This window comes from Oratosquilla oratoria, chromosome 31 (assembly GCF_046742065.1).
Source record: "Oratosquilla oratoria isolate Oo_2021 chromosome 31, ASM4674206v1, whole genome shotgun sequence".
NCBI classification, from domain to species: Eukaryota; Metazoa; Arthropoda; class Malacostraca; order Stomatopoda; family Squillidae; genus Oratosquilla; species Oratosquilla oratoria.
In genome coordinates this window covers 45,261,227-45,391,572 of record NC_134807.1, presented here as the reverse complement: position 1 = coordinate 45,391,572, position 130,346 = coordinate 45,261,227, and the positions used below count along the sequence as shown (strand labels likewise).

Sequence of the window (130,346 nt, the reverse complement as noted above, 5' to 3'; positions counted from 1 at the left end):
CCGAGGGGGGCCACCTTTGGGAGGCTCTTCGTGGGAGAGGCACGTGCATGATCCCCCCCCCCCTCCCTCTCACCACCACCATGCCACAGCTTCCGACACGAGAATGGAATGTGCCTCTCTCTCATACACTGGGAGCACCTGTAACATATCCCAAGTTCAAGCTAACGTAGCGATAGTCTGCACTTTAGATTTCATTTGTATTTTTTATACATACAGTAGCTCACCGAGGAAAAGTGGATTTTCATGAAAGCGTATATTATACGATAGCTTTGAGAAAAGCGAATGAGGTTGCCTTTCTAGATTAACTTTCGAGACAATCCAGCCAACCTTTTGGGGAGCAAGGGATTCTTTCGACACGAGAGCATGCAATTTGCGTTTCTTTATTTCCTTATTGACAATGTCAGCCTTTCTCATGAAATGACAACCGAGAACTAAAGAAGAGAAGTAGTTGCCATGGTATAATGATACGAGTTATTAGCAACTAGTCACTGTGGTCACTTAGAGACGAGGCCTGAGGGACAGAGTTGGTCTTCTGCCAACATAAACACCGCGGCTGTAAGTTTCACCCCTTTCGCACTGAATGACATGATTCCTTTCATACGTATATCCACCAGGCCATTGTATTAAAAGCCATGGTACCCCTCGGTAGCAAAAGGTATCGCTTGACCCCCTCGGTACCTGGTAGAACTTTTCTATATTTCTGTCTGCACTCAGACTGTTTCATTCACCGTGACACGCCCTTGGCAGCAAAGGGGTAAACAGACACAGACGTGCCCGTATGACCAAGATAGCCAAGCCTTGAAAACGTCCTCTTCCCGTCAGCTATGAACTTTTGTTGTCATTTGTTCGGGTAAGAGATTCTCCAGATGGTTGTCAAGCGATTTCATTCATCTGTATGAGAAATAACCGTTCGGCAGCGGGGTTCAACCCCATTGCCCTGATATTCTCTGGAGACAGAGGTAAGATTTGAAAAAAAAAAAAATGAGGCCTTGGTCAACCAGTACTTTTAAAGTTACCAAACCAAGACGATTGTATTCAGACAAGGGACGTCACCATAGTGAAAGCTATAATGTCGAACTCCTCTCCCCTTTCAATACGATGGCGTTTTGTACAGGCAGTAAAATGGCGCTGATAAAGTAAGTGTTTTTGCTGAGACCGAATGACGTTGTTCAGAGAGCAAGACGTGACCGAAAGGGTGCAGTACCGTGATCTAAAAACATTTTAATTTTGGTAGACTTCCTCATGCCGACCCCAATCGTACTGTAACGTACTTTACAGATCTCGTTCTCCCTGTCGCTTGGCAGTATATCATGCAAAACTAAATGGAATAGCCTGATGGTAAACAAAACAAAATGTAATACACTGAACTCGAAGCAGCTTGTGCAAATGGGTGACGCTTGTTTGCTGGTGTTGATGTAGCATGCTGTGGCAAATAACAGTGTTGGGGGATGCGTACGTGGTCAATGGCATGTTTGTCGAGATCGTGTTTGCGAAGGGATGTACAAGAAGAGCACAGCTATTGATAACAATGCACCGGGTTCCGGTAATTGATGATAGTGTTGGCGACAGTAATGGTGGTAGGAAATATCGATGGTGATGGTGTGGGTATTATGCAGATGAGTGTGACAATGGAGTACAAATAAATGATGTCTGTGTAGTGACTTCATTCATGACGTAGTTCCTGGGGAGGGAAACCTACATAATCATCCCCTCTTCCTCCACAGCCAAGGGAAGGGAGGGGTGCTTCCAAAGATCACTCCCCTCCCCCAAAGGATCTGTACACCATGGTGTATTTGTTTATGTATTTTTTTGTTAATTCTCTTTTTAACCGATATTTTTGTGATTTCCAAGCATAAAACCTGGACGCTGCATTTACCCTGTTCCCATAACACATTCCTGTCACTGTTAGTGCTATGCATAGTGATAGTGCTGTAGTGTAGACAGAGATGATGGGGTAGTGCTGGTGCTCAAGCTTCAAATGGAGCGTTGTGTAGTTCAGTGCGTGGGAGGAAAACTTCACATCGGTGATGCAACTGGGTAAATCCTAACTCCCGTACCACCGCTCACACTGATCGGCAGGATAGCAACGTTATCTTGGGGGAGGAAAAACCTACACGATTGTGGTATGCTTTTTTGTCACTTCTTTTCTGGTGGCACTAGTTTCATCTCTCTTGTATGAGTTTGAGTTGGTGTCACCTGTTTTGTCATATACAGTGGCTAGTGAATTTTAGGTAAAAATAGCAAGTGTTTTACGTCATCAATCAATCAAATCAGCCACCCTGAGTCCACTGCTGAACAAAGGCCTCCTTCATAGCATTCCATGATTCACACGACCGCGCCATCCTCTGCCACGTCACTCCTGCGAACTTTTCTATCCCGTCTCTCCACCTTCTGTCTGGTCTTCCTCTTCCACGCTTCCATCCCGCGGCGTCCACTCAGTAACACACTTGCTCCATCGATCATCAGTCGTTCGCACTAATTTACCTGCCCAGTTCCACTTTCTCTCTTTTACTGCCTCCACAACATCTTTCTCTTTAGTCTGCTATCTCACCCAACTTGCTCTCTTTCGGTCTCTCAGTGTTATTCCCATCATTGATCTCTCCATTCTTCTCTGTGTAGTCCTTAGCTTTGTTTCCAAGTCACCCGTAGATTATTGCTAGCAGAATGCATTGATTGTAGACTTTACGTTTCAAACATAATGGTAGAGAGCCTCTCGGGATTTTATTATACTTACCAAACACTTTCCAACCAACTGTAATGCGTCTTTTTATTTCATTATCATGGTTTTTCGTCACTTTCACCATTTGCCCTAAATAATTATACTCCTCAACTTCTTCAAGACTCTCACCATCAATTACAATCTCTTTACTTTGAGCTTTCGTGTTGAACATTACTTTGGTTTTACTCTTATTCATTTTTAAACCTACTTTGAGACTTTCCTTGTTTAGATCACTCAGCATATCTTGCAAGTCTTCTGCTTTTTCTGAAATAAGAATAATGTCATCTGCAAATCTTAGGTGGTTCAAATATTCGCCTTTCTTTTCCCAACTCAATCTTCTGAAAATATCTTCCGAGCAAGCTGTAAATAGTTTGGGTGAAATTGTATCGCCTTGCCGTACTCCTTTCTCGATCTTGATCTTTTCTGTATCTTTATGCAGTCGAATTATAGCGGTAACGATCTGTTCGTCTGTACCCTGATTGCGTAGCGAGTTTAGTATTGCTATTTGTTCTACTAAGTCAAAGGCCTTCTCGTAATCTACAAAAGCTAAACACAGAGGTATATTGTATTCTGTCGTTTTCTCGATTAGTTGGTTTATCGCCTACAAATGGTCTAGAGTCGAATTTCCGCTCCTAAAGCTTTCCTGTTGTTGCACACCCTAGAAGGCATATCTACGACTAATCTCCTAGATTTCCTCTACCTCCTCGACACATGCTAGCCAGCATCGCAGAAATGCATGAGGTGCACTCTAGGAGTGAGATGGCACTACCGCCGCGTTCCCATGGAAAAGGTTGTCCCGCGGTCACCTTTTGCGGTCAATCGCCGATTCTCCAACGGGCACTTCTGCCCGAGTGCCAATACATGACCAGCCAGGAAGAATTGCCACGAAGATATATATATGTTGTTATGTATGTTTTCCCTCCGGAAAACTCTGTCTCGTTGTAGAATTGTTTCACCACCTGTACCTTCACCTTTTCCTCACATGTAGCTAGATTTCAAGATTGTAAAAATCCGTTCTTGCTGGAAAAACAGCACCTTGCTTCTAAATGTTCTCGTCGGCAACCTAGCCGGAACCCTGTATATAAGCACCTGTTTTTCACAAAATAAAGAGAAGAAGACCAGAGGCTGAGAGCTGAGGGCTCCACGTGTTTTAGTTCCGACCTCCAAAAAGACCGCTCAAACCTCACCACGCTACCAAATTACGAGTTTCCACTTGTCGAACCCTCATCTATGTTGGACCTATTATCAAGACCAACACTGTTCTCTCGGTTGGTTTCCACCTAAAACTTGACTTAGTCTATTTGTAAGGATCTTGGAGAATGCTATATATACTTTTGATAGCAAGCTAATCGGTCGATAGTTACTTAGGTCCTTCTGATCTCCTTTTTTATGAAGCAAAATCACCACGCATCAGGAACACTTTCTTGGCGTAAGCACTGGGTGTACAACTGAGATAATTTGATATGAACTAATTTACCTGCGTCTTTCAACAGATCTGTCGATATACCATCTTCCCCTGGTGCTTTTCCTCGTTTCATAGTTTTTAGAGCAAATTCTATTTTCCTTTGTAATCTCTGGCACACTACTAACGTCTACATATGAATTTACCGACTCAACTACGGTCTTCGACGAGTAAAGCTCTTGTAAAATTCTTCTACTCTTTTTACCATTCTGTCCCTGCACTTAATGATTTCTTCGTTTCTATATTTCAAACATATCATTTGCTGTCTTCCTAAAGCATGTCTGCGCTCGGTCCTTTGATACTTTTATCTTTCCGAATAGCTTCCTCTATTTCATCCATGTTTCTATTTCTTTTCTCCAATTTCTGCCTTTTATGAATAAGCTTGTTTATTTCTACTCTTTCTATTTCGTCTCTCCTGCTTTTAATCTGCATGGTCCATTGTTTTCTCTAATGTTTTTGTACTTCCTACTTTCTCTGCCGATTCCCTAGTGATACTCACTAAATTCAAATTAATATCTTCCATGGTGTCCTCGTTAGTTCTTCGAGCTTCGAATCTATTTCTAATTTCTAACTGAAATTTATTCTTATTATCCTTAACCGCTGCAAAGCTGATTTTCTTTCTTAAAGTTAGTTTATTTCTCTTGGCTCTGAAATTGAATTTAGCTGTCCAACCTACCATTCTATGGTCACTACCTATGTTGACTTTATTTATGACCGTAACATTGCTAACGCTTTTGCTCTCATCTCCTAATATGAAGTCTATTTCGTTCTTTGTTGTTCCATTCGGACTTCTCCACGTCCATTTACGACCTACACGCTTTTGGAAGAAACTGTTCATTACCCTCATGTTGTAGTTCTCTGCAAAATTGACTAACATCTCACCTCTGTCATTTATTTCACCTACTCCAAACTTCCCAATGCACGTCTCATCTCCTATCTTCTTCCCCACTTTAGCATTAAAGTCTCCTATTACCAACGTGCACTTAAATCATCATAGAACGACTCAATTTCATCGTCTGAACTTTGTGAAGTTGGTGCATAAACTTGAACTATTTTTAGAGTGTACCTTTTACACAGTCTAATCACAATCCAAGCTACCCTGTCTGACAAACTACTGAATTTGACTACGTTACCAGCAACCTCTCGGTTTATCAAGAATCCTACTCCACCAGATCTTTCTTTGTCCTTACCTCTATAGTAGAACAGGTGGTGACCATCTTGTAGTTGTATCAGCTTTTCTTCTGCTCTTCGGATTTCGCTCAATCCTACGATGTCCCATTTGATGTTGTCTAGTTCTTCCATTAAACTCTCCAATCAGTGGTCTTCTGAGAAACTTCTTACATTGTAAGTATAGATCTTCATTTTCTTCATGTTGTTTAATGTCCAAAACTTGGATTTGCTTGGACAGTGCTTACTCACATTCGGTGGCACACCGCCCGTAAGCACACGAGGCAATGCGGTGGGACCTTTAGGAGACGATGATCCAACAGGAACGCCCGATTTTCTTTTGGTTGTGCTGTTCATGGTTGCTGTGAAGGTTTTTATTTTCAGCAATCTCACCTCCGTGCCAACTGGTTTCTGTTGAGATATTTCTCTGGTGTCACCTTATTCATTATATTCGGTGAAGCCCTATATCTATAGGGTGCCCAATGGTCCACGCCGTCATTATGACGGTACCCCATATATCTATAAGGAATTTCCCTGTTCACCATCAGGGACGTGCCAGTTAGCAGTGGGTCATACGACTGTGCGTATCAGCTGCTCTTTGTCTGATCTTTCTTACAAAACCTGTTCGATATGGGTGACCCTGTAGAGATTTTCTCTCTATCGAATTAGATTTTGTAGTCATTAAGATTCTCAAGCGTACCCACCACGTCAAGGTGTCAACTCTCGGATAGGTTTTACGTCACACACACATACACACACACACCCTTTCACCGAATGGACGGCGAGAACTGGTGTTCCAAAGAAAAAGGAAAAACTACGTGGATCTCAACTTCCAGGAAGTGCCTTTTTGTATTTGTAGGGAGGGGGAGTGCTCGTGGAATAGTGGGGAAGTGTTAGGGAAGGAGAAGGGAAGGGATATTGAGGGAAATGGAAGGAAATGAGGAAGGGGAGGACTTGGTCCAAGAGTCCAGGCGGCTTGTAAACAAACGCCGAACGGATGACTTGGATTTCGATGATGGGACTAACAAAATTGTAAAGATAAGAAACATAGATAAGAGCAGTTCAATGGAAGGTGAGGATAATGATTTCCAAGGATTTAATGAGGGGGCGGCGGATACCAACCTCCCCCGACTGGCAAAACTGGAGGAAAAACTTGAACAAATGACTGAGCATTGGGAGATTAGGTTTGGCAAAATGTCAAAAATTGCCGAGAGGTTTGAAAATTTGGAAGAACTAGAGAAGGCGAACAAAAACTTAACTGATGAAATAGAAGACCTAAAAAGACAGTTAAGAGAAGTGAAAGTGGAGAATGAAGAATTAAAAAGGAACAATAGAGACAATAAAGAAACAATAGCAAAAGAGGCAGAGGGGTGGAGGAAGATACAAGAAAATAGTAAAGTTGCATTTTCTGATATAATTAAACAGCAAATGAAAGAACAAACTGAAGACTCAGTTATCAAAGTGATGAGACAGAAGGAGAATATTGTAAGAGACTTAGCAGACAAAAAGAAATGTATAATTAAATTAGGAATGGAAGAGAAACATAACCCAGATAGAACCACAAGAATCAAAGAGGAAAATGAAAAAGTAAGAAATTTACTAGAATTAGTTCAGGAAGATGAGCCAGAAATAATTAAACAAATCGAAGAGAAATTCAGAATCGGGAAATATAGTACAGACAAGACCAGACCAATTAAGATTAAATTCAGGTCACAAACGACGGCAGAGAATATCTTATCCAAAACAGGGAAACTAGCAACAAGTGAACAATATAAAAAGGTATGGATAGAAAGGGAAATGAATAAAGAGGAAAGAGAGGAGGAAATAAGGAAAAGACATGAAGCTAAGAAAAAAAAACGAGACCAGAACGGAGACAGAAAAACAAGAATTCTACTGGAGAGTAGTGAATATGAAATTGAAGAAATTGAAAATAACAGAGAGAAACACAAAAGAAACAGAGAATACAATGGAAATAACAGAAAGTTAAAAGTATCCTACACAAATATAGATGGATTAATAACAGGACTGAATGAACTGAACAAATATCTGAAAGAAAAAGATCCGGACATAATGGGAATTGTTGAGACAAAATTAAAAGGTCAACTACCACCCAACAGCATAGGACACAATGCATATAATTATTGGATTAGAAACAGAGAGATAAAACAAGGGGGTGGAGTTATGTTCCTGACTAAGAAGGATATAAGCGTGAAGAGTGTCACATATGGGAACAATAGAGTAGAGATGATTATGATAGAAGTAGAAGATAGAGATAAGAAGAGCAGAAAGTTTGTAATAAACTACGTGCCCCCAAAAACAGCCTCGTGGGAAGAGAATGAACATAAAAGCATGTTAGAAGACACAAGAATAACACTAAACAAGATAATGGAAGATGGAGGAAGAATAGTTATGATGGGCGACTATAATTGCAAAGAAATATGCTGGGAAGAGATGACCTAAAGGGTGGAGAAGACTCATGGGGAAGTGTTCTACTTGAGATGATTACTGACCACACAATGACACAATAGATCCAAGAGAACACTAGGTATAGAAATGAAGAAGAACCATCGAGACTAGACCTAATAATCACATCAGAACCTGAAATAGTGGAAAAGATAGAATACCAGACACCAATAAGTAAAAGTGACCACATATTGATGGAACTAGAACTAAATGAGAAAAAATACATAAAAAGAAATTAACAATATAGAAAAGGAAGATTGATGTATGAAAAAGCAAATTTTGATAAGATAAGAGAATTCTTCCAAAATGAAAACTGGGAAAGAATGCACAAAGAAGATACAACAGTAGAAGAGAAATGGAATATTTTGACAAAAATCTATAAAAAAAGGAGTAGAAAAGTATGTCCCAAGACAAAAACAAGAAAAAGAATATGTAAAGTGCTGGTACAATAAAAGTTGTAGGGAGATAAAAGACAAAAGAGACAAAGCTTGGGCCAAATTGAAGAAAGACAAAAGACCAGAAACATGGAAAATATATACTTGTTATAGAAATGAATATGTACAAGCGTGCAGAGAGGAATAGAGAAAATATGAAAAAGATGTCATAGAAAAATGTAAAGATCAACCAAAACTATTCTACAGATTTGTAAACAACAAACTGAAAAACAAACAAGATTTAGAGAAATTAAGACAAGGAGGAGTTGAATACACAGAGGAAATTGAAATGGCGGAAATTATGAACAAACATTTTAAATCTGTGTTTACAAGGGAGAACATACAACCTGAAGAGATTGAATGGAAAGAGAAAGTCCCCCTTATGAAAGAAATAGAAGTAACAAAGAATTAAATATTGAAACACTTGAGTAATCTTGATGTCAGAAAATCGCATGGACCAGATGAAATATCAAACTGGATTTTGAAAGAATGCAGGAATGAACTGGCAGACATAATACATAGCATAATAAACAGTTCCTTGAAAGAAGGTAAAGTGCAGGAATGGAGTAGAAAGTGGGAGATGGAGTTCAATACAAAGAAGTGTAGTATAATGGAATTTGGAAAAAGTAAAAACAGAATAACAGGATCATATAAATTGGGAGAAGAAGGAATAAAAAAAGTAGAAAATGAAAAGGACCTGGGAGTCATTGTTATGAATAATATGTCACCTGAGAAACATATAAATAAGATTTTTGGAGAAACCTATAATTTGATAAGAACAATCAAAGTTGCATTTACATACCTAGATGAAGAAATGGTGAAGAAAACTCTAATCACCCTGATAAGACCAAGATTGGAATATGCAGCAACGATATGGTCACCAAATACAAAAAAATGTATAAAAAAAAACATGAAAGAATACAAAGAGCAATTACAAAATTGGCACCAACACTCTCAAAACTATCATATGAAGAGAGACTAGCAAAACTAGAACTACAGACACTAGAGCAAAGAAGAGAGAGAGGAGATTTGATAGCTATTTACAGAATCATGAAAGGCATAGAAATTACTGATAGAGAGAATCTGATAAAATGGGATGACAGAAATACAAAAGGACATGGAAAGAAAATAAAAAAAGACAGCAATAGAAGAGACCTGAAAAAGAACAGCTTTCCTCACAGAGTAATAGACAGTTGGAACAAGTTAGATGAGAAAGTGGTGTGTGCAAAAACAATACATGAATTTAAAAATAGTTTAGATAAAACGAGATATGAAAACGGGACACCACGAGCATAGCTCCCCTTCCCGTAAAATACAACTAAGTAAATACAACTAGGTAGATACACACACACACGCACACACACACACACACACACACACACACACACACACACACACACACACACACACACACACATATATATATATATATATATATATATATATCGCATGGATGAGCTTATCGTGACCAGATATACTCGTTTGTATTGTACTTATATATCTACGACGTGAACCATACACTTCTCATACCAAGAAGAAAATATTAGATGATATGGTTCTTGTGAAGTAATGCCAAGGTGGATATATGCCTTGCAACTAGGCAGAACAAGTTTGTGTCGATGTTTGTCGGTTCCGCTGTGGTGCTTTTGCACCCTGACATTTTCCATAACAAAATTTATTACGTATATCACAAGAAAGAAAGAAACAGTGCACGAGGGAAGTTCCAAAAGTAACACCTCCTTTTTTTTTTCCACCAAGGGATCTGAATGGATAGTTTATGGCATTGTTATGATGACTGAACCTTCGCGCTCAGGACCTGAAATTTGAATCTCTCTGTTGCAGATATCGACGGTGTGAGAGTCTAATAATATAACCCTTGTCATAGATGTGCATCAGAAGTATAGATGCGTCATCGAATTCCTCCACGCAGAAGTGGAACCAATCGACATTTGCCGGTGCTTGGTAAACGTTTACGGAGCCAAGGCAGTTGATGTCACGCGCTTAGGAGATGGGTCTGTCGATTCCATAGCGACGACAGAGATGAGTGACAAACCGCGCTTCGGACGGCCATGCACAGGCCCTCGCTCATCGATGGCAAAAGTGCATTAAGAAGGAGGGTGATTATGTGGAAAAAGTGAGCTTGTTTTAATGGTGCCACTCCCACCTTCTTAGCTCTTCAACTTTTTTAGTTACGAGTAACATATATGTGTGTATATATATGTATATATATATATATATATATATATATATACATATATGTGTATATATATATATATATACATACATACATATACCAAGGCTTTTTCCCCCTTACAAGGGAGGTAGCCAAAAAGGGAAAGGCATAAAAACACTCCCACCCATTTCATCCCTACATACACTCCACACCCCTCCCACCCTCCCTTTCATCTGAGCACCTCCTGGATGACGGGTCATCCCTGCACCCTGCCCACCGCCCTGGGTCAGAAGCAGTGTCGCAAGACACAGCACATCCACAGCAAGGCCGCTTCATTTAATCGGCGACCCCCCCTCTCCGTCCCCCCTATATATGTGTGTGTGTGTGTGTGTGTGTACATACATTACCTTTGGAACCACCCTAGTATTTGGAAATCTTCAGTCTTCTCGACGCCACCCTTTTGTCGACTCAGTCGTTTAGCGTTCTTAAATATGTTAATCTTTCTTAGTAAAATTGTCTAGTATTAGTTATGATACTCATAAGACGTTTATTAAGTATAATATGTTTCTACATATTCATAATAATTTTGTAAAATATGATATTATACGAACTAGAATCATATTACCCAGCGTTGTGGTTTGCTTCGTTAAGACGTTGCATAGGACCTTGTGCTGTATGGTAGTTGCTACTACTTATGCTTATACGCTGGTGACATAACATGTGGGTCACTTGATGAGACTTATTTCGGGTGTGTTAAGGTAGTCTTAGATGTAGATTGGGTGGTAGATGGATCCGATGGCTGAAAAGAAGAAGAATATATATATATATATTGCAGTAATTCACAAGGCACACGTGAAAATAATATGCAGAAAAAAACACTGGGAAATAAGAAGCTTAGTCCGAACGTTTTCGTCTATTTAAGACATTATCAAGGAATACACAGTTACATAGACAAAGGTGGATATATATACATAAAGTAAAAGACAAGCTAGGAACATGGGAAGTACACACAAGATGCTTCACAATCAGGTAGAGCCGATGTTTACATATACGGACGTTTGGTCCATGACGTTACGTCACCCCCGCTTAGTAGCACTTGGTGAAGTTCTTACAATTTTATCAATAACAAAATCATCAAGTTTAAATAATCCTAAACTTAAATTGATATTATTGTCAAAGGTTTGTTTAATAAGACTGGAATCGAATCCAGTCTTATTATACAAACCTTTGACAATAATATCAATTTAAGTTTAGGATTATTTAAACTTGATGATTTTGTTATTGATAAAATTGTAAGAACTTCTCCAAGTGCTACTAAGCGGGGGTGACGTAACGTCATGGACCAAACGTCCGTATATGTAAACATCGGCTCTACCTGATTGTGAAGCATCTTGTGTGTACTTCCCATGTCCCTAGCTTGTCTTTTACTTTATGTATATATATCCACCTTTGTCTCTGTAACTGTGTATTCCTTGATAATGTCTTAAATAGACGTTCGGACTAAGCTTCTTATTTCCCAGTGTTTTTTTCTGCATATATATATGTATGTATATATATACATATAAATATGTATATATTATATATATGTATATATATATATATGTGTGTGTGTGTGTGTGTGTATATATATATATATATATATATATATATATATATATATACATATATATATATATATATGATGTAAGCGGAATAGGAAACACAGGAGTCTTAGTCTTGAGTTTATTCCTGACTAGTTTCGCAGGTATGCTTTTTCAAAGGAATATGTGTACAAACGGGCTGTGGGCATTATATACATGGGGTGACCCCACCACCTCTCCGAGTTACCATAGTTGGTGGCGAATGTGAACATCACATTGTGGCTCACGTAACAATGAAGACATTTTTACAATTAAATATGATAACACTAATACCAAAGAAATTATTAATAGAAAATGTAACAATAGTAATGATAACGATGAAGATAAATATTTAAATAATAATATTTACAATAATAACAAAAATGATAGTATCAAAATAGGAAATAATAACAATAAAATAAAAGTAATAATAATAAAAACAATAAAAACAACAATAATAAAAATAAAAATGATAATACTAATAACCAAGAAATAAAAATTATTAATAGTAATTATGACAATAATAGTGAAAACAATGATCAATATCTAAATAGTGACAATAATAATAACAATAGTAATAATAAAGATGATGAAAGTAATAATAATAATGATGGTAATAATAAAAATATAAAAATAAAAATGTAATGATAAAATTATAAAGTTATATACGGATAGAGATAATAAATAAATAATAGTTACAATAACAATGATAATAATAGTGTTGAAAATAAATAGTAACAAATAGCATTAAAAGAATAAATCATGATGAAAAGGTGGGGCAAGGTAGCATGGAGGAACTTCAGAGTGAAAGGAAGAAAGCTGGAGAGGGTAGGCCGAAGTGAGAAAAAGTTATCTACTTAGGATCGGGGGCCCCCGTCTGGGAAGCCATTCTTGGAGGGCAAGTGTCGCGGTAGATTTTGTCCATTTCGAGTCACCAGTTCTCTTGTTTGTGTTTTTGTGGTTGGCAATGTAAAGTGATTCAATTATTTTCCGTTGTTTCTTGTGTAGTCCTTTAGCTAGAATGGTGGAACCCTCCCAGTTAGGCAAATGTCCCTCTGTGTCAATGTGGTTAACTAGAGCGTTGGTTTCTCGGTGGTGTCTAATGTCCGCTTTGTGTTCCTTGAGTCTGTTGTTAAGTCCTCTGTATGTCTCTCCGTAGTACGTGCATACTACGGAGAGACATACAGAGGACTTAACAACAGACTCAAGGAACACAAAGCGGACATTAGACACCACCGAGAAACCAACGCTCTAGTTAACCACATTGACACAGAGGGACATTTGCCTAACTGGGAGGGTACATAACTTTATAATTTTATCATTACATTTTTATTTTTATATTTTTATTATTACCATCATTATTATTATTACTTTCATCATCTTTATTATTACTATTGTTATTATTATTGTCACTATTTAGATATTGATCATTGTTTTCACTATTATTGTCATAATTACTATTAATAATTTTTATTTCTTGGTTATTAGTATTATCATTTTTATTTTTATTATTGTTGTTTTTATTGTTTTTATTATTATTACTTTTATTTTATTGTTATTATTTCCTATTTTGATACTATCATTTTTGTTATTATTGTAAATATTATTATTTAAATATTTATCTTCATCGTTATCATTACTATTGTTACATTTTCTATTAATAATTTCTTTGGTATTAGTGTTATCATATTTAATTGTAAAAATGTCTTCATTGTTACGTGAGCCACAATGTGATGTTCACATTCGCCACCAACTATGGTAACTCGGAGAGGTGGTGGGGTCACCCCATGTATATAATGCCCACAGCCCGTTTGTACACATATTCCTTTGAAAAAGCATACCTGCGAAACTAGTCAGGAATAAACTCAAGACTAAGACTCCTGTGTTTCCTATTCCGCTTACATCAACCTGTCAGAATGTCTCAACATATATATATATATATATATATGCAGGGCGTTGGTGTTGAGTCGGTGCTATTTCGCGCCATGAGTAATATGACGTCATGAATGACGACGAAGATCGGTAAAACGGCCGTTGGGTCGAGCCAATTCTGCGGCACAAGTTGATCATATAGTACTTACTTTTGCTGTTTCAGCTGTTGCTATAGTAACAGAAAGATAACCAAGCTTAAATCCACATGGCATAAATCAGGTTTAATTCTTAACTGGATCCTTGATATATGTTTATACTTAAGTGAAAGTTCTGTAGCCGAGGCAAAGACGCCTAGATCTTCTTGGGGTAACATAAGGTAACCTGTAAAAAGAAAATATGCAAGACATTCAAGATAAGTTTGTAAAACACACACACACACACACACACACACACACACACACACACACACACACACACACACACACACACACACACACATATATATATATATATATAAAGTTATTTTGTAATGTATTACACACCTTATACAATCATATAAAATGTGAAAAGCAAAATATATAATAATTATAGTTATCTTCATAGTGTCCTACATTGGTGTTGGGGTGGGGGTGGTGCAGTATTGCGAGTAGTGTGGCAAGGAGCAGAGAGGCCTTTCATCACTGGAGTGCTTAGGTGGGAAGGGTTGTCCAAAGGGTTTTTATTTGTATATGATGTGTGTGTGTGTGTGTTTACCTAGTTGTATTATACGGGAAGGGAGCTATGCTCGTGGTAAGCCGTCTTTGTATCTCTCAGCATCAAGTTTTTTCTTAAAATCTTGAATAGTGTTTGCACTCACTGTTTCTTTATCTAATTTGTTCCAAGTATCTATCACTCTGTGTGGGAAGCTGTTTTTTCATACCTTTTCTGTAATTATCTTTTTCTATTTTCTTTTCGTGTCCTCTCGTTTTTCCAGTATCTGATTTCAATAAGTCATTCTTACCAAGATTTCCATCCCTTTCTTTTGTGTGTGTGTGTGTGTGTGTGTGTGTGTGTCGTCTGTGTGTGTGTGTGCATACACTTCTGCGTTTCGACTCGGCCATCCTCCTTACAAGGGAAGAGAGCCTTGAGCGTGCGTGCGAGCATAATCTTCCTTTTCCCTCCCTCTCTCTCCTTCCTCCCTCCCTTGCCACACCTCTTCGTCGGGAATTCCCACCTCCTCAATATTTTCGAAGGAACACGTTGCTTAATTGCAGCCATCCAGCACATCTCGTTGTCGAGGATCTGCACCACCGAAGTGGTGTAATGCATGGGTACCCATAGCATCATTGTTTGTCAGTTACAAAACTTAAAATAGAGGAATGATAATAATAATATTATAATAATGGTAATGAAGATACAATAATAATAATGATTAATGATATCTGATAATGATTCATGATGATAATAATAGTAATAATAATAATAATGATGATGACAATAATACTGATGATAATAATAATAATAATAATAATAGTAATAATGATAATGATAATAGTAATAATAAATAATAATAATTATAATAATAATTATAATAATAGTAATAATAATAATAGTAATAATAATAATGATAATAATAATAGTAATAATAATAATAGTAATAATAATAATAGTAATAATAATAATAGTAATAATAATAATAGTAATAATAATAATAGTAATAATAATAATAGTAATAATAATAATAGTAATAATAATAATAGTAATAATAATAATAGTAATAGTAATAATAGTAATAATAATAATAGTAATAATAGTAATAATGATAATAGTAATAATGATAATAGTAATAATGATAATAATAATTATAATAATAATAATAGTAATAATAATAATAGTAATAATAATAATAGTAATAATAGTAATAATAATAATAATAATAATAATAATAATAATAATAATGATAATAATGATAATAATGATAATAGTAACAATAATAATGACAATTGACAACAATAATAAAAAGCGTACCCCTCCACTTCATCACTGGTCACATTATGCAGAGAGCAACAATGACTTGTAGGATCCGCGTCCATTGCGCGAGGACCGAGAACTACGTTGCAAGTTCCCGGGCGCGTTGCTCCACGAAGGTTGAAGTCAAAACATCGAAATTGGCCCTCAGTCATGCACTGTATGGGCACATTCTTGATGTGGTTATCCACACTGATTACATGTCCATGTCATTCAGTAGGCCGATCCCCGTGAGAATACGTACTGTGTTTGTGGCGTCGATCCTGTGCCAGCTGAAGCGGTTCCAGGTCCAAGGCCGTCGAGTGATCATCATTTGGAAGCCGCGACGCATCGTCATTGCGGAAATGGAACCACAAACAAAATAGTCATATTTGTTGCCTTAAGTTTCGCTCACAGGAAACCCACAACTTCTCAGTGACTGACAATGGTACTCGGACTCTCCTTTTTTTCTGAGAAAAAAATTTAGACTGCTGTCTGTGTTGAATTACTGAGGTGCAATTTCGGTGTATGGGAGTGATTCCTACCGGTATCATGTACCCTACCGTCATTCTGGTGTTGCATGAAACACATTCCCTAGTAGCCGGAACGATCAATTATTTCCTAAGTTTCATGGAATTCTCAACTCATTCATCAAACCATACTAGTTCTAGGATTGGCAAAAATTTCCTAGAATCTAAACCTACATCTTGACAGCTTGAGGCCATTGTTTCTCGTCCTGTTCATATTAAGTGGGTTTTTTTTCAATTCAATTTCAATGTTTTTAATATTTAAGGTTTGTAAACGTTTCCACTGAGTCTCCATTCCCATTTCTTTCTTTTTTTTTCAAATGTTTTAAGCGGTCCATGAATGCTTTGTTTCCTACATCCGGTATGGGTTTTGTGGCTCGCCGTTGCACTCTTGCCATGTCAGTGTGTGTAATGGTAATGAATGTTCTGCAGAACCCTTAGAATGTGTTATTTGCATTCTGTGTGTAGTGAGATTGATTTGAGAAAAGTTAGCGTGCCTTACATGTGATAACTCCCATTATCCGCCGATACTGTCCATCCGCTGACACTTTATCACACGACCACTGGCTGACATTGTGATGTGGAATCTAATCCGCCTCAGAACTCACGGGGAAAGAGATTGGAGCTTCTTCAATTGAGTAAAGAAGCACAACAGGCAACCAAAACCTCACCAATAGACCTGAGTTCACCTGACCTGTAATTAATTGGCTAAAACAACGCCGGTTATAAAAAGAAGTGTACATGTAATGATAAGATGAACGGGGCAAAGTATGCCAAGACTAAGTATGGCTATGTCTGTCTGGAAGTGCCAAATGAAAGGCTGTTTAAGTACAAATCTACAGAAACAAGAAAAACTGAATATTTTTTTTCTCATTGCCAACTCCAATTTGTCACTTTAGATCTGGGTCACGTCATGTAATTGTATTGTGAGCATATTGACGAATCAAGAGCAAGACGTCAAGCAGGTACTTCTGAGAAAACGATGATGGACTGTTACGATTTATTTCGGGTAGGTGTAGTGTCTTCAAGGAATCTTCAGACCAACCCCATTCAACTTGGAGGAGTCCTGTGATACTTGATGTTCGTGAATCCTCTACAATGTAATAAGTAATGATAAAGTGTAGTTGTGGACTCATATTTATTCATTATCATGTGTAGTTGGGGATGTCTTCACATGGTAACAGTTGGGAAGGGGAGATTCTTCATACGAGAACTCAGGGTAGGGGGTGGGGGAGATTTCTAAAATGATCTAACGAAGGGTACAAAGTCGGTAGAATAATATATATATATATATATATATGTGTGTGTGTGTATATATATATACATATATATATATATATATATATATATATATATATATATATATATGTGTGTGTGTGTGTATTCACTTGGTCTTTGGATCACGTGTTGGACTCGTGATCGATAGCTATTTCCCTCCTGGAAGAGAGCTCAGAGCTCGTTAGTCCGATCTATGGGTAATGCTATGACCTTGCACACACACACACCGCCAACTCCCCGCCCACGAGAGTTGGAGTAACACCCCTCAGCGCTGCGATACTGATATTATTTCAGCCCCGGGCGAGAGTCGAACCCGGACCTCCGTAGTGGCAGGCCAGAGCTCTAACCACAGCGCCATGAGAGGTGTGTGTGTGTGTGTGTGTATGTGTATGTATGTATATATATATGTAAATATATATATATATATATATATATATATATATATATATATATATATATAATATGATTATGAAAAAACATTATCAGAATCCATCCCGAACCTAGCAGACAAACTGTAAGAAAAATAAACATATTGGATCCCTTATTGAAAGATCCCTAAAGAAGAGAGGTATGATTGCGACGTTTAGATCAACCGAGTACCTTCCCGAACTCGTCCCAAATTCAAAATTGGAATGAGAGCTACAAGACCATGGGATTTATTACTTTTGTTGTTAATATTATCATTATCAGTATTATTTTTGTTATGGCCATGTTACTGCCTTTTGAAGGATATAAAAGGAACGCATTTCTGTGTGGATGCGTGAATTTGTGAAACATCTTAAACGAAATTAATGCCAGGCTTGACATAGAGACTTGGATATAGGACGAAGCCCCTCGAGCGTAGCTCCTTTCGTGTTCAGTACACCTATGTTAAAAGATAAGCAGATCATACGCAAGCACTTGCATAATTGTAGGGTAAACGGCAACGTGCATAACGTCGTGCAACGCGAAGAAATTGTGACGTTTATAGGAAGGTCTGGGCATGACAATGTTTGTACAGTACAGCGTAGGTTTGTGAGGGTCACTGGGATTGCGATCAAGATGGAGAATCGGATGGGTTACTGGGCACGCCATTCTTCATCCAGAAGAAGCGCAGTCCAGGCACGTAGGTTGTCCTTGAGAGCCTCATCTTGTCAGCTAGCTCCTAAGAGCCCCGCCCTCGTGAGCCAGCAAGAGCGTACGTGCAATATCCATGTCTGCAAGTCGCATCACTGAGAGCGACACTGATCACCAGCTAAACGTTGCCATTTATGTTTGGGGCTGGCGGGTACACATTCCTAGGCTGGCACGTGCAAAGGAGATAGTGAACACTTAAAACTTTCCAAATGAACTACATCTAGCACAGATACATGCCCTAACTTTGAACAGACTTTTTCTCGCATATTGGAAGCATGTTTATACAATGAAAGTTCAATAATTTCACGTTTGCAAGTACGCAAGGTATTGGTCACTCTACCCTTCAGTTTTTCGTCGCCATACACTGGGCAGTACAACATTTTCGTAGAATGTCTGACTTCAATAAATGGTAGCAGGCAACCACCTCATCCGATCCATTCCCACACAAGGCTCCACGCGCGCGTTTTCAGTCGTCACAGTTGTGCAGAGGAGTGAGATGACCCCAGAGCAACAAGTGTTTTGAATCGCGGATTAGACACACTGGCAGTGAGTAACATAACTTGAAAGTAGGAAATAACATAAAGAAGGGCAAATTACTCGCGATGAATTCCGATATTTGTTTTGGGTAATCGTGATACCACAATTTAGGAAAAAGAAATAGGTCTCGAAGTAGGCTTTCCCGTGAGTGTGCGTGATGGGAATGCGGAACGCGCTGGCCATGACGTCACGCATCAAAATAAATAGAAACTTTTGATTTCTTGATCGTACAATGAGGGTTCCTGGAGGGGGGTCATATATTTCTTTCCCAGTGTTGTGTTGGAATCGTAAATGTTGTGGGATGTCAATCTTCTCAGGACGGAGATGATTTTGTAAACTAAAGTCTGGGTTGTACTCGACCAGGCTGCCGTATTTTTCAATGATAGATCATAGTTGATCTTTGATACAAGTAGGACTGTAGACATGGTGGCATGTATGGATGAACATAAGAAACAGGAAGGGTTGATTGAGTGGATATGAATAATGCTCTGCCAGCTACAACGGTTGCCCACTAGTAGCACTAGTGCACGTAAGTTTTTTCCTCCGCTATTTGCGAAGCTGATGTAGGCTAGAAAGGAGGGAAAATGTGTAAGGTAATGGCTTTACATATGATATTGTTAAACATAGGCGAACAGTGGTAATGTATTTGTCAATATCACAGTAATTCCAAATGTACTAGTAAATTAAAAAAAAAAACTAGCATTGGGACTATGAAGAAATTTTTCTCTTTACTTTTACTATACATGTCTTACATGAACTTGCCCAGTCTTGACAAATGTCAAAGATTTGCTTTATTTTGACATAGAATTGTCATAGAATTATTAGATATAATATATTAGCCACAGGAGGAAAAAGTGAAAAAAGAACCTATAATACTTTGTCTTTGGGTTCAAAGTAGTGTGTTACTGAGAATAGTATTTAATTTAAAGCAAGCCTGCCACTTAGTGGGCTATTACAGTGTATTTGTTTAACATAACCTCTCCTAATTCTTAGCTTGAAGCTTTGTCTTTGAACATGTGTTGTTCTTCCTGGACACCTGTTAAATAAACAAACAAATGGTCACCTCTGTAAACAGGCTGTATCAGAGGCTCATTGAACTGACCTAAATAGTGGAATGGAATACTGTTGGCACTTATTGGTAATTATATAATGATATCTGTTAGAATTTAGCTGACTGGAAACTCCAATATACAACTCGCAGTAGTCAGCACTGGTTCATGGGATCCCTCGTAGATTTCTCTTAAAACAAATAAAGAAATATTAAACTTGTGTTCCACAAGTATGTGTTTGTTTCTATTTCATTGGAAAATGGAAGATGGGCAGTTGTTGAATGTCAGTTCTCCTTGTGGGGGAATAATTTGAGGAAAGATCATTATTATTGATCAAGGCCTTAGGCCTCGTTCAGAAATTAAATGCCAGTCCATTGTGAATGCACAATCAGAGAAAAGTGATGTTAGCATCTGGTGTGAGCATGATTTTCATAGATGTCCATCTTGCAGAACCACTACATGTTGATACCCATTGTTGGTCTCTCTTATTGGCATTTGCATGCCTTTGAATCTGTCTGATCCTTTGTCGTGCTGATCAGATCAAGTGCGAAGAAGCCTTAGATCATCAAAGTTTACAAGAAATTGCTTTTGAGCCATTGGCTCCTGTTGTCATGCAGATCCACATGTTTCATGAATAACACCATATTTTTAGCAGTACATCACCTATGTGTGAATAGATGAATTATGATAGTATTCAGTATGGAATAACACATTTTTAGAGTAGCATGACATCACAGGAGTCAACAACAGTGTATAGGTTGGATGACTGAAAAATAACAATTCAGGCATTATTTCAGAGATCTTAAATCATGTCAAAGTTATGCACGTCTGCATAGGATTTCATAATTTTGCCCTCTTCCATGTTTATATAGTGAAAGGACCTACAAGGGGTGGCACAAGATAGATGGTAGAAAGAATAAACTCCCTGTTGCTCATTTTCTAAACTTGCCAACATCAGCTCCATCTGGAGGTGTGGGACTGACACTTTGATGCTGGACTGGGCCCAAGATCTCTATCAACATAAATTGTATTTTTTCCACCTTTTCACATTAGGAGAGCTGACAACCAGCAGCTGCTCCCAGCCTCCTATTACTTTCAACTGGTGACATGCAAATGCATACATACATATACCAAGGGCTTTTTCCCCCATACAAGAGAGGTAGCCAAAGTCAAAATGCATAATTCTATTCCCACCCATTTCATCCCCACACACTCCACTCACCACCTCTCCCTCCCTCTTTTTTTTTTTTTTTTTTTTTCTCTCTCTCCTTAAGTCAGAAGCAGTGCAGCAAGACACAGCACATCCACAGCAAGGCCACTTCATTTAATCAGTGACCCCCTCTCCATCCCTTCATGCATAAAAAGAGACAACAGTGAGAAATCCTTTTGGCTGCATCAAAATGTCATTCACACATAATCACTCCCTAACCCCCCACCATCCTCCACCCCCTTCCATGCATCACAGCATCAGCCATACACAACCATTCTTCACTCACCCCTATCTTCAGTCTTCTCCTTTCCTTCCTCAACAGACATTCCCCTCTTTCTCAATGCCCTTTTACCCTATCTATTCATCTTATCCTTGGTCTCCCCCTCCTGTTCACTCCATCAACCTCTGCCTTCTTTCAATAATCTCTCCTTGTTCATCATCTCCATGTGTCCAAACCATCCCAATACTTTCATCAACCCTATCTTCCAACTCCTTTTCCAGCCCCGCTCTGCATCTTGTCTCCTCATTTCTCACTTTATCCAGCCCAGTAACCCCTACCATGCTTTTCAGACATTTCATCTCAAACAAGTTTTAACTCTTCATCTCTTATGTTCATACAATCTCCTCTTAGCATCCATTCCCAAGTGTATTTCTCATTACACTTTTTAATCCCCCAAGGCATTTCCTTGCTTTTCTCAATTTACCTTCACCTCCATTTCTTTTCCCACCACATGCACCCCAAAGTATCTAAAACTATTCATTTCCTCCAGCTTATCTCCTTTAATACTATCTTCCAATTTGCTGCCATCCTTTCCCTTTGTACATTTATCTTCAACTTCGTCCTTTCGCACACCTTCCCAAACTCTATCACTAACGTAATCCCTCCTCAGATCTAGGGGAGAAAGAATATTGCCACAGATTGTTCCCACCTGAGCTGTAAAAAATTACTTAAGTGGGACAGGGATAGGACTAGGCATCCTACTCTCTGTAGTCCCAGATGTATATAGTCCTACAAATTAATCATAAACAACAGTCCAAATTTTCTTTCCAGAGATTGGGAGAGCCTGAGTTTTGACAGTGAAACTCAAAGCTTCCTAGTGACATAGATATTGTATAGACCAGAGATATAAATCTTCTTTTATATCTTGTAAATCATCCAATTCTTGCTTGAAAATTACAATTTGCTCCTGCACTCTTGATATCTGGAAACCTTCATCTGAATAGTTCTAAAGCTTAGGGGTATATTTCTGGATTTGTTTCCTGTCCACAGTATCAGTAATTTTTTAATTGGGACCATGTTTTGTATTATAGATTTCATTAGTACCAATCCTTTCCCAGCTCCCAGTATGCATCCCTTGTCCTTCAGGATGGTGGAAATAGTGGAGTGAGAGAGGTGTAGGTTCTATGCTATATTGTTCACTTTTATACCTCCTTCAAACTGTGATCACTTTTGTCTGGTCAGTCAGCAGAAGTAACACACATCTTTGTTGACATTAAGTGTTGGAAGTGAAAATAATTGAGTGGAAGTTGCAAAAGGTACACACAGGGTTCCTGTGCAAGAGATGTTTTGTGTGAGTAGGTGTACTTGTTTCTCTGTCATGTCAAAGGACTGAATTCAAACATTGTTATTATTATTATTTTTTTATCTTTTATTATTATTTTTTTTACACAATTTATACTGCATGCTGTATGAATAATGACACAAATGGTCATAAGTGCAAGTGGTCAGAAGCCACATAGGTTGTAAGTTGATGACTTTATGTATGTCTCATGCACACATGTAAGCAATAAGAACACACTACAGTACACTATCACATATGTAAGCATACTTTATAAGTACTAGTAGAGAATTTTTTTTAGGAGGAGTTCATACTATTTGTGTGAATTGGCATGCACATTGGAAAGTACAAAGAGTCAAATGCCACAAAATTAGAACAGCAAGTTTGGAGGGGCTACAGTATACACTGCAGTCAATACCCCCATCAGCTAATCAATTGTCTTGCATCTATTAGGGGAGACCCATGGTTCACAGGGTCCACAACTTGAGATGGAGAAACTGAATGTTGTCATAGTTGTGTGCAGGAAGATGGTGTATGCTGTTGTCACTCTTGATGTGACAATGCTTTTTGATCTTCATCTGCATCAGTATCTCTTCAGGCAGGCTTAACACATCAATGGCTCAATACTCCAAATTCTATAATTTACATTGTTGTCTTTAGCTTTGCTAAGTGGAAAACCCACAGCCCCCCAGTTGCAAGCAGTTATCCATGGGTTCCCCACAGATCTTTCTAGGAAGAAAATTTAAACAGGTTTCTAGGTTGTATTAACCTCTTCAATATGAGTCAAATTCTTGCAGGCAGTATCAGCTGCCTGATGTACAATGATTTGATGATGCACCACAATACTTGTATTATAAAGTATAAAGTTATAGATGTATTACTCGTTCTTCGCTCTGAATATTAATAACCATACAAAATATGATCAAGCCAGTTCACAGAATATAGGAGTCACTCAGCTACAACCACAAAATATAATCAAGATGCCAACACCGGCATCCTCATATATCCACCTACATAGGTGTCATTGTATGGAAGGGGTTAATGTGGGCCTGTTTACATGCCATCAGCTGATAGTGGTAGTGGGGAGGAGATCAGTCACTGGCTGAAAGTGATAGAGGGGAGGAGAGCAGTCATTGGCTGAAAGTGGTAGGGGGAAACCAGTCGTTGGCTGGAGGTGGTAGGGGGAGGAGAGCAGTCAGGCTGATTGTGCTTTCCTAGACTTATCAGGGCTGCAGAGTCGGATGATATAGGGTCCGACTCCCGACTCCTTAACTCCTTGACCCCTATGTGGAAATCTATTCTGCAGATCCATATACCAGCCTCCCACACCTATTCAGCAAGCATTTTATAAATATTTTTCATGTATATTATTTTTTACGTGAAACATTCACTTGTATGATAAATATACTCACATATACACTCAACCAGCTTTATATATGTATATGCACACAAGCACATATATTCGTGTAAACATATATACCGACGCTCCTCAACTTACGTTTTAGTTACGTTCCGAACGGCCGAACGTAAGTTGAAAATGAACGTAAGTTGTGACTGTACTATACATCCGTAAATTCTATTACCATATCTTACAAAACACCCCTAAATAATTAATTATACACATAACATTGTAAAATAATAACATTAATTTCAAATAAATTAAATTCAAGCAACATAAATTGAGATGGTGGAGGAGGAGGAGGAGGAGGCAAGGCACATTCAGTCTGTCGTTTATGCAATGTAAACAATGGACGCAGCGTCATGCGTAAGTATCGTTTGAACTACGGAGAGTGCGCTAAACTCATTTTTTTTTTTTTTTTTTTTTTTTTCAGTCAGTTCAAATGTAAAAACGTAAAACGAATGAACGTAAGTAGAGGAGCGTCTGTATATCAAATATATAATGGTATTATTTATGCTCATGGTCATCTACCAGCTTATGAGCACTTTCAAATCTGTCATGGCAGAGTTGCCACTTCAAGCTAGATATTTTCTTTTTCCTTTGTGCCCCTCCCCTCCCCCCAAAAAAGAAATAATCTGTTATTTCATTTGTCCAATCTCATAAACCTTCTATCACAATATTAGGACAAAAATGTGACAAATCATGATGAGGGAAGGTTAATGGAGGAGCCCCTACCTAGTACTTACTGCAGAATTAATTTCACCATGTTATCATAAAAACCAGGAATCAGTTCAGGAAAGAGAGAGACAACCTTCCCCTGTGCACACTGTTCATATCTGCTGTTGTTCCTCCCCTTTTCAGTCATCATCAAATGCTATGACATATGCTCTAATGTCATTCCTATCTGGCCTCTCAGACTGGTCAAAGTTTATCTCAGGGCACTTCCTTTGACTTTTACATACATGAAGACGTATGTGCATAGTGCATACATAGTGGATATATACTGTTGTCTACACTGTGATGGAGTTCTAGATGTTAACATGATTTGAATTAATTAGACTGTCAACAAAGGTAAAGTAGCTAGTTTAAATTATCTAAAGATACAAATCATCTCTGTCACTTGACAGTTGACAAATTATTCAGGAATTTGAATTAATAATTATATTTACTGAGTATTTATTAAAAAATAGAAATACATTCCACTGGCTATAACTCCCATAGTATAGAATGAATGAAATATTAATACAAACTACATTCTGGAAACTTCTATAAATGGTACATATCCTGTAACTAGCTATAAAACTATTCTATACTGGACGGTTATTAAATTTTCTCAACACAAAACGTATCAAATTTTTTAGATTTTTTAAACTTGGAATAATGAGACCTACTGCTTTCTATTTGCACAATAGCAACAAATTATTTCACAGTGCACATCTATAGACAGTATTTTACAGCTATTTTTGGCTTGCCAATTACTGTAATGGTAAAAATTCAGACAAAGCTTTCAAGAATATAACAAATATATGTACTGTACCTTGAATACACCCGTATTATTACGTTAATAACTAGGTTAAAAATTTAATCTATAAAAAATTCTTATAACAAAATATTTCAGATGTTCCTTGAATCTACCAGTATTATTACGTTAATAACGAGGTTAAAGCTAAAACCTATACAAGTTTCTTATTTGTAAACATTAAAGAAATAGGCTTTATTCATAATTATAGAACTTATAGACTACTCAATTGAAATTTGCAAATAAAAAAAGAGTAGTTTGTACTTTATATAAGTAGGGTAAACTGATATCATCTTAATGTGATGAATTGGTTGGTTAGATTAGCCTATGAGAAATATAGGTTAGAGTCCTAGACTACCCTATGAATAGAGGCAGCCTATAGTCTAGGAAAAACAAATTCGACCCTACAATTTATGGTAAAAAGAAAGGTAAATGTGGATTATAAGGTTATCTTGGGATTATTTATTTATTTATTTATTTTTTATTTTTTGTAATAGAAAAAAATGAAATAAAATAAAAATAAAACAATAAAAATAAATAAAAAAATAAAAATAAAAGAATATTTTTTTCATTAATTCATTAGTTTTATTTTTATTTTCTTTATTTTTATCTATTTACTATTTTTAAAGAACCCAGTAAACAACATGTACCAAAAGAAATAGGTTTTATCTGTATATATATATATATTATATATATACTGTATATACACTCTCTTCATCAAAGGTTTAGAAATAATACAAACTGCTAATGATTCGCTAGGTTAGCCTATCTCATAATCAGCATTTATCATACAACAGGTAGGACCTTACAATTGGCCTCTAAGGCTACATCACTGGGAAAAGTAGGAAACTTTGGCAAAGTAATCTAAATTGTTCTTGCATCTAATGCTTATTGTTTACCAATTCCTATAAAAAGAAACATAGCCAAATCATGCAAACTGTATATCTTGTAGGTAATATTTAAGGTCCGGTAGTCACTCAATAGGCTACTATCAATAGTAGGGTTTTACAGACTATTTTGTATACCAGTATATCAGTATTTGTCTTTACCAAGGTCACATTACACAATGTACAAGATTTGGCCTAAATATTTTCTTTTTACTACTATTAAGAGATTAAAAGAGGAAGGGAAGTTGATTCAAGTAGTGAAGAAAAGGTAAGAGGCAAAGATGAAGAGATGATAATGGAAGAGGAAGCAATAATGGGAAGATGGGCAGAATATTTTAGGGAACTGTTGAATGTAGAGGAGGATAGGGAGGGAATGGTGAAAGCAGTGGGAGGCGCAAAGAAAATGACAGTGATGGGTGAGGAAAATGAGGGGAAAATAAGAAAAGATGAGGTGGAAGTAGCGATTAAAATGATGAGAGCAGGTAAGGTACCTGGGTTAGATGGTTGTCATGCGGAGTGTCTGAAGAAGGGAGGTAAAGTAATAGTAGACTAGTTAGTGAGGTTGTTTAATGTGTGTCTAAGGGAGGGTAGAGTACCAGAGGACTGGAGGAGTGCATGTATAGTTCCGCTTTTCAAAGGAAAAGGGAACAAGTGTGAATGTAGTAGTTTCAGAGGGATCAGTTTGTTGAGTGTAGTTGGGAAGGCGTATGGGAGGGTTATAACTGAGAGAATTAGGAGAGGACCAGAGGAAGTGATTGGTGAGGAGCAGTGTGGGTTTAGGAGAGGTAGGGGCTGTGTGGATCAGATTTTTGTGAGAAAGCTTTAGGAAAGGGTAAGGATGTCTTTTGGGCCTTTATGGATTTGTAAAAGGCTTATGATAGGGTAGACAGGTATTGAGAAAGCTGTTAAGAGCAGTCAAGAGTTTTTATGAGAGTAGTAGAGCCAGTGTTAGAATCAGAAATGGAGAGAGTGAATGGTTTGAGGTAAAGGAGGGACTACGTCAGGGATGTGTCATGTCACCATGGCTGTTCAATGTGTATATGGATGGGGTGGTACGGGAGGTAAATGCAAGAGAAATGGGCAGGGGACTGGAGTTGGTTGCGGAAAATGGAGAAAAGTGTGAGGTAAGTCAGTTGTTGTTTGCAGATGACACTGCACTTGTGGCAGGGTCAGAGGAGGCATTGGGAGAGTTAGTGACTGAGTTTGGGAGGGTGTGTGATAGGAGAAAGCTGAAGGTGAATGTGGGTAAAAGTAAAGTGATGAGATGTACAAGAGGAGAGGATGGTGGAGAGTTGGAAGTAAGTCTTAAAGGGGAGAGGCTGGAAGAAGTGGATAGTTTTAGGTACTTGGGGTCATATGTGGCTGCAAAGGGAGGAGTAGAGGTAAGCTGTAGATTGAGAGAAGCAAACAAATGCCTTGGGGGATTTAAAAAAGTAATGAGAAATAGACATTTGGGAATTAATCCAAAGAGGAGATTGTATGAAGGGGTGATTGTGCCGACAGTGCTGTGTGGGGCAGAGACATGGAATATGAGAGAGGAAGAGTTTAAATGTGTTTGAGATGAAATGTCTGAGAAGTATGGTGAGGGTTACAAGGCTGGATAGAGTGAGAAACGAGGAAGTGAGAAGGAGAGCTGGGATGGAAAAGGAGTTGGCTGACAGGGCTGATGAAAGACTATTAGGATGGTTTGGACACATGGAAAGAATGGATGAAGGAAGACTGGTGAAAGGGGTATGGAGGGAGTGAATTTGAGAGGATGACCGAGGATAAGATGGATGGATGGGGTGACAGGGACGTTGAGCAAGAGGGGAATATCTGTGGAGCAGGGAAGGGAGGTGGCAGAAGATAAGGATGAGTGTAGAAGGGCTGTGTATAGATGATACTGTGATGAAAGAGATGGGAGGATGGGGGGGTTTGGGGAGTGGGAAAGTGTGAATGATACTTTGACGCAGCCCGAAGGGACTCCTCCCCGTCCTCCGTTTTCTATGTGAGGGGACGGAGAGAGGGGGGTCGCCAATTAAGTGAAGCGGCCTTGCTGTGGATGTGCTGTGTCCTGCATTGCTTCTGACCCAGGGTGGTGGGCGGGATGCAGGGATGACCCATCATCCACGAGGAGCTAAGATGTGAGGGTGGAAGGGATGATGGGTGGGAGTGGGTTTATGCCTTTTGACTTGGCTACCTCCCTGATAAGGGGGAAAAAGCCTTTTGTATATAAATAGATAGAATTATGGTTATAGGTTAAAGCAAAAATATCTGGTACACTTAGGCCTAATTTGCAATTGTCTTTATAGCATAATCAGTTTTGAATTAGATTAAAATGGTTCGTGATTTTCTTTACTCTGATTTCTATTTTTCATTGCTTCACTTGTAGGCCTATTGTATTCACTAGTAACCATGATCAGTAGCCTGTTTCTATTTCGTATATTTCAAACCACTAAATTTCTTTGATAAATGTATGATTTTCATATTTTAAAGTAGCTTTATCATAATCTAGCATATTTCTATTAAAGGAAAATGTGATAAAACTACTGAAAATGAAGGAAAAGAAAATTCACTGGGAGACGCTGCTTCAGGCAGAATCTGCAGCTGTTTGTTTACATTAGTTAGTACTAGTAGCACACAATGTGTCACATGGTGGCAGCACGAATTGATGTTTATTTATGTTGAAGTAAAAGCATTGCAGTATAGTACAAAATATCATATATATATATATATATATACAGTATATATATATATATATAGTTTCACTCTCCTTACAGGAAACAACTACAAATACATGACCACAAACACTTTTACCCAGACTGACAACGATAGCTTGTCAGTATTGTGTATTTTTCTTTTTTTTTATTATTGATGGATTGTTTTTTGTTTCCATCCGGAGAGACCACTTAGTGTACATATACACTGCACACACTCACTATTGCCTCCAAAAAGAAAAGCAAAACCATACAAAAACTGCTAAATTGTGCAACTGGTAAAACCAAACAGGGAAACCATGTTAAAAAAAAATTTTTTTATTGGACTTAAGGAGTCGGATAAAAAAAATTCCGACTCCGACTCCTAGTACTCTTAGAAATCTGACTCCGACTCCGACTCCAGCTAAAACCTCCGACTCCGAAGCCCTGAGACTTATAAAAAGCCTTTGACAAAGTACCAAACAGAAAATTGTTAAAAAAAAAAAAAAAAAAAAAAATCACCAACTGAAGGTGGTAGGAGGAGGAAAGTAGTTACCAACAGAAGGTTATAAGGGGAAGGAGAGCAGTCACTGGGTGTCAGCTTTCCATGTGTGAAATAGTCTTAAGAAATACAGTTGAAGTTGATGGAGATCTTGGGCCCAGTCTGAAAACTGAATGTCAGCCCCTTAAAGCTCATCTGATGGAGGTGAGGGGACTTGACATGTTTTTAAGATGGGCACCTTTACTGCCCATCTTGTGGGAAGACCACATGCAGATACCCATTATTGATCCCCCTCAATACCTCAGTAAGGGTAAAATGAAAATTTACTGTTAGCCAAAAAAATTATTAAAGTTAAAAAAAAAAATTGGAACTTATCATCTTTTTGCCTGCTTTCAAATATGTTATTTCATTTTAAAATTTATAAATTTTTAGATGATCTTGCCCAAGAGCATACCCAGTAGCTTGACTATAATCTTTCACCACTTGTTATAGTCCACAGGTTGGGGAGTACCTAAAAATAAAATGCCAATATATCTAGTAGAAGTATTTTGTTACAATATCTTTTCTTCTTCCACAGATATGTCGTCAGGAGCTTGCCCAGTTACTTTCACCCAGAATCTTCTGGTGCACTTTTTCCTCATATTCCTTCTCATGGTGGTGTATATTAGTCAGAGCATTCTGCTGGATGCCTACATCATTGCCTACAACCATACTTCTGTCCACCATTACTTCTGGCTAGTTCCAGATTTTATGATCATGTTTGGTCTGGTTGGTGCAATGGGCAGTGCCTACAGATTCAAGAAGAAGCTCTATGACAAACCTATTAAGAGAAGGTCTTCAAAGAAGTTAAGCAGAATTGATTTATGGTTAGGTCAGTTGTTTGGGTTACATCCCATGTCCTTCATGTCTTGGATACTGTACTCACTCATGCTGATTGCTAAGGTTGGAGTGATAATCAGGTTCCAGATTCATAAAGAAATTACATCTGACAATTTTCTAAGTCCTCAGTTATTCATGTTCCTGATGGCAGCCACCTGCTTTGTGTTTTTAGTACTAATAACAGGACACCTTCATTCTCAAAAGGACATCGAATTGAACCCATACATACGTGCCTTAACCATAGTGACATGCTTGGAAATACTTGATGCAGTTTCACTGCTGTCTCAGTTTACCAAAAATATGAATTTGTCTTCTACTTTTGAAAATGTCATTCTTGGATTTGGCTCGACAAGTTTTTTCTTACCTGCAATCACTCTTTACAAACTGAGCTTAAGCGATTATGGACGAGGTTCAACAAACATTTTAGCATCATTTTTTTTCAGGTTGTTTTGTCTTTGTTTCATTAACATCCCATATCTACTCATTCGTATTCATCTGTGGTATGTATACAAAGCAGATGTTTGTGTATTTGTTGTAAAGAATGTAATTTATATTTTTACATTGCCTCTAGCAGTATGGTCCCAAGCTTTAGAAATATATGTTATTGTAAAAGCAAAATTTGTTGAACGGAGTAAAACAAATGATTCTACTTCAGTTGCAGAAACAGAACTTGATTCAATAAGTTCTTTGAAAAACACAGAGTTGGATTTTATTCATTCAAACACTACTAAGAATTTTCAGGATGATGATGTCATTACTCTTGCATAAATTCTTTTATTTGTAAGAATAATGCCTTTCCATACCTATTAGGTACATAATTCCAACTTTTCTTTTTTCTTTATATATATTTCTTCACTAGTATTATAAACTGTACAGTGAAAAAAAATATTTTTTTTCCTTTAATTGAGGTCTTTGAGGTTGGCATTTGATGGATGATAAACTATGTGTTTAGCTTTATATAATGTACCTTTGGATTTGGGCATATGGAAAGAGTGAGTGGGTTGAAAAATAGTGTGGAAAGTGGAAGTGGATGAAGTAAATTGTAGGGGAAGACTGGGGAGGTGGGTGGAGAGGGTGAAAGTGGTTTTAGGTGCAATAGGAATGTTTGTTGAATAGGGAAGAGAGGTCAAGAGATATGTGTGAGTAGAGGTTGTGGATGAATGAGGAATTGACATGGCTCAAAGGGATTTCTTCTTGTCTGCTGGATGAAGGGGGAGGTTGCCATGTAATGAAGCAGTGGAGGCAAGCTTAAATAGAAATCAATGGCTTAATTCCTGTCTATATACCAAAGGCTTCATCCCCCTTATAAGGGGAGTAGCCAATGTGGCTTAATTCCAAGGAGAGTTGTAATTTAGGGAATATAAAAAGCAGCAGATCATTGTATCAAGTGGTGATGAGTCGCCTCATGCATCGTACAGAGGATGTGTAACTTGTCATTGCATGGAGATTTGTTGACACATTGTACCTTTTAGAGAAATCTGCCAGTTTTGAATGCATGTCTGTGTGTGTATACACACACACACAAACAAACCAACAAACCACCGAGCTGTCAACTAGAGTTCCATAGGCTGCCGAACAAGACAAAAATTCTCAACAGTGCAAGGAAAGCAAGAGGCCTGGGAGGTATTGAGTGGGTGGGGGAGCACTTGTGGTTGCTCAAAATTATCTCTGTGTAGTGTTGATTGTATCTATTGTGAGAAAATGCAAGGGAACCAAGGAAGATCAAGAGAAAACAGCAACAAGTTTTATACGAATGTCGACACAAACTCGGAGCCCTCTGGAGGCACTATACTGAAATTAAATGTAAATAGAGGCTTTGAAACTCCAAGAGGGATTAGTAGATTGCACAGCGATGGCCCATTTTCTGGCTTTGGTAAGTACAAAAAGAAAAAAAAAAAATTAAGTTGAATCATAGACATGGAAATGGAGATGAATTTTGATAGAAACTCATGGAAGAATTCATGAAATTAAGGAAAGAGATTGTGATTTTAAGGAAAGACTATTTTGAAGTAGAGAGATATGTGAACTAAAGAAGAATTCTGAAATAAATAATGAGATAAGTGAATTAAAAAAAACTAATTGAGGTTAAATGTGAAAATGAAAAGATTAAAAACAAAGATACTATCAATAGAATTAAAAAAAAAAAGAGGTAAATCACAAAATACAGGCAATGTCTGAAAGAATTGAAGAAAACTTAGGAAAATTTGCAGAAGATTAAGAAATAGAATGAAAAATGAAGAGATAGCTTTTAAAGAAACAGTACAACAAATGCAGAAAAATGCAAAGGACACAATTATTCAAGTAATCAAAGAAAAAGCAAATTGGGTCATATACAGTGGATAGAAAAAAGTGTGTTGTAATATATGGGTTATTGGGAAAACATGGTTAGATACTTAAGAGAAAAAGCAGAAAAAGAAATGACAAAAACAATTTAAAAGAAGTAAAAGACGACCAAGAAGTAGAAAAAGAAGTAGAATATACAGCATGGGACTATTCAAAAGGAAGAAATCGACATCTAAAAATAAAACTAAGATCACAAGTGGTAGCAGAAGACGTATTAGCAAAATCAGGTAAGATAGCAAAGAATGAACATTACAACAATATATGGATAAAAAGAGAAATGAATATTGAGGAAAGAGAAAGAAGACACTAAGACATGAAGCTAAAGAAAAAAGCATGAAAAAAATGGAGACCAAAAGGAAGGAGGTATATTCGAGAGTCTTGAACATGAGGCTGAGAAAATTGTACACCAAGGTAAGGAAATGAAAGGAACAGAAAGTGGGATAGAGAAGAGAAAAGTTAAGAGTGGCCTATACTAATATAGATTAATCTTAGGATTGAGTGAATGAAATGATTACTTAGAAGAAAAACCAGACATAATGGGAATTGTGGAGATGAAATTAAGGGATCCACTACTAGCAAATAGTGTTGGACATGGGTTATGTAATTATTGGATTAAAAACAGGGCAGAAGAATCATGTTTTTGGCCAAGAAAAAATTAAATGTGGGAATAATTATGATAGAAGTTGAAGACTGACATGAAAAATAGAAAGTTTGTGGTGATTTATGTGCTCTTGGAAAGAGGGCAAACATTGAAAAATGTTAGGTGTTAGAAGATACAAGGCATTCATTAAAAAAGATGCTTAAAGATGGAGTTAACCTGGTATGGGAGATGTTAACTGCAAGGAAATCTATTGGGAAGAGATGGCAGAGAGGATCTATGGGGAAATGTATTGATTACAGAACCTACAATGACACAATGGGTAAAAGAAAATACCAGATATAGAAGTAATGAAGAACCATTGAGACTATATAACATACCTGAAATTGTGGATCAAATTTAAGACAAGACACCATTTGGAAAGAGTGACCACATACTGATAGAGGTTGAACTAAAGGAGGAAATATATATAGAGAAATGAGAAATACAGAAAAGGAAGATTGATGTATAACAACTGACTTTGGGAAACTTAAATTCTTTCAAAATACAAGTTGGTAAAACTTTCAAAGAGACACAAATGGAAGAGAAATGGATGATTTTGATGAAAGTTTATAATGAAGGAATAAATATGTACCAAGACAGAAACAAGAAAAGGTGTACATTAAGTGCTCGTTCAACAGAACATGCAGTGAGGCAAAAGATAGAAGAAATGGAAAAAATTATATAAAATCTGGTAAGTGGCAAATATACATCAACCATAGAATTGAATGTAAAAGTGTGCAGAGAGGAAAAAAATAAGAGAAATGTAAAGAACTCAAACTATTCTATAGCTATGTGAATGGTTAACTTAAAAATAAACAGGAAATGGTGAAAGTATGTCATGGAAATATAGAATATACAGAAGATTTATAAATGGCTGAAGTCATGAATAACCACTTCAAGTCTGTTTTCACTAGGGAAAAAGCATTGGGATAAAGGAGTTGAAGTGCAATCACCCCCTATGAGGGAAATAACAATAACACAGAAATAATGGATCAACTAACAAACCTTGATGTCAGGAAACCACACAGCCCAGACAGAATTGTAAATTGGATACTAAAAGAATGCAAGGAAAAATTTATGGGCAAAATGTATAATAAGTTGCTCACTCAAAGAAGGAAAAATACCAAAGGACTGGGAAAATGCCAATATTGTACCAATATGTAAAGAAAGAAACAAGAGCCAAGAAATTACAGACAGGTCTCCCTTACAACCACTGTAGCCAAAATTTGTGAAAAAATATCACGAATAGACGGATACAACACCTGGAAGAAAATGGTATAATAAACCTGAGACAATTTGGATTCGGACAGGGAAGGTCATGTGACAAACTTAATTTGATTCTGCTCAAGACTAAATATGATACAAGAAAGGGATGGATGGGCTGATTGTGCTTTTGTAGACTTATGAAAAGCCTTTGACAAAGTACCAAACAGAAAATAAAAAAACAAAACAAAAAAATGGAAAACGGAGTGATACAAAGTAAATTACTAAACTGGATGGAGGATTGGCAGAAAAATTAGAGTAGTGCTCAGAGAAAAGAGTTCAGCTTAGGAGGTGATTAGTGGAGTTCCACAAGGATCAATATTGGCTTCAATAATGTTTGCTATTTATGTGAATGACATGGATAAAGATGTGGATTGTTACATGAGCTTCTTTGCAGATGATGCTAAATTGTTGAGGAGAATGAATACTGAAACTGATTGCGAATCACTAGAGACCTGAACAAGGTTTGGAAATGGAGCCAAAAGTGGAAAGTAGACTTCAACATTAAGAAATGTAGAATAATGGAGTTCAGAAAAAAAAAAGAATGTCAGGACAATATAAATTTGGAACAAAAGAAGTAAAGAAAGTGGGATCTGAAAAAGACCTGGGAGTAATTATCTCAAATGACATGTCCCCTGATAAACGGATAAACAAAATTGTTGCAAAATCTTACAATTTGCTAAGATCAATAAAGGTGGCCATTACCTATTTAGACAAAGAAATAGTTAAGAAAAATACTAATCATGTTACTAAGGCCTAGACTTGAGTATGCTGCAACACTAAGGTCACCCAATACCAAAAAGAATATAAAGAAAATTGAACAAATTCAGAAAGTGGCCACAAAAATGGTCCCAACACTTTCAAACCTGTCATAGGAGGAGAGACTGGCTAAATTTAGATTACAGACTTTAGAACAAAGAAAAGAAAGAAGCAACCTGTTGACCATTTACGGAATCATGAGAGGTACAGAATTCCTTGATAGAGATGGGATAAGAGAAATACAAGGGGACATGAAAAGAAAACTCAAAAAGGATAATTATAGAAGAGACCTGAAAAAAAAAAATCCACACAGAGTGGTGAATATCTGGAACAAATTGGATAAAACAGTAGTGTGTGTAAAAACTATACACAAATTGAAGAGTGAACTAGACACTACAAGGTACAAAGATGGAACACCACAAGCATAGCTCTCCCTCCCATAAGATACAACAAGGTAAATATATCTTGAACCAAGACGGCTCAAGATGGTATAGTGCTGCACAGCTTAGGGTTTGAATCCTATTCGTAGTGCTATTTAATCACACACACACACACACATATATATATATATATATTCATACATGAACAATATGCACTTGTGTGTCACTAAGATTTTTAAGCCAGTAAATTATTATTATTTATTAGTTAATCTTTGTTTATTTTTAAGTCAAGGTGAATATCTTGTTAATGGATTATATTTGAATGTGATGTAATGTACCTGACCAAATCCAGTACACCCATATTTTGAAGGCCAATAAGGTTAAATGATATTTTTTAATATTAGGTTTGCCTTTTAGTAGACTGCCCTGTAATGCATTTTTCTTTATTACATGACATTATTGTATTTGGGTCAGGTAGATTCTGCCCCATGATTTTTAACATACAAAGTTTTGATTTTCATTTTTTAAATTTATAGAATGGTTCCAAAGAGTGTCCTAACATATACCCATATTTGGAGGTGATTAGCTTCCATATAATTTCTAACCTCATATCTGTATTAATATTACAAGTCTGTGACTTGGAAATGGGAATACAGTTGGCCTAATCATTAATCTCATGGATTTGTATTTTTGTATGAATAAAGTTTATATATGTATTTTGTTGTGCTGTTTATAGATGATGTATAGTTGTATATTGTATGAATGTTTATACAGTATATGTTCAACCAATGTAAAGGTTTATGTGAGGTAATGCCCAAGACCTCCCGTGAATGCTCAGGGTTGTGTCAGTAAAATTTGTTCTGTTATGTGCATAAGAGCTCAGGTCTCTCGTGATAAGAGCTCTGATTTTGGATGTGTATCCTACTGTTTGTATGATGTTGGTGGGGAGGGTGGTATTTATTTCCAACAAAAAAGTCGTTCAGAAAAGAGAACATATAATATCTTGTAAAGATTGATGATTAATTGACATCAGCAATCCTATGATACTTTCATTTTAACAATTTCAAAGTTAACTATTGGAAAGGGTTGACTTGTTCAAGGGTAGCATATACACCCTCTTCACCTCCCCACACATATCCTGCCTAACTACACTGCTGAGTAATGCACAGTAATAACCTTACATCTGTTCAACGCTCTTAATCACATTCCATTGTTTATTATCAACTTTTGTATAGCATAACATTTGAAACCTTTTAATAAAATATATTAATGAAAGTTACAGCGTTTGAATTGGTTATCTCACCTGCAAAAATATTTAGTATTCTTGTTATATTTGAATGAAACACGAGCTGAAGATTTGAGAAAATATTAAAAAGTTACCAAATTTACAGTACGTGGTAATATGAAAGTAGAATCGCATCTTGTTAACACTGAATAGGCTGTAGGGGACAGACAACCCTTTGACCACAGAGGATGGAGAGGAAGACAGCCTAAAACATGACAAATACAGTCAACTCTCAACACGAGTTTAACTAACACATTTTCTATTTAACACGATTTGAATTTGGCGGTAAGAGCACAGAGAGAGGGCCTCCGTGCTCTGTTTTGGTCTCAGTTTCTACACCAATACAAAAAAGAAAATGTGTCACCAACCCACAATTAATGGTAAACTAATTTTTGAATGTATGGACCGTGATTATAAGTCATAAAAGTTTGAAAAATTGTTGCAGAGGAATGAATAATTTAGAGATTGTAAACTCTCGTTTTGTGTTCTACACCAAAACAAAAAAGAAAAGTGTCACCAACCTTTGTTCTTGTGCACACATAGAATAACTGTGTACCACGAATAAATACAAAGAATGTGTGTTTTTGTTGTTTCTGTAACATACAAATGTATTAATAATGTGTTCAAGTTCAGTAACAATATCACAAAATAGACAAGATTTTTCCAGTGTCCAGGAACCTAACCCCCCCCCCCCCCTATTACCATTTTTCCTATGGGAAAAATATGTTTAACTAACGCGATTTTGATTAACACAATGTCTCCAGGAACGTAATCCTTGCGTTAACTGAGAGTTGACTGTACTAAGTATATTTATTACAATGGGAGTGCCATCTACACAAGTTTCTATGTGCAACTGGGTAGGGTCAAGGTCGTCCCATTAGAATTCCAGCGCCTATGCTACCAGCAAGCAAGGCAAGACAGGTGGAGGTACTTTCCCACATTCATAGGTCATGGAGTGCAGGGTAAGCCTGACATGGTGTTCTCCAACAGCTGAGAAGATCTTTTACCAGATGTCGTACACACCACACAGATGAAAATCTAATTTTTTATAAGAAATGTAGGGCACAATTTCGACGTGCAGTAAAGGGTGCCAAACATGCTTCATGGCCATCATATGTATCCTCAATAGATGATAAAACTAAAACTCCACCTTCATCTGTATGGAGAAAGCTCAGGAAAATTGTGGGGAAGTTAGCTCCAAATCCACCCCCAGTATTAAACATAAACGGGCAAATTTTAACCAGTGCTGTAGACGTGAGTAATTCTTTAGCCAATCATTTTGCAAATATATCCAGTAAATCACAAGTCTCACCTAGATATCAGTATCGACTCAGAGAAGAGCAAAAGACTCTAGATTTCTCTACCAATAAAACTGAGTCTTATAACCAACCATTTAGCGAAAAGGAATTTGATTCAGCCTTGTCATCATGTAATAATAAGACTCCAGGCCCTGATGAGATTCCCTATGCAATGGTGAAACATGCTTCTATTCATACAAAGAAATTCATTTTAAGTATTATTAATAGAATTTGGCGTGACACTAGTTACCCGACAATATGGGAACTCTCAATTATCTTAGCTTTTTTAAAACCTGGAAAAGATCAATTTTTAGCAGCAAGTTACCGTCCTATTGCACTGACCTCTTGCCTTTGTAAAATCATGGAAAAGATGGTTAACACAAGGTTGGTATGGTATTTGGAGAAGAAACATATTTTTTCTCCAAATCAATGTGGCTTTAGAAGAATGCGCTCGACAACAGATGCATTAATACATCTTGAGTCGTTGATACAGTATGTGAAGCATATGCTGCAAAACATCACCACGTGTCAGTATTCTTTGACATGGAAAAAGTATATGACACTACATGTAGGCATGGAATCTTGAAAGCCATTCATAGAGCAGGATTGAGAGGTGAACTGCCTTTATTTATTCAAGCTATCCTGGCTCGACAAACCTTTCAATTTAAGGTGGGTAATACATACTCAGACAGAAAATGCCAAGAAGAAGGTGTGCCACAGGGGAGTGTTTTGAGCGTCACATTATTTGCTTTGGCTATTAATGGAATATCGTCTGTCATTCCTCATGATATCCTACACACACTCTTTGTGGATGACCTGTCCATATCTTTTTCTGGAGCAAGAATGGTTATGGTGGAAAGGAAAAGCCAACTGACAATCAATAAGATTATTGAATGGGCAGAGATAAATGGTTTTAAGTTCTCTATGAGCAAAACTGTCCTTGTGCAGTTTTGTAGAATAAGAGGAGTACATCCAGACCCTGATATTTACATTAAAGGACAATGAATCCCTTGTGTTCAGGAGACCCGTTTTTTGGGTTTAATACTGTATTTGACCAAAGATTGACATGGACTGCCCATTTGAATTACCTGAAAAATATTTACAGTAATGCAGATAGAAAAACATTACTGAAGTGGTATAAGGCACTTATATTTTAAAAAATCTCATACAGTTGCGAGATCTATTCTTCAGCCTCTCCAAACCAGCTCAAAACGCTTGATTCGATACACCATGCAAGCATCCACCTTGCTACTGGTGCATTTAAAATTTCGCCTATTCCAAATCTTTTGGTAGACACAGGCGAATTACCCCTGGATATTTATCACCAGTCTTTCTTACTAAGATATTGGTACAGACTACAGAGGCTCCCTGAATCTATAACTTTTAAAACAGTAACTAGGGAAACCTATTTTAACTTTTATGAAGCTCACCCAAAATCTCCTCAACCATAAGGTTTTCAGGCAAAGCAGATTTTAATAAACATAGAAATATGCATGAGGTATTACCCTTCAAACCATCAATAACTCCTCCCTGGAAGCTACCGGAAGTGACTTTTTGTAAATATTTCAATGGTTTTAAGAAAGACACGACAGAGGTTGAAGCCCATTCAATTTTTATGAACCATGTTGTAGAGCATAGTGATACTACTTATATCTTTACTGATGGCTCCAAATCTGATGCTGGCGTTGGGTTTGGAGTCTATAGTAGCAACTTTTTATGCAGAGGGGCTCTTTCTATTTCAGCCTCTATCTTTACAGCTGAGCTGTATGCTATTCTAGCTGCTGTTGAGAAAGTGGCAACTCAGGATACTGGTAGCTTTACCTTTTTCTGTGACTCCATAAGCATGTTGGAGGCACTCTGTGCTTATAACTCTACAAATCCTCTGATTTTAAAAATCTTACAGTGGATTCATATCAGAGAGGCGAGGTACCGAAGTAAAGTTTTACTGGGTCCCTGCAGATGTTGGAGTGAATGGAAATGAAGAGGCTGATAAATTAGCCAAACATGCAGCAACAGAGCTATTTCCAAGGAGATACCCACTGTTATTCAGCGATTACCTTCCAGAAATTAAAACTTTCACTTGCAGTACCTGGCAGGAATGTTGGAACTTGGTTAATCCTAATAAGATGAAGGAGATTACAAGTGTGATATCTCCTTGGGAATATGGTAAAATGCCTAGGAGATGGGAAACAGCACTATGCAGACTCAGGATTGGACATACTCATCTCACAAATATTTGATGGAAGGAAATTATCAGCCAAATTGTGAGGAATGTTTGGTCCCCCTGAATACCCCAGTCTTGAGGATCTTAGACACTGATACCTCTCCAAGGCTCTTGATGGGGATAGCAGATACATCCTTGCCAAGATCCTTGGAGAGGAAGTTGTGTATAATGCTAGTGGCATTTGTAAATTCATCAAAAAAGCTGGCCTTCTTCAAAAGTTGTAAATAAGTTCTGCTTTTGATTATTACTTTAAAAAAGATATGTTTTAAATTACCCTTTTATCTTATTCATAGTTATTATTGACTTTCTTTAGATGACACTAGCATCAATGACCTTTGCTGTCGCGATGCCAGACAACCCTTGAATCATTCCATTCCATTCTCCAACAGCTGAGCTTTCTTCCTCAACTATCTCACCCGGTGCCCCCACCCTCTCCGACCACATACCCTTAATCCTTCACATCTCCACCTCACCCATCCTTATCCCCAGTGAGCCTCGGTTACACTACAGTCAGGCCAACTGGGAAGGCTTTAAAAGCACTCTTATAACATACACCAACACAAACATGAACACTGCGCGACCAAGAAGAAGAGGATTTACGACGAAAAAGGAAAACCTGGTTTGTACTGTAGGGGTGGGGAGTGAACGTGAGTGCCCGAAATGGTATCTATGCAGTGCTAGTTAATTGTGTTAACTCGAAATTAGCAAAAATGAATGAAAACGACTCGAAAGCCAGTTGCGAATCAGAGCCATCTGGCGGCAATCCACTGAACCGCGATGTAAACAATCAACAAAGCACGTGTTATGACAATGATTTCTTAGGGTTTGGTAAGTACGAAAGAAAGAACTTAAGTAGATTATTAGAGATAGAGAGAGAGATGAGCAAAAATAGGACTCGGTGGGAAAATGAAATCATGGACTTAAGAAAAGAGGTCATTGGTTTAATTGATTGTTTATCTAAGACTAACCATGAAATTTCTGACCTGAGAAAAGCTAACTTGGATCTTACAAACGAAATTAAAGAAATGAAAAGAGACATAAATGAACTGAAGAATGATAATGAAAAGAAGAAAACTAATGATAATAACAATAGCGAAAATCTAAAGCAGGAAGTGAACAACAAATTACAAGAATTGACACAAAAGATCGAAGAAAACTTAGGTGGGGACAGTATCCAGGAAATTAAGAAGTGGAAAGAAAATATTGAAAATAAAGAAATTGCTTTCAAAGAAATAGTCAAGCAGCAAATGCAAGATAATGCAAAAGACACAATCATTCAAGTGATTAACGAAAAAGCAAATTGGGTCAGGGACACAGTAGATAGGAAGAAATGTATTGTGGTTTATGGGCTTAAAGAAAAACAAGGATTGGCGAGGTACATGAGAGAAAAAGAAGAAAAAGAGACAGCAGTAGAAATCCTTAATGAAATTCAGGGGGGAGACAGTGATTCAGGCACAGACTTAGAAGAGACTTACAGAATTGGTCGCTATACTAAGGATAGGAATCGACCTCTAAAGATAAAACTAAGGTCACAAGTGGTAGTAGAAGACATATTTGAAAAAGTAGGTAACTTGGCAAAGAGTGAAAAATACAATAAGATATGGTTAAAAAGAGAAATGAGTACTGAGGAATTAGAAAAAGAAAGGGCACTAAGAGAAGAAGCAAAGGAAAAAAACTTGAAAAGATCGGAGACAGAATGCAAAGAATTCCAGTGGAGAGTAATAGACTTGAGATTAAGACAATGGCGCTTCAAAACGAACAAAACAAGGGAAGAAGAAACCAGGGAGAAGGAAGAAAATTAAAAGTGGCCTATACCAACATTGACGGACTAATTTCGGGACTGAACGAACTCAATGATTATCTGTTAGAAGCAAAACCAGACATAATGGGAATTGTAGAGACCAAACTAAGAGGTGAAATACCATCCACTGTTATCGGACAAGGTTTATACAACTACTGGATAAAAAACAGGGACAAGAAACAGGGAGGGGGAATCATGTTCTTGGCCAAGAAAGACCTAAAGGTGACAAAAATTGCAGAGGGCAAAGGTAATGCTGAATTGATCATGATAAAAGTCGAAGGCAAGAATATGAAAAGTAGAAAGTTTGTGGTGACTTATGTGCCTCCAAAAACAAGCGCTTGGAAAGAAATCGAACATAAAAAAATGCTAGATGACACAAGAAAATCACTCAATGAGATACTAATGGGTAAGGGTAATCTGGTAGTTATGGGGGACTTCAATTGCAAAGAAATTTGTTGGGACAGCATGACAGTGCAAGGAGGAGATGACTCGTGGGGCAATGTACTGCTAGATATGACCATGGAGTACACAATGACCCAATGGGTCCGTGAAAACACAAGGTACAGAAATAATGAAGAGCCATCGAAACTAGATCTAATATTTACAACAGAGCCTGAAATAGTGCATAAAGTCCAGTATGAGACACCAATTGGAAAGAGTGACCATGTACTCATCGAAACTATACTAAAGGAAGAAATAGACATAGAGAGGAACGAAAAGCATAGGAAAGGAAGACTGAGGTACAACAAAACAGACTTTACAAAACTAAAGACATTCTTCCGGAATGCAAACTGGGAAATATTTTACAGGGAAGAAACAGCAGTGGAAGAGAAATGGAATATATTGATGGAAAACTACAATGAAGGGGTAAACAGGCATGTACCAAGACAAAAGCGAGAGAGAGAGTACATTAAATGTTGGTTCAACAAAAGATGCAGTGAGGCAAAAGACAGAAGGGACAAAGCTTGGAAAAAGTGGAGAAAATACAAAAAACAAAGCAAATGGCAAATTTATGTTAACTATAGAAATGAGTATGTTAATGTGAGAAGAGAGGAGAAAAGGAACCATGAGAAGGATATTATAGACAAATGCAAAGAGCAACCCAAACTATTCTATCGGTATGTGAATGGTAAACTTAAAAACAAACAGGAATTGGTGAAACTATGCCAAGGAAACATAGAATACACAGAAGATTTAGAGATGGCCGAAGTCATGAACAATCACTTTAAATCTGTTTTCACCAGAGAGAAAATACCAAATTGTGACATAGACAAAAACAAGAAATCTCCCCTCATGAATGAGTTTACAGCATCACTAAAGGAAATATCAGAACATTTATCAAGGCTGGATGTCAGAAAATCACATGGCCCGGACGGTATTGCAAATTGGATTCTAAAGGAGTGCAAAGAAGAACTAACAGACAAAATACACATCTTAATAAACAGCTCACTCAAAGAAGGAAAGATACCCGAGGACTGGAAAAACGCTAACATTGTACCAATACACAAAGGAGGAAACAAAGAAGAACCCACCAACTATAGGCCAGTATCACTAACAAGCACCATAGCCAAAATTTGTGAGAAAATAATCAAGAATAGATGGGTAAAACATCTGGAAGACAATGACATATTAAACCCAAGACAATTCGGATTCAGACAAGGAAGATCATGCTCCACAAACTTAATATGCTTTTACTCAAGACTAATAGACATAGTGCAAGAAAGAAATGGATGGGCTGATTGTGCATTCCTAGACTTGCAAAAAGCCTTTGACAAAGTACCACACAGAAAACTACTAAAAAAAACTGGAACACATAGGAGGAATACAGGGAAACCTACTAAAATGGATAGAGGACTTTCTGACTGGTAGAAAGATGAGAGTAGTGCTCAGAGAAAAATATTCAGACTGGAAAGAGGTGATCAGTGGAGTACCGCAAGGATCTGTGCTGGCACCAATAATGTTTGCTATCTATATGAATGACATGGATGAGGACGTGAACTGCTACATGAGCTTCTTTGCCGATGACGCCAAACTGCTAAGGAAAATAGAAACTGATGAGGACTGTGAAGCACTGCAAGAAGACCTAAATAGGGTATGGAACTGGAGTCAGAAATGGGAAGTGGACTTTAATACTAAGAAGTGTAGCATAATGGAGTTTGGAAAAAGCAAAAACAGAATATCAGGAAAATATACAATTGGAACCAAAGAAGTAAAGAAAGTAGGATCCGAAAAAGATTTGGGAGTAATTATCACGAACGACTTGTCCTATGATATACAGATTAACAAAATTGTCGGGGAGACTTACAACTTGCTAAGATCAATAAAAGTGGCGTTTACATACTTGGACGAAGACATGATGAAAAAAATATTGGTTACATTGATAAGGCCTAGATTAGAGTATGCAGCGACATTGTGGTCCCCCAGTACCAAAAAGAATATAAAGAAAATAGAAAGAATCCAAAGAGCAGCTACAAAAATGGCACCTGCACTTGCAAACCTATCATACGAAGAGAGATTGGCTAAACTGGAGTTACCGACACTGGAGCAAAGAAGAGAGAGAGGTGACCTATTGACCATCTACAGAATCATGAAAGGCACAGAGGTGCTCGATAGTGAGAGCTTACTTAACTGGGACAAAAGAAACACAAGAGGACATGGAAAGAAAATAAAAAAAACATAGCTATAGAAGAGAACTGAAGAAAAACAGTTTTCCTCATAGAGTTTTGGACACTTGGAACAAACTGGACAATGGAATAGTATGCGCAAAAACCATTCATGAGTTTAAAAACAAACTAGACACTGCAAGATACAAAGGCGGGACATCACGAGCATAGCTCCCCTTCCCGCAAAATACAACTAGGTAAATACAACTAGGTAAATACATGCAGCGATAGAACAGGAATGGGGTTCACTCACGAAGTATGTCAAAAACGCGGTGAAAAGGCATGTTCTTAGAACAAAGCGCCGCGAGGTTACTATATTCACCACTTCTATGCGCACTAACAGACTACGCATTGCACTGCAGAACAGATTTACAGACCTATTACAAGCACCCCTAGAGTCCCATAATGATATCCTACAAGACATGCACTGGCTACAGAGGAACCTCTATATTGATTCACATCGTGAGGATGAACAACTGATGGCTTTGCTCTCCAGCACTTGGAGGACCATCAAACAACAGCTGGAGGAGTGCTCTATGCCTCCACCCAAGGTCATCAACCATCTCAACCACTCTGCACACTCCCCCCAACACCAGGCTGACCTTCTGGCGTCAGCATGGAGTTAGGTCTTTTAAGCCCCATCCTGTGCAAGGACCACATTGCTTTAGCACCTTGCACAGTGTGAACTCTTTCATGAATAGCTATAGTGACATCATTCCCGACGAGACTGTTGATCTCTCTCAGTTAGATGAAGATGATCCTCTTATCTGTCCCATCGTTTTGGAGGAGGTAAAGGGGGTTATCTCGACTTTAAAATTCAAATTCCTTGCCCTTCAGGCATCGATGCACACCTACTCAAACATATGCCAGACAACATGATCTCACACATGACGACACTATACAAAAGCTCACTAGCCTCTGGGTACTTCCCACAACTTTTCAAGGCCTCCCATACCATCCTCATTCTCAAACCACCAGAAACCCGTCACTGCCCCCCTTTCATACCGGCCGGTCTCGCCTTCTGGAGTACATAAGAACATAAGAATGAAGGAGACTGCAAGAGACCATCTCTCATCTCCATCCATAAAGTTGCCTAATAGTTTTTTAAAACAACTGATAGTTTCAGCGCTTACTACATGGTTACTAAGTTTATTCCATTCGTTGACCACCCTATTAGTAAACCAATTCTTGCTTATTTCCTTTTTAAATCTAAATTTGTCCACTTTATAACCGTTACTGTGAGTCCTGCCCTGTTGTTTTGATATGATGACCTTGTTTGCATCACCCTTGTTAAAGCCTTTGATCCACTTGAACACCTCTATTAGATCACCCCGCACTCTGCGTCTTTCCAGAGAGTGTAAGTTAAGGTGCCTAACCCTCTCTTCGTAAGGCAAATTTCTGAGTCCATGTATCATTTTGGTAATTTTTCTCTGTACTGATTCTAGTGAATTGATGTTCATTCTGTAGGACGGAGACCAAAATTATCGCATGGTGAAGGATGGGTCTAACTATCGCTAGATAGAGTGTAATAATTACCTCTGCACTTCTCTTCGTTACCGTCCTAGCAATGAAACCTAATGCTCTGTTAGCTTTATTCCTGGCGCTAATGCACTGTTGGTTCTAATGTCGTGACTCCCTAGAACTCCCAAGCCTCTCGCACTCAGTTTTCTCTAAAAGTGTGTTATCTAAGCTGTATCTATTTTCGGGGTTGTGTAGCCCTACGTTTAACAAGCTACACTTAGAGATATTGAAGTTCATTTGCCATTTCACCAACCATGTGAACAATTTGTCAAGATCATCCTGCAGAATCTCTGCGTCGTCTCCTATTTTAGTGTCGTCTACAAACTTGCTAACGTCGCTATTTATCCCATCGTCTAAGTCGTTTATGTACATAATGAACAACAAGGGACCCAAAACCGAGCCCTGGGGGACCCCGCTAGTAACATTGCCCCACCTAGATTTTATTCCATTTATGGTGAGCCGCTGTTTTCTGTTACTAATCCAAGCTCTAATCCATTCTAACACTTTTCCTCCTATGCCATGGGTTTCGATTTTAATTAGTAGTCTCTGGTGTGGCACCTTATCGAACGCTTTGCTAAAGTCAAGGTAAATAATATCGTAATTATCATTGTTATCTGACGCATTGTATACTTTAGTGTAAAAGGATAGAAGATTAGTCACACATGACTTACCCTTGGAGAAACCATGCTGTGAATCACGAATTAAACTATGTCTTTCGATGTGTTCTCTGAGTCTATTTACTATTACTGATTCAAGCATTTTTCCTATAACCGATGTCAAATTGATTGGCCTGTAGTTGCATATAGACGATCTATCTCCCTTTTTAAAAATGGGAACAACGTTTGCTTGCCTCCAAGCAGTAGGCACAAAACCAGTGTCTACTGATTTATTAAATATTTCAGTTAACTGGTCGCAGATTTCAAATCTACACTCCTTTAGCCTTCTCGGAAAATTTTCGTCTGGACCCGGGGTTTTGTAGCTTTAAGTCTTTCAATCTGCTTGACTTCTACTTTACTAATGGTGATATTAGATAGACTGCTTTCTTCATCCCCTCTGAAAATCGGATCACAGTCAGGTACTTTATCTAACCTCTCATTAGTAAACACTGATAGAAAATAATTGTTAAACTCCTCACTCATTTTTCCTCCGATTCTATCATGACATTTTCATTGTTTTTTAATTGATCCTATTCTTTATTTTTTGTTTTATAGAGATGAAAGAAACCCTTAGGGGTTGGATCTTGCTTGACTAGCACCTTTAATTTCATAATTACGTTTCACTGTTCGTGTATTCTTTTTAACCAGCTTTGTCATTTCGTTATATCTTGATCTGTCTGTCATCCATTTGGGAGTATTACTATTTTTCCGTATTGACTTCAGGGGGATAAATGCATTTTGTGCATTGATAATTAAATCAGTTAGATTGCTATACATTTCATCCAAATCGCTGATCTCTTTGTTTAGCCCTCGCCCCCAAATGACCTGACCCAAGGTATGCATATTACCCTCCGTGACCCGACCTCTAGTCATGACCTGACCCCCGGTCACGCACCGAGACTCGACAATGTCCGAAACGTCCGCATGAAATTTCATATTCAATTTCAGTTTTTTATATTGTCAAAGTTTGCTCTCCTGATGTCTGGTACTTGGACGTTATTCGTACTTTTAATTCTTCCCAAATAATATTAAATCTTATTGATGATCGCTAGAGCCTAGACTATCTCCCACTTTTACGTTACTTATTAGTTGTTTATTATCAGTTAAAACTAAGTAAAAAAAAAAAAACACGACTATATGCACAAACATCTACAATTATTTTCCTTTACTGAAATTGTTTTCATTTCTATTTCCTACTACATCTTCACATTTCAGTTTACCTACCACTAAAAGTATTTCCAATTTCTCTATTTTCCCTACCACTAAGCCTCCTACTCATTTTCTAACTTTGTTGGATGAGGTTAAGGAGAATAAATATCCCTACGTAACTTCACGGTTACACGTATTGATCCCAACTTCCAACCCCAAGTCTCCTGCCCACCTCTCCAAAGCCACAACCCTACGAAATAGATATCCCTAATCGCCGGTGGCAGTAGCCCTCTTTTATACACAACTATCCTTTCATTTTCGATAAAGACATATCTTCCCCTCCTACAACTACCGATCCCGCGCGAGCGGGTGGTCTGTCCTAGCAGTGGCGGATCCAGGATAAGAATTTGGGGGGGGCTAACCTGAAATCCTTCCTCTGAGTAGTCTGATGTATCAGAAGTCTGGAGTATACTTAATAAGGTTTTTCAGATTTTTCTGTATTTTAGACATATATAATAGAATAAATATTCGTTTTATATTGTTACACGCTTGTGCTAGTCAGAAATTCTTGCAGGATCCGTGTGTAGTGTTAGTGCACATGGACTCATGGAAGTAATAAAAAATAGAAGTAGCTTCAAAAACAGAAATACAAACAAAAACGTGTATGAACTTCTGAACCTGTTAATAAAAGTATTTAAATTACATTAATAACACATAGCATTGTTCATGGGATCTCACACGAACATCAGCCTCCTGTTTTTTTTTTTTTTTTTTTTTTTTTGGGGGGGGGGGGCAAATACACTGATTACACTGTCTATTTCTGTCAGAATCTTTCACCAGTTGTGTCGATTCTTGACTGTCCATTCTGGTCATTCTCCCTTCCTCCACTCTTCGCGCTTCGGATTTTGAGTTTCGAAGTTTCGGAGGTTTGAAGCTTCAGAGTTTCCAAGTCTTGGTATTTGATGCTTCAGAGTTTCGAACTTCGATTACGCAAATTGGTGATACTCTCGCAAACCACTTAGTTTCTTCAAACTGTAATTGATGTATTAGTTAATGAGCTGTTTATGTATATGTATAATTCAGCCAAATTTTACGAGTCACAAGTGATCTGTGACACTCGCCCACACAAAAAGATATTGCTCCACGCAATGTCTAACCAATTACTCCAGTAATAATTACATAGAGACACTGATATGTAATTCAATTGAAATCTAACTGCACAACTATAATATTCTATAAAAGTACAATTACTACACTTTTACGTCTTTCTCGAGCAGTCGGGACATCAGGTCAGCTCCAACATTTGAACTTCCTTTGATGTACCGGATGACCACGTTGAACTGCTGGAGGTACAATGCCCACCTCATGATTCGGGCGTTGGCGTTCTTGGAGGTCCTAAGGCTCGAAAGAGGCAAGTGATCAGTCTCTAAAATAAATTTATCTCCGTAGAGGAAATAATAATACTTTTTGATGCCCTCTACAACTGCAAGCAACTCCTTTTCCACCGCACTACAGGTATAGTTCAACTCCGCTGGCTTCAGCTTCCTACTATGATAACTAAAAGGAAAAATATCCCCCATCCCTTTCTTGCATCAGGATAGCTCCAATGCCTTCTTGGGACGCATCGGTCCGGAGGATGAAAGGCTGGTTGAAGCCCGGTAGTTGAAGTATCGGCTCCTTGCAGAGGAGGTTCTTAAGTGTCGTAAACGCTTCCTCCTGTTCAGGCCTCCATGTCAACTTATTAGGAGCATTCTTGTTGAGAAGCTCTGTGAGTGGCAAGGCGAGGACAGCAAAATTCGGAATGAACCTGCGGTAGTAGCCCACAAGTCCCAAGAACGATCGGACCTGTTTCTTCGTGGTCGGCCGAGATGCATTCTTGATCTTCATTATCTTGCTATCCTGGCATCCACATCGTCCTTCGCCTAAGGTATGTCCCAGGAACTGTACTTCCTGTTGGAAAAGTTCGCATTTAGACGGCTTGACTGTCATATTCACTGAACTAAGTCTCTTAAGTACCTTCTCCAGGATCTCCAGATGTTCCTCGAAGGTAGAAGAGTGGATGAGTATATCGTCCACAAAAGCTTCCATTCCATGGATGCCGCGCAGAACTTGACGCATGGCACGGTTAAAAACTGCTGGGGAGTTGGTAAGTCCAAAAGGTAGTACTTTGAACTGGTAAAGTCCGTTGGGTATTGCGACTGCCGTGACCTGTTTGCTTCTCTCCTCCAGCGGAATCTGGAAGAATCCTTTCGCCAAATCCATCTTGGAAAAGATTTTGGAGTTGGCGGCCTTTGCAAATATTTCCTGCTGATTGCTCATTGGCTCTGCATCCACCTGGGTTACTGCATTTACTCCGCGGTAATCTCCACAGATTCGTACACCTCCATACTTCTTGCGTACAACGACTAAAGGACTGCAGTAGGGAGACGATGACTTCTCTATGATGCCTGCAGCTTCCATGTTGTCTATCTCCTTCTTGACCGCATCCACCAGACGAATGGGTATCGGGTATGGCTTCAATCTGACGGGTACGCTGCTCGTCAGCTGTATTTCGTGGCAATCCACCTTGGCGACTCCAGGCTTATCGGAGAACACTGCTGAATGTCGCTGGAGAATAGAATTTATACGTCTCTTCTGCTCTGGACCAAGCCTCGGAGGTACTTGCACATCCTCCACCGTTTCGCCTTGAATAGCTTCACGGGTAAGGGGTGCGCAATCTGTCAATTCCTCAACCTCTGGTATAACCACGGCAGCAGAAACCATCTGCGACTGCTTAAACTGGTCTTCGACAATCTGCAGACACTCGTACTGTTCAGGTGATAGCACACGATCTCCCCTATTCAGCAAACATTCTTGACCAACTGCCGAACATGTAACTTGAGGTGTGTAATATTTCTTCAGCATATTAATGTGGAACCTCTTTTGGTCTGGTCACACTTGCACCAAGTAGTTCAAATCATTGAGACGTTTGACTACTTCAAAAGGTCCTTGCCATTGCGACAGCAACTTGTTGTGCGCAGTGGGTAGAAGGAGGAGGCACTGGTCTCCTTCCTCGAGGATCCTCAGCTTAGTTTTCTTGTCGCAGTACGCCTTCTGAACTTCCTTAGCTTTCAGTAGCTCTTGCTTTGCTACTTCACAGGTCTCTCGTAGTCGTTCGGCCAAGTCCAGCACATATGCATAAGTTGTCTTCACTGCGGGGTTAGGCTCTTCTTCGTCCCAGAGTTCTCGTAGTACTTGCAGAGGACCACGAACTGACCTGCCGTAGACTAACTCAAATGGTGAGAACTGTGGTGAAGCTTGGGGTACTTCGCGGTTGGCGAATAGTAGAGGGGCGATAAATCGTGGCCATTCCTTAGGTTGCTCTGCTGCCATCCGCTTCAGCATCTTCTTGAGGGTGCCATTGAAACGCTCACAGAGTGGTAAGGGTTAGTCCTGAGCCCTTTTACAGCCAGTAGCCTCAGCAACTCCTCCATCATGACTGAAGTGAACTGGCTCCCCCGGTCGGACAACACTTGCTTAGGAATGCCCACGCGACAAAAGATTTCGAACATTGCTTCGGCGACAGTTATGGTTTCAATATTGCGAAGGGGTACTGCTTCAGACCATCTCGTCGCGAAGCCCACGCAGGTAAGGGTGTATTTGGCTCCGTCAGCTGCCCTTGGAATGATAGGTCCAACGATGTCCACAGCCACTCGCTGGAATGGCTCAGAGATCAGAGTGGTGCAGGCTTCACTCGGCCGCGATCTGTAGTCTTCTGACATACGTCACATGACCTCATCATCCTCACTATCTCTCTGCCTATCCCAGGCCAGAAAAATTGAGACTGAATTCTATCTTGAGTTTTCTGTACTCCCATGTGTCCACCTAGTGCAGCATGATGACCCAGCTTAAACACTGCCAGGCGGTACTTCTCTGGAACGACGAACTGTAGTCTCGAGTCCCCGCTTGGATACACCGTACTGCGATAAAGTCTTCCCCTTTTCTTAAGGAATCTGGTTTCCGTTCCCCGAGAAGTTCTGCAATGTCCCTCTAGAACCTTCTTACAAACCATGGCAAGTGTGGGATCGGTCGTTTGCTCGGCAACTACGTCCTCACTATTTGCAAGATCTGAAACAGATGAAAGTATCAAAGGTTTTACCTGGTTGGTTGCTCTGGCGGCTCCTCTGGTAACCGCCGCTGCATAGGTTTGGGTGGTGTCTTCGTGTGAGCCGTAGCTAAGGGGCAGATCACCCGAGTCCCGTTGATAAGACTCACGGTTACATAATTTCCAGTGTAACTGTCAGGGGTTACAAGCCTCTCCTTGACACAACACACCGTCGATCCGTTGTCCCTTAAGACTTCCGCGGTGACACCATTTACCTTGCCAGGCTGAACCAGGAGCCCTGTACCTCTGAGACTAGAACTCAATGCAGCTGATAAGTACACGTGTTGGGGAGTTGACACGGAACCGGCGGTGACACACTCTTCTTGCGGAATAACCTTTGGGGAAAATTCCTCAGGTGCTCCTCCGTGGTGTACTGCTGCTGCTGCAGCGTGCTGATTCTTCTGACCCTTGTGACCCTTCCAACCACCTTGAGAGTAGGGCTGGTTCCTCACTTGCTGTGGTTGGCTGTGAGGAAAAAAAAGATTGAGTAAATATTTGTGGTTTCGACTGCTGTGGAGATGACTGGTAATTTATTGTGGTGTTGGGCTTGCGCGTTAGACCCTTGTGGTGTCTGAGAATGTACAGGGTGAGGCAACTTCTTGTGAAGTTGTTTCCTCGTGTGGTACCCGTAAGCTGCGAAGTGTGCGTCGGCCAGGTCAGTCATTTGCTGGAGGTCCTTTACTTTCTGTGTCTTGAATTTAGCCACCAGCTCCGTGGGACACGACTTTTCCAGCTGGGTGCGCAGCATCAAGTCGCGCAGACCCTCGACAGTCTGCGGAGTCTCGTCCTTTTCCATCCAATGGTCCAAGTAACTCTTCAATCTAGCGCAGAACTGGGCTACCGTCTCCTTATCCTGCAACATAGCTCGCTGATATTGGTCACGCGCATCCTCCAATGTCTTACCATAAGCTAGAAGTAATGCTTTCTTCATACCTTCATAATCTCGCATTGAGGAGTCAAGACGGTGGATGATGTCGAGAGGTTTCCCGTCGAAGAGGTTCATAAACTCGACCTTCTTAACATCTTCGCTCAATTTGTACGTAGTCGCCACCATCTGGAACCTGTCAATAAAAGGCTCAATCGCTTGACCTACCTCATACTTTGGAATGTTGAGCCGGTGTGTAGAGAACTGGGTGTGAGCAACAGGGTTGACACCTGGCGAGCTGGTACCATCGGTCTGAGGTTGGGAAAGTTTGAGCTGTAGCATCTCCTTCTCATGCAGCCGTTTCTCCTTTTCATGTTCCAACTTTAGTTTCTCGAACTCTCGTTCCTGCGCTCTGTCGTCCCGAAGTTGCTGTTGCCGTTTTCGGACGTACTCCCGGATTTCCTCAGTATCCTTATACCCCAGGGTTTCCGCCTCACTCGTCAATTCCTGCACGGACATGGCTCTCACACTTCTGTAATCAACTTCAATGTTACAATAAAAGTTTTACTGCCAGAGTGTGAATAACGCACAAGAAGGCCCCACGATGGGCGCCATTTATGTCAGAATCTTTCACCAGTTGTGTCGATTCTTGACTGTCCATTCTGGTCATTCTCCCTTCCTCCACTCTTCGCGCTTCGGAGTTTGAGTTTCGAAGTTTTGGAGGTTTGAAGCTTCAGAGTTTCCAAGTCTTGGTATTTGATGCTTCAGAGTTTCGAACTTCGATTACGCAAATTGGTGATACTCTCGCAAACCACTTAGTTTCTTCAAACTGTAATTGATGTATTAGTTAATGAGCTGTTTATGTATATGTATAATTCAGCCAAATTTTTACGAGTCACAAGTGATCTGTGACAATTTCAATATTGATTTCATTGTAAACGCCGAGTAGCGCCAGGCCGTTGAGGCTATCTTGACCCATAGTATTCCTTAGGTAGGTCTTCAGTCGCTTCAGGGTTGAAAATGAACGCTCGGCCTCTACGTTCGAGACTGGGAGCGTGATCAAAACTCGGAGGAGCTTGGCCAGGTTCGGATACATTCGGGTCTGGGCGTGGGCAAGGGCATCTCCAATGGATTCGAACTTCATTGTTGTTGAATACCAGCGCTCTGCTTCCACCTTCACGAGGCTCAAGGTCTCGATGTCAGCCTCATAAACCTTTGCCGCTTCCAGTACAGCAGCAACATCTCCGTCAGCGCTGCTGAGCAGATTCTTGATCTTGAAGCCAACAGGAATAGTATCATTCCCGAACCGGGTCTGCAGCTCAGTCAATACATGGTCGAGGAATGGGACATATACACAGTGGCGGCGCCCGGGGGGGGGGGGCTTGGAAAAGTGGCCAGCCCCCCCATTAGCCCCCCCCCCAAACTGAAATGAGCAAATTGAAAATTTAAAACACTCATTGAAATAATTTTATTAAGTGGAATTTTTAATTGCCAGGGCTAAAAATTTGTCAGCCATCAGTGCTAGCCCAACCATTAACCTCCTCCCCTTCTGAAATGAGGATAATATATGTGTATTATCATATTACTATTAGCCCCACCAAAAATTTGCTCAGCCCCCCCTTAGCCTCCCCAACTAAAAATTCGTGGCGCCGCCGCTGCATATACAGATCTTCGGTAATACTCCCTCAGCTTCTGGAAGAGTAAATTCGCTCGCTGCGTTTGGCGCTTGCAAACTCGTACAGGAATGGTGTCATGTGATGATCCGATCTCCTGGAGGAGCCCCTCTGCCTTCTTGAAGATGTTCTGGAAGCTGGTCAGTGCACCTTTCCCGGTCTTGTTTAGATGCGTCACCACATCACCTATCCTAGCGTACGCTGAGACTAGATCGACCATAGGGGACTGCAGGGCTCGGCTCGGCTCCACAGTGTGAGCTAGCACAGACTCAACGACGGCGAGACCAATCAGAAAGCGCGGCTCTCGGATTGCTATTAGTAGTAGTCCCGCCGTCGCGTCCGAGTTGCTCTCGTTCTCCAGAAAGACGGCAATAACTGGCAGGAATTCCATAAACACAATGACCGAGTCGTGTCGCTCAACCCATCTAATAGCGCAGAGGCTGACCAGAAAGTACTAAAATCGATTAAATGAAATCCTTACAATGATTCATGGAAGAACAAATTTGGGGGGGGGGGGGCTTCAGCCCCCTCAGCCCCCCCCCCCCTGGATCCGCGCCTGTGTCCTAGGTAGTCCATAGTCCATAGAACAGCTTCACCAGCAACAGCAACAACTCGTCTAGCTCTCTCCTAGCATCGGATCGAGGATCTACCAGCTCCAAGACCTTCTCTCTCTCCTAACATCGTATCGAGGACCTCCAGCTCCAGACCTCAGGCTCGACACATTCTCGCCTGATTTAACCAATAACGAGAAAGATTAGGACCACTGCATTGATTTTCTTCTTTGGTTGCCCTTCATACTAAAACACAAAGATGTAACCAAATTCCTCTAGATATTTACTGTATCTTATATAGTCATTACCCCAGACGGGAAACTCTAACGAATTCAGATCAAGGTATGATAACGGGAGAAAAGATATGATCCTACGAGTTTAGCCACTTTCCTGTTTATTACAGTTGGGTAAATACAGCGCATTTCAGACGTCCGTCTTGGACATCATCGATGACAACGTGTTCATTCAACGGATCCATGAATGGGTTAGTGTGAATCAGGCACAACTAGCATATTGTTACTTTGTAAATAAAATTACTTATCGTGGTCAATCTGTTATATGTGTCCGTGATAATCAAATCAAGTTGTAAATAATGTTGCCACATAAAGGATGGCCCTTGTAATATAAAAACCATATTGAGTGTGACATAATTGTATAGATCGTACAAAACTGTAAAATATCCATTGTATATAATTGATGTCATTGCGGAAGAGCACCATAAAGACAACTGAAGAAATTTTAATTTTCATTACTTCTTTGTTAGGGACCATACCATTTATGATGATGTGGCAACTAACCACATGAATAGGTGATATCCCGGAGTACTGATTTACCAGTCTTAGTTGCCGCACGGAGCCTGGAGTGGACCACTGCGCCGCTCCCGCCTCCAGGGAAACTGCCACCATCGTCGCAGCCATCGTGGACCATCCCCGGCGCCGCAGCACCAGCCGCCGACCCCAGCCTCCGCCGGAGTGGAATCCCAGCGCCGCAGCCATAGTGGATCACCCAGTCGCCTCTGTCGATGTGGACCACCCTCGGCGCCGGAGTGGTCTCCCAGCGCTGCCGCAGCCATCGTGGACCACCCCCGGCGCCACAGCCATTGTGGACCACCCCTGGCGCCGCAGTACCAGCTGCCGATGTGGACCACCCCTGGCGCCGCAGTACCAGCTGCCGATGTGGACCACCCCTGGCGCCGCAGTACCAGCTGCCGATGTGGACCACCCCTGGCGCCGCAGTACCAGCTGCCGATGTGGACCACCCCTGGCGCCGCAGTACCAGCTGCCGATGTGGACCACCCCTGGCGCCGCAGTACCAGCTGCCGATGTGGACCACCCCTGGCGCCGCAGTACCAGCTGCCGATGTGGACCACCCCGTCGCTGCTGCCGTTGTGGACTACCCCAGCCGTCGTGAACATACCCTGCCTTAGTCAATGTGGACCACCCCTGCCGCCGCAGTCGTCATGAACCTCCGCTGCCGCACTCGACGTGGACCACCCCTGCCGCCGCAGCCGTCATGAACCTCCGCTGCTGCAGTCGACGTGGACCAACCCTGCCGCCGCCGCCGCCGCAGAGCCGACTCCCCAACCATCATGGGCCAGCCTGTCTCTACCTCAGCGGACATGGTTCCTAGGCAATTACCACCCACGGACACTCCCGTCAACTGCACTCCCTCGGACCTCCAAGACTGTTTCGTTTCACCAGTCACTCGGGGAGGGGGGGGGGGAGTAATGTGACAACACGCCACTTCTGGAGTGTCCCTTTAACGCTTATGACATCTTTGTAAATAAAATTACTTATCGTGGTCAGTCTGTTATATGTGTCCGTGGTAATCAAATCATGTTGTAAATAATGTTGCCACATAAAGGATAGCCCTTGTAATCTAAAAATCATCTTGAGTGTGACAGAATTGTATAGATTGTACAAAACTGTAAAATATTCATTGTATATAATTGATTTGATTGCGGACGAGAAGCCCAACAACAACACGTAATACAGTCTTAAGACTAAACTAACCGAGCAAATGGATCTGCCCCACATCTATCATAACTCTAACTTCCTTCCATTTCACTCTTTCTTCCACTAGACCCCCAAATCCCCCCTCCCACCCTCTCCCCCATCTTATCTATCCTGCCCTCTAACTAACAACAATAGTCTCAGGACTATAAACTAACCGAACAAGTGGGTCTGCCCCACATCTATCATAACTCTTACTTCCTTCCATTTGACTCTTTCCTTCCACTAGACCCCCAAATCCACCCTCTCCCCATCTTATCTATCCTGCCCTCTAAATATAAACTAACCGAGCAAGTGGGTCTGCCCCACATCTATCATAACTCTTACTTCCTTCCATTTCATTCTTTCCTTCCACTAAACCCCCAAATCCCCCTTCCCTCCCTCTCCCCCATCTTATCTATCCTGCCCTCTAACTAATAACAAGTTCGTAGTAAATCTAAAATTTCGCTTATTCTTCACTTAAGGACGATACCACTTACCACGATGTGATAGATAACTATCAACGACGGGCAGTCCTCTTACGTGATAGCCAAACCAAAGTCTCCTGGTTTCCCTCATATCTTCTAGGTGAGTGCAGTGTAGCGTACAGAGTAAATTAGTGTTAAATATTGTGTTGAGTTAGCCGCAGTCACGTAAGGCGACTTTACTAGTCGCTACTGCAGTAACTGTGACTGATTACCGGCTTGTAGCCAAGTGTGACCGGTTAGTCGTTACTAACAAATCCAACTGGCGACTAAAAATACTCGCAGCTATTAGAGTTAAACATGTTCAAATTTGCTCGCCGGTAGCGCGCGATTTCATGGTCACATGACCTAGTCGCAGCTACTATTAGGTCTATGGTCACTTCAACTGACCATGAAGTCACGCAGTGACCAACACCGAGTCTGCTATTGAGTTTGTATCAAATATGATAGACAAACAAGGTTTGAAGTGGTCAGGGGATAAAACTATCAGATTTTTAGACATTTATCGAAAATATGAAGGTTTGTGGAGTACAATCACTGAAAACTACACGAAGAGAAATGTGAGGGAGGTATGGTATTGTACGTGGATAAGGATAAGGATAATACAGTGAGTGACGTGCTTTGTGGTTTGCGTTTAGGTAATTACTAATACAATCACTTTACACTCGTACGATGACGAGCAATTTAAATACCTGCAGCTAACTGACATGTGAATCGTGCTAGTGACCATCAGTTGTGGAAGGTAGTGGTTGTGGTGGTGTGTGGGGGCGGCACTTTTCGACTCGCCCCGGGGCGGCACATATCCATGTCGGGGCAGGTTCGCTGAAAGGAGGGAGTGAAGTTTGATCTGAAGGTTCAGACGAGAGTTGTACAGTGTCCTGTGAAGTGGAATCTAGAGCAGGCAGGGAGGAGGAAATATTCTTTGGAGGTGACTGAACATGGTCAGGGGTAGAAGGAGGAGGAGCAGCAATAGTGGGAACAGAAACAACTGGCATGTTTTGTTGAAGTGAGGGAGATTGCTCAGAGGTTCAGGGGTAGGCGTCAAAGGCAGGGCAGGAATGAAATGACTACCATAAGCAATCCCATGATATGAGGCGTAGACGACAATGCCATATTGCTGCATGGTGTGTAAACCTATAAGCACATTTGCAGGAAAATGTATATCCGCGACATAAAGAGGAGCTTGAATCTCGGGGCTTTGATCAGTGAGGCTGTTCTAAAGATTAATTTTACCTATAACTGGAAATGGAACACCATCTACGTTAGTAAGTTGTAAGTCGGAGGGTTCCAAGAACCTTATAGGAGGAGCGGAGTTTGAGAAAGCTTGAAGGGGATATCACATTTACAGGGGAACCAGTATCTATGAAGAGAGACGTAGGGATGTTATGGACAGTAGCAGGAATGGAAATGGCATGTGACCACTCGTTAGAGTTAGATAGAGTACAAACTGGAAGGGATGACAAGGGGGCGGGTGGTGGGGTTGGGACATGAAATCTTGGAGGGGAAGTCTTGAGAGGAGCAGAGGCAGATAGTGATCTAGGAGAAGAACGGAAAGTGGAAGTCTGATGGGGAGGGAAGGGAGTATTGGAATGGTTGTTGTTCAAAACACGGCAATCAGAAGCAAAGTGAAAACAAGGGCCATGAATAGGGCAGTGTTTATCGGGAGGAGTGGCAAGACGGAGATAGCAACGGTTGGCATAGTGTCCAGGTTTCTGACAGAAGTAGCATATGGCAGGGTTACGGGAGGATGATCTTTGTCTAGGATTTGAGTTGGATCTTGCACTAGAAGTGTGTTTAGAACGAGAAGATCTGGAAATATGAGCAATAGGTAAGGTAGGGTTGGTAATAGGAACAGACTGAGCCGCAATGTCATTCTATACCTTGGATGAATCATGAAATTTGTGAGAGAAATCCATTAGGGTCATACCCGGAGTGAACTGCGCAGAGGAAGTTTTGGCTAAGGTCTCAGGATATAGAAGAGAATGAAATGAAAAATATGAAATGAGGGAAACAACATTGTCAAGTGAGAGTTTATCAGCATCAAGCCAGTTGGAAGATGTAAGAGCTGATCGCAGTTCTGACTTAAAGTCAGATGCAAGTTTTAAGGCTCCCTTTTTTCGCATATGAGGAGGAAAGTTATGTTTAAGAGCAAGATTGTAAAGGGGGGTGAGGGAACCCAGTTTGTCGTGTTCTGCAAAGATGCGTTTGAATTTATCAACGTATTGAGAATAAACATGGCAGTCTTGGAATGCATCTGAATGGAGGTCACCAGCAGTTGAATTAAGGTCAACAAAGCTGATGAGAACTGCTACTTTCTCTGAATCTTGTGAACATTGCCTGCGGTTAATAAACGCATTGACATTTGAAAGAAAGGTGTGGATGGGGATGTCACCAGTAAATTTTAGAACGTCTATAGTTTCATGGACTATGGTAATTAATTTTGGGGTAAAGGTTTGGTTGATGGGGTTTGTGACACTACATTTGCATTGAAAGGCGGACGGGTATTGAATGGGGAAGTGTGTGGAGAAAAATGAATAGAATGACGACTTGGAAGAGGACAACGAGAATATTTTACCATGAGTATAATATACAAGTCCAGTGCCAGAGAGTTTATCCACTTACCTTGGAAGGAGTAGGAGGAATTGTTGAATTATGTGGGCAGTATCGAATTTGTAGGAGAAGCACAAGGAAGATGAATGAACAGTGGATTTAGAAAAGATATGGATAGAAGGTACAAGCGTAATTAATATATATATATATATATATATATATATATATATATATATATATATATATATATACATATTGTATATATATATATATTGTATATATATATATATATATATATATATAGTATATATTTATATATGTATATATATATAATATATATATATTGTATATATATATATATTGTATATATATATATATATATATATATATATATATATATATATTATATAGTATATATATATATATAATATATATATATATATATATATTATATAGTATATATATATAATATAGTATATATATATATATATATATATATATATGTTTATATATATATACATACACAGTATATGTATATATATTTATATATGTATATATATATATATATATATATATATATATATATGGTTAAAAGTACAGCGACTTCTGTATTTATGATCTTGTTGATACTCTCTACTTTGCGAACTGCAGCTTTATGCGTAGAGTTGAGCACAGAAATACTATTACCGAAAGGCATAGTAAAACACAGTGGAGTGTTCTTAATATATTCACGACGTTTCGTACACTTTGTACATTTTCAAGTGATATTGATACAATAATAAGACATGTTTATATATTGGAAAAAATATAGGTTTCATGGTGCGGGGTGAGGTCACGTAAAAATGATCAAAGGGGAGGAATGCTGGTGGAACTACGTGGGATGGTGGAACTCCGTGGGATGGTGGAACTCCGTGGGGAGGTGGGATTCCGTACAGTGGTGGACTTCATGGACGGAATTATGGCAAGGTCTCTTGATTATAGATTTAATTTTGGAGATTTCTCTTTAATAAGAAGGGCCTCGAGAATTTGCAGGCGCTTGGTGTCCTGTTCTTGTCCAATAATTTTTGTGTTTTTCTCCATTTCCCTTGTTAGAGTGGTGTTGTGGCATGTGATAGTATGAGTTTTTGGTGTACCATTTTGGAGGTGGAGAGTGATTCTTCTACTGAGTGTTGTAGTTGTGTATCCTATGTATGAGGAGGGTAGGGACTCACAGTTCCCTATTTTGCACGAGTATTCATACACAAGATGACTCCTTTGTAGTTCTCGGATTTTTGTGGAAGGGCTATTTTTCATGAGTAGTGATGAGGTTTTTCTGTTTGTATAATAAATGACAACATCGAGGAAATCTTGGGGCCGGGTGGGTTTGACAAATTTTTTGATTGTTTGTTTTATTATGCGTTCATCTGTACTTTAATTACAAAGGATTACAAAGGCGGAGCATGCCGACAGGAGACCCTTTGATCCATATCTAGGTCGGATGCGAAAAAAAAATCATATTAATAATAAAATAATAAATAAAAACTATGATAATGTAAATAACAAATAAAGTACATAAATAAATGCATAGGTATAGTTAAATAATAAACAAACAGGTAAATAGTAAATAATAATAAACTGACATATAACTAATAATAAATGAAAATCAGACAGACAAATGATAACAAAACAAAAACAAATAATATAAGATAAATTATAATCATTACAGCATCTTACTTAGGTATGTATCTAAATGATTCTTAAAGCTTCGAACTGAACTACATTGCACTACCTGTGCAGGAAGTTTATTCCATTCGTTAACTACACGGTTGGCAAAGTTGTTTCTACCTACTTCCAAATTGAATCTATTTCCGGACAGTTTGAGACCATTGTTTCTTGTCTGATTCTCATTCAATGTAAAAATTTTGTCACTTTTGATGTTGTCAATTCCCTTTAGAATTTTAAAGACCTGTATCAAGTCACCTCTGAGTCTACAGATGAACGCATAATAAAACAATAAAAAAAATTGTCAAACCCACCCGGCCCCAAGATTTCCTCGATGTTGTCATTTATTATACAAACAGAAAAACCTCATCACTACTCATGAAAAATAGCCCTTCCACAAAAATCCGAGAACTACAAAGGAGTCATCTTGTGTATGAATACTCGTGCAAAATAGGGAACTGTGAGTCCCTACCCTCCTCATACATAGGATACACAACTACAACACTCAGTAGAAGAATCACTCTCCACCTCCAAAATGGTACACCAAAAACTCATACTATCACATGCCACAACACCACTCTAACAAGGGAAATGGTGGAGAAAAACACAATTTTTTTTTACAAGAACAGGACACCAAGCGCCTGCAAATTCTCGAGGCCATTCTTATTAAAGAGAAATCTCCAAAATTAAATCTACAATCAAGAGACATTGCCATAATTCCGTCCATGAAATCCACCACTGTACGGAATCCCACCTCCCCACGGAGTTCCACCATCCCACGGAGTTCCACCATCCCACGTAGTTCCACCAGCATTCCTCCCCTTTGATCATTTTTACGTGACCTCACCCCGCACCATGAAACCTATATTTTTTCCAATACATAAACATGTCTTATTATTGCATCAATATCACTTGAAAATGTACAAAGTGTACGAAACGTCGTGAATATATTAAGAACACTCCACTGTGTTTTACTATGCCTTTCGGTAATAGTATTTCTGTGCTCAACTCTACGCATAAATCTGCAGTTCGCAAAGTAGAGAGTATCAACAAGAGGATCATAAATACAGAAGTCGCTGTATTTTTTAACCAAATATGCTTACAGGAGAACCTGCTGCCTAAATATTCAAATATATATATATATATATATATATATATATATATACATACATATATATATACATATGTATATATATATATATTGTTAAAATTTATGGGTATATTGTAAACGCTTAGAAAGGCACTTAACTGTTTATTGTTCTTCAAAGGCACAATATACTTGACACACATAAGTTTATGTTCAGACAATAATATACATCATCAACCTCTCCACACCGTGGCTCCACCATGACTAACTTGCAATGGAGTAGCGTTTCCCTTAGCGCGGGAAATCTCTCAGGCCTAGCAACTGAACTTTGTTATACATACAAATTAAGTACAGATTATACAATAAATCAAATGAAAAATTCTTACTATACATTGCATTGTACATTCAATCAAAAACAACACAAGATGCACAATAACAAATATTTATATTTCAACACCTCTTCTCAGATTGTATTGTTTTTGTAAATTCTATTCATTCACTTTTTGTTCAGTCATTCCCATCCCTTTTCTAAATTTTTGAAACTTATCTACAGGAAGTGCCTTGGTTAAGAATCATTTAGATACATACCTAAGTAAGATGCTGTAATGATTATAATTTATCTTATATTATTTGTTTTTGTTTTGTTATCATTTGTCTGTCTGATTTTCATTTATTATTAGTTATATGTCAGTTTATTATTATTTACTATTTACCTGTTTGTTTATTATTTAACTATACCTATGCATTTATTTATGTATTTTATTTGTTATTTACATTATCATAGTTTTTATTTATTATTTTATTATTAATATGATTTTTTTCGCATCCGACCTAGATATGGATCAGAAGGTCTCCTGTCGGCATGCTCCGCCTTTGTAATCCTTTGTAAGAGGGAGGGTGGAGGGGTGTGGAGTGTATTCAGGGATGGAATGGGTGGAAAGGATTTTATGCCTTTTCCTTTTTGGCTACCTCCCTTGTAAGGGGGGGAAGCCTTGGTATATGTATGTATGTATGATATATTAAAGCTTCGAACTGAACTACATTGCACTACCTGTGCAGGAAGTTTATTCCATTCATTAACTACACGGTTGGCAAAGTTGTTTCTACCTACTTCCAAATTGAATCTATTTCCGGACAGTTTGAGACCATTGTTTCTTGTCTGATTCTCATTCAATGTAAAAATTTGGTCACTTTTGATGTCAATTCCCTTTAGAATTTTAAAGACCTGTATCAAGTCACCTCTGAGTCTACGCTTTTTTAGGGAAAACAGATTCATATGTTTTAGTCGATTTTCGTATGATTTATTTTTGATATTTGGAATCAGTTTTGTGGCTCGCCGTTGTACTTTTTCCAGTCTGTCAATGTCTTTAATGAGATTCGGTGACCATACGGAAACAGCATATTCCAAATGTGGACGAACTAACGATTTATATAGCTTGTTAATGAGTGATGGACTTTTGAAATCAAAAGATCGCGCAATCAGTCCTAGAACCTTATTTGCTTTCTCAGAGGCTGAAATACACTGCTTTGATGATTTGAGGTCGTTACTGATAATTACGCCGAGATCTTGTTCACTATCCACTTTTGTTAACGAATTTCCAAATAACTTGTAATCGTATTTACTGTTATTTTTACCTATGTGCATGACCTTGCATTTACTTGTGTTAAATTTCATTAGCCACTTTTCAGACCATTGCTGTAATTGATCTAAATCTTCTTGAATATCTAATTGGTTTGAGTGATCATTTGCCACTCCGCACAGTTTTGTATCATCAGCAAATTTGGAAACAGTAGATTTTAGTCCATGGTCTATATCATTTATATATACTATGAATAGAAGTGGTCCAAGAACAGAACCCTGAGGAACTCCACTTGCAACACTTTTCCATCCAGAAGTTTTTCCATTTAAAACAACTCTCTGTTTTCGACCATTCAACCAATTACTAGTCCAACCTAATAGGCTACCACTTATTCCATGCAAAGCTAATTTAGTAAGTAGTCTTTCGTGTGGGACGGTATCAAAAGCTTTTGCAAAGTCTAGATATACTAAATCTATATTGTTTCTTTTGTCATAATTCGAGATAACTGTGTTGTAGAATTCGAGTAAGTTAGTCACGCAATAACGTTTCCGTCTGAAACCATGCTGGCTATCATTTATCAAACGGTTACTTTCTAAATGATGTTCGATAGCATCTTTGATGATAGTTTTCATTATTTTTCCTACGATTGAAGTCAAACTTATAGGCCTATAGTTATTTGGTTTCTTTTTGTCACCTTTTTTGAATATGGGAGTAACGTTAGCTAGCTTCCATTCTCTTGGGACATCTCCGGATATGATGGATTTCTTGAAAATAATTTCTAATGGAACAACAATCTCATTTTTTATTTCCTTTAAGATTCTTGGATGCCAACCGTCAGGCCCTGGTGTTTTATTAACTTTGAGTTTGTCTATACACCTTTTAATTTTTTCTTTTGTTATATTTACCGTAGTGAGTAAGTTTACCCCAGGCTTTTCACAAGTTTCAGTTTGGAATTCACCTTGAGGTGTTTCGTTTACAAATACCGAGCTAAAGTAATTGTTTAAGATATTACACATTCCTTCATTTGAATATTCAAGTTGACCGTCAGCAGATAATAGTGGACCAATGTGATTCCTAACAACCTTTTTATCTCTAATGTAACTATAGAATTCTTTGGGATTCTCTTTGGATTTATCAGCGATGTTCATTTCGTATTGTCGTTTTCTTTTTCTTATTGTCTTTTTTAAATCTCTCTGTATTGATACATAACTTTCATATTTATTAGATGCACCCGAGCACTTATATTTCTTATAAGCCTGTCTCTTTTTAGCAATATTTTTTTCAGTTTCTTTGTCGAGCCACTTTGGGCGAGCCTGATTTGGGGGACGTCTGTCCTTAAATGGAATGTAAGTTTGAATCATCTTAGTGAGCGTATTTTGAAATATTTCCCACATCTGATCTACAGGTCTTTCGTTTAATTTTGCCTCCCGATCTGTAAGCTGAAGCTCCTGACGTAGTCCTATGAACTGAGCTTTACTGAAATCGGGTATTTTAGAAACACAAGTATCTATTCTAAAATTGTTTAGGAGTTTTAATCTAACTAGGTTGTGATCGCTATTTGCAACAGATTCACCGACTTCTACATCAGTTACCATGCTTTCGCGGCTAGTGATCAAAAGATCGAGTAAGTTTCCATATCTTGTGGGCTCTTTTACATGCTGAATTAAGTAATTGTCACCTAGAAAATCAAACAAGCGACTACCTATATGGCCATGTTCAAGGGTCATCCAATCAATGTCAGTAAAATTGAAATCACCCATTATCAATAAATCCCGGTTGCAGAAACTAGACAGTTCTTGAAATAACAGTTTGTCGTCTGCTAATGACAATGTCTTTGGCCTATATATTACACCTATATTCATTTTTTGTCCATTTGTTTGGGTTAACTCAACCCACAAACTATCATATGCATCCTGTTTCACTTTCTCTAAAACACAAGCATGAACATTGTTTTTAACGTACAATAGAACACCCCCACCTTTCTTGTGGTTTCTATCCTGATGAAAGTGTTTAAATCCCGCAATATTTAATTCAGCTTCGAACTCTGTACCATTTAACCATGTCTCAGTTATTCCTATCATATCGAGATTTTCGCTTTTGACATACGCCTGTATTTCTTGAAATTTGTTTCTAATACTACGAGCATTAAAGTACATGGTTTTAAGAAACTCGTGATTATTTCTTTTTGACACATTTTGAATTTCAATATCATGTCTTACATTATCATTTTGTTTTTCATTTATACCTTGCTCTATATTATTATTTGGTCCTTCATTGACGTTCAATGCCTCATTAACATTTCTCCCATCAAAATTAACATTTCCCCCATCACTGACATCTGGTCGATCACGGTCATCCGATCTCTTTTGTACATTTTGTCCCCCTACGTCACCGTGATTCACGCCGGCCTCCCGTCGTTCATTGACATTATGTCCGGCATCCCTTTCTAAAATTATATTTTGTCCTCCAGTGACATTATATCCTACCGTGATATTTTTTCCTCCACTATAATTACATCCCATCGTGATCTTTTGTCTTCCACTGTCATTACATCCTATCATGATATTTTGGCCTTCATTGACATTCTGTCCGGTATCCCTTCCTAAAATTATATTTTGTCCTTCACTGACATTATATCCTACCGTGATATTTTCTCCTCCATTATCATTACATCCTATCGTGATATTTAGTTCTCCACTATCATTACTTTCCATCGTGATATTTTGTCCTCCATTGTCATTACATCCCATTGCGACATTTTGTCCTATGACATTGCATCCTAATGTGACATTTCGTCCTCTAGCGACATTATATCCACTGTCATTACATCCTATCATGATATTTTGGCCTTCATGGACATTCTGTCCGGTATCCCTTCCTAAAATTATATTTTGTCCTTTACTGACATTATATCCTACCGTGATAATTTCTCCTCCATTATCATTACATCCTATCGTGATATTTTGTTCTCCACTATCATTACTTCCCATCGTGATCTTTTGTCCTCCACTGTCATTACATCCCATTGGGACATTTTGTCCTATGACATTACATCCTAATGTGACATTTCGTCCTCTAGCGACATTATATCCTAAAATTATATTTTGTGCTATACCGGTACATTATTCTACATTAATGCTATACTCTACACTGTTTTCCCAAGTACATTCTATTTACCCTTCCCTTTGGGCTTCTACCCTAAAAAAGGAGCTAATTCATTACAAACTCCCACAATGAGTTTTGTAAGAACATCTTTGCCTCTGCGGGTAAGGTGGATCCCATCAGAAGCGTAAAGGTCATGGCGCCTAGAAAAGAGATACCAAGGATCAAGAAAGTGGTATCCCAATTGTGTGCACAACTGCGATATCCTATCATTGATCCCTATGGCTCTACTGTTCCAACACGAGCCTGCGTAGATCCTTGGGAGGATCCCACAGACTACGTGACGGCTCCCACGTTCCTTCATCTCCTGAAGGAGGACCTTGTAATTCCGAACAAGCTCCTCTGATCTCACCCTACCTACATCGTTACTTCCCGTATGAACAATCGTAACCGTGTTCTTCCGTCCTTGCTCCCTGATGGACCGGGTACAATCGACGATCCCACGGCCCGGTTGACATACAAGCTTGCAACGTCGCTTAGTCTTCCGCTGCAGGATGTCGTCATAGCCTCGCACCATGGAGTCCCCCACCACCAAGAACTCCTGGTTTTCAGCCACCTCATCCTCCAGTGGAGCAAAACGATTGGCTAGAGCCAGCAGTTGCTCCACAGGGCACACGTCCACCGAACGCGGGCTCGACAAACGGGACACCACGGAGCGCCACTCGCTCATGGCAGTGACAGTAGGGGAAGAAGTGGAACGCTCTTTGGGTTGTGGGGAGGGTTCACTCTTCTCACGGAGCGCACTCCTGAGAAGACGAATTTCCTCCTCACACATCCTGAGACGGACCTCTAGGTTCACGCAACCTTCACAAGCCATTTCGCTCCCCCTTTAGTAATAAAAACGGCAAAGAGAAAATGCAAATCAACAACAACAAACAATCAAAGCGGTCTCTAATAAACTAAATACGCGAAGCTTACTCTGCTTACCTTATACTATTTCTCCTACCTTTGGAGTACAGTAACAGAAAACTGTTTTGAATTTAAATAGAACACTACACTTTATCTTATATCTGTAACTGTATAGCGCTATACGTATACAATCACAAAAACACAACACTATTCGGAGATATAAATTTCACAGGTATTCGCTAGCTGATGTCTGTGCAGAAAAACGAGGTCTCTAGCTGAGGTCACGAGTGGACTGAGCTGATGACGGGTCATCCTTGCACCTTGTCCACTGCCCTGGGTCAGAAGCAGTGTCGCAAGACACAGCACATCCACAGCAAGGCCGCTTCATAAATTCGGCGACCCCCCTCTCCCTCCCCCCATGCATTAAAGGAGAAGACGGGGAGAAATCCCTTCGGGCTGCATCAAATTTTGCTCACACATACTACCTCACCCCCATCCCCCCGCCCATTCCACCTCACGCATCATCCATATACAACCATTCTCCATTCACCCCTGTCTTCTGTCCTCTCCCGTCCTTCCTCAACAGACATTCCCCTCTCCCCCAAAGTCCCCTTCACCCCATCCACCCACCTCATCCTAGGACGTCCCTTCATGTTCACTTCGCCCACATCTGCCTTCCATACCTCTTTTACTAGTCTTTCTTCACTCATTCTTTCCATGTGTCCAAACCACATCCCAATACTCTTTCATCAACCCTATCTCCCAACTCCCTTTCCACCCCTGTTCTCCTCCTCACCTCCTCATTTCTCACTCTATCTAGCCTAGTAACCCCCATCATACTTCTCAGACACCTCATCTCAAACACATTCAAACTCCTCTCTTATGTTCCATGTTTCTGCCCCATACAGTGCTGTTGGCACAATCAATCCTTCATACAGTCTCCTCTTAGCATCCATTCCCAAATGTCTATTCCTCATTACACTTTTTGATCCACCAAGGCATTTACTTGCTTCTCTCAATCTACATTCTACCTCCACCTTCTCCTACCACATTTGCACCCAAGTATCTAAAACTATCCACTTCCTCCAGTCGCTCTCCCTTAATGCTCACTTCCAGACTACTGCCACTTTCACCCCTTGTACATCTCATCACCTTACTTTTACCCACATTTATCTTCAGCTTTCCTCTATCACACACTCTCTCAAACTCTGTCACCAACTTCCTCAATTCCTCCTCCGATCCTGCCACAAGCGCAGTGTCGTCCGCAAACAACAGCTGGCTCACTTCCCACTTATTATATCAGCCAACATATTATCAGTTGGACAATATTTAACACCAATGATATTGTTATTGATCAACTCTCTCACAAAATGAAACTTTATATCAATATGTTTAGTACGAGAATGATCTTTCTGATTCTTCGCAAGGACTATAGCAGACTGATTATCCTCAAAAATAGTTATAGGACTTTGACAATCGTGTTTCAAGTCCGTTAGCAAAGATTTAAGGGACTGTAGGGCGCGAAAACACGAAAAATTCTGGAAAATCAACGAATTTTAGGTAAACATTTCAAAAGATTCTCTATGATGGTGGTAACACTTTAGCCAAATATTACAGCTCAATTCCGTTTCTTTTCTTATATATAAAATAAAATAGATAAATTTTTGGCAACCTCTGGCAACCCTATTGCATGAAAAAACATTCTGTATATTGAAATAAAGTCAAAATTTTGATACCCAGTTCTGTTTTTACTATAATTAATATATATGGAGATATCTGGCAACTTGCCCAACACTAATCGTCAATCACCACAAGGATCTCAGTATCTCTTCAAAGCTAAAGGAGAAAGGATGTCGCCCTGTCGCGTATCTGTTAGCCTACCAGTCATGCATGCGATCGTATTATCTTTTTTTCTACCAACAGGTATTCAAAATATTCTCTATGATGGCTGTAACACTTCGACCAAATATTACAGCTCAATTCCGTTTCTGTTCTTATATATAAAATGAAATAGATAAATTATTGGCGACATCTGGCAACCCCATTGCATGAAAAAACATTCTGTATATTGAAATTAAGTCAAATTTTCGATAGCCAGTTCAGTTTTGTTTAAAGTTTTAAACGGAAACGTAAAAAAATAGACAATGTCACGAGTGAGTACGCGGCCGGAGGATTTTAAATGCCGGTGCGCTCCTTTAAACTTTAAATGCCTCTCCTGAAAAGTTTATGTTTTTTATATTTAAATAGCCATAGCTCTGTTTCTTTTTGTCCGATTTCATTCATTCTTTCGAATTTGTAAAGAGAAAGAGTAATTCTTTAATTTGATCAGAAAAAAAACAAAGGAAACTGTAACTTATTTTTTTTTAATTTATCATAGCAGATTTTCACTGAAGTTTCTACTATTCAAAATAAAAAAATTATAAAAAAAAATAAAAGAGAGTAGGAAAAAATCTAACTTGATGAAGTTGTTTCCAAGACTCTAATCTTTCATTTCCTACATAGTAGGCTGATTACCTATGCCTGTGGATACTTTAATTATTACAGATACTATCATAAAAAAAAGAAAGAAAAAAATTAACTACACGTAATATATACATGTTACTAAAACAATTTAGTATGCAATAATACTCTTTCCGATAGAGTAAGTATACATAAGTTCACCAAAGAAATTGAACAACTTTTATGACACGTTCACCTATAAGCACTTCCCACAGTCCCTTAAGCCAAACAGCTTCCTGTGCTGCACCAGATAGTGCTACATATTCAGCTTCAGTAATTGAGAGTGCAACGCACGATTGCTTGTTTGAACGCCAAGAAATCAGTCCACTAGTCCCGAGCCTAAAACAGTAACCTGATATGGATTTGCAGTCAGATCTATCACCAGCCCAGTCAGCATCAGCAAAACCTACACATTCATTTACATCATCATTAGCATAGAACAGTCCAACTGTAATGGTTCCTTTGAGATATCTGAAGATCCTCTTAACTGTTGACCAATGCTGTTCATAAGGTTTATTACAATACTTTGCAACATTACATATTGTATATGAAATGTCTGGTCTGGTTTTAGTGGACAAAAATAACAAACTGCCAACTGCAGATTGATACTATTTTAGCGGCTTTGACCCATCGTTTTTCGCTCATATTTCCGAAATAACCATTCACATCAGCATAATATATTAGCACAGCTTAATTCACACCCTGCCCTAATTTTTGACGTTATAGTGCATTCACAAGTGTATTTATTTACGGCGTTAACTCTTGACATCAAATGTCTCGCAGCCGACACCCGTGAAGTAAATTGAACAAGTTGTGACGTCATCACAAACTACCTCGTGTATCCCACCCTTCTCCCCTTACCTCCTTCCTCTCTCAAAAAAAATAAAATAAAAAAAAATAACAATAATAATAATAATTGAATACCATGCACCCGGAGAGGGAATTCAATAACAAAGGATTACAAAGGATTACAAAGGCGGAGCATGCCGACAGGAGACCTTTTGATCCATATCTAGGTCGGATGCGAAAAAAATCATATTAATAATAAAATAATAAATAAAAACTATGATCATGTAAATAACAAATAAAATACATAAATAAATGCATAGGTATAGTTAAATAATAAACAAACAGGTAAATAGTAAATAATAATAAATTGACATATAACTAATAATAAATGAAAATCAGACAGACAAATGATAACAAAACAAAAACAAATAATATAAGATAAATTATAATCATTACAGCATCTAAATGATTCTTAAAGCTTCGAACTGAACTACATTGCACTACCTGTGCAGGAAGTTTATTCCATTCATTAACTACACGGTTGGCAAAGTTGTTTCTACCTACTTCCAAATTGAATCTTATTTCCGGACAGTTTGAGACCATTGTTTCTTGTCTGATTCTCATTCAATGTAAAAATTTTGTCACTTTTGATGTTGTCAATTCCCTTTAGAATTTTAAAGACCTGTATCAAGTCACCTCCGAGTCTACGCTTTTTTAGGGAAAACAGATTCATATGTTTTAGTCGATTTTCGTATGATTCATTTTTGATATTTGGAATCAGTTTTGTGGCTCGCCGTTGTACTTTTTCCAGTCTGTCAATGTCTTTAATGAGATTCGGTGACCATACGGAAACAGCATATTCCAAATGTGGACGACCTAACGATTTATATAGCAAGTTTATACATATGATGGATAGGGAAATTATGATAATAACTGGACATGCATTTTATTTCATTCCATACCACTATGGATAAACAGTTCATCCTCGTCATCGCTGTCCATGGTGATGATGACGGGTTCCACACTTTCATGTATGTTGTCCGATGACCAGTACTCTTCTTCGAACGATCTGGACCTTCTCACAGCACCCGCCCACACCTCCTTGGTTGCGATAAGCTTTGCCTCCTGGAGCCGCGCTTGCAGGTCTGCCCGAGTGAACCGCTGCAACGTTGAACGCACGTGTTGCTTCATGCAGCCCCACACTTGTTCGATGGCGTTTAATTCTGGATGAGCTGGTGGCAAACGGATGACCTCATGACCCCATGATCGGATAATTTCGTCAACCGTGTAGCGTGGCTCGGGCCGGTTCTCCTTGCAGATCAGTAGCAACTCAGGGCACGTATCATGTGGTGGGAATGGTAGGCTGCGGCACTCCAACCATTTCTTGTGGCAGTGGTGGGGCAACGGGTCTCCTCGGTCAGCTGACGGTGGTAGGGTGCGTTGTCAAGCACCAGCATCGATGGCTCAACGAGCCCCGGCAAAAGTTGTGATGTCAGCCAGCGAATGAATAGGGCGCTATTCATTTCACCATGGTAGTCTCCTGTTTTGTTCTTGTCAGGGTAGCACAGAAATGATTCGTCAATGAATCCCTCATCTGTGCCACCTGCTACTACCACAAAGCGCTCACCCTCCCCAGGGGGCACTTGCCGGCTGAAGACGAGATACACGAGATAGTTTGTGATGACATTACAACTTCACTTGTTCGATTTACTTCACAGGTGTCGGCTAAGACACACTTAATATCAAGAGTAAACGCCGTAATTAAATACACTTGTGAATGCACTATAACGTCATAAATTAGGGCAGGGTGTGAATTAGGCTGTGCTAATATATCATGCTGATGTGAATGGTTATTTCGGAAATATGAGCGAAAAACGATGGGTCAAAGCCGCTGAAATACTTAGTACCTGCCTTGAATACAGAATTTACAGAGCACAAGCAACAAATTTTATTTCTTTTTCATCCTTTTTATTTCCCACGGCACAGTTCATTTTTCATTTCTACACTTCTTCAAATAAACCCAACATTTTTATTGACGTGCCCCATCTTTTTGCACCCAAAACACTGTATATTTTTATATGACTTTGTTTTATTAACAACAAGTGCACTGTTATTATTTGATGACTTCATAAGATTCCACTTACTTTCCTCGTGTAGAAGACGTTCCGTCACAGTTTCCCACTTTGGTACACTTTCCGAAGCCTCTGGTGCTTTCACAAGCACTGAATAACTGTCAGGCAATGACGATAACAAGACCTTGTCTTCCTCGTTAACGGCGTCGCCAACCACTGCGAGTTCACCAAATAGTTCAACGAACTTCTTCAAATGTTCCTGCATACTGTCTTCCTGGCGTAACTTCATGTTGTACAACCGTTTCTTGAGTCGTAGTTTATTTGACCAGGTTTTCTTTTGAAAAGTGTCTTGCAGTAGTTTCCACACAGTACCTGGATCAGTTGGATCCCCAACCAGATAAAGAAGTGAAACGAACACCCCGGGCTCCTTCGAACGGCTCCGGACTGTCGTTCGAATACAACTTCTAAGATTCGCCAAGCCCAGTAACGACGACAAAGATGGTATGAGTGTACAAAAACACATGATCCTCCTTGGTCACTTATATTGATGCAGGGCAAACAAACATGATATTCGTCTATACAATGAGGATATACACAGTCACGTAAATATAAAGAAACAAAGTTCGACTGTTCCAGTTTGTATGCAGGTAACGTAACTAGATTATCAATAATGGGCAAAGGGGGGCGCAAGAATTCAGCGGCTTGAGGCGATGTCTTCAACAGTCTAACGACACAGTTTGGTTAGGCTACAAACACAATCTGACCGTCCCACTGTATTTTGGTTACGACAAGATCGCCTCTTCTCCACCTCCTACTCCTCCTTGCCTGCCTGCCTAACTACCTCTGCTAATCGTAAACTACCCGAACGAGGTAGTTTACGAGAGGCACTTTACGTGTTCGTAACAAGGTTTTGGTCAATGGCCAATACAATATAAGCCAACGCCCTGTTTTTTTTTTTTTTTTTTTTTTTCCAGTGCCCCTTCCTCTGTTGGCACTGTTTCTGAGCCATCTACTGTACCGAACAAATCCTCTTTAATCAAGTGCATTTTCATCGGCAACTTCCACGTAGGATAGTTATTATCATTCAACGGTGTGAGGTTGATTGTACTGCGCTCCATTTTGTCAGTCTGTGTCACAAAAACAAAGAAAATGCAACTTCACTCTTGTTTACGTGCCTACACCACCATGCTTGATTCTACTTCGCTGTGACGCAGTGTAATTTCTAAGCACACAAAATAACGTGTCCTGGGCCCATAACCTATGTTAAAAGTTATGGGTATATTGTAAACGCTTAGAAAAGCACTTAACTGTTTATTGTTCTTCAAAGGCACAATATACTTGACACACATAAGTTTATATTCAGACAATAATATACATCATCAACCTCTCCACACCGTGACTCCACTATGACTAACTTGCAATGGCGTAGCGTCTCCCTTAGCGCGGGAAATCTCTCAGGCCTAGCAACTGAACTTTGTTAAACATGCAAATTAAGTACAGATTATACAATAAATCAAGTGAAACATTTCTTACTATACATTGCATTGTATATTCAATTCAAAACAACACAAGATACACAATAACCAATATTTATATTTCAACACTTATTACCTCAATCAGTGGGAAAATATTGGACACGGTGGTGGCTGAGAAAACAGTCCAAATATTATTCAGTCATTTTGGACTGTACTCCCGATGTAAGCCACCAAGAACAAATGTCAGCCATCATAAGGACTGTCAAAATGAACAAAGCATCAGAAATCAAAGAACATTTTTGAGGATTTCTTGTAGCTAAAACAACAGGTCTTGGTTTGTCATCATTGATTTTGAATAAACTGATGAAGCTGAATATTCCCTTTGGTGATTGCAGAAGGCAATCATATGATAATGGTGCCAACATAAGAGGGAGGAACAAAGTAGTTCAAGCTAGACTTCTTGATAAGAACCCTCGTGCACTTTAAGTTCCATGTGGGGCACATTCTCTAAACTTGGTGGTATCTGATGCAGCAACAGCTTCAACAGATGCCACCAGCTATTTCGGCAATGTATCACTACAAAGATGGGCAATCCTAAGGGATCATGTCATTGTTGTACTCAAGACTTGGAGTGACACAAGGTAGGAAAGCCGTATGGCATAGAAGCTGTGCGGTACCAGGCCTCTAATACAAGGGAAGCAGGGCTGTTTCTAGCTTGGTGGGGGCCCTAGGCAAGAGGCAGTTAGGGGCCCTCAAAAGTTAGAGATAGACAGATTGGTATTTCATTTATACCTGTGAAGTTTGCCAAACAGTAATTAAACGACTTCTATATCTTTTGATGGTGTTAAAGGATGCAAGTAACTATTACACCATATTTATTTATTTAAACATTTATTTTAACTTAACATCACAGTCTCTGAATACAAACCACACTTCAAAATATTGGTAACTTAACATCACAGTCTCTGAATACAAACCACATTCCAAAATAGTAGTAACTTAACATCACAGTCTCTGAATACAAACCACCACCAACTGCATTGTATTGGGCTCAAAATCTCTGCTTTCTGGCTTTTTTACTAGCAAAATCATCAATGATGTCTTCATACATCACGTCTTTCCCCACTTCATGGTTGATGCTGATTATTGCAAGACCACTGAGTCGCTCCTGCCCCATAGATGATCTTAAATAGGTCTTGATGAGTTTCAGCTTCGAAAAGCTCCTCTCTGCTGAGGCCACAGTCACAGGCAAAGTACAGGCAATTCTCAGTGCAACCCACAGATTGGGATACAATTCCTCAAAATGTTTTTTGTGGATAAAGGTGAGGAGCTCAAGAGCAGTCATTTCGTCTGAGGGCAAACTTGGTAAGTGTTTAACTTCCATAGCCAGTTCCTTTCCATCAATGTCACTTTCATTTCCAGAGGTTAATGTCTTGCATAGTTTGTCACACTGGTTGTTCAATGACTGATCATCCAGTTTCTGGAAATTGACCAGCACTCCAAATTGGTCTCTTACTTCACTCAGAGTTTTCAATCTATCAGTTAAGGATTGAATGGTAGTGTCAACAACAACATTAAAGAATATTATTTCTAGCCTCTTCATTGCATCTGCAATGGGCTCATCTGCGGCCCCATAAGCAAAGTGTCTTTTTGTACTTCTTAATCTCTTTTCTTTGAGTACAGCCTCTACATTCATTTTCTCACACATATCTTTAGCAGAGACTTGAGCTGAAGTGAATCCAATTCTGTAATTAGTCAGAGATGTTTTCGCTTTAGTAAGGAGGTCAACTGCCACATCAAGCTGCATTTTAGGAGACTGCAGGAGCTTACTGACATGGTTCACAATGTGTAGAATGTCATACCATATGACTGTGCAAATGATAAATCGGTATGACCCCACCTCTTCTGCCAGACTTTGGGCTTCAACCTTGGTCAGAGGATCAGACACTTTCCTGACCTTCAACAAAGCTTCCCTTATATTAGAGGCCTGATACCGCACAGCTTCTATGCTATTAATACGGCTCTCCCATCTTGTGTCACTCCAGGTCTTGAGTGCAACAGTGACATAATCTTTTAGGATTGCCCATCTTTGTGGTGAGGCTGAAAATAGGTTGTACAGTTTCTGAACAGTGCCGAAATAGCTAGTGGCATCTATTGAAGCTGTTGCTGCATCAGATATCATCAAGTTTAGGGAATGTGCTCCACATGGAACATAGAGTGCACGAGGGTTCTTCTCAAGAAGTCTGGCTTGAACTCCTTTGTTTCTCCCTTTCATGTTGGCACCATTATCATATGATTGTCCTCTGCAATCTTCAAGGAGAATATTCAGTTACGTCAGTTTCTTTATAATTAGAGATGACAAACCAAGACCTGTTGTTTCAGAAGCTACAAGGAACCCCATAAAATGTTCCTTAATTTCTGGTTTCTTATCCATTTTGACAGTCCTTATGACGACTGACATCTGTTCTTGATGGCTTACATCGGGAGTACAGTCCAAAATAATTGAATAATATTTGGACTGTTTAACTTCAGTCACCATTGTCTCCATTATTTTAGTACTGACTGAAGCAATAAGTTCATTTTGGATGATATTTCCAAGGTAGCTGGAATGACTGAACTGGCCACTCTCAACACGCTCAATGTGCTGCTTCATGACAGGATCAAATTTAGCAAGCAGCTCCACCTCTTTTAGAAAATTCCCATTATTCTGCTGGTGTAACGTGTTTGATGAACCTCTAAATGCAAGATTTCTCTCGGCTAAGGATTGGATAATGGCGATTAAGCGAGTCAGGACATCTCTCCAGCGCCTCTTTTCAGCCTACAATAGTGTTCTTTCAGCTTGGTCTATTGTCTTTCCAGTTTGCAAACGGAGTTGTAAATCTTTCCAGGTTGCCATGTGCGCTATGTGTGCTGGACTGCTTTCATGACTTTTCAAAAGTGTGCCTATGTTTTTCCAGTCTGTCAGTCCTTCTGTCACTAACTTTTGTTCTTTGGTTGAAAATAATTTACAACAAAAGCAATAGAGAGCATTTTTTGTTTTTGAGTAGATAAGCCAAGTCCGCTTCATCTTTTCTCCATTAACCAATGTTCTAAAAAAATAATGATAATGAAAACTTCTTCCGTCTTCTTTTTTGGGAAATGTGAAATCAGAACTAATCTGAAATGGCCCTCTACCTACTGCATCCGTTCTAAATGCATCAGACAGAATGGTTGGCCAGTTAGCAGGATCTAGTGGTTTAGAATAAATGGGAGGCTGCTCAGAAGTAGATGATGCCTTCTGTGGTTCTGGGGAATGTGGTGGTATTGGTGGCAGTACAGCTTCCTGGACAGATCCTGATGAATGTGATGGCACTGGAGCATCCTGTTCAGGAAGTTCAGAATATTCCTCTGGCTTGCTGTCTGGAGCTCCAATATATTTTAGAATTGATCCTGCAAAATTACAAATTTCCTTAGATGATTAGGCGTTAGTCTAAAATAATACTCACAATTCAGAAAACATAATAAAACCAAACTTTAATATGTTTCTTTAAATTATTAAATAAACGATAATGAATTACCTTTTTCTTTTGACCATTTTTCTTCGTCAAATTTCTTTTTCTTTCGTTTCTCTGCTCCGCTGAGATAAATTCGTTTTGATGCCATTACGGGAATGATGATTGGCGAGTCTTAGAGTCTAATGTAGGCCTAGCACAGAAATCTGGTAAGTGAAAACCTTATAAATACATGGAATCAATTTTACATTCACGATATTCGAGTAGAATAAATATGATTATTTTTATCAGTATAGGCCTAAAACAGATATCTGTAAAGTGTAAACCTTTTAAATGCCCCTTAAATAAAAATAATTCTACATACACGAAATTCGGGTAGACCTGAAAAGTGAACAGATGGGTGATTGTTGAGCCTGTGATTATCTTAATATTATATACGAACTAGAGAAACGGACCACACGACAAACGGAATAGAATTCATGTATTTTTGTCACTTCCTTTTGAGCTAACCTCGGTCCTGCCATCTAGTGTTTTTTTCATTAGGTAGGTGAAGTGAGAAAATAAATAATCATAATTTTGATAGTAAAGAAATAAGCGAATAAATGAATAAGGGATTGGATAAAATATCGATACAAAATAAACAAAATTGAACATATGAACATTGAATATTGAAAAAGGTGGAAAAGGTAAACATTCCATAGAATACAAACATTTCCTATTGTGCATACAAATATAATAAAAGGAATTCCAACTTACAGTCACAGAACACACAAACTTACAAATTTACACTATTAGAAGCTAAGCATGAAGCGACCAAAGAGTAAACAAGAACGCTGGTGATGCCAATTCCAGTGACAAATAAAGCCAAACAATTGGACAAAGAATAGTAAGCTAATGGCCAAAAAGAGTTTGTAATCAACAATTAATAACATCTGTAGCCATAAGCCCTAGCTTAGTGAACACATAAATGAATAAATAAAGCCAATTAATGCTTACCATATTATATCTTTAGATTAAATAAGATGTAGGTGATTTTTAACACGATAGTATTTTTATCAGACGATCAAAACATTTCAAACAATAACAAACACTGCAAGAGGCGTGTTGTTGTTTTGCGTCGGCGAGCGGGAGAGGCACAGGCTCATATTTGACCTTCGGTGGCGTTACCTAGCTATTGGGCCGGCCGGGGGCCCCCTGGTAGGTTGGGGGCCCTAGGCAATCGCCTATACCGCCTATAGCTAGAAACGGCCCTGAAGGGAAGCTTTACTGAAGATCAGGGAAGTGATGGATCCTCTAACCAAGGATGAAGCCCGAAGCTTGGCAGAACAGATGGTGTCATACCGATTTCTCAATTGCACAGTCGTATGGTAGGACATTCAACACCATATGAACCATGTCAGTAAGCTCCTGCAGTCTCCCAAAATGCAGTTTGATGTGGCAGTTGACCTTCCCACTAAAGCAAAAACATATCTGACTATCTACAGAAGAACTGGTTTCGCTTCAGCTCAGGTCTCTGCTAAAGACATGTGTGAGGAAATGAATGTAGAGGCTGTACTCAAAGAGAAATAAAAAATGCTTATGAAGCCCCAGATTGCAGATGTCATGAAGAGGCTAGAAGCAAAATTCTTTAATGTTGTTGTTGACACAGCTATTCAATCCTTAACTGATAGGCTTGAAACACTGGGTGAAGTGAAATACTGATTTGGAGTGCTGCTCAATTTCCAAAAACTGGATGATCAGGCATTGAGCAACCAGTGTGACAACTTCTCCATGACATTAAGCACTGGAAATGTAAGTGACATAGATGAAAAGGAACTGGCTATGGAAGTCAAAAACTTGCCAAGCTTACCCTCAGATGACATGACTGCTCTTGAGCTCCTCAAAAAAAAAAAAAAAAAAAAAAAAAAAACATTTGGAGGAACTGTATCCCAATCTGTGGGTTGTCCTGAGAATCACCTGCACTCTCCCTGTGACTGTGGCCTCAGCAGAGAGGAGTTTCTCGAAGCTGAAGCTCATCAAGACCTATCTAAGTTCTTGCATGGGACAGGATCGACTCACTGGACTTGCAATAATCAGCATCAACCATGAGGTGGGCAAGCAGGTGTCGTATAAAGACATCATTGATGACTTTGCGAGTAAAAAAGCCAGGAAGTAGACATTTTGAGGACAACACAATGTTCCTGTGAATAATGCGAATTATTAGTTGTTGTGTTTTTGTTGTTGTTTTTTGCGACTGTGATGTTGATTAAGCATTATTTTAAGTGTTGTTTTTTATTATCTTTGCACTTTGAAATAGATGTAAAATATGTCACAACTTTGCGTTGTGACACACTGCCTATTATTTTTCAACTTCTTTCATCTGTTTTCAGCCCTTTCGGTTATCAATTTCCTTCGCTTAATGGAATCGCTGACACTACCTGCTTTCCATTTTCTTTCGTCTCTTTTCAGCCCTTTCGGCTATTTCTTTCCTTTGCTCTATGGAATCGCTGGAAGTCTTAAGGCCTCTAGTAACTACTTCTTGATAATTTCCCTCCCCCTTTCCTCCAGCAACTGTTGTGCAAATTTAGCAGTTAGTTACAGTGCCTTATCGAGTTTAAGTATCTCCTATTTACTCAGGAATTTCACACCCCCGTTTCCCAAGATGTCTCTTCGTAGGCCTATCATCGAAGACATCACCAATGTTATAATGTTAAGATTTGAATATCTCAACCTCTCAGTTTTACTGGTTCACCATATTGTATTTGTATCTTTGTACTTTATGATTAGGATTAGTATATTTCACCTAGGTATTACCATTCGAATTGATTCCTCAACGGTTTCACCCCTCCCACCTGCGCGCTTGCCATTTCCTGTCTAGGCTAGTTAGGATCATATAGCCCTTCCTCGTAACTAGTGACTACCTCAAAGGACGTTGCATTGCATTCCTCTCGAAATTTGGTGCTTAGAAAAAGGATCACCGAAAACAGTGTATCGGAATAGGCAGTTGGCACCACCCTCACGAGCACCAAGCAGTTAGCATCATGTTCGTACAAAGTGATGTAGGCCACACGACCTCTCGGAAGGAGCAGATATGCCTCACTCTTCCATAGGGTGACGAGCACCAAGCAGTTAGCATCACGTTCGTACAAAGTGATGTAGGCCACACGACCTCTCGGAAGGAGCAGATATGCCTCACTCTTCCATAGGGTGACTATCGAGGACTTTTACACTTCAAGAACGTCTCGTTTGGCCATCGCTAACCATGTAAGAGTGACTCATGTGTCTAGTGTCCCGGAGACTTACTGAAATAAGAAATGTGTTTCGTGCAGTGCCACAAAGGTGTATTGGAACGTGCTTGAACTGTGTTTCGCGACGGGTTCTGAATTCGGAGTCTGCAAGTCCAATCGGAGTGCATGCCGAACCCACTCCAGTGATTCAATACCCAGGACCTAACTTTTAATCAGTGTGGTGCGATCTGGAAAAATGAAGCCATCAGAAGCGGTTCCCCTCCCCGGCCACGAGTAGTACCAACGACAAAGGATAGGCATGGTTCCCGCCGCCTTCAGCACAACGCGTGGATCCAAGGACATCAGCAGCATCCTGTACAACCGAGGACATCCACTCATTTGAAGACCTTATTCGGCAGTGCGCTATTCTCGGAGAGACTCAATAAAACAATTGAGTTATTTGGTGTTCATTAGTTAGGATTTAAAGTGCGCAGGGCTAGCCAGGTAGGATAACTTAAGACATAAGTGAAATTTGCCCAGTTAATTGATATTGGATTCATGCTGAATAAGCTGCATGTTACTGTTTGTGGAAATATTTTTGATAATAAAATCAGTGTAGTATGTTCTGTTTAATTAGCCTAGGGCAGTGGTTTACATGAGTTTGATCCCCTCCATGATCACACGCACTGAGTGGAAGGGATCGTGCGTGGTCCCGGCCGGCGTCCCAAATTTCCTGGTCTCTGGCTCCCACTGCATCTATCTCCCTTCACCAATTTCCCAATGTGAGAGAATTCTCATGCCCTTCAACCACCCCCTCCTCTTTCCACTGTCCAGGGATTTCGGGACAAAACATATAAATAAATATGTAGTGTAATAGTTTCTTGTAACTTGGTAGACCATCTAAAGGGGTAGGAATTGCTTCATCACAGTTTGACAAACCCCTCGGAGATAAATGGAATACCTACATACCTATCTATCTAGGGCCCCCCAAACAGCATCTTGCCTATTGCCCCCACAAAGCTAGAAACAGACCTGGGTGTAATGTTGGCTTCTCCTCAATTATTTGGAACATCTCCCGTATTCAGGAATGATTGAAACAAAAGATTCAGTGGCTTACAATGTTTGCGAGATTCTTAGCAAACATCAAAATTATTATAGGAAGTGGTAAGACCACATAAAAAAAAATAGTTGGTTATTGTCTCCGCCCGCCCCGAGAAAACGGCCCGACCCGACGTCTCCCCCCCTCTCAAAAAAAAAAAAAAAAAAAAGTTAAACCTGCCCGTTTCTGCCGCAAGTGACTCAAGGGGACACGTCCCCTCCGGCCCCTGATTGACTGAAGGAGTGGTGACGTCACGGCAATGGAGACGACTGACTGGCAGAGAACGGTGACGTCACGGCAACGGAGACGACTGATTGACTGCAAACGAAGCGAGCTCGCCCGAAGGGCCGAGCCCCAGCATAGCGGGGTCGGGTGCAGCCCGTTGCTCGTAAATAAACAATTAAATGAATAAATAAGCCGTTCAGTCTTTCTAATTTCAAATTTCGTTCCTCTCAAGTTTCGAGCGTTCCGAATGTGCCCGAGTGCGCCTCGGTGAACGTGCAGGACTGTTTGATCCATTCTGTTCCTTGCTTTACGGTATTTTATGGCATTAATCGTACCTAGCTGATGATTTTGCGTGTTTCATCCACATACTTCGGGAAAAAACGCCCATCCGATCCGCCTCTTCCCAGGAGCAAGGACCTTTTTTTTCCTAAGCCAGGCGCGCTTTGCATATTTCAGTGGTGGATTTTTGTTTAAACTCGGCATTATATTCAGGATTTATATACTGAAGTCATCACTTTAGGAAGTGTAGTAGAGAAGCTAAAAAAGAAAATGATAGTATACGCCGTGTGCATGCCAATGAACAATTATTTCATATAATTCTGGGTTGTCAGTTTGAAAATAGAAAATAATGTGTAGGGAAAAAAAAATCTCCTTTTCACGCAGACAGTTCAATTTGATACTTTAAGTGCGGATAAACGAATTCTTTGAACATCTATGAATACTCATTTTGACAATGTAAAAATAAAATTACAGCATAAAATTATTATGAAATTGAATTATACATTCTAATAACTTTGTAAAAATACCTTTAGCAGGCCAATTATATTATCTACAATACCTCTCTGCAGTATACTCAAAGGACAATCGTGCACGCATTCGAACATGTGGTAAACAACAAATGTGACGTGTGAGGAAGAGACATTGAGCTGCGTGGCATTCTTCTCAGTTCTTATCTGCGTATCCGATTTTGCTCAATGGAGAATTCCTACAACGCAAGATGTCCAGGTGGGAGCTATATTAGTTTTACTTGTTATTACTAAATTGTTACTAGGCGCACCTAATTTTCCTGAACCTTAGGTTGGCAAGGATTAAAAGCACAACAAAACGACTGATAAAGCTTTGAAATATATATATTAATTATCATGCACAAACCTTGCTACAGATTAGAATGTGTGTGCAATATCGATTTTAGTTACCCAGAATGAAGAAGAGAGTCACTTTAAATACATGTTTTATTGTTTAATATCGAATCCTTGCAATAATTGAATAAATCATTATATTTTTTCAGACATTTACATTACTAAGTCTCACCATTTCAGTGTTTTACTCTTAAGAAGTCTAGATATTTTTTCAGAAGTGCACACCTATGAGATAGAGCATTAGAATTATATGTCAACGTAATAAAAAAAAAACTTGCTAAAAGCAAATATACTATAATACTACTAGCTAGGTCAACATGAAAATGGAATTCCTGATATTTGAGCTGAAGTAGTTCTCATGGGATGCAAAAGGTCGCTATGAGTATAATGCAATTTGAATTATCCATCTAGCTGTCCTAGTTCTCGAGATATTTCATTTTGAATGGAATTAAATCGGGCCTATTTTGTCCCAGGAAATCGGGCCGAAACGTGCGATCTGACTAATCGCCGATCAAACGTAAACAATGACGGTTTTTACTGACAGGCACAATTTTATATAAATATTTAGCATATGGTTGCATTATTTGACCTATTTTCTTTAAGATGTGTGATTTCCATGTAATTTGATCATAGAATTACGTTTTTATCCTCTGCAAAATTACCCACCACAGCTACGAATACCGTCTAATTACATGAAAATCACACATTTTAAAGAAAATAGTTTGAATAATTCAACTATATGCAAGCTATTACACTAATAACACAATAGTAACAAACTTAATAGTGTAGTTTGATCCATACCACCAGTGGTCATAGATAGCGAGCAGGACGAATCGTAGCTGTGGTCTGTAATATTACGGAGGATGAAAACGTATCTTCTCTTTGATCAAATTACATGAAAATCACACATTTTAAAGAAAATAGTTCAAATAATTCAACCATAAGTCTATTACACTAATAACATAATAGTAAGAAACTTAATAGAGTGAAGTTTGATCCATACCACCAGTGATAGATAAGATGGTGGGATGGATGTTGATGTTGTTATCTGATAATCCGACCCGATAAAAAAAAAAAAATTAAAACCACCAATTTCTCAGCTCTACCATAACACGCTGCCTTTATTTTGGTATTAGAATAATCTGCGAGACTAGTAGTTTTCCTTTATTTTGGTTAGTTGCCACAACTCTGAATTTATTTAGCTCATTTTTTACGCTGAAACATCAACCAATTTTAGATTTACTGCTGAATGCAAGCCGCCATGTTTATCTTTTGTTTTTACGTACCGATATGTAACTGATGATGTAATTGTTTGAAATTTACTACGATCGTAGCAAATACACTCGCATAACATTTGTATGAATGAAATTTCCGGCAGTATGTAAATTTGGCCGTTTGCGTGGCGTGTGCATAAAATGATGCGCTATTGTGCTCGTCATCGACGGTGGCGCCTCTGGTGGTGTTTGACCTACCTAATACTACTGAACAAAGCTGCATGCATTGGATCGAGGTGCCATGTTGTCGTCTTTCCAGTCCAGTCACTGTTAGTTAGACACTGGCTTTCACGTGTACAGGGTATTCTCCAACTCTGTGTGACATTAATAAGTGCTCTTACAAAGACAATAGGGCTTCCTTGGACTTTATCAGTTTATGAGAGAAGACAGGGTTCTGCTGTCATCTGTTAATTGCCCATGGTACAATAATAATCATGTCATCAGCATCCGTGACAACCCAAATGATCTTTAGAATAAGTTTGAATTACTAAATACAGATTAGGTTAGGTTAGGTCATTTCTTTGACCTCAGCATGGCGTATCGTTCAACCGCCGCTACTTCATTAGTAAATCTGTTTTAGCTACTATTTTGTTATTGATTCCCACCAAGAAAATCGCATATTATGTTGATGTAGTATAATTTACAAAATAATTTCCTATTGCTATATCATGTAGGTGTACACTTCTAAAAATTGACCAAAAGTCTATATTTGGTCAATTATAATGAAAATGTTGCTGTCACAACATAATTATCTGGATATTTCATTTTTTCAGAAGTACCTATGCAATGTAACAATAGAAAATTAAAAAAATTTGCAAGTTATAATACATCAACATTATATACATTTTTCTTGATGGAAATCAAGGCAATATAGCATTAGAAAATTTGACTTTGTAAATTATAATACATCAATATAATATACATTTTTCTTGACAGAAATTAATAACAGAAAATGACAACTCTGAGCTCAAGAATTACAGGTACTGTATTATTAAATGTAGGTTAGGTTAGGTTAAATGGGTAGTTTAGGTTAGGTTAGAATAGATGAATATATCATACTTTAATTTCTTTGACCTCCACATCAACCAAAACAAAGATAGCATCTCCAACAGTTGCAGCTGCTATGTTTATGTATAGCTTATAGCAACTTTTTCTATTGTTGATTTCCGACAAGAAATATGTATATTACATTGATATATAATTTACAAAATTTATATTTAATTTTCTATTGCTGTAGCATGTAGGTGTGCACTTCTAAAAAATTTCAGAAGTCAATCAAAAAATTTGCAGAAAACAATACACTATCAAATGAAGCTGCAATCATAGGATAAAGACACCGTGTCTGTCCAGTCCTGCTAAAAGCAAATACACTACCATAGGATCTGGAATATGCCCTCAGTACTTTATTAGTACCTTGCATGGTACATATTTTTAAAATAGTGCTACAATGCTGAGATTCATGCATTTCTTAAAGCTATACACCTGTACACCCTACAGTGTGATCAGATACCAAAACCAGCTGTCAGCATCCCTCATGATGACAATGACCGTGATGACCTATAGAATTACAGGTAGGCTTAGAATAGAATATAATAGAGGAATTTATCATATTTTAATTTCTTCAACTGCATCTATCAAAACAAAGATGGTGTCTCATGCACCCCAAGTGGCTCTGTTTGTAGGTGTATTGCTCTTAGCAACCTTTTCAGTTATTGATTTCCACTAAGAAAAATTAATATTACATGGATGTATTATAATTTACAGAATTAAAATGTAATTTTCTAATGCCACAGTATATCGCATAGGTATGTACTTTGAAAATTTACTGTTTTCTGGGTACTTGTATGGATAGACATGAATCCTGGAGGTACCTAGGACAAAGATGAATTCCTCCCCAATTCCTCCTGTACAAAACATAGCAAAATAACTTATTTTATAATAAAACATTGTAGAGAAGGATCTCCATGATTTTGGGCATTATTTCTGCAGCGGTCCACCATATGCCATCCCGTCTTTTCTTTTCTAGATCAACTTGCCATCAATTACAACAATTTTTCTTAAATGAAGATCTTCCACAAATGTATGGTTTTCATGATGTAAATTTACTTTGGCTGTGTAAAGTTCGTGCACTCCCCTTTGTCACTCAATATGGGCAACCAAATTCTCTGCCTCAAACTAGGTAAGTTGGCTTCTCCAGGATAGGTTAGGGTAGGGTAAGTTGACAAGGGTAATTTAATTCTCATACAAGGATATTAGAAATTAGTATTTTAAAAATTTATTCATGTGACCCGGGTGTTATATCTACCAAAATTCACTGGTATTCCAGCAAGGTGACCCCCTCCTCCAAGAAATTGGAAATGAGATTTGAGGTAGAAATGAATATCAGTCACATGAATCATATCAATTTCTGGTATTCTAGATTTGAGGCTCAGGAGGATGTCTGTGGAAATTTCTTATCTTGTAAAAAAAAAATACAAACTGGAAAACCACAATGTGTGTCTTCTTGAACATTTACTGTTTTTTTTTGTTTTTTTTTTATGCCTTCAAGTTGAATAGGTTAGGTTAGGATAAAATAGGATAGATATTGCTCAATATTATTTGGGAGTTGCATAATATCGCATGCTGATATTAGTACTAATTGATCTTTTATTGTTTGTATAGCAATGGCAATATTGTCATGTTAGCAACAATACTACCATTGTAATTTAGTTTTGGTAAGGAAAGTGTTGTAGGTGATCATCAGAATATTTGACATTAAGTAATCCTTTAGTCATTAAAATGAATTTATTATTGTCATCTTATTCTATGAAAAACAAAACATGCTAATAACCTCTCGAATACAATGACACCTGTGTATGCATCATGAGCTGCGAGTGGGGGTATACAAAGATGCTGGCGTCAGCCTCCTGATTGTATTTATTTTGTAGTTGTAGCTGAGTGACCCTCATATTCTGTGAACAGGCTTGATCACATTTTCTGTGACATTTATTCAAGGTGAACAAAACAAGTATAACAGCAGTAACTTTATATTTTGTAAAGCACGTATTGTCATGCATCATTGTACATCAGGCAACCTGAGGTGTGCACAAATATTTGACTCGTATTGAAGAGGTTAACATGTTAGTCATGTTTGGTGAATAAAAAAGTAGTTTAATATGTTAGGGTTCAATCATGTGTCAACTCAAGTTTATTTGACTGGAAACCCACAGCCCCATAATAGCCAGCATTGGTCCTCAGGCCCTCTCATAAATTTCTCTGGGAACAAAACTTTGGACTGATGTCTGCATTGTATTATTTTGGGGCAGATGGGGGTGTGTGTGCATGTAAGATCACAGCATTACCCAAAGATCAGTCATGTATGAGCTCTGAGCTATCTTTTGGGAGGGAAATAGCTGTCGATTATGAGTCCAGCTCATGATCCAAGACCATGGTGAATCACACACACACAGCAATAGCAATCCTAAAAGGAATTCAGGATGGAGTCCAGGGTGCACGCAAAGACATAGACGGTGCATATAAGGTTGGTCATTATTCTAAGGATAGAAATCGACCCCTAATGATAAAACTAAGATCACAGATGGTAGTAGAAGACATATTTGAAAAAAGTAGGTAACTTGGCAAGGAGTGAAAAGTACAATAAGATATGGATAAAAAGAGAAATGAGTATTGAGGAATTAGAAAAAGAGAAGGCACTAAAAGATGAAGCAAAGGAAAAAAACATGAAGAGAATGGAGACTGAAAGCAAGGAATTCTATTGGAGAATAATCAACATGAGACAGGAAATGGTACATCAGAATGGGCGAACTAAAGACATAAAAAATGGAGAAAGAAGAAAATTTAAAGTGGCCTATACCAACATTGATGGATTAATTTTAGGACTGAATGAACTTAATGATTACCTGCTAGAAGGAAAACCATACATAATGGGAATTGTGGGGACTAAACTATGGGGCAATATACCATCCATCGATGTTGGACATGAACTATACAATTATTGGATTAAAAACAAGAGACAAAAAACAGGGAGGAGGAATCATGTTCTTGGCCAAGAAAAACTTGAATGTGACAAAAATTGCGGAAGGCAAAGGTAATGTAGAACTGATCATGATAAAAGTCGAAGACAAGAACATGAAAAGTAGAAAGTTTGTGGTGACTTATGTGCCCCCAAAAACAAATGCTTGGGAAGAGAATAACCATACGAAAATGTTAGAAGGTACAAGGCAATCATTAAATGAGATACTAATGGGGGGTGGGTAATCTGGTAATTATGGGGGACTTCAATTGCAAAGAAATTTGTTGGGAGAACATGAGAGTGAGAGGAGAAGACTTGTGTGGTAATGTATTACTGAACATGACCATGGAATATACAATAACTCAGTGGGTCAGTGAAAACATCAGATACAGAAATAATGAGGAGCCGTCAAAACTAGATTTAATATTTACAACAGAAACTGAAATTGTGGATAAAATCCAATACAAGACACCAATTGGAAAGAGTGGCTATATACTTATTGAGACTTAACTAAAGGAAGAAATATACAGGGAGAGAAATGAAAAGCATAGGAAAGGAAGATTGGTGTACAACAAAATGGTCTTTGCAAAACTAAAGAAATTCTTCCAGAATGCAAATGGAAATTTTTTACATGGAAGAGAAATAGGATATCTTGATGATTACAATGAAGAGGTGAATAGGCACGTACCAAGACAGAAGCTAAAGATAGTGTAAATTAAATGCTGGTTCAACAAAAGATGCAGCGTGGCAAAAGATAGAAGGGACAGAGCTTGGAAAAGATGGAGAAAAGAAAAAAATACAACTGGAAAATTGCAAGTATATATAAACTATAGAAATGAGTATGTTAAAGAAGAGAGGAAAAAAGGAACCATGAAAAGGATGTTATAGATAAATGCAAAGAGCAACCCAAACTATTCTGTCAATACATGAATGGTAAACTTAAAAACTAACAGGAAATGGTGAAACTACACCAAGGTAATATAGAATACACATAAGAATTAGAAATGGCTGAAGTCATGAATACATACATATATATACCAAGGCTTTTTCCCCCTTACAAGGGAGGTAGCCAAAAAGGAAAAGGCATAAAATCATTCCCACCCATTCCATCCCTGAATACACTCCACACCCCTCCACCCTCCTTATCTTAGCACCTCCTGGATGACGGGTCATCCCTGAACCTTGTCCACTGCCCTGGGTCAGAAGCAGTGTCGCCAGACACAGCACATCCACAGCAAGGCCGCATCATTAAATCGGCGACCCCCCCTCTCCGTCCCCCCAATGCATAAAAGGAGAAGACGGGGAGAAATCCCTTCGGGCTGCGTCAAATTTTGTTCACACATACTACCTCGTCCCCCATCCCCCCCGCCCATTCCACCTCATGCATCACAATATCATCCATATACAACCATTCTCCATTCACCCATGTTTTCTGTCCTCTCCCGTCCTTCCTCAACAGACATTCCCCTCTTCCCCAAAGCCCCCTTCACCCCATCCATCCACCTCTTCCTAGGACGTCCCCTCATGTTCACTCCCTCCACATCTGCCTTCCATACCTCTTTTACTAGTCTTCACTCATTCTTTCCATGTGTCCAAACCATCCTAATATTCTTTCATCAACCCTATCTCCCAACTCCCTTTCCACCCCCGTTCTTCTCCTCATCTCCTCATTTCTCACTCTATCTAGCCTAGTAACCCCCATCATACTCCTCAGACACCTCATCTCAAACACATTCAAACTCCTTCTCTCTTCCTCTCTTATGTTCCATGTTTCTGCCCCATACAGTGCTGTTGGCACAATCAGTCCTTAATACAGTCTCCTCTTAGCATCCATTCCCAAATGTCTATTCCTCATTACACTCTTCAATCCACCAAGGCATTTACTCGCTTCTCTCAATCTACATTCTACCTCCACCTTCACCCCACCTTTTCCTGCCACATTTGCACCCAAGTATCTAAAACTATCCACTTCCTCCAGTCGTTCTCCCTTAACGGGAGGCTCCGGCTAAAAATGGCTATTTTCAATCGTGGGTACGAAATTTAGTTAAGCATCACAAATGCTTGTTCAGTTATCAAGGTCTGCCAGACATATGATTTGAAGTGAAAACCTAAATGGCAAATACCATAAAAATGCACTTTTGTGGCGGGAGGTAGGGGATGGCAGGCTGCATCAAATATGGCAACAACCACGTTTGTCAACATGTTTGCCATTTTATTGCTTTTATTGTCTTTTTCATACCCTCACTGACTAGTGCTATGCAGTACGATCTTTTTCCTATCTAAAGCAGCATTTCACGGCTATCATAAGTCCATATTTGATTAGAAAAAGTTTTTTACAAAAGCTTTGATATTGTGCTGTCTACGTTTGTTTACATTCATCGTCGAGTTGACGTGTGTAATTTACATTTTATTTCCATTTTATTGTGTTACCATTATAGTTATGGGTCTTAATAAAGTGTGTTACCATTATAGTTATGGGTCTTAATAAAGTGAAAAAGCATATGAAACGTATGCGTTGTATAAGGAAAGAAAACCGAGAGAGATTGTTACAAGTGCGTGTAGCCACGCCCACCACATCAGCTGATGTTATGATTTTGTCACCTGAAGCATCAGGTTCTGTTCCATCAACTTCTACACCTTTCAAGAGGACAGGAAAAGCACAAATACGTAAAGAAACACTCGCCAATAAAAGTGATGAAAAAAAGAAGAGGAGGAGAGAGAGAAAGAGGAAGAGAGAGAGGATGAAACTATACATTTGCTCCACTGCACGTCTGAAGGAAATAGTTCTTAGTCATTGTGAGTGCAGTGTAAATAATGTTGTTCACTATCATAGTGATGGTTTTGAAGATAAAATCAAAATTATGTGTGGACAGTGCAACAATGAATTTATATCAGAACCTGAGACTGTTGCTGATGATAATTATTTTGTAAGAAATGTTAGTTTTGTTTATCATTCGATTATGGAAGGGTATGAAAAGAAGCTGTTGGGACTGTCAAAGCTGCATTTTATTGCAAGAAGTGCAATTCTAAGCCATAGCTTTGGCTACCAGGAAGGCTCTATATTGAAAGAACTCAAGTTCAGGTCACAGGCACTTGACAGAAGCCTAAGCAAGATGGAGAAAAGAAGGCTATTATCCTCAGAAAGAGGACCCAGTAAGAAGAGCAAGAAGATGAGAGCAACAATAGACAAAAGAGACTACTCTGCAGGAGGGTTCTAAGAAAAACTTTGCAACAGTGAGGAATGTGGACAGTTCCGATACCCTCTGAAGTAATACTCTTCCCGGGTGGGTAGGGGGGGACCAAGTGCCTTTCTTGAGCCCTAGAGCCAAAATATGAGAGATCCAGTCTTCTCTATACAAAGATAAGTAAGACAGTAGTCGTAATAGAGTATTCAGCATAGCATTAATTGGTTTTGAGAAAAAAATCAGTGTAAAAATTCTTTCAGAATCTTTAATTGGCTGTATCTGAAAACTAACTTTTTTTATTATAAAGTGCCAGAACTTCCTTATTTACTGTTCAAATTCCATGAAATTTATGGTGCAATAACTATGGATATCTCTGATGATAGATAAAGAGCCAATTTGTTTAAATATTGATTTTATTTTTTTTAACCATTTTTTTACGTGAAAAATGATAAAAAATACATGAAAGTAGACGACCCTAAAAAAAAAGATAAAAAAAAAAAAAAAATGGTTGTTTACAATTGTTAATCTACACAAGAAGTAATAGTAGCATAAATTTCAAATCAATATCTTGATATAACCGTGTTCAGCCTTAGAAAATGAATAGTTTTGACGTATAAAACATGCCTAAGGGCGGTGCCCTTAGGGAAATTAAGGTAAATTTCGGGGTCAAAATACTTCATTTACTTTGTTTATAATTGTGTAATTTTTGGGCAACCCTGAAGACAAAATAAAATTCCTCCCTATGACCGCCGGAGCCTCCCCTTAATGCTCACTTCCAGTCTACTGCCACTTTCACCCCTTGTACATCTCATCACCTTACTTTTCCTCACATTTATCTTTAGCTTTCGTCTATCACATACTCTCTCAAACTCTGTCACCAACTTCTCAGTCCCTCCTCCGATCCTGCCACAAGCGCAGTGTCGTCAGCAAACAACAGCTGGCTCACCTCCCACTTTTCTCCATTTTCTTTAACCATCTCCAATCCCTGACCCACTACCCTTGCATTTACCTCTCGCACTACCCCATCCATGTATAAGTTGAACAGCCAGGGCGACATAACGCATCCTTGACGAAGTCCCACCTTTACCTCGTATTACTCACGCTCTCCATTTCTAATCCTGACACAAGCTCTATTACTCTCATAAAAACTCTTGACAGCTCCCAGAAGCTTTCTTCCTATCCTATATATCTGCATAACCTCCCACAGTGCCTTTCTGTCTACCCTATCTTAAGCCTTTTCCAGATCCATAAAAGCCCAAAAAACATCCTTCCCCTTTCCTATAGCTTTCTCACATATTTGTCTTACCACAAAGATCTTATCTACACAACCTCTACCCGTCCTAAATCCACACTGTTCCTCACCAATTACTCCCTCTGTTCCTCTCCTAATCCTCTCAATCAATATCCTCCCATAAGCCTTCCCAACTACACTTAATAAGCTAATCCCTCTGAAACTACTACATTCACACTTGTCCCCTTTTTCCTTTTAAAGTGGAACTATACAGGCACTCCTCCAGTCCTCCAGCACTCTACCCTCTCTCCAGCAAACATTAAATAACCTCACCAGCCAGTCCACCATCACTGTACCTCCTTTTTTTTAGACATTCTGCATGGCATCCATCCAGACCAAGTGCCTTACCTGCTTTCATCATCTTAACAACTGCCTTGACTTCATCCTTCCTTATTTCTCCTCCATTTTCCTCACTCATCACACTCATTTTCTTAGCATTTCCCACTGCAACTATTTTTCCCTCCCTATCCTCCTTCACATTTAGGAACTCCCTAAAATATTCTGCCCATCTTCCCCTTACTGCCTTCTCTTCCATTATCATCTCTCCATCTGAACCTTTTACCTTTTCTTCTCTACTTGATTTGCCTCCTTTTCCTCTCTTAATTTCTTTCCAAAATATCTTTTTATTACTTTCAAAATTTTCTGTCTACTCTTACCCCATTTCACATCTGCTCTCCTCTTTGCCTCCTTAACCTTTTGTTTTACTTCTCTTTTCTTTTCTTTGTACCTCTTTTATTTTGTAACCAATCTGTGAAAGCTCGCTTCTTCTCTTCTACAACCTTCTTTGTTTCCTCATCCCACCATTCACTACCCTTTCTTCTATTTCCTCCTGTCGTTCTTGTTCCACAGACCATCCTTGCACACTTTGTGACTCCCTCCTTGAACAAGCCCCATTCCTCCTCCACACCTAGCTCTACTCTATCTTTCACTCCCTCCCACTCCTCCTTCAGCTTCTTCTTGTACTCCTTCTCCTTTTCCTTTTCATTTAAAGAGTTCATTCTAAGCACCTCCCTACCGTTTGTCCCTTTCCTCTTTCTCCATCTATCCTCCACTCTCAACTTACCTTCCACCAAAAAATTATCTGATATTCCCCCACCTTCTCCACTTAGCACATGTACATCCTTAACTCTTCCTATCATAGTCCTATTTACCACTACATAATCCATTAGCGCTCTATCTACCACCCTTCCATCCACCACCCTCTCCCATGTGTACTTATGCTTGACTTTCTTCCGAAACACTGTATTTGCTATCATCAACTCTCTTTCTAGACACATTTCCACCATCAACTCTCCACTACGATTCTTTCCTGGAACTCCACATTTCCCAACCACTCCATCAATTGGACCATTTCCTACCCTAGCATTAAGGTCTCCCAGTACTATTACATTGACATTCCTCCCTAAATCCTCTATGCACTCATTTAAATCTATCCAAAAGGCCTCCCTTTCTTCTACACTCTTCTCACTGCCAGGCCCATATGCACTTACAAAGACCCACATCTCCTTTCCCAGTTTCACCTTCATCCACATTATCCTTGAGGAAACCTCCTTCAAATCCACTACATGTTTACCTATCTCTTCACTTACTAGAATAGCCACCCCTTCTCTCCCTCGCCCTCTCTTCACTCCTGATAACCTCCCAGTTACACTCCCAAACTTACACTCACCCTTCCCTATCAACTTAGTTTCACTCAAAGCCAACACATCCATCTTTCTTCTCACAAACATACTACCTATCTCTTCCCTTTTACTCTCATCTGTACCACATCCACGCACATTAAAAGACCCATACTTTAGGGTGCTGTTCCGAAAATTCCCAGACCATCTTATGCCTTTACTTTTTCATTTAGGAATGTCCCCTGTGGGGCTACAAGGAGAAGGATGCCTAGTCCCACTCCCCGTCCCATTCTTCTTGCCTCTTACGATCCAAGTGGAAATACTTGGTGGCAGTATTCTTTTCCCCCACCACAGGGAATTCCTCCACAGCAGAAAATGAATACTCAGAGAAATGGTACAGGACAGCAGCAAGGGGTTGGGTGACAGCATAATGGAGGGACAGTCGTAGTATAAAAGTGTAATCATTTCTCTATGAAGAGTTTTCCTCCATCATAGACAAAATGATGTGTGGCTCTGGTCCATAGGGGAGCCCCATATAGACCCTAAAGTATCAACTGCATGCTACTTTACCACAATAACAAGCAGCCAATACCCCAGAATAATCGTTTCAAATCTGTTTTCACTAGAGAGAAAGCACAATATTGGAACGAAGGAAATGAAAGGCAATGAGCGAGATAATGATAACACAAAAAGAAATAATGGAACATCTATCAAACCTTTGTGTCAGGAAATCTCATGGCCCGGATGGAATTGCAAATTGGATTCTAAAAGAATGCAAAGAACTTATAGACAAAATGCATAACATAAGTTGCTCACTTAAAGAAGGAAAAATTCCAAAAGACTGGAAAAATGCTAACATTGTACCAATATATAAAGGAGGAAACAAGGAAGAACCAACTAACTACAGGCCAGTCTCACTAACAAGCACTATAGCCAAAATTTGTGAGAAAATCATCAAGAATAGATGGGTAACACACCTGGAAGACAATAATATAATAAACCCAAGACAATTTGCTGGAATGGATGGGGTGATTGTGCCTTCCTGGACTTACAAAAAGCTTTTGACAAAGTACCACACAAAAAATTCTTTAAAAAACTGGAACATACAGGAAGGATACAAGGGAACCTACTAAAATGGCTGGAGTACTTCTTGATTGGTAAAAAGATGAGAATAGTACTCAAAGAAAAATATTCAGGTTGGAAAGAGGTGATCAGTGGAGTACCGCAAGGATCTGTATTGGCTCCAATATTGTTCGCTATTTATGTGAATGACATGGATGATGATGTGAAATGTTACATGAGCCTCTCTGCAGATGACTCCAAACTGTTAAGGAAAGTAAAAACTGAAAAGGATTGCAAATCACTGAAGTCAGAAATGGGAAGTGTACTTCAATATTAACAAGTGTAGCATAATGGTGTTTGGAAAAAGCAAAAATAGAATATCAGGACAATATGAAATTGGAACCAAGGAGGTAAAGAAGGAGAGATCCGAAAAAGATTTGGGTGTAATTATCTCAAACAACTTGTCCTATGATAAAAAGATAAACAAAATTGTCAGAGAATCCTACAACTCTACATATACCAAGGCTTTTTCCCCCCTTGCAAGGGAGGTAGCCAAAAAGGAAAAGGCATAAAATCATTTCCACCCATTCCATCCCTGAATACACACCACACCCCTCCACCCTCCCTCTCATCTTAGCACCTCCTGGATGACGGGTCATCCCTGCACCTTGTCCACTGCCCTAGGTCAGAAGCAGTGTCGCAAGACACAGCACATCCACAGCAAGGCCGCTTCATTAAATCGGCAACCCCCCATTGCATAAAAGGAGAAGACGGGGAGAAATCCCTTCGGGCTGCGTCAAATTTTGCTCACACATACTACCTCACCCCCCATCCCCCCGCCCATTCCACCTCACCCCCCATCCCCCCGCCCATTCCACCTCACCCCCCATCCCCCCGCCCATTCCACCTCACCCCCCATCCCCCCGCCCATTCCACCTCACCCCCCATCCCCCCGCCCATTCCACCTCACCCCCCATCCCCCCGCCCATTCCACCTCACCCCCCATCCCCCCGCCCATTCCACCTCACCCCCCATCCCCCTGCCCATTCCACCTCACCGCCCATTCCACCTCATGCAATCACATCATCATCCATATACAACCATTCTCCATGTTTTCTGTCCTCTCCTGTCCTTCCTCAACAGACATTCCCCTCTTCCCCAAAGCCCCCTTCACCCCATCCATCCACCTCATTGTAGGATGTCCCCTCATGTTCACTTCCTCCACATCTGCCTTCCATACCTCTTTTACTAGTCTTTCTTCACTCATTCTTTCCATGTGTCCAAACCATCCTAATATTCTTTCATCAACCCTATCTCCCAACTCCCTTTCCACCCCTGTTCTCCTCCTCACCTCCTCATTTCTCACTCTATCTAGCCTAGTAACCCCCATCATACTTCTCAGACACCTCATCTCAAACACATTCAAACTCCTCTCTTCTTCTCTTATGTTCCATGTTTCTGCCCCATACAGTGCTGTTGGCACAATCACTCCTTCGTACAGTCTCCTCTTAGCATCCATTCCCAATTGTCTATTCCTCATTACACTTTTTGATCCACCAAGGCATTTACTCGCTTCTCTCAATCTACATTCTACCTCCACCTTCACTCCACCTTTTCCTGCCACATTTGCACCCAAGTATCTAAAACTATCCACTTCCTCCAGTCGCTCTCCCTTAACCCCTTCCATACGGTGCCACACACGTAGGCGTCATGAGGAGCAAGTGGATTCGCGACGCTGCCATATCGGCGTCTTGAATATATTTATTGTAGTCGCCCCTGTGTTTTTAAATTCTCTCTAATCTGTTCTTAATCCCATTCTCTGTGGTTTTCAAAATTCACGGGTGAAAGAGAGAACGATCGATATAAGCGGTGACTATATTTTATGATGCAAGTATTATTACGACACGTCGTGCGGCTGGCATTGGCTGCTGCCCGCGAGATTTAAGTCCCGTAGTGAAGTGGTTAATGCTCACTTCCAGACTACTGCCACTCTCACCCCTTGTACATCTCATCACCTTACTTTTACCCACATTTATCTTTAGCTTTCGTCTATCACATACTCTCCCAAACTCTGCCACCAACTTCCTCAATACCTCCTCCGATCCTGCCACAAGCGCAGTGTCATCTGCAAACAACAGCTGGCTCACCTCCCACTTTTCTCCATTTTCTTTAACCATCTCCAATCCCTGACCCACTACCCTTGCATTTACCTCTCGCACCACCCCATCCATGTATAAGTTGAACAGCCCGGGTGACATATCTCATCCTTGACGAAGTCCCACCTTTACCTCGAACCACTCACTCTCTCCATTCCTAATTCTGACACAAGCTCTACTACTCTCATAAAAACTCTTGACAGCTCCCAGAAGCTTTCCTCCTATCCCATATATCTGCATAACGTCCCACAGTGCCTTTCTGTCTACTCTATCATAAGCCTTTTCCAGATCCATAAAAGCCCAAAAAACATCCTTCCCCTTTCCTATAGCTTTCTCACATCTGTCTTACCACAAAGATCTGATCTACACAACCTCTGCCCGTCCTAAATCCACACTGTTCCTCGCCAATTACTCCTTCTGTTCCTCGCCAATTACTCCTTCTGTTCCTCTCCTAATCCTCTCAATCAAGATCCTCCCATAAGCCTTCCCAACTACACTTAACCACTTCAATACGGGACTTAAATCTCGCGGGCAGCAGCCAATGCCAGCCGTACGACGTAACGAAATAATATTCGCATCATAAAATATAGTCGCCGCTTATATCGATCGTTCTCTCTTTCACCCGCGAATTTTGAAAACCACAGAGAATGGGATTAAGGGCGCATTTGGGAGAATGTAAAAACACAGGGGCGACTACAATAAATATAATCAAGACGCCGATATGGCAGCGTCGCGAATCCACTTGCTCCTCATGACGCCTACGTGTGCGGCACCGTATGGAAGGGGTTAACAAGCTAATCCCTCTGAAACTACTACATTCACACTTGTCCCCTTTTCCCTTGTAAAGTGGAACTATACAGGCACTCCTCCAGTCCTCCGGCACTTTACCCTCTCTCCAGCAAACATTAAATAACCTCACCAGCCAGTCCACCATCACTGTACCTCCCTTTTTCAGACATTCTGCATGGCATCCATCCAGACCAGGTGCCTTACCTGCTTTCATCGTCTTAACAACTGCCTTCACCTCATCCTTCCTTATTTCTCTTCCATTCTCCTCACTCATCACTCATTTTCTTCGCATATCCCACTGCAGCTATCTTTCCCTCCCTATCCTCCTTCACATTTAGCAACTCCCTAAAATATTCTGCCCATCTTCCCCTTACTGCCTTCTCTTCCATTATCATCTCTCCATCTGCACCTTTTACCTTTTCTTCTCTGCTTGATTTACCTCCTCTTCCTCTCTTAATTTCTTTCCAAAACGTCTTTTTATTACTTTCAAATTTTTCTGTCATACGCTTACCTCATTTCACATCTGCTCTCCTCTTTGCCTCCTTTACCTTTTGCTTGACTTCTCTTTTCTTTGTACCTCTCGTATGACTCCCTCGTCCTATTTTGTAACCAATCTGTGAAAGCTCGCTTCTTCTCTTCTACAACCTTCTTTGTTTCCTCATCCCACCATTCACTACCCTTTCTTCTATTTCCTCCTGTCGTTCTTGTTCCACACACCATCCTTGCACACTTTATGACTCCCTCCTTTCTAAGATCAATAAAAGTGGCATTTACATATTTGGACGAAGAAATTATTTTAAAAAATATTGGTCACTGATAAGGCTTAGACTAGAATATGCGGCGACATTGTGGTCACCCAGTACCTAAAAGAATAGAAAGAATCCAGAGAGCAGCCACAAAAATGGCACCTGCACTTGCAAACTTGTCAAATAAGGAGAGACTGGCTAAACTGGAGTTACCGACTATGGAGCAAAGAATAGAGAGGAGACCCACTGACCATCTACAGAATCATGAAGGGCACAGAAATACTCTATAGGACTTGTTAAACTGGGACAAGAAGAACACAAGAGGACATGGAAAGAAAATAAAAAACATAGCTACAGAAGAGATCTGAAGAAAAACAGTTTTCCTCATAGAGTGGTGGACACTTGGAACAAACTGGACAAAAAAAATAGTGTGCACAAAAACCATTCATGAGTTTAAGAGCAAAATAGACACTGTGAGATACAAAGGCGGGACACCACGAGCGTAGCTCTCCTTCCCGCAAAATACAACTAGGTAAATACACAAACACACACACACCCTTTCGTTGAATGGACGGCGAGAACTAGAGTTCCGAAGAAAAGGGAAAATCTACGTGGATCTCAACGTCCAGGAAGTGCCTTATTGTATTCATAGGGAAGGGGAGAGCTCGTGATATAGTAGAGGGGTGATAGGGAAGGAGAAAGGGAGGGATTTTTGAGGGAAATGGAAGGAAATGAGGAAGAGGGGGACATGGTCCAGTAGGCCAGGCATCTTGTAAACAAAAGGCAGACTGATGACGTTGACTTTAGTGATGACGGGATCAACAAAAATGTAAAGATTAGAAGTATAGATAAGAGCAGCACAGTGGAAGGTGATGATAATAGTTTCCAGGGATTTAAAGAGGGTGGGGGGGATACCAACCTCCCCCGATTGGCAAGACTAGAGGAGAAATTTGATAAGATGACCAAGCATTGGGAAAACAGGTTTGGTAATGTAGCCAAGATTGCACAAAGAGTTGAAAGATTGGAAGAACTAGAGAAGGCGAACAAAAACTTAACTTTAGAAATAGAAGAATTAAAAAGACAGTTAAAAGAAGTTAAAAAAGAGAATGAGGAATTAAAGAGGATTAATAAAGACAATAAAGAGGCCATAGCAAAGGAAGCACAGGGCTGGAAAAAAAATCCAAGAAAACAGTGAAGTTGCATTTACATAAACAACAAATGAAAGAACAAACTGAAGACTCAGTTATTAAAGTGATGAGATAGAAGGAGAATATAGTAAGAGACTTGGCAAACAAAAAGAAATGTATAATTATATTAGGAATGGAAGAGAAATTTAACCAAAATAGAACCACAAGAATTAAAGAGGAAAAAGAAAAAGTAAACAGTTTACTAGAATTAGTTCAGGAAGATGAACCTGAAATCATGAAACAAATTGAAGAGATGTTTAGGCTCGGAAAATATAGTACAGATAAGACCAGACCAATTAAGATTAAATTCAGGTCACAAACAACAGCAGAGAATATCTTAGCAAAAACAGGCAAGTGAACAATATAAAAAGGTATGGATAAAAAGAGAAATGAATAAAGAGGAAAGAGAAGAAGAAAAAATGAAAAGGAAAGAAGCTAAAGAAAAAAAAACAAGAACAGAACAGAGTCAGAAAAAGAAGAATTCTACTGGAGAGTAGTGAATATGAAATTGAGGAAATGGACCATAACAGAGAGAAAAAAGAAACAGAAAATACAATGGAAATAACAGAAAGTTAAGAGTGTCCTACACAAATATAGATGGATTAATAACAGGACTGAATGAGTATCTGAAGGAAAAAGAACCGGACATAATGGGCATTGTAGAGACAAAATTAAAAGGTCCACTACCATCCAACAGCATAAGACACAATGCATATAATTATTGGATTAGAAACAGAGAGATAAAACAAGGGGATGGAGTTATGTTCCTGGCTAAGATGGATATAAATGTGAAGAGTGTCACATATGGAAAGAATAGAGTAGAGATGATTATGATAGAAGTAGAAGACAGAGATAAGAAGAGCAGAAAGTTTGTAATAAACTACGTGCCCCCAAAAACAGCCTCGTGGGAAGAGAGTGAACATAAAAGTATGTTAGAAGACACAAGAATAACATTAAACAAGATAATGGAAGATGGAGGAAGAATAGTTATGATGGGCGACTATTATTGCAAAGAAGTCTGCTGGGAAGAGATGACCGTAAAGGGTGGAGAAGATTCATGGGGAAATGTTCTACTTGAGATGATTATTGACCACACAATGACACAGTGGATTCAAGAGAACACTAGGTATAGAAATGAAGAAGAACCATTGAGACTAGACCTAATAATCACATCAGAACTTGAAATAGTGGAAAAGATAGAATACCAGGCACCAATAAGTAAAAGTGACCACATGAAAAGAAATTAACAATATAGGAAAGGAAGATGTATGAAAAAACAAGTTTTGATAACATAAGAAAATACTTTCAAAATGAAAACAGGGAAAGAATACACAAAGAAGATACAACAGTAGAAGAGAAATGGAATATTTTGACAAATTCATAAAAAAAGGAATGGAAAAGTATGTCCCAAGACAAAAACAAGAAAAGGAATATGTAAAGTGCTGGTACAACAAAAGTTGTAGGGAGTTAAAAGACAAAAGAGACAAAGCTTGGACCAAATGAAGAAAGACAAGACCTGAAAAATGGAAAATACATACTTGTTATAGAAATGAATATGTACAAGTGTGCAGAGAGGAAAAGAGAAAATATGAAAAAGATGTCATAGAAAAATGTAAAGATCAACCAAAACTATTCTACAGATTTGTAAACAACAAACTGAAAAACAAACAAGATTTGGAGAAATTAAGACAAGGAGGAGTTGAATACACAGAGGAAATAGAAATGGCAGAAATTATGAACAAGCATTTTAAATCAGTGTTTACAAGGGAGAACATACAACCGGAAGAGATCGAATGGAAAGAGAAAGACCCCCCTATGAAAGAAATAGAAGTAACAAAGAATGAAATAATGAAACACTTGAGTAATCTTGATGTCAGAAAATCGCATGGACCAGATGAAATAGCAAACTGGATTTTGAAAGAATGCAGGAATGAACTGACAGACAAAATACATAGCATAATAAGTAGTTCCTTGAAAGAAGGAAAAGTTCCAGAAGATTGGAAAAAAGCAAATATAGTACCTATATATAAAGGAAGAAATAAAGAAGACCCTACCAACTATAGACCAGTCTCTCTAACAAGTACAATAGCAAAAATTTGTGAAAGAATTATCAAAAGTAAATGGGTAAAATATTTAGAAAAAAACAGCATGCTAAATCCAAGGCAATTTGGATTCAGACAAGGACGATCATGCGTCACCAATTTAATATGGGATGCAGTAATAAGCGGTGTTCCGCAGGGAACAGTTCTGGCCCCAATAATGTTTGCTATATATATTAATGATATGGATGAAGGAATTGAAAGCTAAATGAGCTTCTTTACAGATGATGCAAAACTACTGAAAAGAGTGAAAACTGAAGAAGATTGTGAATCACTACAGAGAGATCTAAATAAAGTGCAGGAATGGAGTAGGAAGTGGGAGATGGAGTTCAATACAAAAAAGTGTAGTATAATGGAATTTGGAAAAAGCAAAAACAGAATAACAGGAGCATATTAATTGGGAGAAGAAGGAATAAAAAAAGTAGAAAATGAGAAGGACCTGGGAGTCATTGTTATGAATAATATGTCACCTGAGAAACATATAAATAAGATTTTTGGAGAAACTTATAATTTAATAAGAACAATCAAAATTGCATTTACATACCTGGATGAAGAAATGGTGAAGAAAATCCTAATCACCCTGATAAGACCAAGATTGGAATATGCAGCAACGATTTGGTCACCAAGTACAAAAAAATGTATAAAAAAAACTTGAAAGAATACAAAGAGCAATTACAAAATTGGCACCAACACTCTCAAAACTATCATATGAAGGGAGACTAGAAAAACTTGAACTACAGACACTAGAGCAAAGAAGAGAGAGAGGAGATTTGATAGCTATTTACAGAATCATGAAAGGCATAGAAATTACTGATAAAATGGGATGACAGAAGTACAAGAGGACACGGAAAGAAAATAAAAAAAGACAGCTATAGAAGAGATTTGAAAAAGAACAGCTTTCCCCACAGAGTAATAGACAGTTGGAACAAGTTAGATGAGAAAGTGGTGTGTGCAAAAACAATACATGAATTTAAAAATAGTTTAGATAAAATGAGATATGAAGACGGGACCCCACGAGCATAGCTCCCCTTCCCGTAAAATACAACTAGGTACAACTAGGTAAATACACACAATATTACTTCACCCCTTCCCTCCTCCTGTTAACTGGTTACACAGAAACAGACCCACACAAATACAACCCAGACTGTCCAGAATTTCGTCCCAGAAAGATCCATAGGATGGCCTGAAGAACAGTGCTAGCTGCTGCTTGATAGTAGATTTCCATTCCATGGAATTTGAAGCAGCAATTATTACTAGAACTCCATCAAAATGAAAGTCCAAAATAATGCTAAAGGCAAAAACTGGATACATCAAAACTGTACCCTTTGGTTACTTTACGGTAGTATGTACATATATTTACATAAGTACTTATATTGCAGCTGTGAAACGATTATTGCGAGAGGCACAAGAATTTCATGAATCAACGGAAGAATATAGTGCTCAGCCTTTAGAGGAAAATCTTTTTGAATGGCACTTCACATTACGAGGACCGTCAGATTCTGAATTTGATGGTGGCATTTACCATGGACGTATTCTTATGCCATCAGAGTATCCCATGAAGCCGCCAAACATTATATTTCTGACTGTAAGTAATTATTGTTGTACTTAGATGTTGCAATTAAAAGATTGAAAATTAGTAGAATATTACAATCACTCTATCTCTTTCTTTTTCCTCACCTTAACTTACACTCTCTGGAAAGACAAAGGGAAAGCCAAAGAGTGTGGGGTGATCTAATAGAAGTATTCAAATAGGTCAAGGGCTTTAACAAGGGTGATGCAGACAAGGTCACCATATTAAGACAGCAAGGCAGGACTCATAGTAATGGATTTAAATTGGACAAATTTAGATTTAATAATTAAATAGGCAAGAATTAGTTTACTAATAGAGCGGTTAATGAATGGAATAGACATAACCTTGTAGTGAGTGCTGAAACTACATGCTATTTTACAGAAAGATAACTTTCTGGATGGGGTTGATAGGTTGTAATGGACATAGAACTGCATAGTGTAGCCATTATGATCTCTTGCAGTCTCTTTCATTCTTATGTTTCTCTCCTTGTCTTTCTTTTTCTCTTTTCCTCTTTTTCTCTTGCCTCCCTCTTTTCCTCTCTCTCTCTCTTTCTCTCCAGTACTTATCTGAAAATGTTAATTTTTTTCAGCCCAATGGAAGATTTGAGGCCAACAAGAAGATCTGTCTCAGCATCTCTGGACATCATCCTGAAACATGGCAACCTTCCTGGAGTATCCGAACAGCATTGTTGGCCCTTATTGGTTTCATGCCAACCCCAGCAAGTGGTACCATTGGTTCCCTTGAATACACTGCAGCTGAAAGAGCAAGACTTGCAGTCAAGTAAGGTGTACCAATTTTTCCTGTAATCTTTCTTTTAATTTGTTCACTTTCAACATTTCTCTGCATCCCCCTCTTTTCTTCCTCCACCAAATGGGGTGAGGTTGATTGAAAACAAAATATGGGTTGGGTGGGGTTTAGGCATCTGTGCTTTATAGATGCTTGGAACCAATGATGGACACCTGCTTGTGGTGGTCAATTTAACAAGATGGACACCCTACAGACCATACAGAACAAAACTCTAAAGACAGTTACATGCTGCACATCAAGAAATGTATCATGGAATTTGGAAAAAATAAAAACAATATCAGGAAAATACAAAATCAGTGAAAAGGATGTAAGAAAGTGGGATTTGAAAAAGACCTGGGAGTAATCATCACAAAGGACGCGTCCCCTGATAAACAGATAAACAAAATTGTCAGAGAAACCTAAAACTTGTTGAGGTCAGTAAAAGTGGCATTTACTTGGGCAAAGAAATGGTGAAGAAAATACTAGCCACATTGATTAGACCAAGACTGGAGTATGCAGCAACACTATGGTCACCCAGTAAAAAAATGAATATAAGGAAAATTGAAAGAATCTAAATAGCAACTACAAAGATGGCCTCCACACTTTCAGAATTGTCATATGAAGAGAGACTGTCAAAACTAGAATTACCAACCTTGGAACAAAGAAGAGAAAGAGGAGATTTGTTGACCATCTATAGAATCATGAGAGGTATGGAAGTCCTTGATAGAGAGACTTACTAAAATGGGATACAAGAAATACAAGAGGATGTAGAAAGAAACTCAAAAATGATAGTTATAGAAGAGACCTGAAAAAGAACAGCTTTCCCCACAGAGTGGTGGATGTATGGAACAAACTGGACAAAATGATAGTGTGAGCAAAAACCATACACGAATTTAAGAACAATTTTGATACTGTGAGATACAGAGACAGGACGCCACGAGCATAGCTCCCTTTCCTGTAAGATACAACTAGGTAAATACAGACCATCTACACCATGAAACGAAAGTCCCCAAAGTCAAGGATCACTTTGACATGAGATGCACACAAACACTTGCCACAGCCTCCTCAAACACAGCCCACCCACAACACTACATGGGAGAATACCTACATAAGCCAAGAAACATCAAAACAAGATACACAAGATATTACACACAAATACTCTCTTCTCGTGCTCCACAATCACCAAACACCAACCTCCAGAAGCATATCTATAATCATGTATTGCTTCATCAACAAACTGAAAGACAACTTATTGCTGCATACCAGACCCTGTGATATCCATCCCCTGAGAGGACAGTCCACCCAACCAAGCTGTGTTGTGACCACCATCCAAGCCTTCTAAGTTACCAGAAGAGGCTGGATAACAGCATCACTGATAATTGTCCAGAATGTAACACTACACCCCATACTATACAACACATTATGGAAGACTGCTTTGTATGCAACCATGCATGCCAACAAAACAATATAGGCCTCAGAAATACAAATCTCTTCCTATGCAGACGACATAACAATCACATGCACACATCGTAACACAGACAAAGCTGCAGAAATAATCCAGCCTTACCTTGACACACTCAACACATGGTTCATCACAAACAGACTCAAAATAGCTCCAACCAAATCTACAGCAACACTTCTCACCAACTGGACAAAAGAACACAAATACATACCTCATCTCTACATCAACAACACTCTAATACCACACACAAACACACCCAAAATTCTTGGTGTAACATACGATACATCCATGTCTTTCAAACAACACCTCACAAACATAAAAAACAAATGCACACCTAGACTTAACGCACTTAAGTCAATCACTGGAACAACATTTGGACAAAACAAAGAAACTAATATAACAATATACAAACAATGCATACGCTCAGTGATGAATTATGCGAGTCCTGCATGGGCTCCTAATCTCAGTGAGACACACCACAACACCCTTCAAATCATACAAAACAAAGCCCTAAAAACAATTACAGGCTGCACAAATACATCACCTACAGACCATTTACATCATGAAACAAAAGTCCTCAAAGTCAAGGACCACCTCGACATGAGAGGCACACAAACACTTGCTGCAGCCACCACAAACACATCACACCCGCTACACTACATAGCAGAACACCCACACACACCAAGAAACATTAAAACTACACCCAAAGACCTTTATTACGCACAGATACTCTCTTCTCTTCCTCCACAACCACCAAACACCAGCCTCCGGAAACATATTCATAATCATATCACTCACCGCTCCATTAACACACTGAAAGACAACACACTGCTGCATGCCAGACCCCCTGATATCCACCCTTCTGAATCCTCTCTCCCACGAAAGGACAGAGTCCACTTGGCCAGACTGCGATGCGGTCACCACCCAGCACTTCTAAGCTACCAGAAGAGGCTGGACGACCGTGTTGTGAACAGCTGCCCAGGATGTAACACTTCACCCCATACCATACAACACATAATGGAAGACTGCATTATACACAATCATGCACGCAAACAACACAACATACACTCTATAAAGGATTTGTGGGAAAACCCAGTTTCGGCTGTGGCCTTCCTTGGGGAGACGGGACTGCTCGGACAGACAGTCTAGGGAACGACAACAACAACAACAACAACAAAACAATATTTAACATGTACATTCCCCCACAATCATCCCCCACAGTTCCAAACACCTTCAGGCCTCAATTTAGCCAACTAGCCTCAATCCCCAACCTGATCATGGGTGGTGACTTCAACACCAAGTTGTCTGCCTGGTATGTCGACAACCCTGACACAGACAGGGCTTGATATACAGACTCAGTTTGACACATTGACTATCATGAACAACACACATAATCATACACATATCCCACACCAAGCCCTCTACACTCCCTCCTCTCCTGATATCACCTTCTGCTCCCCCTGCCTAACCCCAACAACATCATGGAGAGTGGTCAGAACCCTTGGTTCCGACCACCTTCCAATCATCATCACCACCAAAACAAGATGCACCCCAGTTGGCCACAGACACACATACACCAATTACAAGAGAGCTAACTGGGAAGCTTTTACTAAAGAGACAGAACAACATTTTGAAACACTTAACCTCTTCAGTACGGGCCTTAAATCTCGCGGGCAGCAGCCGATGCCAGCTGTACGACGTGTCGTAATAATACTCGCATCATAAAATATAGTCACCGCTTATATCGATCGTTCTCTCTTTCACCCGTGAATTTTAATAACCATAGAAAATGTGATTACATGCAGTTTAGAGAGAATGTCATTACGGAGGGGCAACTACAATAAATATAATCAAGACGCCGATATGGCAGCCTCGGGTATCCACTTGCTCCTCATGACACCTACGTATGCGGCACCGTATGGAAAGGGTTAACAGTACACCAATCACAAACATAAACAATGCTGTGCACACTTTTAATACAATCATACAAAATGCAGACAAGAGATACATCCCTAGAGGCAACAGAAAATCACACAACCCTAACTTCACACCAGAAATCCAAGACCTCATCAGACAACGTGACACACTTAAACACGATACCCCCACACCTATCCCTCAAAACATAGCAGACCAAATACAAACACTAAACACTGTGATTGCTAATAAAATACAAGAACAAAAAACACAAAATTGGCAAAACTTTATCAATGCACTTCATCACAAAACAAACACCAGCAAATTGTACAAAACACTCAACAGCATTATACTATCCAACAGTAACACTACACGCTCTCACGCAGCAATATTCACAACAACAGATAATCTACCCTCAAACAGACAACAAGCAAACGCACTCATACGTCATTTTGCACAGACAAGCCATCTCACTTCTCACCCTGATGACCGATGCACCATTCGACGTAAGAAAGACTTCCCCACAGACTCAGACTATACACCCTTCATAGACAGTCAGACAAAACTCATAATACATAATCTCAAGCACTCATCTGCCTGTGGCCCTGATAATATAAGCAACATCCACCTAAAACACATTGGACCACAAGGTATACACGCACTCACAAACATTGCAAACTACAGCTATTCACACAACACTATACCTGACATCTGGAAGCATGGTAAAATAATCACCATTCCAAAACCGAACAAAGACACAACAATCCCAACATCGCACTGCCCAATCACACTTCTCTGCACCCCCTCTAAAGTCATTGAACGCCTAATACTTAAACTTGTCACACCACATATTCCCCTTACTGACTCACAACACGGTTTTAGGCCCCTACACTCCACAAACACTCTTCTGATAAACCTCACACAAAGAATTTTAGATGGCATCAATTCAAATAGGCCCCACCACAGAACACTTCTCATAACATTAGACATTAGTAAAGCTTTTGATGCTATCCCCCGCCACAACCTAACAAATAAAATGTATAACACAGACATGCACAATAACACCAAAAGATGGCTGGCCAATTATCTGGCAGGTAGGAATGCTTATGTGTCATATAATGGCCAATCATCACACATCAGAAACATTAACCCCTTCCATACGGTGCCGCACACGTAGGCGTCATGAGGAGCAATTGGATTTGCGACGCTGCCATATCGGTGTCTTGATTATATTTATTGTAGTCGCCCCTGTGTTTTTACATTCTCCCTAATCTGCTCTTAATCCCATTCTCTGTGGTTTTCAAAATTCACGGGTGAAAGAGAGAACGATCGATATAAGCCGTGACTATATTTTATGATGCGAGTATTATTACGACACGTCGTACGGCTGGCATTGGCTGCTGCCCGCGAGATTTAAGTCCCGTAGTGAAGTGGTTAAGAATGGAGTACCACAGGGCTCAGTTCTATCCCCCACACTATTTAATCTATACATGCATGACTTACCCACACCAGACAACTCAGAAATACAAATCTCTTCCTACGCAGACGACATAACAATCACATGCACACATCATAACACAGACAAAGCTGCAGAAATAATCCAGCCATACCTCGATACACTCAACACATGGTTCATCACAAACAGACTCAATATAGCTCCAACCAAATCTACAGCAACACTTCTCACCAACTGGACAATAGAACACAAATATATACCTCATCTCTACATCAACAACACTCTAATACCACACACAAACACACTGAAAATTCTTGGTGTAACATACGGTACATCCATGTCTTTCAAACAACACATCACAAACATAAAAAACAAATGCACACCTAGACTTAACGCACTTAAGTCAATCACTGGAACGACATTTGGACAAAACAAAGAAACTAATATAACAATATACAAACAATGCATACGCTCAGTGTTGAATTATGCGAGTCCTGCACGGGCTCCTAATCTCAGTGAGACACACCACAACACCCTTCAAATCATACAAAACAAAGCCCTAAAAACAATTACAGGCTGCACAAATACAACACCAACAGACCATTTACACCATGAAACAAAAGTCCTCAAAGTCAAGGACCACCTCGACATGAGAGGCACACAAACACTTGCCGCAGCCACCACAAACACATCACACCCGCTACACTACATAGCAGAACACCCACACACACCAAGAAACATTAAAACAACACCCAAAGACCTTTATTATGCACAAATACTCTCTTCTCTTCCTCCACAACCACCAAATACCACCAGCCTCCGGAAACATATTCGTAATCATATCACTCACCGCTCCATTAACACACTGAAAGACAACACACTGCTGCATTCCAGACACCCTGATATCCACCCTTCTGAATCCTCTCTCCCACGAAAGGACAGAGTCCACTTGGCCAGACTGCGGTGCAGCCACCACCCAGCACTTCTAAGCTACCAGAAGAGGCTGGATGACCGCATTGTGAACAGCTGCCCAGGATGTAACACTTCACCCCATACCATACAACACATAATGGAAGACTGCATTATACACAATCATGCACGCAAACAACACAACATACACTCTATAAAGGATTTGTGGGAAAACCCAGTTTTGGCTGTAGCATTCCTTGGGGAGACGGACTGCTCGGACAGACAGTCTAGGGAACGACAACAACAACAACAACAAAACAATATACACTCTATAAGGGATTTTTGGGAAAACCCCATTCCAGCTGTGGCATTCTTCAGGGAGATGGGACTGCTCAGCCAAGCAGAGTAGGGAATATCAACAAGATGGACAGTGGAACTTCCCATTTTCAAAACCCATCAGGGGGACTGACACTCATTCTCTGGACTCTGGACTAGATCCAGGATCTCTATCAACTTAAAGGTCAGATATCAACAGATATACCATTCGCTAAAAATCATCGTATTGCTCGAAAAAGTACTTTTTAAAAGCATACAAATAAAGTTTTTACCTATTACAGAAGAATTTATTCAGAAAATTCACTTTTAATTGCGCCTCGCATACCACTTTTCCGAAGTCTAGATATTCAGAATAACAATATTGTTTGTTTGGCAACTGTGACGTCACGAACGCGGAATTCCCCGAACCTTTCCCGAAGCACATGGGCGGAATGTTTCGAATAGCAGACGACGCAATAAAATGAAGACAAAACTGTTTTTTGCCAAATTTGATAAGATGTAGATGGTGGAATTATATAGAATACTGTCAGTATGTTTTTTTATGTACATTAAACTGTAAATACAAAAATTTATGGAAGTCTTGATATCTGACCTTTAAAGGTCAGATATCAAGACTTCCATAACTTTTTGTATTTACAGTTTAATGTACATAAAAAAACATACTGACAGTATTCTATATAATTCCACCATCTACATCTTATCAAATTTGGCAAAAAACATTCCGCCCGTGCGCTTCGGGAAAGGTTCGGGGAATTCCGCGTTCGTGACGTCACAGTTGCCAAACAAACAATATTGTTATTCTGAATATCTAGACTTCGGAAAAGTGGTATGCGAGGCGCAATTAAAAGTGAATTTTCTGAATAAATTCTTCTGTAATAGGTAAAAACTTTATTTGTATGCTTTTAAAAAGTACTTTTTCGATTATTTTTAGTGAATGGTATATCTGTTGATATCTGACCTTTAAGTGTATTTTGTACACCTTTTTGCACATGAAGAGCTGACAATCAGGAACTGCTCCCCTGCTTCCTATTTGTTCCAACAAGTGACATAGAAATAGTCTCACACCAGTACAGCACAGACAACAATCCAAAGTTCTTCCTGGGGAGATATATGAGACGGCCCAAGGACATTTACAAGCTATTGTAGGGCTGTGGGTTTCTAGTCAGTGAAACAAGGCTACAGTTGGTATTATATAATTGTTGTTGTTGTTACTGACACCATTGATGTTTCACAGAAAGTACTCATTCATCCCTGATTTATTGTTGATAGGAGTCGAGAGTACATATGTCCTGAGTGTGGACCAGTTCATAAGCTGCTTAAAGAAAGGACTGGTAGTAATGAGGCAGTACAGCGGGAGGCACAGCAAGCCATGTCTCAAATGGCAGTCACTATTAAGGTAAGCTAAGGAGTGTTTAAATTCCATCCATATACCAAGGGCTTTTCCCTCTTATAAGGGAGGTAGCCAAGTCAAAGGGACATAACCATTTCCACCAATTTCACTCCCATCCACAACTTTGTTTCCCTTTCTATGTTTGTCGAGTGTCTAAATCCTTGCATTTATGTGAAATTTGTAATCTTATTATTTAAGGTATATAAGATAAAATCATCATGAGGTTCTTACAATATCCATTTTTCTTGGGGTTTCTAGATTACAGATTTATCTTGTATATTGTGAATGAGGAGGAGAGTACAAGAGATCAGATAAATGGAGAGACATTGTGAAGGGATGTTCTTGTCTGCTCACTAAACTTTAGGAGTGGATGATGAGGGAAGTCACCTTAAATTGAAGTGCTGGGGATAAATGAGCTCCAGCTATGAAGATGTTGTCTTGCTGCATTTCCATTGACCTGAGCAGTGTGACGGGACAGGGATGACCTTTCATACACAAGAAGATGGTGGGTGGGTGTGCGCTTTGAGCTGGCCAACTTTTATAAGGGTAATAGCCCCATTAGTATTTGTGTATACCTGTATCAGATGTACAATGAAAGGAAATAGTGTTAGGTTGAATATGAGTGTGAAGAGTGAGAAATTTGAGGAAGTTGAGAGTTTTGAACGTATTGGGTCTTAATTGGTGGTGAATAGGGGAGTGTAATTGGAGTTGAATTATGAAGTAAAAAGAGCAGCTACCAAGTAATGGTCTAAATAGAATAAAAAGTGTAATGAGAAATAAATATTTGGGATGAAGTTAAAGAAAATGTGCTGTATGGAGCCCTGGAATATAAGGGAGGTAGAGAGATAGTCTGTATCCTGTATTGGGATATAGACTAGTTATATGCAGCCAGTATTTTAGGGACTTGGGACTGATGAAAGAGTATTGGAATGGTTTGGACACATGGAAAGAATGATAAAGAAAGATTAGTAAAAGAGGTGTGGAAGGCAGAGGTAGAGAGAGTGAATTTGAAGGGATGACTGAGGATGAGTTGGATAGATGGGGTGAAGGGGTCATTGAGCAAGAGGGGGATGTCTGTTGAGCAAGGAAGGAAGAGGGCAGGTAATAGGGATGAGTGGAGCTTGGCTGTGTGTATTTACCTAGTTGTATTTTACGAGAGAAGAGCTAGTTGTATCTTTCCACATACAGTTCTTTCTTAACCCCTTCCATACGGTGCCGCACACGTAGGCGTCATGGACTTAGATCTCGGTGGCAGCAGCCAATGCCAGCCGTACGACGTGTCGTAATAATACTCGCATCATAAAATATAGTCACCGCTTATATCGATCGTTCTCTCTTCACCCGTGAATTTTGATAACCATAGAAAATGCGATTACAAAAGAATTAGAAAGAATGTCATTATGGAGGGGCGACTACAATAAATATAATCAAGACGCCGATATGGCAGCCTCGCGAATACACTCGCTCCCCATGACGCCTACGTGTGCAGCACCGTATGGAAGGGGTTAAAGTTATGTATAGTTTTAGCACTCACTGTTTTCTCTTTCAGTTATTCCGTGTATCTATCACTGTTACCGTCTGGGGTATTGGCTGCTTGTTATTGTGGCAAAGTAGCATGCAGTTGATACTTTAGGGTCTATATGGGGCACCCCTACAGACCAGAGCCACACATCATTTTGTCTATGATAGAGGAAAACTCTGTTCATAGAGAAATTATGACACTTTTATACTACGACTGTCCCTCCGTTATGCTGTCCACCAACCCCTTGTTGCTGTCCTGTACCATTTCTCTAAGTATTCTTTTTCTGTGGTGGGGGAAAAGAATACTGCCACCAAGTATTCCCACTTGGATCGTAAGAGGCGAGAAGAAAGGGACGGGGATTGGGACTAGGCATCCTTCTCCTTGTAGCCCCACAGGGGACATTCCTAAACAAAAAAGAGAAGGCATAAGAGGGTCTGGGAGTTTTCGGACCAGCACCCTAAGGTTTGGGTCTTTTAATGTGTGGATGTGGTACAGATGAGAGTAAAAGGGAAGAGATAGGTAGTATGTTTGTGAGAAGAAAGATGGATGTGTTGGCTTTGAGTGAAACTAAGTTGAAAGGGAAGGGTGAGTGTAAGTTTGGGAGTGTAAGTGGGAGGTTATCAGGAGTGAAGAGAGGGCGAGGGAGGGAAGGGGTGGCTATTCTAGTAAGTGAAGAGATAGATAAACGGGTAGTGGATTGGAAGGAGGTTTCCTCAAGGATAATGTGGATGAAGGTGAAACTGAGAAAGGAGATGTGGGTCTTTGTAAGTGCATATGGGCCTGGCAGTGAGAAGAGTGTAGAAGGGAGGCCTTTTGGATAGATTTAAATGAGTGCATATAGAATTTAGGAAGAAATGTAAATGTAATAGTACTGGGAGACCTTAATGCTAGGGTAGGAAATGGTCCAATCGATGGAGTGGTTGGGAAATGTGGAGTTCCAAGAAAGAATCGTAGTGGAGAGTTGATGGTGGAAATGTGTCTAGAAAGAGAGTTGATGATAGCAAATACAGTGTTTTGGAAGAAAGTCAAGCATAAGTACACATGGGAGAGGGCGGTGGATGGAAGGGTGGTAGATAGAGTGCTAATGGATTATGTAGTGGTAAATAGGATTATGATAGGAAGAGTTAAGGAAGTACATGTGCTAAGTGGAGAGGGTGGGGGAATATCAGATCATTTTTTGGTGGAAGGCAAGTTGAGAGTGGAGGATAGATGGAGAAAGAGGAAAGGGACTAAAGGTAGGGAGGTTCTTAGAGTGAACTCTTTGAATGAAAAGGGAAAGGAGAAGGAGAACGAAAAGAAGCTGAAGGAGGAGTGGGAGGGAGTAAAGGATAGAGTGGAGCTGGGTGTGGAGGAGGAATGGGGCTTGTTCAAGGAGGGAGTCACAAAGTGTGCAAGGATGGTGTGTGGAACAAGAAGGACAGGGGGAAATAGAAGAAAGTGTAGTGAATGGTGGGATGAGGAAACAAAGAAGGTTGTAGAAGAGAAGAAGCGAGCTTTCACAGATTGGTTACAAAATAAGACGGGGGAGTCATATGAGAGGTACAAAGAAAAGAAAAGAGAAGTCAAGCAAAAGGTAAAGGAGGCAAAGAGGAGAGCAGATGTGAAATGGGGTAAGAGTATGACAGAACATTTTGAAAGTAATAAAAAGATATTTTGGAAAGAAATTAAGAGAGGAAGAGGAGGTGAATCAAGTAGAGAAGAAAAGGTAAAAGGTGCAGATGGAGAGATGATAATGGAAGAGAAGGTAGTAAGGGGAAGATGGGCAGAATATTTTAGGGAGTTGCTAAATGTGAAGGAGGATAGGGAGGGAAAGATAGCTGCAGTGGGAAATGCGAAGAAAATGAGAGTGATGAGTGAGGAGAATGGAGGAGAAATAAGGAAGGATGAGGTGAAGGCAGTTGTTAAGATGATGAAAGCAGGTAAGGCACTTGGTCTGGATGGATGCCATGCAGAATGTCTGAAAAAGGGAGGTACAGTGATGGTGGACTGGCTGGTGAGGTTATTTAATGTTTGTTGGAGAGAAGGTAGAGTGCTGGAGGACTGGAGGAGTGCCTGTATAGTTCCTCTTTACAAAGGAAAAGGGGACAAGTGTGAATGTAGTAGTTTCAGAGGGATTAGCTTGTTAAGTGTAGTTGGGAAGGCTTATGGGAGGATCTTGATTGAGAGGATTAGGAGAGGAACAGAGGGAGTAATTGGTGAGGAACAGTGTGGATTTAGGGCAGGTAGAGGTTGTGTAGATCAGATCTTTGTGGTAAGACAGATATGTGAGAAAGCTATAGGAAAGGGGAAGGATGTTTTTTGGGCTTTTATGGATCTAGAAAAGGCTTACGATAGGGTAGACAGAAAGGCACTGTGGGACGTTATGCAGATATATGGGATAGGAGGAAAGCTTCTAGGAGCTGTCAAGAGTTTTTATGAGAGTAGTAGAGCTTGTGTCAGGATTGGAAATGGAGAGAGTGAGTGGTTTGAGGTAAAGGTGGGACTTCGTCAAGGATGCGTTATGTCACCCTGGCTGTTCAACTTATACATGGATGGGGTGGTGCGAGAGGTGAATGCAAGGGTAGTGGGTCAGGGATTGGAGATGTTTAAAGAAAATGGAGAAGAGTGGGAGGTGAGCCAGTTGTTGTTTGTGGACGACACTGCGCATGTGGCAGGATCGGAGGAGGGATTGAGGAAGTTGGTGGCAGAGTTTGGGAGAGTATGTGATAGAAAAAAGCTAAAGATAAATGTGGGTAAAAATAAGGTTATATGATGTACAAGGGGTGAAAGTGGCAGTAGATTGGAAGTGAGCATTAACCCCTTCCATACGGTGCCGCATACGTAGGCGTCATGAGGAGCAAGTGGATTCGCGATGCTGCCATATCGGCGTCTTGATTATATCTATTGTAGTCGCCCCTGTGTTTTTACATTCTCCCTAATCTGCTCTTAATCCCATTCTCTGTGGTTTTCAAAATTCACGGGTGAAAGAGAGAACAATCGATATAATCCGTGACTATATTTTATGATGCGAATATTATTACGACGCGTCGTACGGCTGGCATTGGCTGCTGCCCGCGAGATTTAAGTCCCGTAGTGAAGTGGTTAAAGGAGAGTGACTGGAGGATGTGGATAGTTTTAGATACTTGGGTGCAAATGTGGCAGGAAAAGGTGGAGTGAAGGTGGAGGTAGAATGTAGATTGAGAGAAGCGAGTGGTGGATTGAAGAGTGTAATGAGGAATAGACATTTGAGAATGGATGCCAATAGGAGACTATATGAAGGAGTGATTGTGCTAACAGCACTGTATGGGGCAGAAACATGGAACATAAGAGAGGAAGAGAGAAGGAGTTTGAATGTGTTTGAGATGAGGTGTCTGAGAAGTATGATGGGAGTTACTAGGCTAGATAGAGTGAGAAATGAGGAGGTGAGGTGGAGAACAGGGGTGGAAAAAGAGCTGGGAGATAGGGTTGGTAAAAGAATATTAGGATGGTTTGGACACATGGAAAGAATGAGTGAAGAAGACTAGTAAAAGAGGTATGGAAGGCAGATGTGGAGGGAGTGAACATGAGGGGACGTCCTAGGATGAGATGGATGGATGGGGTGAAGGGGGCTTTGGGGAAGAGGGGAATGTCTGTTGAGGAAGGGCAGGAGAGGACAGAGGACAGGAATGTATGGAGAATGGTTGTATATGGATGATGTTGTGATTGCATGAGGTGGAATGGGCGGGGGGATGGGGGTGAGGTAGTATGTGTGAGCAAAATTTGACGCAGCCCGAAGGGATTTCTCCCCGTCTTCTCCTTTTATGCAATGGGGGGACGGAGAGGGGGGGTCGCCGATTTAATGAAGCGGCCTTGCTGTGGATGTGCTGTGTCTTGCGACACTGTTTCTGACCCAGGGCAGTGGACAAGGTGCAGGGATGACCCGTCATTCAGGAGGTGCTCAGATAAGAGGGAGGGTGGAGGGGTGTGGAGTGTATTCAGGGATGGAATAGGTGGAAATGATTTTATGCCTTTCCCTTTTTGGCTACCTCCCTTGTAAGGGGGAAAAAGCCTTGGTATATGTATCTATCACTGTGTAGAAAGCTATTCTTTTTCAGATCTCTTCTGTAGCTGTCCTTCTTAAGTTTCTTCTTGTGTCCCCTTGTATTTCTTCTGTCCCATTTAAGTAGATCATCCCTGTCAAAGATTTCCATCCCTTTCATTATTCTATAGATGGTTATCAAATTGCCTCTTTCTCCTCTTTGTTCCAGAGTTAATAAGTTTAGTTTGTCCAATCATTGTTCATATGTCAACATGCTCAGTGTTGGTACCATCTTTGTTAGTGCTCTTTGAATTCTTTCTATTTTTTTTTTTTTTTTTTTTTCTCGTACTGGGTGTCCATAGTGATGCTGCATACTCTGATTTTGGTCTTATCAGTGTAACTAGTATTTTCTTCACCATTTCTTCGTCCATGTAGCCAAAGGCCACTTTCATTGATGTTATTAAGTTGTAGGTTTCTCCAACTATTTTGTTTACATGTTTGTCTGGAGTCATGTCAATTGAAATGATTACTCCTAGGTCTCTTTCTGAGTTTATTTTTGTAACTTCTTTTGTTCTATTTTGTATTGACCGGATATTCTATTTTTGCTTTTTCCAAATTCCATTATACTACATTTTTTAATGTTGAAATGATGATACTGGTAGGCAAGGAAGGGAGGGGTAGGGGATAGGGGGGGTATGGGGTGCTTATGTGTGAGTGATACTTGATGCAGCCCAAAGGGATTTCTCCCCATATTCCCCTTTTCTGCATGAGGGGACAGAGAGAGGGGGGTGATTAACCCGTTCAACTCCGATGACAAGATGTCTTGTCATTTGGTCAAATAAAACAAAAAATCATAATAAAACAACAAAATGTTTGATGATCAAACAGCACCAGAAAAATATGACGTCATCAGTCCTCCTCCAGGAGGACTGATGACGTCATATTTTTCTGGTGCTGTTTGATCATCAAACATTTTGTTGTTTTATTATGATTTTTTGTTTTATTTGACCAAATGACAAGACATCTTGTCATCGGAGTTGAATGGGTTAAGTGAAGCAGCATTGCTGTGGATGTTCTGTGTTGCTGCATTGCCTCTGACCTAGGGCAGTGGGTGAAGAAAGAATAGTAAAAGAGGTTTGGAAGGCAGATGTGGAAGGAGTGAGCATGAGGGGGCGACCTAGGATGAAATGGATGGATGGGGTGAAAGGGGTTTGAGGAAGGATGGGGGAGGACAGAAGACAAGAGGTTAATGGAGAATAGTTGTATATGGATGATGTTGTAATCCATGAGGTGGAATGAGTGGGGGATGGGGGGTGAGGGAGTATGTGTGAGGAAAATTTGATGCAGCCCAAAGGGATTTCTCCTCATCATCTCCTTTTTTGCATGAGGGGATGGAGAAGGGGGTCGCTGATTTAATGAAGTGGCCTTAATGTGGATGTGCTGTGTGTTGCGGCACGGCTTCTGACCCAATGCAGTGGACAGGATTTAGGGATGACCCATCATCCAGGATGTGCCAAGATAAGAGGGAGGGAAGAGGTTAGAGGGGAGTGGAGTATGTTAGGGATGGAATGGGTGGGAGTGGTTTTTATGACTTTGTTTTTTGGCTACCTCCCTTATAAGGGGGAAAGCCTTTGGTATATGTATGTATTTCTTTTTGTGTTATATTTCTTTCTTTCATTGGGGGATCTTTCTACCTTTTCTTCTTCCCAATTATGTGCATTTTCTATTGTGAATACAGACTTAAAATGTTTGTTCATAACCTCCACCATTTCTATGTCTTCTATATATTCCTCATTTCCTTGATACAATTTTACAATTTCTTGTTTATTTTTCAGTTTACCATTCACATACCTGTAGAATAATCTAGGTTGATCCTCACATATATCTACTATGTATCATATTTTTTATTTCTTTTCTGCATATTTTCACATATTCATTTCTCAGTGTTATATAAATTTGCCACTTACTTTTTTTTCTCTTCTTTTTTCATCTTTTCCAAGCTTTGTCTTTTCTATCTTTTGCCTCACTACAATTTTTTGTTATACACACATACATACATATACCAAGGCTTTTTCCCCCTTACAAGGGGGGTAGCCAAAAAGAAAAAGGCATAAAATCATTCCCACCCATTCCATCCCTGAATACACTCCACACCCTTCCACCCTCCCTCTTATCTTAGCACCTCCTGAATGATGGGTCATCCCTGCACCTTGTCCAATAAGAATATAAGAATTTTTTGTTATACCAGCACTTAATGTACACCCTTTCCTGCTGCTTTAGTATATATTTATCTATCTTCCATCTTTATTTCTTCACTAAAGAAGTTTTCCCAATTTACTTTTTGATAGAATTTTCCGAGTTTCTCAAAATCCGTTTTGTTGTACATTAGTCTACCTTTTCTGTGTTTCTCATTTTCTGCATATTTTTACATATTCATTTCTCAGTTTTATATAAATTTGCCACTTTTTTTTCTCTCCTTCTTTTTCCATCTTTTCCAAGCTTTGTCTTTTCTATCTTTTGCCTATCTTTCTAATCATTCCCACCCATTCCATCCCTGAATACACTCCACACCCCTCCACCCTCCCTCTTATCTTAGCACCTCCTGAATGACGGGTCATCCCTGCACCTTGTCCAATAAGAATATAAGAATTTTTTGTTATACCAGCACTTAATGTACACCCTTTCCTGCTTCTGCTTTGGTACATATTTATCTATTCCTTCTTTATAAATTTCTTAAAATATATTCAATTTTTCTTCCATCTTTATTTCTTCACTAAAGAAGTTTTCCCAGTTTACTTTTTGATAGAATTTTCAAAGTTTCTCAAAATCTGTTTTGTTGTACATTAGTCTACCTTTTCTGTGTTTCTCATTTCTTCCCAAATTAATTTCCTCTTTTAGTTCAAACTCGATTAATATGTGGTCACTCTTCCCAATTACATACATATACCAAAGGCTTTTTCCCCCTTACAAGGGAGGTAGCCAAAAAACAAAGGTATAAAGACCATTCCCACCCATTTCATCTCTAATACACTCCACTCCCCTCCACCCTCTACCCTCCCCCCTTATCTTGGCACCTCCTGGTTGATGGGTCATCCCAGCATCCTGTCCACTGCCCTGGGTCAGAAGCAGTGTTGCAAGACACAGCACATCCACAGCAAGGCTGCTTCATTAAATTGGTGACCCCCCTTCTCCGTCCCCCCATCCAGAAAAGGAGAAGATGGGGGAGAAATCCCTTCAGGCTGCATCAAATTTTTCTCACACATGCTACCTCACCCCCCAACCCCCACCCATTCCACCTTCCCAATTGGTGTCTTGTATTCCATTTTATCCACAATTTCAGGCTCTGTTGTAAATATTAAGTCTAGTCTCAACGTTTCTTCATTGTTTCTATATCTGGTATTCTCCTTTACCCACTGAGTCATTGTATATTCAATGGTCATATCCAGTAGTATATTTCCCCAAAGGTCCTCTCCACCTTTCACTGTCATCTCTTCCCAACATATTTCTTTGGAGTTAAAGTCACCCATGATTACTATGTTTCCTCCTTTTAGTAATTCATTTAATGCATGCTTTGTGTCTTCCAGCATTTTGGAGTGGTCACTCTCAGTCCAAGAATATGTTTTTGGGGGCACATATATTACTGCAAATTTTCTACTTTTCATGTCACTGTTTTCAACTTTTATCATAATCAATTCCACATTATTACCTCCTGTTATCTTTGTCACCTTTAAACCTTGTTTTAGCCGAAAACATGACTCCACCCTGTGTCTCCTTTCTATTTTTAACCACTTCAGTACGGGACTTAAATCTCGCGGGCAGCAGCCAATGCCAGCCGTATGACGTGTCGTAATAATACTCGCATCATAAAATATAGTCACCGCTTATATCGATCGCTCTCTCTTTCACCCGCGAATTTTGAAAACCACAGAGAATGGGATTCAGGGCGCATTTGGGAGAATGTAAAAACACAGGGGCGACTACAATAAATATAATCAAGACGCCGATATGGCAGCGTCGCGAATCCACTTGCTCCTCATGACGCCTACGTGTGCGGCACCGTATGGAAGGTGTTAATCCAGTAGTTCTATAGACATTGTCCCACAGTATTAGGTTGTAGTGAGCCTTGTAATTTCATCTCTACAATTCACATTATATCTGGTTTCTCTTCTTTCAGATAGTCATTTAATTGTGAAATCATGCCATCTAAGTTAGTGTACGTTATTTATGCAATGGGGAGACGGAGAGGGGGGGTCGCCGATTTAATGAAGCGGCCTTACTGTGGATGTGCTGTGTCTTGCGACACTGCTTCTGACCCAGGGCAGTGGACAAGGTGCAGGGATGACCCGTCATCCAGGAGGTGCTAAGATAAGAGGGAGGGTGGAGGGGTGTGGAGTGTATTCAGGGATGGAATAGGTGGAAATGATTTTATGCCTTTACCTTTTTGGCTACCTCCCTTGTAAGGGGGAAAAAGCCTTGGTATATGTATGTATGTAATACCATTTCCTCAGTACTCTCCAAAAACATCATTCTTTCCAGTCTCTGTTCTTTTCTAATTTTTTCATTTGCTTCAGTTCTTAGTGTGTTTTCCTTCTCTTTTTCCTCATCATTTCTTTCTTTATCCATACATTTTTGTAATTTTCACTTTTTGCCAACTTTGTTGTTTTAGATAATACTTCTTCCACTGTCATTTGAGATCTTAGTTTAATTTTTAGTGGTCTATTTTTTTCTTTCGAGTACAGTCCCATTCTATTTACTATTTCTTTGTCCATTTCTTGTTCCTCCTCTTGTATCTCTTTTAGAATTTCTTTTGCAAGTTCTTTCTCCTCTTTTTTTCTTAGGTACTTAATTATATTATGTTTTTTCTTTAATACCACAAACTACTATGCACTTTTTTTATCCACTGTATATCTGACTCAATTCTCTTTCTCCTTAATTACTTTCATAACCATTTCTGTAGCATTCTCTTCCACTTGGTGTACTATTTCTTTATTTTTTTAATTTATTTTTTTATTTATTTTATTTATTTTTTTCTTGTTCTACTTTCCATTGATTTTTTATTTCTTGGAGATCTGTCTCATTTATTGTTTCTCCCGTTTTCATGGTCACTGCTTGTATTTGTTCTTTTACTTCTTCAAAGCCTCATTTTTATTTGTATCTTCATTCTTTCGTTTTCACTTTTGACTATGATTATTTCCTTTTTTAGATCATTAACCCCTTCCATACGGTACCGCATACGTAGGCGGCATGAGGAGCAAGTGGATACGCGATGCTGCCATATCGGCGTCTTGATTATATTTATTGTAGTTGCCCCTGCCTAATGACATACTCTCTAAACTGTCATCACATTTTCTATGGTTATCAAAATTCACGGGTGAAAGAGAGAACGATCGATATAAGCGGTGACTATATTTTATGATGCGAGTATTATTACGACACATCGTACGTCTGGCACCTAATGCTGCCCGCGAAATTTTGGCCCGTACTGAAGAGGTTAAGCTCTCTTGGTTTCAGCATTTTGAAGTTTTAACTGATTCATTTCTTTATACATTGCCCTGTATTCAGCTTTCATATCTATAATTTCATTTATTAATTCTGCCTTTGGTATATATGTATGTAATCTCCTGATTTCTTAGGATATTTCTATAACTTGATTCATTCTCCCATTCTAAACCTTTACCTAGTGTTCCACTTTCTTTTGCAAACCCAGAAAATTCAGTGTTATCTAACCTTTGGTTTATTCTTGGAGTTTCGATGTTACAAGTCTTTTTCAGTATGACTCCTAACGGTGATTCCACTTTGCTTACATCCAGTCTTCTCTTTATTGGTTCACTATATATATGTCTTTCTTCAACATTTTCCAATTTGTGTGATTTAATGAGTAAATTTACTTTGTTTTATAATTTCGGTCACTTGATAAACATAGTCCCCTATTGTATAAACAAGGTAGGTGTTTCCACAAAATTTATTGAAAAAGTGCTGTGTTTCAGAGTTCGCTTTAGATGTCCGTTCTAGTCTGTGTTTCGATTGTGTGTTTTAGATGAAATGTCTGAAATGTATGGTAGGGGTTACAAGGATGGATAGTGTGAGAAATAAGGTGATGAGGAGAGCTGGTGTGGAAAAGGAGATGGTAGATACAACTGATGGTTTGGACACATGGAAAGGATGAGTGAAGAAAGTTTAGTAAAAGAGGTGTGGAACACAGAGGTGGAGTGAATGAACTTGAAGGGACGACTGAGGATGAGATGGACGGATGGGGTGAAAGGGGCTTTGAGCAAGAGGGGAATGTCTGTTGAGCAGTGAAGGGAGAAGGCAGGAGATAGGGGTGAGTGGGGAATAGCTGTGTATAGATTATACTGTGATGCATGGAAGGATGGGCAGAGGGATAGGGAGTGGTTGGGTATGAATATTTTGATGCAGCTGAAAGATATTTCTCCCCATCTTCTCTTTCTTCTGCATGAGAAGATTGAGAGAGGGAGTTGCTGATTAAGTGAAGTGGCCTTGCTATGGACATACTGTCTCTTGCTGCATTGCTTCTGACCCAGGGCAGTGGGCAGGATACAGGGATGGCTTATCATCCATGGGAAGTTAAGATGAGAGGAAGGAAAGTTTGGTGGAAGTGAGTGGAATGGGTCAGAGTGGGTACTTTCCTTTTGACTTGGCTATCTCCCTTGTAAGGGAGAAGCCCATGGTATATAGATAGCTTTTTCTCCTTTCTGCTGTTTCTTTGAAACAATCTTTTATCACTTCTAAGGCTCCACCTCTTCATTTTCTGATGCCTCTGTGAATAACGATTTGAAATGGTTGCTCATAATTTCTGCCATTTCTTGTTCTTCTGTATATTCATGACTTCCTTGGTGCAGCTTTTCTATTTCTTGTTTGTTTTTTAGTTTACCATTCACATATCTGTAAAATAGTTTAGGTTGTTCCTTGCATTTTTCTATTATTTCTTTTTCATAATTTCTCTTTTCTTCTCTGTGTATGTTTACATAATCGTTTCTTAGTTTGATGTAATGTTTGCCATTTGCTCTTTTTTTTTCTTCATTTTTCCAGGCTTTGTCTCTTTTATCCTTAGCTTCACATTTTTTGTTGTACCAGTTCTTTATGTATGTTCTTTCTTGCTTTTGTTGTGGTATATGTTTATTCACACCCTCATTATAAGTTTTCTTTTAATATATTCCATTTCTCTTCCATCCTTGTTTCTTCCTTTAGGAATTTTTCCCAGTTTGCATTACGAAAGAATTTTTTAATTTTCTCAAAATTCATTTTGTTGTATATTGGTCTTCCTATTCTATGTTTCTCATTTCTTCTTAGGTCTATTTGTTCTTTTAATTCGAATTCCATTAGTACATGGTCACTCTTTCCTATTGGTGTTTTGTAATATATTCTGTGTAGAATTTCAGGTTCTGATGTAGGTATTAAATCCAGTCTTGAAGGTTCCTCATTGTTTCTGTATCTGGTATATTCCTTTATCCACTAAGTCATTGTGTATTCAATGGTCATATCGAGTAGCATGCTGCCCCATATGTCTTCTCCACCCTTTACTGTCATTTCTTCCCAACATATTTCTTTTGGGTTAAAATCACCCATAATTACTGTATTTCCTCTTTCAGTATATCAATCAGTTCATACTATCTTCTAACAATTTGGAATGATCGCGTTCTGTCCAGGACTGTGTTTCGGGGGTTACATACACTACTACAAATTTTCTACTTTTCATGTGGTTGCTTCTACTTTTATCATAATTGATTCTACATTGTTTTTTCCTTCTGTTAACTTTGTCACATTTAAGTCTTTCCTGGTCAGAAATAATACTCCCCCTCCTTGTTTTTCCTTTCTATTTTTCATCCAACAGTTGTATAGACCTTGTCCCACAGTGTTTGGTGGTAGATTACCTTTTAACCTCTTCACTCCGGGGCACATCGCACGTCTGGCAGCATTAGCTGCCCGACGTGCAATGTTGCGTCATAATAATCGCATTATAAAAAATAAAGTCAGTGCTCAATCGTTCGTTCTCTTTCACCCGTGTATTTTGATAACCATAGAAAATTGATGAAGCCAGTTTAGAGAGAATGGAAATTATGTAGGTACGACTACAATAAATATAATCAAGATGCCGACGTCGGCATCATCGAGTACCCACTTGCTCCTCATGCCGCCTACGTAGGCGTCACCGTAGGGAAGTGGTTAATTTAGTTTCTACTATTCCCATATGTCTGATGCCAGGTAGTCATTTAGTTCATTCAGTCCTGAGATCATTCCATCTGTGTTGGTATAGGCTAATTTTAATTTTGTTCTTGTCTTTTTCTGTCTGCTTTGTTGAGTTTGGGAATATGGTAGGTAGGGTGTCAGGAGTGGTGAAAGGGCATGGGAGGGAAAGAATGGCACTGTTATGGGTCTCCTTCACTCTATTAATGTCATGTGCCTGAAAATTCAAATATATAGCAAGCTTAGCAATTTAGAAGTAAAATGGGGGTGTGGTCACCTTAAAAATGCTGGAAATGACTGTCTGCTTAATCTGCCTGATCATAGCAATGAAATAGAACCCTTAGTATGTGCCAGCCTGGCTAAAAAGTTATGCCCAGTCTCATAATTTGTTACATTAGTGCTAGTTTTTATGTATATTCTTTTTTGTCTTTCTTTTTAGAATGAAGACAAGTCTTCTGCTCCAGTCTCTGGAGTTGCAGATCTAGAACAGCTGTCCTGTAAAGATAAAGACCAGGGAAATCTGGTTGTAGATTCAAAAGATGAATCTGATTATACAGTTCAAAAGGAAAATACAAGTTCCTCCCAATCAACTGAACCAATAGAAAAAATACTGAATACTGATCCATCAGTTAGAGACAGTAACTCTACAGAAGTGGTGCAAAATGATGTGGATGGGCCAGGTGAAGGTCAGGCCCTGCAACAGCAGCAACATACACCACCACACATTCCAATACAAAATGTGCAAGAAACTCGAGCAGCCTCTCCAGTTGTAGCCCATTCTAGTGTTGACTATTTATATAGTGTGATTCTTAGTGCATCAGTTGCAGTGTTCCTGGCACTTTTGTTTAGGAGAATATTTCTCTTAGAAAGTGGAAATATAGATGAATATGATGGTGTTATGCTTTGAAGATTTTGTATTCATTACCTTTTTATGGTGGTGAATTTTGTAAAATATTTCACTTGATTATATGGAACTGGAGTATAGCTTTGATTGTTGATGTAATATCCAGTATTTATATACATTTTCTGTTGAGGAATATTTGTTATTCACATTTGTTGACCATGAATTTTTTAGTTCCAAAGTAGATGTAGAAAGAATTGTTTGGTTTAGGTAAACGAGATTTGTTTAGTTAATGGACATTATTGATACTTTTGAACATTAGGCAGTCCTCTTGTTTTGAAATATTGAGTTTCATAGTAGACGGTCTTTAACAGAAATGTCTGGATTCTCTGATTTCTAGTCTAAATTTATTTACCACATTTGTAAATATGTGGTACATAGTTATATTTGCATTGAGATGGAAAATATTGAATGGTTGTAATGTTTCATTCCCAACTCTTATGTTTAAGGTTATTTTGTAGCATAGATGTAAGTGTGTCTTGCTACCTATAAATGAACCATTACGCATATTTAAGAACATCATTATATGAATTTCAAATTTATTAGGATTGTTTTCTTTCATGACCTGAAAACAATAGACTTGTATATTTAGTAACTTAGAAAGATATGGTGTATCTGTTTCATTTTCACAAAAGTTGTTCTTCTAGTTAAAATTGTGTTTTGCGTGTACCATTAGGATATATATGTTCTTTGATATCAATTCTATTTGAAGTCAGTGCATTATACAGTTTTGTTTGCATACACTAGATGAAAAGTAAAAAAGTGTAAGCAATATACTCATTATTAAAAGAAAGTGGACTTTGTCTCCCCTGATGAATTAATACCTGCAGA

General features: G+C 39.3%; 4 protein-coding genes and 1 pseudogene across 7 annotated transcripts in view; 2 read left to right on the top strand and 3 right to left on the bottom strand.

The window, feature by feature from the left end:
- LOC143041658 (uncharacterized) overlaps window positions 1-1,964 on the bottom strand; it is a 26,143-nt gene extending 24,179 nt beyond the window's left edge. The window contains exon 1 of the mRNA XM_076213665.1: window positions 1,877-1,964. Coding sequence (XP_076069780.1) covers window positions 1,877-1,887 — 11 coding nt within the window. The 5' untranslated portion in view covers window positions 1,888-1,964. The remainder of the gene's footprint in view (window positions 1-1,876) is intronic.
- A 17,246-nt stretch (window positions 1,965-19,210) lies between these two features.
- Window positions 19,211-37,692, top strand: LOC143041541 (uncharacterized). Of its 2 annotated transcripts, none has more exons than XM_076213536.1 (2): window positions 19,211-19,362; window positions 30,731-37,692. In XM_076213536.1, the coding sequence occupies exon 2, from the start codon at window positions 30,733-30,735 to the stop codon at window positions 31,798-31,800; it is 1,068 nt and encodes a 355-aa protein (XP_076069651.1). In that variant the 5' UTR covers window positions 19,211-19,362; window positions 30,731-30,732; the 3' UTR covers window positions 31,801-37,692. The 2 variants fall into 2 exon arrangements, with proteins under 2 accessions (XP_076069651.1, XP_076069650.1); XM_076213535.1 differs by lacking the exon at window positions 19,211-19,362 and adding an exon at window positions 19,470-19,882.
- Window positions 37,693-73,840: 36,148 nt separating this feature from the next.
- On the bottom strand, window positions 73,841-75,301 carry LOC143041657 (uncharacterized; annotated as a pseudogene).
- A 2,190-nt stretch (window positions 75,302-77,491) lies between these two features.
- On the bottom strand, window positions 77,492-81,107 carry LOC143041540 (zinc finger MYM-type protein 1-like). The gene is made up of 3 exons (XM_076213534.1): window positions 80,975-81,107; window positions 80,045-80,184; window positions 77,492-79,916 (listed from the first exon to the last, which is right to left on the bottom strand). Exon 3 carries the CDS (start codon window positions 78,760-78,762, stop codon window positions 77,539-77,541), a length of 1,224 nt encoding a protein of 407 aa, XP_076069649.1. The 5' UTR covers window positions 78,763-79,916; window positions 80,045-80,184; window positions 80,975-81,107; the 3' UTR covers window positions 77,492-77,538.
- A 4,249-nt stretch (window positions 81,108-85,356) lies between these two features.
- On the top strand, window positions 85,357-130,057 carry LOC143041539 (ubiquitin-conjugating enzyme E2 J1-like). 3 transcript variants are annotated; one of them, XM_076213531.1, is made up of 6 exons: window positions 85,368-85,513; window positions 88,419-88,492; window positions 106,447-106,652; window positions 107,227-107,417; window positions 114,770-114,896; window positions 129,054-130,057. In XM_076213531.1, the coding sequence occupies exons 1-6, from the start codon at window positions 85,506-85,508 to the stop codon at window positions 129,519-129,521; spliced, it is 1,074 nt and encodes a 357-aa protein (XP_076069646.1). In that variant the 5' UTR covers window positions 85,368-85,505; the 3' UTR covers window positions 129,522-130,057. The 3 variants fall into 3 exon arrangements, with proteins under 3 accessions (XP_076069647.1, XP_076069646.1, XP_076069648.1); XM_076213532.1 differs by lacking the exon at window positions 88,419-88,492 and having other exon boundaries at window positions 85,357-85,513; XM_076213533.1 differs by lacking the exons at window positions 85,368-85,513; window positions 88,419-88,492 and adding an exon at window positions 88,961-89,100.
- The last annotated feature ends 289 nt before the right edge of the window (window positions 130,058-130,346 follow it).

Excerpts from the sequence above, each read along its gene's own strand:
- LOC143041541 (XM_076213535.1), top strand. The coding sequence starts at position 19,837 with ATGCTCTGCCAGCTACAACGGTTGCCCACTAGTAGCACTAGTGCAC. Across the intron at positions 19,883-30,730 it reads CACTAGTAGCACTAGTGCAC|ATATGTCGTCAGGAGCTTGC; the intron begins GTAAGTTTTTTC and ends CTTCTTCCACAG.
- LOC143041540 (XM_076213534.1), bottom strand. The coding sequence starts at position 78,762 with ATGAAAGGGAGAAACAAAGGAGTTCAAGCCAGACTTCTTGAGAAGAAC.
- LOC143041539 (XM_076213531.1), top strand. Across the intron at positions 106,653-107,226 it reads CAAACATTATATTTCTGACT|CCCAATGGAAGATTTGAGGC; the intron begins GTAAGTAATTAT and ends AATTTTTTTCAG. Across the intron at positions 107,418-114,769 it reads AGAGCAAGACTTGCAGTCAA|GAGTCGAGAGTACATATGTC; the intron begins GTAAGGTGTACC and ends TATTGTTGATAG.